Source organism: Tiliqua scincoides, chromosome 2, assembly GCF_035046505.1.
Source record: "Tiliqua scincoides isolate rTilSci1 chromosome 2, rTilSci1.hap2, whole genome shotgun sequence".
NCBI classification, from domain to species: Eukaryota; Metazoa; Chordata; class Lepidosauria; order Squamata; family Scincidae; genus Tiliqua; species Tiliqua scincoides.
In genome coordinates this window covers 201691291-201815607 of record NC_089822.1, presented here as the reverse complement: position 1 = coordinate 201815607, position 124317 = coordinate 201691291, and the positions used below count along the sequence as shown (strand labels likewise).

At 45.0% G+C, this 124317-nt stretch overlaps 7 protein-coding genes across 13 annotated transcripts; 2 read left to right on the top strand and 5 right to left on the bottom strand.

The window, feature by feature from the left end:
- The first annotated feature begins 3361 nt into the window (after positions 1 to 3361).
- CDC23 (cell division cycle 23) lies at positions 3362 to 18701 on the top strand. The gene is made up of 16 exons (XM_066615159.1): positions 3362 to 3494; positions 4497 to 4569; positions 5355 to 5492; positions 5714 to 5756; positions 7177 to 7282; positions 7446 to 7578; positions 7835 to 8012; positions 8098 to 8195; positions 9241 to 9322; positions 9459 to 9612; positions 9922 to 10041; positions 11752 to 11827; positions 12621 to 12682; positions 13809 to 13887; positions 13967 to 14086; positions 17505 to 18701. Exons 1-16 carry the CDS (start codon positions 3373 to 3375, stop codon positions 17673 to 17675), a joined length of 1755 nt encoding a protein of 584 aa, XP_066471256.1. The 5' UTR covers positions 3362 to 3372; the 3' UTR covers positions 17676 to 18701.
- A 1072-nt stretch (positions 18702 to 19773) lies between these two features.
- Positions 19774 to 40917, bottom strand: KIF20A (kinesin family member 20A). 3 transcript variants are annotated; one of them, XM_066615198.1, is made up of 19 exons: positions 40853 to 40917; positions 38230 to 38400; positions 37574 to 37660; positions 37214 to 37333; positions 35112 to 35250; positions 34826 to 35013; positions 34593 to 34737; positions 33576 to 33776; positions 33196 to 33307; positions 32976 to 33047; positions 30979 to 31122; positions 30610 to 30775; positions 28142 to 28303; positions 24716 to 24855; positions 24487 to 24589; positions 22270 to 22480; positions 21086 to 21177; positions 20730 to 20867; positions 19774 to 20366 (listed from the first exon to the last, which is right to left on the bottom strand). In XM_066615198.1, the coding sequence occupies exons 2-19, from the start codon at positions 38380 to 38382 to the stop codon at positions 20046 to 20048; spliced, it is 2694 nt and encodes an 897-aa protein (XP_066471295.1). In that variant the 5' UTR covers positions 38383 to 38400; positions 40853 to 40917; the 3' UTR covers positions 19774 to 20045. The 3 variants fall into 3 exon arrangements, with proteins under 3 accessions (XP_066471295.1, XP_066471294.1, XP_066471293.1); XM_066615197.1 differs by having other exon boundaries at positions 40809 to 40898; XM_066615196.1 differs by lacking the exon at positions 40853 to 40917 and adding an exon at positions 38923 to 39162.
- Positions 40918 to 40939: 22 nt separating this feature from the next.
- On the bottom strand, positions 40940 to 51626 carry LOC136638920 (uncharacterized). The gene is made up of 6 exons (XM_066612948.1): positions 51300 to 51626; positions 50785 to 50927; positions 47709 to 47798; positions 46500 to 46568; positions 44225 to 44455; positions 40940 to 41075 (listed from the first exon to the last, which is right to left on the bottom strand). The coding sequence occupies exons 1-6, from the start codon at positions 51624 to 51626 to the stop codon at positions 40940 to 40942; spliced, it is 996 nt and encodes a 331-aa protein (XP_066469045.1).
- A 4882-nt stretch (positions 51627 to 56508) lies between these two features.
- BRD8 (bromodomain containing 8) lies at positions 56509 to 76677 on the bottom strand. 5 transcript variants are annotated; one of them, XM_066614397.1, is made up of 22 exons: positions 76650 to 76677; positions 75637 to 75733; positions 74704 to 74773; positions 74063 to 74112; positions 72352 to 72474; positions 72166 to 72246; positions 71662 to 71726; positions 71016 to 71152; positions 70428 to 70643; positions 69803 to 69947; positions 67088 to 67297; positions 66328 to 66629; positions 63731 to 64195; positions 62799 to 62892; positions 62624 to 62670; positions 61923 to 62128; positions 61515 to 61607; positions 60821 to 60889; positions 60334 to 60511; positions 59856 to 59960; positions 59109 to 59153; positions 56509 to 56885 (listed from the first exon to the last, which is right to left on the bottom strand). In XM_066614397.1, the coding sequence occupies exons 1-22, from the start codon at positions 76666 to 76668 to the stop codon at positions 56826 to 56828; spliced, it is 2877 nt and encodes a 958-aa protein (XP_066470494.1). In that variant the 5' UTR covers positions 76669 to 76677; the 3' UTR covers positions 56509 to 56825. The 5 variants fall into 5 exon arrangements, with proteins under 5 accessions (XP_066470494.1, XP_066470498.1, XP_066470495.1 ...); XM_066614401.1 differs by having other exon boundaries at positions 76646 to 76664; XM_066614398.1 differs by lacking the exon at positions 67088 to 67297.
- A 204-nt stretch (positions 76678 to 76881) lies between these two features.
- On the top strand, positions 76882 to 83497 carry NHP2 (NHP2 ribonucleoprotein). The gene is made up of 4 exons (XM_066614601.1): positions 76882 to 77070; positions 77163 to 77232; positions 78254 to 78359; positions 82419 to 83497. Exons 1-4 carry the CDS (start codon positions 76914 to 76916, stop codon positions 82542 to 82544), a joined length of 459 nt encoding a protein of 152 aa, XP_066470698.1. The 5' UTR covers positions 76882 to 76913; the 3' UTR covers positions 82545 to 83497.
- Positions 83498 to 83518: 21 nt separating this feature from the next.
- RMND5B (required for meiotic nuclear division 5 homolog B) lies at positions 83519 to 99063 on the bottom strand. The gene is made up of 10 exons (XM_066614600.1): positions 98904 to 99063; positions 98377 to 98558; positions 90388 to 90533; positions 89490 to 89624; positions 88984 to 89084; positions 88357 to 88523; positions 86197 to 86362; positions 86024 to 86126; positions 85744 to 85898; positions 83519 to 84728 (listed from the first exon to the last, which is right to left on the bottom strand). Exons 2-10 carry the CDS (start codon positions 98513 to 98515, stop codon positions 84665 to 84667), a joined length of 1176 nt encoding a protein of 391 aa, XP_066470697.1. The 5' UTR covers positions 98516 to 98558; positions 98904 to 99063; the 3' UTR covers positions 83519 to 84664.
- Positions 99064 to 108655: 9592 nt separating this feature from the next.
- Positions 108656 to 114288, bottom strand: N4BP3 (NEDD4 binding protein 3). Its single transcript, XM_066617726.1, has 4 exons — positions 113884 to 114288; positions 111621 to 112157; positions 109652 to 109909; positions 108656 to 109225 (listed from the first exon to the last, which is right to left on the bottom strand). The coding sequence occupies exons 1-4, from the start codon at positions 114286 to 114288 to the stop codon at positions 108656 to 108658; spliced, it is 1770 nt and encodes a 589-aa protein (XP_066473823.1).
- Between the last annotated feature and the right edge of the window lie 10029 nt (positions 114289 to 124317).

The following is a 124317-nucleotide window of genomic DNA, read 5'->3' as shown; positions in this document are numbered from 1 at the left end:
TCTTCCCCCTGGTCTGGCACAGCGCAGGGGTCGCGCTGAGCCACCTCCAGCACCTGATTGGCACAGATTGTCACAGATATGCCTTACAGCATGTTTGCAACAGTGCACACTTCCATTGGGCTGATGCAAGCTTGATTGGATCAGGCTCTAAGTCCCCATGCTGGAGTTCACCAGCTGTAAGGGCCCTTTTGCCAGGAAGGGACTGAAATTAATTACATGTAGAGCTTCAGCAGCAGTTAGGTAAGCCTAGGTAGCAATTTCACACTGCACAGAGGTGCAAGCTAGGAACCAGGCAAGATAGGTTTGAACCCAGCCAAGGGGCTTGCCTTAATCAACAGCATGCTCTTGCATGGCTAGCCAGAAACATCCATGGCATGGACAAAAGATGAGGTCAGGTCTCATGCCCATACTGGCCAATCTACAAAGCTGCTGTCTAGCCACTCAGCCACAGCAGAAGATTGGCAAAGAAAACCTTATAGAGCATTTTACATTCCACAGCACTACAAACCAACACACCTGGCTATGATACCATAGCAAATGGATCAGTCAGAGGCAGCACTGTATGAAGCTAGCATGTCACACTCTTTGTAGCAGCCTACCCATTTAGCCTTATCACACCTGTCCCTTAACCTTGCATCACTGCTAGCACCTACCAGACAGTAGCCCTGGCATAGTTGTCTTTATGTGGCCCTCTCATTCCCCCTGCAACTGACTGCCTTATACAGAAGGTCCCAACTTACAGGCATTTGAGTTATGAACATCCAACTTAGGAACACACTTGGTTGGAGCTTTGAAGAAGACACAGCTGTGAAAACATCAGCAAAACAAACAATGGAAGCTGCTTGGAGGTAACCTGAGCCACTCAGTAACTTTGAGATCAGAGACCCCTGTCTGTGGCAATGGGAAAAACAGCAGCTCAATAACATTGAAAATCTGGAGATTCCTGAAGGCAGAAGGAAGAGAGAGGATGAAGGAAGCAGTCAGTGTGGCCAGGGCTGATTGGGCACAGAGAGAGCTGAGATATGGTGAGGTGCAGGGGAGCATTAATTCTGAATGAGAAAAAGTGGGCCCTGAATGGAGGTGACTTCAACAACAGAATACACCAAGTCCCCTATTTCAGTACAGGTTCAGGTCCAGGGGTCTGAAGAGGTAGTCCTAGAGTTACAGACATCCAGCTTACAAACAGTCCAACTTATGGACACCTACATTGGTGCTTTTGCAGAGGTGCCATCTGTGTGCTCCAATGTTTTCATATAGGCACAATAGCACCGGTTTTGGTGGTGAAAGAGGAGCTGTGGAAGAGGTGCTGGGAGTTTTTATGCCAAAGTGGTGGGTAGCCAGTACTGTTTGAGTTTGTGGACAGAATTGCACTGAGGGCAACTAGCATATTCAAAACCTGCATAATTGTGTGTGTGTGTGTGTGTGAGAGAGAGAGAGAGAGAGAGAGAGTGCATATGCACACATGTACATTCATGCACGCGGGGGGAAGAATCTAGAGGTTATGGGAAGGAACAAGGAATTGGATGGTAAGAAACTTCAGTCCCCAGTTACCTGAAGTCCCCAATTAAGCCTGCAATCCCATGCACTATCACCTGAAACAAGCCCCCTGAATTCATTGGGATGTATTTTTGAGTGCTGTAGGCATGCACAGGATTGTGCATCCTGTTTATTGGATTGTGCTGCTGCCTGCAGTAACCAAGCTCCCTTCGAGCAACCTTATCTTGCTATACTGATGTGGACTTCAGAGCCTCTCTAACTTGGCTCATTAGCCATGCGGGCACCCTCCTGGATTTAGTGGAACCCTTCTTTCTTTGTGGTATACACCTCTGCTGGGCCTCTATTACTGTTGTTTTAAGCAGCCTCCATGCACTCTGGAGAGATTGGACTCTTTTTACTTTCCCTTTCAACCTCCTTCTAACCAGCCTCCTCATTTGAGGGAAGTCCGCCCGTCGGAAGTCAAGGGTTTTTGTGAGAGATTTGCCCGGTATTCTTCCCCCGACGTGCATGATCGGATCGCAGCATGATCACTGTTCCCCAATGGCTCCGTAACATTGACATCTCTAACCAGGTCCTGAGTACCGCACAATGTTAAATCCAGAGTCACCTGCCCTCTGGTGGGCTCTGTGACTAGCTGCTCTACGGCACAGTCATTTAACATGTCAAGGAATCCGGTCTCCTTTTCGTGACCAGAACACAAATTGTCCCAGTCAATATGAGGATAATTGAAGTCCCCCATGATTACAACCTTGGGCTGGTGGAGGTGGGCACCCCACGGCTGTCCCAGCCCTGCTGCAGAGTGTATCAGCTGCTAGGCCCCTGCAGGCCTTTCTTCCCTAATAGCAGAAGTCTTAGCCAGGGCAGGGCCAAATTCTATCCAACTCTCCAGCGCTGGTGCAGCCATGCCAATGCGGCACTGCGCTGCATCCTGCAGTAGGAGGCCTCCTCCACAAACAAGGGAATGTTTGTTCCCTTTCCTCAGGGCTGCACTGTGGCTGCACCAGCCCTGGACAGTTGGATAGGACTGGGCCCGCAGGTGGCTCCGCAGCAGAGGCAGACTTGCTATCAGGAAGACAACCTCAACAGTTAACTGGCAGGGTGCAAGGGGGCTATCTAGCAGCCTAACCTCCATAAGCCTAGCGTCATAAGTTGAGGGCTTGTTTGTACCGTCCTAGTGCATGCATTGTACAGAACAATGCCTTGTCTTGAATGGCTCACAGCCCAATCCTATCCACACTGCCCTGGGAGTAAGCCCCATTGACTCTAATGGAACTTACTTCTGAGGAGACATGCCTAGGATGGGGCTCTGTGGCTGCAACCCTGTGCACACTTTCCTGGGAGTAAGCCCCACTGACTACAAGGGGACTTACTTCTGTGTAGACAGGCATAGGGTTGGGCTCTGAGACTGCACGCCCATCCACACTTTCCTGGGAGTAAGCCCCACTGACTAGAATGGGACTGACTTCTGAGTAGACATGCATAGGATGGGGCTGTCAGTTCCTCATCAAGGAACAAAACCCATGTTTTAGAGGAGGTATTCAGAGCCCAGTCCCGGGCATGTCTACTCAGAAGTAAATCCACTGTGGCCAATGGGGCTTCCTCCCAGGAAAGTGTGCACAGGACTACAGCCCAGGGCTCCAGCATCCGCAGCCCAGGCGTGACAGCAGAGTTCCAGACTCACTCCCTGCTGCCGGCTCCGCCGCCCACCTCTTAACCAATCAGCATTCACGGGCTCCTTTCACGCGTTTTCATTTGCTGGAACGCGGAGGCGCCGTCCAATAGGAGCTCCGCGCCGAGTCGCGCGCGCACTCCGAGGACTGCGAGGCCGGCTTGCGGGCTCCGCTCTGGTTGGCCGAAGCCGGTGACTCTGGGAAGATGGCGGCGTCCGGGGCCTGCTCCGCCGGGGCGGATTTCTCCGACCTCCGCCAGATTAAGAAGCAGCTGCTGGACGTGGCGGAGCGGAGCCGGGAGCGCGGGCTGCAGCACAGCGGGAAGTGGTGAGGCCGGGCGGGGAACTGGGGCTGCGCCTGCTCTCCAAGGCTGCGCGGGTCGTGGGGGCGAAGTGTGCAGGCTCCGGGGCCCCAACCCTCTGCACACTTACCTGGGAGTAAGCCCCACTGGCTAGAATGGGGTTACTTCTGAGTAGACCTGCACAGGATGGGGCTCTGAGGCTGCCACCCTGTGCACACTTACCTGGGAGTAAGCCCCACTGACTAGAATGGGACTTACTTCTGAGTAGACATGTATAGGATGGGGCTCTGAGGCTGCAATCCTATCCACACTTACCTGGGAGTAAGCCCCATGGCTATAACGGGACTTACTTCTGAGTAGTCATGCATAGCCTTGGGCTCTAATGCAGTTCCAGGAGCAGAGTAGGATGGGTCATATACAAGGGTTGAGGCATGTTGAGCTACAAGATTATGCATGGCAGATTTGTGCCCAGTGTACCTTTTAGGTACCTGTTTGTGGCAGATACCAGCTGCCTAAGGATGTGCCACATGGTTAGTCTCTGTGACTAACTATTTAGTGGTTAGTCTGTGTGGCTGTGTGATGCCCTGTGCTGGTATGAAGATCAGCCTCAAAGGCCTGTTTCTGAGTCCAGCCATAATCAGAGGTGAAGCAGTGGTGGTTAGAGGTAGAAGCTTTCACTGGTGATGCCTCCATTTTGGAATTTTCCCTCTCCAGGAGAGGTTCAGCTGATGTTGTGTTTGGTGACCCAGTGAAAATGTTTTTATTTTCCCAGGCTGTTTAGTTCTGTGTTTTAACCCTGTTGTGTGTTTTTTTTTTAACAGATTGTTCTGGTTACTCTTAGTTTTTCTTATATCTATAAGTGGTATTCTTGTGATTTTAAGAATATTGTAAGTTGCTCTGTGAACCCTTGTGATTGTAGAATGGAATAAATAATAATTACAAAAATTATACTGTTGTATATGTATTATGATGTATCCAGTCGGCTAAAACATACCCTTTCTCTGATGTAGTGTAATGTGTTGTTGCAGGGCCTCAGAATTGGCATTTGCCCTAGATCCTCTGCCACTGAATGAGCTGCCTCCTGCACCTGCACTCACAGAGGTATGGAAAGGAGACTTTGTTCTTGTAGCAGTCAGAAATCAGTTTAGTATGCCATTATGTTATCTACAGTAATACCTCCCACATCATGGGGGGATACATTTCTACTAAGCTGAGTGTAGGTTCAACAGTAATAGGAGACATCATTATGGATAAGGCAGGAAACTGTTACTGATTGTTGTGCGCTGGGCAGAATACTCTTTGTCCTCATTGGCTGCAGTAGCTGTCAGTCACACCCAGGGTAAAGAGCTCTGTAATGAAACAGCATTTTGGGAGATATTACTGTACTGAGAAGTCACATCTCCCACTGTTGTGGTGATCAAGAACAGTAGTATAAAGTAGATTGCATTCTGTATAAACTGTAGGATTTATAAGTCACTCAATACTGTATTTAGATCACTTGATGACTTTCCTTGTTTAGGGATGGGAAGAGAAAGGTAAACATTTAACTCATGATGCATTTATGTGCATATGCCGTGCTGAATTTTTTGTCAGTTGTATGTGGTTTGGGAGCAATTGAGAATTCTCAGGGCTTCCTTTATCCACATGCTGGTCATTAGTCAAGCAACCATATTTTGTGCAAGCTATCTGTTTTTCTTGAGTCTGTTCTTGTTGGCTCAGATGAACTTACCTCTCAACCCAATACTGTGATTTTTGGTTTGTATTGATATCTTGACAGTCTGAAGTTCTAGAAGAGCATTTATCTTCTTAGCCTGAAGCTTTTTTTTGCCAGAAGATTTCTCAGGGGTCCATTTGTTCAGAATCTCATTCCCCTCCCTTCTTTTTAGGAAGATGCTCATGATTTGGATGCCTACACCCTTGCTAAGTCTTACTTTGATCTTAAAGAATATGACAGAGCTGCTTACTTTCTGCGGGGATGCAAGAGCCAGAAGGCTTATTTCCTGTATATGTACTCAAGATATCTGGTGAGCTAAAATGATAAAACAGTCACTTTTCTTTTAATTTCCCTTTAAGTTTTAAGGAAAGACCCTCTGCTTCCTGCTTTTTTTGCCCTAGCAGCATTTAGAAAGCTAGGTTGACTTGCTCCTGTTAATAGCAATTGAACCAGTGTCATGAGTGGATGAACATAGGTTTATATGAAATTACTTGTTCTTATAATTTCATGTTTTTGTTTGTGTTTTTACAGTCAGGTGAAAAAAAGAAAGATGACGAAACAGTAGACAGTCTGGGTAAGAAGCCTCAAACAAAATGTTATCAATGTCGCTTTTAACTCTTGATTTGCAATTTCCAGGACTGTAATTTTATTTTCTTTCACTATTTATTAAAAATTTCGAAAAAAATACAAAACAAAAAGGTAATACAAGACCATATCTTAGTCGCTCAGACCTGGCCATGGTGACCTGTGCCCTAGTGACATCTTGATAGATTACTGTGAAATGCTCTATGTGGGGCTGCCTTTGAAGACAGTCCATAAATTGCAGCTAGTGCAAAATGTGACCACCTCTGTGGTTGCTGGGGCTTGTCAGTTCAACTCAGTTGGGCAGCTGCTTTGGTGGCTACACTGGCTGTTGGTTCATTTCCAGGCTCAATTCAAGGTGCTAGTTTTAAAGCCTTTATTGCTCAGGACCAGGGTATTTGAGGGACTGCCTCCTTCTGTATAAACCTACCCATCCTCTCAGGTCATGAGAGGGGGCCCTTCTGGTTTTGCCACCACCAGCAAAGCTGAGAGGGATAGCGGCAAGAAATAGGGCCCTTCTCTGTGGTTGCAACCAGTCTGTGGAATTCCATCCCCCTGGAATTAAGAATAGCTCCTTCCTTAGAATTCTTTCAGTGGGGGCTTAAGACCTTTTTATTCTGGGAAACTTTTGATTGCTGATAGTGAATGATGGTGGTGCTTTTTAATAAAATGTTATTTTAATGGTGATCCATTGGAGTTGTTTTTCTGTTTTAACGTTTTAACTATAACTGTATTGCTGTTTTTATTTTGTAATCTGCTTTGAATGCCCTTAACTGTGATAAAAAGGCAGGGTATAAATTCTTTAAATAAATATTATCAAATGGGTTCTTTTCCTGCCATACATCTTTCTATGTTTAATCTCATTTAATCGCCAATGATAAGTCAGAGACTCAAATGATGTCTAATATATATACATTCTACTTTATTTACTAGGTTTCATTTATAGTTACTTTGATCAATCTTTAAATACAGAGCTACAATTCAAGCACATTTACTACACAGGAAGTCACTGCTAGGTTTGGCATTATACAGAACTATTTTGGGGCACAACGATAGGCTGGTGCAGAAACATAAAAGCAACACAGAGCCTTATTTTTATTTCTGTTCAACTTTTATACAGATAACAACTAGTGCTATCTGTAATCTGAAATGGGATTAATTTACCCATGTAGATGATGTGGAATCACTTCAGACGTGGCAGTCTTCATCCATGTACAGAAATGACTGTATCCATATACAGAAATGATGTAGAAATGACTGACTGGAAATCTATTGCTTGTAAAAGATTTTGTTGGATTACTGAAACTTTTATCTCATCTCAAAATCTATTATTTGTAAGCCAGGCCTGCATTTTAATTTTATAAAGGTAAAGTATGCATGGTAAACTGAGAGAGAAGTTTCTCTCTTTCCAGGTCCCTTAGAGAAGGGACAGGTGAAGAATGAAGTTCTAAGAGAGTTACGGGTAGAGCTTAGCAAGAAACACAAAGCACGAGAGTTGGATGGATTTGGCCTTTATCTGTAAGTGTTGAAGAGATGCATTTATACACATATGGGGAGTAGCCATATATTTGTGTGAAGCTGAGATTGTGAAACATGCATGGTGGAGACTGTGCCTGTAAAGACAGTGATGGTATGAAATCTTTCTTTAGCAGCATTTGTCTTTATCCTTGCATCCCACCAGGTATGGAGTTGTGTTGCGAAAGCTGGATTTAGTGAAAGAGGCCATTGATGTGTTTGTTGAAGCAACCCATGTTTTACCATTGCACTGGGGAGCCTGGCTGGAGCTTTGTAACTTGATCACCGACAAAGAGATGGTAATTTATGGGGTTCTCATTTGGGGCTGATCATTTCAGAATGAACCCCTTCTTTCTATTTGAACCAAAGAATAATTCGAAGCCCTTCATTTTAGCTGTTAAAATATTTAGTCAGTTGAGTAGAACCATCTTAACCCTTCTGTGTTCAGGTAGATCAAGGTAAGGGGCCTGAATCCTATGTTCTAGCCATTAGTGGGGGCTGCCCTAGAATCCCTTCTCTAAGCATGTCCCTCTTCTGTTTGGTGGTTGTTGCCAGCTGAAGTTCCTGTCCTTGCCAGATACCTGGATGAAGGAGTTCTTCCTAGCACATATCTATACAGAGCTGCAACTGATAGAGGAGGCGTTGCAGAAGTACCAGAGTCTTATTGATGCAGGATTTTCTAAGAGCACCTACATTATCTCCCAGATTGCAGTAGCCTATCACAATATCCGAGGTCAGTGAAATCTTTTGGAATTGAGTGGCCTCCTGTCTTGTTCTCTGCCATGCTTACTATAGTGTGTGTCTTTCTGTTTCTTCAGATATTGATAAAGCTTTGTCCATCTTTAATGAGTTAAGAAAACAAGACCCTTACAGGATAGAAAATATGGACACTTTTTCTAATCTGCTCTATGTTAGAGTGAGTATTCTTTTTCTTGCCCGTGTTCTCTGAAATGCCGCCTATGGCTTACAACCTTGATTGATCACAGTTCCTTTAAGGAGGTTTACAAAGGCTTTTTTGTTGAAAAGTGGCATATAAATATTCTTATAATAATACAAACTTTCAGAGTAAATAACACTGAAGTCCTATGCATGTCTACTCAGTAATAAGTCCAATTGAGTTTAATGGGACTTACTCCCAGGTGAGTGTGTATAGGATTGCAGCCATAGTTACACACAATGTAACTAGAATGTGCATTCAGAGCCTATGACTCTGTATCTCCAGAACATTAAAATATATGTAGTCCATTAATAGAGTAATCCTAAGCATGATTTTTCAGAAGTGGGTCTTTCTGAGTTGAACAACTCATGCTTCCTAGAGAGTGTCTTCCTAGACATACAGGTTCAGGCAAAAGCAGGTGTAATTTGACAAAGACAATTGGGAAATTTGGTCTCTAGAGAAATCACAGTATTGACAGAGGGTATATGAACAGAGCACCAGGATCAGTAATCATTTGCTTTATGGGGATGTATACCAAGCTGCCTGGAGCCAGATTATGACGTTGCTTTGGGTGTTAAATGAACTTGTCAGAAGTACTTCCTTGTTCGTATTGCTGATTACTTCCACACAGTCGGAGCCACTGTAATGTTTTGTCAAGTGTACCTAAACAATAAGGTAGGGTAGCATGGTTGAGCTGTTTGATTCTAGTAATGTTAGATTTTAAGGTACATCTAATAGTAGTTTGTATTGAAGTTTGCATTTTTCCTGTGCCTCTGTTAGCTTGATCACCCAGGTTTTTGAATGTATTAATGTTCACTATATTTCAAAGTGACTACTTTGTGTGAACATTTTTGAAGAATGTTTGGGTCAGTCCCAGATTTCCTTTTCTCACTGGAACAGCCTTATTAGGTCAGTCTAGTGATTGAGTGAGACTTGCAATGCTGTTTATACAGTGATTTTTTTCTTTCCACTGGCACGTTTCTAGTCATATCCTCATGCTTGTGTCCTTCCTTTGTCCCTCTAGAGTATGAAGCCTGAACTGAGCTATTTGGCTCACAACCTCTGTGAGATTGACAAGTACCGTGTTGAGACCTGCTGTGTGATTGGTGAGAGAACTTTCAGCCTAACTTTTTTGAAAGAGGAATGAAGGAAGTTGCTGGGTCTTTTAAAACATGAGGTGTTGTTAGTAGAACTGTTCTGGAGTTATCTTCTGTTTACTGAGTGCTGTGCTATTGTTTGCAGGGAACTACTACAGCTTGCGATCACAGCATGAGAAAGCAGCACTCTACTTCCAGAGAGCATTGAAGCTGAATCCTCGGTATCTGGGAGCATGGACTCTCATGGGCCATGAGTACATGGAGATGAAGAACACATCAGCAGCTATACAGGCATATAGGTGTGTTGTAAAGTCTAAAGAGGTTAGCTCTGGCCTACACCTAGGGTGGGCAATACTTGAACCAAATCCTTCTTTCATTATTCTTAATTTCTCAATTCTGCTGTTGTCTAGTCTACTTGCGCCCTACAACAAGTATAAATGGTTATGAACTTTGGTATGTATGTATGTTTCCCATGCTGGAGCAAATGCCCAAGGTGGCTTACAAGTTTCACAGTAAAAAATGTACAATGTATAAAAACAATAAATAAATAGTGCCATGTACCTTATACATTTTGAAAGCATTCCTGTGGTTTTTTCCCTCTCTAATAGACATGCCATTGAGGTGAACAAAAGAGACTACAGAGCGTGGTATGGACTGGGGCAAACCTATGAGATCCTCAAGATGCCATTTTACTGCCTTTATTACTATAGACGAGCCCATCAACTCAGGTAAAATTACTCAGCATAGCTATATCCTCTTTTTCATATAATTCTTGTAGCAGGTGGATTGTAAAAGCAGACTGATGGAAAATGCTTGAGGTTTGCTGGAAAGCACAAAGAAAAGTACTGTATCAAATGGATGCAGCAACCAGCAATGCCCAGCAGAGGGAGCTGGTATGCTACTCAAACCTCTCAGCCTGCAGACCGTCCCCAGCATGTCCCTGCATCAGGGGAAGTTTTCACTCTGGCTAGAGTCAGTTTTAGCACCTAGAAAAATACAGTAATCCCTTAACAGGGTCTAACTCCCTAGCTTAGGCTACTTACTTTGCTTAAGAAAGCCCCAGTCGTTGCACTTGTGAGTGAACAAGTGGGTGTTCCTTTCTGAGCTTCCAACAAATGGGTCACTCAGTTGACTGGCAGAGAACAGTGAAGACTTCCTATGGGCTAGGAAATATATAACTCTTCATTGATGATGTTACGACATTACTGACTGGAGGAGTGGGAACCCACCTGGGTCATACCAAGCCACCCCTTGAACCTAGAAAGACAGGTTGCTACCCAGGGGGCAAGACAATTCTGTTGCTAAGCAGAATAACTGCTCCATACAGGAAGAGGAACCCTGAATCGCCATCCAGCACATGGCTGGGAAATGGAAGTTCTAAACAAAGAACAGAATGTTGCAGGAGGATTTTCCTGAAGTACTAAGACTGCTGACCCTGTGTAGGAAGTTCTGGGGAGTTAAAAGCATCTGAAATACAGAAAAAGAGCAAAACAGGGCATTCATCACAAGATGCATCAAATTCTGGACCATTTACTCTTATATCAAGACAGAAGCAGGGCCATATTAACCCATGACCCTTGGCTTTCAGGTGTTTCAGGCACTTCAGTCTTTCATCCCACTACTATACATATATAATGTGTATAAGTACATACATGCATGTAACGTATATAAATACATGTCCTGCCTATTTATACACGGATTTGACTCAACACGAATGGCCATTGCAAATGAGCAGGAATGTGCTGATTGCTGGAGAAGGGGGAAAAATGCATCCCTTTAAAATCAGTTTAAAAAACTGAACAGTCCTTTAACAATAGCCTCCTTAATGAGAGGGGGGGGCAGTTGGCTGACAATCCATCAATCCTTCTCTCTCCACCGGCCCCTCCCTTCCCCCTGAGCACTTGAAATAAAGGTGATCGCTTTGCATTGGTTAAGGGAGGGGCTGAGTGAAGCTTTCTAAGCTCTTGGAGGAGGACTGGTTGATGTATTGTCTTCTTAATGACTTATCTTAGAGTCAAAAGGTCAGCAAGGCTGTTCTGAAATCACCAGAGCAAAGAGACTTTGTTTTTTAAATGGATTTGCTATAGTGCATTTTTTGCCATCCATGTGGGTGCTTGGAACGGAACCCACGTGAATAATTCGTATCAACCTGTATAGTATACTTGTGTGTGTGTGTATTGCTACAGTGCAAAATGGCTTTAACTTTGACCTTTGAGTCCTAGGGCGCAGATAGCAGTGACTCAGCAAAAAAAAAAAAAAAAAAGATGGACACTAGTCCCTGCAGGGCCCCTAGGTTTCAACCTTATGAGTAAAATGACCCTGCATAGAAGGACAAGCTCTGTTGGATTTAGGGATGAGACTTGGTGTTCAGCCTGATGCTTTTAGAGTTCTAATAACTGTTGAGTGTCAGCTAAGTTATTGTTTTATGTATTTCACAGACCAAATGATTCCCGTATGCTGGTAGCTCTAGGAGAATGTTATGAGAAATTAAATCAGCTGGTAGAAGCCAAAAAGGTGAGAGGCATCAAGTTTGCAGTGAAGTGGAACAGATAGGACATTGGGGCCTGTGCCATGAACCTCATAAACCTTTTAAAAATGTTCTTGTTGTTAAAGTGTATCTTGTTTTAATTCATGTTTTTAATGAATATTGTAAGCTGCCTTGGGTTCCTTCACGGAGAAAGGCAGGGTACAAATGGAGTAAATAAAATAAATAAAGGAATTACATATGTTTAATCTAGACCTGTGTTCTTCAACCTTGAGTCTGTGACCCCAATGGGGCCACGATGCTTCTGTTTATGGGGTTGCAGCAACTTGCTGGAACAAAAAAAGTTGAAGACCACTGGACTAGAGCACCACCAGGTAAAGGGGAGGTATCTGGTGTACCCCTTCAGGTACCAGGAGATTGTGTCCCAGTCCTTCTCAGGTTCTTAGCAGTTGTGCTTAAAACAGCTTTTACTAGTGCCTGGCTTTATGGTAACTTTTTCTGCTCTTTCTAATAAGAATATTTGTTTACAATGAACCATGCTGGGAGGGTGTAAGGGGGGAAGGGGTGGGTGGATAGTTCCTGGAAGGGGGCTAGATCAACAGTGGGCCCCTAGTCTCATGCTTTATTGATTTATTGGGGTCATGGCATGAAAAAGGTTGAAGACCACAGGGCTAGACCAGTGGCTCTAGGTTTTGGTCTCTGGAGCCCTTCATGCACTTAAAAAGAGCCTCAGGGAACCGTGCTGTCATACCTTGAGTCTTGTCTTTGATTTTAGACTAGATACTTTGCATTTGTTTAGTTCTTTTTTTCTTTTCTTGACAGTGTTACTGGAGAGCCTATGCTGTAGGAGATGTGGAAAAAATGGCGCTAGTGAAACTTGCAAAGTGAGTGATGAACAGTATTTTACTGTTTCTAATTGTGTTGAACTTCTGAATAAATCAGCAGTATTATCAGCATATGATGGTGCCTTAATTGTATGAAAGTGGTCCTTGGAAAGACCTTTGAGTAGCCAGCACAGGCATTAAGAGCTGAGCCTGTGCCTAACACAAGCTGACCCACTTAGAATGAGAATGTCAGGACCCACCAGAAGTTATGTCAGGACCGGAAGTGACGTCATCAAGCAAAACCATTTTTAACAATCCTACCCACACTTACCCAGGAGTAAGTCCCATTGACTATCATTGTTAAATGCATATATGTAGAAGCCTGTTAATAATACAGATCTGTCATATTTCCCCAAATGTAGTCACACACCATGGGAGAATCCAGACTAATATATTAAAAATAAAATTTTGAAATGAGTGGGGTCCCACCTGAAATTGGTTTGCAAACCACTGAGTGGGTCCTGACCCACAAGTTTGAGAAACACTGCCCTACAGAGTTGTCAAAGCATGGGCAGTGGCTTTTGGGAACATTTCTTGCCAGTTTTAAATAATTCTACTGGTAACCTGTCTGTGACCAAGCACATTGCAGATAGCTGCAGTTCATCCTTATGATCTGATACAGTTTGATATCTGCAGGGTTACCTTCTTCCACACGTACCTGTATCATGACTGGCTGAGTGCCTATGCCTTTTGAAGGGAAGCAGATGGTGACTGGTGAGAGGGTCTTCTTGGATGTGGTGCGCTGATTGCAGAACCCTCTTTCCAGGAAGGCCCACCTGGCCCCTGCTCTTGAGCTGTTCTGGCAAAAAAACTTTCTCAAACTTTTTAAAGTTGCATGAATTTAGTTTTGTGGTTGTATCTTTTATATTGCTTAAATCCTGTTATTAAATTTTGTTTTTTATTGTATTATGATGTTCACTGCCCTATAAGCTAAGCTATATAACTCTGTGAGTGTGTGTGTGTGTGTGTACACTAATGAGAATGTATATATCATAACAAAATCCATATGGAAGCCTTGTGACAAATAATAGGCATTTCCTGCTCTTGGATAGTTTTTGTGATGTTGGTGTATAGAAATCCAGAAAATTCCTTGCTTAAAAATGTATTTTAAAAATTTCTTTCCCAGACTTCATGAACAGTTGAATGAATCAGAACAAGCGGCTCAGTGTTATGTCAAATACATCCAAGACATCTATTCCTGTGGGGTGAGTCGTTCCTTCATGACTGAAAGCGTTAAAGAGAAGGAGACATTGCCAAAACCTGAATGTCTTTTTCCTGATCTAGGAGATAGTGGAGCATCTAGAAGTAAGCACTGCCTTCCGCTACCTGGCTCAGTTCTATTTCAAGTGTAAACTCTGGGATGAAGCTTCAGCCTGTGCCCAGAAGTGCTGTGCATTCAATGATGTGAGTACCCAGCCCATCTTCTCTGGGCTCATTCCCTGGGAGCTGTCTGCTTCACTCTTTGCCCGTATTGCCACCATCTGACAGAGGCTTCCAGTAATGTTTGCAGATCTCATTCACATATCATTAGTGTGGTAGTTGAACATTGCTAGGAGCAACATTGGAGGTGATAATGTGTAAAAGCAACCTCACTAATTTGTTGTATTAAATTAAATGGACAAAACTTTATTGCCATTTTGGAAGACCTTGGGTCAGGAAAGAGTTATCACTGACCGCTTCAACTTGTATAGCCAGAGGATTCACAAAGAAAGTGTTTACAAACCACACACAATGGTAAATCATGTTAGCTGTTGCTTGCCACCACTCTTACTTAGTTCTTCCTTCCAGCTCTCTAGGCATTTGGGGATGCCTCCATTTCTTACATAAAACTACAATGTCAGTTAATTGTTCTGTTGTGCTACAGTTACTATTATTATTATTAAGTTGTTACAGGTGATTTTTCAATCCAGAGGCAGATCAGTGCAGTAGATGAAGCAGAAGTATTAATGAATCACTCGGCAGTCAAACATAACAGAACATCTGACTTTAAAAAAAACAAAACACTTTCTTTGTCCTAGGATGTTAGAAAGGGGCCAGGTAGATACTGGGATAATGACCAGGTTTCAAAGTCTCATTATTATGCCATTTCAAAACACTGAAACATGTTTGCTAGAGCAGTGTTTCCCAAACTGCGGGAAGGTTGTTGGTGGGTTGTGAAGCTGACAAGGAAGAAATATTGAACCCTATGGGAAGTGGAACAAAACTGCATGTGTATGTTTACTCATGGGTAGGTGATCATGCCTTGGTTCATGTCAAATGGGAACACAAGATTACCAGAATGGCCCTGATCAGGGTGCATGTAACTCAACAATTGCTCCTAAAGGCATTCCCCCCCCCCCAATAAAAAAGATAGAGGCTTGAGTGACTGGTAAAGTCAAACGGTTTTTAGTCTCATAAAGCTAGGTAGGTCCTGACAGAGTTTCATTTTTAAAAGTGGGTCCCAATGCTAAAGGGTTTGTGAAACCACTGTGTTACTAGACAATTCCCAATTGTTCAGCTCTAGTATGTGGCCTTCTCAAAACATCTGGCCGAAGCAAAGCACGAGAAAAAGCCAGGCCTACCTCTTTTTGAAAACAAAATCCTTCAAGGATGCCACCTTCTTCCCCCTTCTTCCCCTGGTGTGGAGCAGTCAATGTTGTACCAAATGGCAACAGGTGGGGCTTGTGAAAAACCAATCATGGAAGATAATCCTAATAAGTTTCCATTTCTTAATGCAAATTAAGGCTGAGATGGGTAACTGATTTCTGCCTAATATGAAGCTTGTTATATGGAGAAAGCATGAGTGCGCGTTGAAAGACAATGCAGAAACACTTATGAAAAGGCTTGGAGGGGGAGGTAAGGATGCAACAGGCCCCTTGCTGTTGTTCCAGAATACTCATTAAGTACATTGGCTTTACTGACTCCTGCCACAAGACTCTGTTGTCAACTTACAACATGATTCCTGAACAGTTTTTATCCCACAGCCATAATTACGTTGAATAATGCGATATAGTTGTTACCATGCTCCTGGGCCTTATGGTCTGTTATACTGTTTTTATATTATGATGCATGTTGTATAGAATGTGTGGGTGAGTGTGTAGAGTGTGATTGTTGGAATTGTAGTATATATTTATGTATCTCTAAGGTGCATAAACTTCGTTGTGCTGTAGCACAATGACAATAAAGTTACTACTACTATTACTACTACTACAAGCTAATAAATATATCACAGCATGAGCTTTTGTAGTTGGAGCCCACTTTGTCAGATGTGTGAGCACATTAAATGATAGATCTTGACTTTTTTTTAATATCATCCTAAACATATTTGTTTTGAATCTTGAAAACATATTGTGCAATGCTGCAGTTCAGCATGCCTGACTTTTCCTCAGGAGAATTCATGTAACATGTACAGGCATGCTCCCTTATCCTTGTGGCTTCCTTTCTAGAACTCCCCATGGATAACTGAAAGCGTGGATACAGGCAAACACCTGTCCCTGCAGTCTGAGGGGCCACCCCCCCCCGCCCCCCGGAGGCAAGGGGAGCATTGCTTCCCTCTCCTCTGGAGGGTCATAAGAACAGCCCCACTGGATCAGGCCATAGGCCCATCTAGTCCAGCTTCCTGTATCTCACAGCGGCCCACCAAATGCCCCAGGGAGCACACCAGATAACAAGAGACCTCATCCTGGTGCCCTCCCCTGCATCTGGCATTCTGACTTAACCCATTCCTAAAATCAGGAGGTTGCGCATACACATCATGGCTTGTACCCTATAATGGATTTTTCCTCCAGAATCTTGTCCAATTCCCTTTTAAAGGCGTCTAGGCTAGACGCCAGCACCACATCCTGTGGCAAGGAGTTCCACAGACTGACCACGCACTGAGTAAAGAAATATTTTCTTTTGTCTGTCCTAACCCGCCCAACACTCAATTTTAGTGGATGTCCCCTGGTTCTGGTATTATGTGAGAGTGTAAAGAGCATCTCCCTATCCATTCTGTCCATCCCCTGCATAATTTTGTATGTCTCAATCATGTCCCCCCTCAAGCGTCTCTTTTCTAGGCTGAAGAGGCCCAAACGCCGTAGCCTTTCCTCATAAGGAAGGTGCCCCAGCCCCGTAATCATCTTAGTCACTCTCTTTTGCACCTTTTCCATTTCCACTATGTCTTTTTTGAGATGCGGCGACCAGAACTGGACACAATACTCCAGGTGTGGCCTTACCATAGATTTATACAACGGCATTATAATACTAACCGTTTTGTTCTCAATACCCTTCCTAATGATCCCAAGCATAGAATTGGCCTTTTTCACTGCCGCCGCACATTGGGTCGACACTTTCATCGACCTGTCCACCACCACCCCAAGATCTCTCTCCTGATCTGTCACAGACAGCTCAGAACCCATCAGCCTATATCTAAAGTTTTGATTTTTTGCCCCAATGTGCATGACTTTACACTTACTGTAAAGTGTCCTCTGAACTCTGAGGCTTAAAACACGACTTCCAGTTTCACAATAAAAACATCGCTTTCAGTTTCTCTGTGAAACCAGAAGTCGCTTGTTTTGAACCTCAGAACTCACTCTGAGCTCGGCAGAGGCCAAGGGTGGACATCCTTGGTCTCTGCTGAGCTCAGAGGCCCCTCTGGAGGCGAGGGGAGCAGAGCTCCCTGTGCCACCAGAGGGTTCATGTGGGGGTGCATGCTGGTGGGGGTGTCCCTGGATCAGATCTGCACATAAATGAATCTGCAGGTGCGGGATCTATGGATATGGGCCACTCCTGTATCTAGTTATGATAATATTGGCTTTGCTCATTATTATTGAGCTCATTACTAATCTAATTGTTTCTCCTCTAGACCAGAGAAGAAGGGAAGGCCCTTTTGCGGCAAATTTTACAGTTACGAAATCAAGGAGAGACAACATCAACGGAGATTGCCACGCCCTTTCTGCTTCCTTCTTCATTATCGGCAAACAATACTCCCACACGCCGTGTATCGCCTCTGAATTTGTCTAATATTACACCTTAAACTGTGCCTGTGTCTCTGAGCCAGCCTTAGATGTAAGGGCAATTCAGCTAGAACCTGGAATTTTCCTGCTACCACTGACACTCTAGTGAGGGGAGTATAATCAGCATTTGCCTGCCTTGGCGGCTGATTCCTGGTGACTGTTGGATGTCGCTGTTATACTGTGTCAGTCAGTAGGCAACATTGATCCACATAAAAGCAAACTGAATCTACTCTTCTTGTCTACCCTCTTCTTGTTGGCGTGACATCTCGGTCTGAGAAGAGATTCTAAGGCTCCTGTCTTTACATGAAATTTGGTTGGAATTGCTTCCCTAGCACTTTCATTTAGTGTCTTTCCAGGGCATCATCATCATAAGAATATCAGCTTATACAGCCTAAATGTACTTACAGTAGTAAGTAGAAGGGGAAGTAGTGCCTTTTTCTTACTCAGAGACAAAGGAAATAGGTCCTTTGGCAGTTGCTGTGCTTATCTTTGAGCAGAGTTGCTGGCTGGTGAAAGAAGTAAGTGCAAAGCATGCACTGCAGCTTTATGTTTCAAAATGAAGTCTTTTCCCCGTTGTGGATAGCAACTGTAGTCTAGTCAAATACAGAAGGGTGCGTGCAGATGGAAAAGCTAGTAATTAAGAGTCTTGTGATGCTTGGCCTGTGCAACAGTTGATACAGAATGAAGGGAAAAGGCATTGGAGAAGAGACTATTATGGACATTCATTATCATGCCTTTTCTTTACATGTAGAAATGTCAGCTACTGGAAAGGAAGGAGATAATACTTTAACTGGCCAGAAGACAGAACAAGTAGCTGTAGTTACTTTGTTCTCTTCTTTGGATTATTCAACCAGAGCCCTATTAGTTTTAACATTGAATTTGATCTTGTAACCTAATATAATGACTGTAGATGGAATAGCTTGCTTGAAGCTAACAATGTAAGATTGCAGGGATACAAAACAAACCCATTTTCTGTAGCTCAGTGGCCAATCATATTGAGCAACCTTAAATTCTACTTCTACTATTAAATTGTTTTTTTCCAAGTCTCTCCTTGCCTTTGATTTCCCTAAAACACAGAAATATGCCTTCTCCTTGTGTAGTTGCAGCAGTGAGGCTACAGTGGTTCCTGCCTTTTCTCCAAGGACCTCACTCATGCAACAGTCTGTACCCTGCCCTATCCTTTTTTTTTGTTAAACTGCCCTGGTTGGGAGGTTAGGCTGAGAGGACTGGCTTGTAGTCTGTCAGATTGCTTCATGACTAAACAGGCCATTTGACCCTAAGTCCAGCATAATACCTATTCTACCATACAGGCTCACTTGCTAATTTTCCAGAAACTGTTGCCACAGTTGGATTACAGAGACTACTGTTAATTCTTTGCTGGTTATCATTTAACAGTCTGCTACATGCTACCATTGACCTACTTCAATCTTCTCTAGGTTCAAACACTTTCCTGCTCTGAAATAGAGCAGAAACACATTATCTGTGCCTGTTCCCAAATGCATGATAGGCTATAGCTATATCCATAATTTTAAACACAGACTTCAGCTGGGCCCTGTAAGAGATTTTTCCTACTATGCTTAGCAAACCAAGCATTTAAGAATTTGGCAAGTCCCCATATTCTGGCTCCGCAAAGAATTTCAGCTTCAAATGCACAAGTACTGTCAGAATTGAGCCTACAAGTCATACCACTGGTTTACAATAAGAATAGGTAACATTCATTTCTCCTTAACTGTGTGTATGGAGTCTCCAACTACAGCACAACACTTATACTTTAAGCCACAATAGATAATTCAGTTCAGTGGGTTTTTTTCCTCTTGGTGAAGCATGCTTCAAATGGGAAAAGAGCACCAGCCATAGTTTGCTGTCATGATGATAAAGGTAGCATCTGAAAATGGTCTGAACAGCTACATCTGTCCAGACCAGTTTCACATTCACCCTCTAGGTGGAAGCTGCAGTATTAGATCTTTCACTGCGCCCTAGAATGGACACACTAATTGTATAGATAGCTTCTAGTCAATTCATTTAAATACCATTCCAGCTTGTACAATTAAAAACAGTTTGACCTCTTTTGAAAAGCCTGAAATGGCTCTTATACATGAAGCTTCTTTAGAGGTAGGAAGTAAATGATACATTTATTATGCCTTTAATACAAATAACATTTAGCATGCAGAAATACACAAGCAGTAAAAAAATTGTAGATCACAGGTTGCATACATACAGGAATAGCAGCTGGTCTGAGAAACAGAACATGCATAGTATCTCTTTGGGAAGCCACAGAGTTATAGTTTACTCAGACCTTAAACACACAAATATAAAATAACTTATATACAAAAGTTATAATAGAGAACTGGTTGCTAATGCCCAGTCACACCTTTGCACTCTCAGAGCACTTAGTGTTTTTTCCATAAGGGCAGGGTTTTGAATGGAGGAGAGCGACGGGCACGTAGGATACCACTATAGGGGCTCTCAGTGATCCCAGCTCGGGCTGTTGAGCGAGTCAGGAAGTTGTGCAAGAATGGCTTCTTGACAGGAGGCTGACCTCTGGGCTGCAGGTTCTCATTGTTGGCACAGACCCGTTTTTTGATGGAAGAGGCTGGTGCTGCTTGGAGCTTCTGCACAGTATTATATTGCTCGGCGATACAGGCTGCTTTCTTGCGCATATCCAGTTTTACCAGCATCATGTTGTTCTGAAGTTCAGCCAGTGTCTGATCCTGGGTGGAACAGCCAATACAACGTGTCAATTTTACAGGCCAATGATAAAAAAAATGAAAACACACCTAATCATCCTATAACCATAATAGCTTGAAGACACTTATAGTTGCCATGAGCTTCTGCAGGTTGAGTTGGCAAGATGTGGATGAAGCAAAGCTATAAGAAGCTATATCAGTAGCCACGCAAACTGTTCAGCTAGAAAGCATTTCTGTTATTGCACCATCAGGCTTCTCTGCATTCACAAGGTCTAAATATGTAATTTTTTAAAATTACATGTTAGGTTTCTAATATCACCCCCGCAAGTCACACATCCATAACTGCTACAAGTCTTGGACTGGAATTAGGCAGTTTCCTTCCCTCACCTGTTTGATCAGGATGTTATCACATGTAGAAAGGGTCTCACGGAGCTTCCCAGCACTTGTGCTGTGACAACATGCTCTTTCTGCTGTCTGGAGTGACTCCCCAAGTTTCTGCAATTCAGCACGCAGCGTCCTAACATTCTGAGGGAGGAAAGGACACAGTTAAGCACAGAACAGGAACATTTGGCCACACACTGAAGGAAGACAGATTTATAGCAGAAACCGCAAGTTGTGAAAAGCAAGTAGCAGCGCAGCCATGAGTGGCACATGGGTTGGGATAGGATCCTGCATGCTGAGAATGCAGAATATCAGCCATTGTCAGAAACAGAAGGCCTGGCGCCATCTATTCAGATAATTACCCTTTGTCCTTCTTCCAGCTTCCGGTCCACATCCACAGTGATCTGCTTTGCAGAAGGTGGTGGCTCAATCATCTTCCGGTATTTACGCAACTCTGAATCAAAGCAGTAAGACAAATAATGGTCAGCTCAGGAGCCTGAACATACATATACACTACTTCAAGGACTGCATGCCTCAGTCATAGCAAACCATTGTGTATGAAAGCATGTTTGCGACATTCATATTTTTATTTTTTGTACATAATTTAGATCCTCCACCTCCAACATGAACTCCCTTAGAACGGCAAAGAGAGGAAGGACCTGGAGTGATAAAGTGATCATGAGAACCTGCCGTTCCTGATTTAACTTCCAACCCCACCAGTGCAGGAGCATGCTTAAGAGAACCAGATATAAACCAGGGCAGGAGCCCCCCATTTCTAAACAGTTATCCTAGATGTGCTCTACCAGACATGACAAGAGCTTAGCACGGGTGTCAAACATAAGGCCCAGGGGCTGGATGCGGCCCATGGAAACTTTTTATGCTGCCCCCAGGCTGTCAGCTGCTGAGGTGTCACTGCTGAAAGGGCAGCCCACATAAAAATTGGGTTGTCCTGTATCCTGAAGTAAGATTTGTATATTTTTTTCTTCTGTCATTTGCAGCTCATGAGCTCCTAAGTGAGAAAAAGTCCTTATTTTTGGTTATGACCTGTTTAATAACATCACTTCATAAACATCATAACTTTACTCAGCGTGTGGTTGGTCTGTGGAACTCCTTGCCACAGGATGTGGTGATGGCATCTGGCCTGGATGCCTTTAAAGGGAGATTGGACAAGTTTCTGGAGGAAAAATCCATTACGGGTTACAAGCCATGATGTGTATGTGCAACCTCCTGATTTTAGAAATGGGCTATGTCAGAATGCCAGATGCAAGGGAGGGCACCAGGATGAAGTCTCTTGTTATGTGGTGTGCTCCCTGGGGCATTTGGTGGGCCACTGTGTGATACAGGAAGTTGGAATAGATGGGCCTATGGCCTGATCTAGTGGGGCTGTTCTTATGTTCTTATCACTTCTGGCCCTCAGCCGGCATCATGGATGCTATTTGGCCCTCTGTATGAAATGAGTTTGACACCCCTGGCTTAGCATGTATGGCTTTCAGTGGACCAAGAGGTCCTGCTTGGAACAGTCCTAGCTACAGCCTCAGTGTCTCACCTTCTGTGGCGGTGCTCAGCTCTGCCTGACACTGCTCTAGCTTGGTTTTTGTCTCCTGCAGTTCCTGGTGATGGGCAGATCCGGCTGCCACTCGTTTTGATCTGCGTGGGGTCTCCTCTGGATTTTTTTGCAGCTTTTCTTCTAGGGATTCCTGCTGCTGTTTTGATTCTTGCAAAGCGGCTTCTAGCTCTTGTATCTTTTCATCCCGATTCTAAAGAGGAAATGGAAAGCGAAATTAAAGGAAAACACGCTAATCATGAAATTAAAGTCTCTCGAAGGGGCCAGCAACAGCCACATGAGCTGTGCGATGTTGCACCCAGGATTTCCTCTACTGCTGTTAGAATTTCATAGCTCTCATAAGACAAAGATCTTCCCCCCATCCATCCAGAATCCCTCACCAATCAGTTTTAACTTACTTGCTTCCCAAGTGATAATAGAAAGGAGGAAGAAAAGTTCTCTTTATCCGTTTTCCCCCACACCATACATTTTTATTATTAAGAATATTTATATACTACTTTTCAACAAAATTCACAAAGTAGTTTACAAAGGAAGGAAAGTAAATAAATCCATCAGATTGTCCTCATCCCCTATCACCATTTGAAAAGCAGGGAACATGACAAAAGGATTATAAAATTATGTATGTGGAACTTTTTCCTCTCTCTCCCCCCAACACTATTGAGATTATTCAAAGAAATTGCTTAGCATGAGGTTCAGGACATACGATAGGATGTACTTCACACAACGCATAATTGCCACAAATTGTGGTAACAGCCATGAACTTAGCTGGGTATAAGAAGAGGTATATGGCAAAGTCATGGAAAAATATCTAAAGATGTACGAAAACTTTATATGTTCAGAGGCAATATGGCTTTGGTTTCCAGTTGCTGGGCAACAGCGGGGGTGGTGATTTTCTTAGAGGGCTTTGGCTTGGCCACTGTCAGAAACAGAATGATGACTTTAAAAACCTCTAGTCAGGAGGATTCAGCAGATGGTCCTCCTATGTTCTGCAGACCCCATGGTAGTGAGAAGCTTCAGAGTGAAATTTATACCCTCCTTCTGCTTCCTACAAAGGAGTCTAGCCACACACCTCCATACCTTCTCCTTCCTTGCCTAGTATGTTATGCAGTGTGCTAGCTTCAATATTGTTGGCAAGGCATGATCAGGACAGAGCCCTTTTAGATAGACCAGGTTTGGGGTAAGGAGTAGGACTCTACATCACAGGTTCTCTTTATGCACAAATTGTTAGCTGCCTTAACACACATTAAATATACAAGACATTAACACATTACAATACAGGTTGAGACTAATTATTCACGTGGGTTCCATTCCAAGCACTCACATGGATGGAAAAAAAACACACTATAGCAAATCAATTTTAAAAACAAAGTTTCTTTGCTCCAGTAATTTAAAAACAGCCTTGCTGACCTTTGTGATGTAAGATAAGAGTCATTAAGACAACAATCCATCAATCAGTCATCCTTCAAGAGCTTACAAAGGCACTTCACTCAGCCCCTCCCTTCACCAATGCAAAATGATCACCTTTCTTTCACTGCTCAGGGGGAAGGGAGGGGTCGTCTGGAGAGAGAAGGATTGATGGATCATCAGCCAGCTGTCGTCTGTCGTCCCCCATTAAGGAGGCTATTGTTAAAGGACTGTTCAGTTTTTTAAACTGATTTTAAAGGGGTGCATTTTCCGGTTCTCCAGGGATCAGCACATTCCTTCTCATTTGCAAGGGCCATTCGAGGGGCCATGTTGAGTCAAATCCATGTATAAATGGACTTGACCTGTACAAGAAAAATAAAAGCAAAAGAGTACATACCTTCTGGTTACCAGAATTTCACTCTAATGCAGGAATTAGCAAGTGTCCAGAAAATTAGGAATCCTAGTTGTAGCTAACCCTTCCCCCAGAAAAGTGTAACAGACATATAGGGTGACCCCATTTTATCCTCACAGTAAGCCTTGAGGTAGATTATCCCACTGCCTAATTGCCAAGTTTCTTTACGGACCTGTTCCAGACATGCATTTATTGCACAAGAAAGTTATTTTGTGGCAAACCTCCAGCCAGTGCAACTATAACTGAACTAATCCTTGCATACCTTTCCTCAAATATGGTGCCACTTGCTTGCTTCAAACCATTGTAGGTGGTGTGGCCCTCTGAGGGTTGGCAATGTACACCTCTGCCCTAGAGACATTCTCCAATACCTCCTTCCCACATACCTCAATCTCCTCCTGATAATAATCAGACAGTAACTCCTTTAGCTGGTTCAGCTTGTCTTCATAAAGATCCTCCAGTATCTCCTTCTGGACATCTGTATTCTCACTGAGGGTGAACAAAAAAAGAATGGCAGCCATGACTGTATGAATCACAGAATGGAGTTTTATCATAGAGCCTCCCCCCCCCCCCAAAGAAAAAGCAATGCCTCTAGACTTCTGGGAGCAATAGTACCTGTTCCACTCCTCCCTCTGCTGCATATGTTCCATCATTTCATTACAGATCTCCTCACGGAGTCGCACCTCCAGCTGCAATTTTTCTTGGCGTTCCTTCAGCAGTAGATTTTGCACAGCCTCAATCACACGTAACAAGTCCTGAGAGATGGAAAGAGAATGTGACAGCTGTGGCAGTTGTCAGAAGTAGCAAGTACCAGATTTTAGATTTGATTCTCTAGGACAGTGTTTCTCAAACTGTGGGTCTGAACCCACTACGTGGGTCACAGGTCAATTTTATGTGCATTCCCATTCATTTCAATGTTTTTTATTTTTAATGTATAAGACTTGATGCTCCCATGGTATATGACTGTATTTGGGGAAATGTTACAGCTCTGTACTTTTAGTAGTCTGACTATCATTCTTAAAAGCATATACATAGCAAAGGGGCTTACTCCTGGGTGTGGGTAGGATTGCAGCCTTTGGGATGTTTGGGGAATTTTTTTTTTCTTTTTAAACAGATCAGCAACTGCTTGAACATAAGAACAGCCCCACTGGATCAGGCCATAGGCCCATCTAGTCCAGCTTCCTGTATCTCACAGCGGCCCACCAAATGCCCCAGGGAGCACACCAGATAACAAGATACCTCATCCTGGTGCCCTCCCCTACGTCTGGCATTCTGACTTAACCCATTCCTAAAATCAGGAGGTTGCATCATGGCTTGTACCCCATAATGGATTTTTCCTCCAGAAACTTGTCCAATTCCCTTTTAAAGGCGTCTAGGCTAGACGCCAGCACCACATCCTGTGGCAAGGAGTTCCACAGACCGACCACGCGCTGAGTAAAGAAATATTTTCTTTTGTCTGTCCTAACCCGCCACTCAATTTTAGTGGATGTCCCCTGGTTCTGGTATTATGTGAGAGTGTAAAGAGCATCTCCCTATCCACTCTGTCCATCCCCTGCATAATTTTGTATGTCTCAATCATGTCCCCCCTCAAGCGTCTCTTTTCTAGGCTGAAGAGGCCCAAACGCCATAGCCTTTCCTCATAAGGAAGGTGCCCCAGCCCCGTAATCATCTTAGTCGCTCTCTTTTGCACCTTTTCCATTTCCACTATGTCTTTTTTGAGATGCGGCGACCAGAACTGGACACAATACTCCAGGTGTGGCCTTACCATAGATTTGTACAATGGCATTATAATACTAGCCGTTTTGTTCTCAATACCCTTCCTAATGATCCCAAGCATAGAATTGGCCTTCTTCACTGCCGCCGCACATTGGGTCGACACTTTCATCGACCTGTCCACCACCACCCCAAGATCTCTCTCCTGATCTGTCACAGACAGCTCAGAACCCATCAGCCTATATCTAAAGTTTTGATTTTTTGCCCCAATGTGCATGACTTTACACTTACTGACATTGAAGCGCATCTGCCATTTTGCTGCCCATTCTGCCAGTCTGGAGAGATCCTTCTGGAGCTCCTCACAATCACTTCTGGTCTTTACCACTCGGAAAAGTTTGGTGTCGTCTCCAAACTTAGCCACTTCACTGCTCAACCCTGTCTCCAGGTCATTTATGAAGAGGTTGAAAAGCACCGGTCCCAGGACAGATCCTTGGGGCACACCGCTTTTCACCTCTCTCCATTGTGAAAATTGCCCATTGACACCCACTCTCTGCTTCCTGGCCTCCAACCAGTTCTCAATCCACGAGAGGACCTGTCCTCTAATTCCCTTGGGATGGTTATGAAGGTTCTTCTTTATTTGAAATAAATTTTGAAACTTAAATTCAATTTGATTTTATCATATGGGAGGTGTTAAAAATTTTCCTTCTTGATGATGTCACTTCCAGCCATCACTTCCAGGTTAATAACATCATTTCTGGTGGGTCCTGATAGACCCTGTCTTTCTAAAAAGTGGGTCCCGGCAGTAAAAGATTGAGAATCACTGCTGTAGGACTAATTTTTATTCTATACAGAAAGGTCCAAAGCAAAATTCCTGAGATGTCCAATAATGCCCATCAAGAACCTATGGATTCTTTCCAGGATGAGGAAAGAAAGCCTAAGCCTTATGGACTAGTCTTAGCTCAGATCTGAGACCATGCATGCTGGATCAGATCAGTAATAGGCTTTCCATATACTCAAACCCAGTGCATTCCAGCCACATCCTTCTCATGGCTTATGTGGTAAAAATCCCCAATTTCCTCCATTTTTAGACACTTCTAACTCTCCAGAGGCCTCAGTATCTTATGGATGCCGAGACATCCTCCCAAAGTAACTCTTGTCATTTTGGAATGGCCCTTTGAAATGTAAGGGTCACAAACCATCCCAGAAAAGCCTTATGTGTATTAGGTGCCCTCATGGCTAAATTTTCCCAAAACAATAAGGATCCCAGTCAGCCCTTCTGCCAGGATTGGCAAATGCCTATTGACTGGGCAGCCAAGTCCACCTGTTTAGGTAAAGGGTGGGATGGGACACTTGTGTGGTGGTCCTAAACTATATATGATCTTATGGCATCATCAACCTTAGGCTTTTCTTAAGCTTCTATACGCAGGTTATGCTGATACACTGAACCTATGCATTAGGAATAGGGACCTCCCCTCCCCTCCCTCTTGGCATTAAAGATAGGGAGAAGTATCCAGCAGTTTGTTTAGGGACTTTACTTTCCATGTGCTTTTTCTGTGCCAACTACCTGCTTTGTTTTTAATTCCAGTCTTATGTTTTGATGCTCTACCTCAGGGATGTCAAATATAGGCTGCATGTGGATGCGGCCCCCAGAAGCTCTTTATTTGCCCCTCAGGCTCTCCCAGCACCACTATCAGCTGCTGTGCTGAGGTGTCACTGCTGAAAGGACTGCCTGCAGGGTAACTGGACTCTCCCATATCTTGAAAATATGATCAAGATTTGTGTATTTTCTGTCATTTGCAGCTAATGAGTTCCCAAATGAGAAAGAGTGCTTATTTCTGGTCATGACCTGCCTAATGACATCACTGTCAGCCTGCAGCAGGCATCACGAATGCTACTCAGTCAGCTCTTTGAAACAAATTTGATACATCTACATCTCCTTGATTTTTTTTTTTTAATGTTACCATGTTTATTCAAGTTCTTTAATGAATGCCTTTGTATTGCTTGGTCTCAGTTCAGTGGGAGTAGGTTGACTATGCTTCCCCCATCACTCACTTCTTGGTAGTGTTTCGCTTTGTTTTTGTGTTAAGTGGGAATCTCCCAGATTTTGGGGAGAGATTTTCCAAGGTAACCTTTGCCTGGCTTTCCAGGCGTGGCAGTGACAGTTGAGACCTTCCAAATCCCCAAATACACCCAGACTGATCTGTGGGAAAGGGAAGGGGACAGCAAGGGCAGGTGGGGTTATAGTTAACTGCTAGATGATGTGCCCATTTGACCCTCTACATGTGCTTCCCGCATGTGCCTTTTTCCAATGAATGAACTGCCACTTGCCTCTTTGTCATAAGTGCTCACATCTGCTTCATCCTCACTGTCCTCATCAGGTTCTGTTTCTTGATCCAGAACTTCCACAGGGACCTTATTAGTTCGAATGCTGTGCTCCTTGATGAGAGACTGAATGCTCATGAGTCCAATCTTTGCAGGAACTTGAATAAGCTGAAAAACACAGAACGCTTTGCTATTAGTACATTCCAAGAGCAAGCTGCCACATGTCCTACCATCTTCTTCCACTATTTTACAGAGCCTTCGGTTTTCGCCCTTTTATTTTCAAAAGTGCTGGGAACTCAGGCTGATGTCTGAGCAAATGTCTTTTTCTGGAACAGAAAAGCGCAGAGGATTTTTTTTTTTACTTTGTTTTTCAAAGAACCTCAGAAATGCTTTGCCATTTGCGTTCTCAGAATAGCTTTTCCTTTTGATAGGAAGCAGCTCTGGGGGAAAAAATCACAGCAAGGAGGGGAAAACGCTGTGTGGTGTGACTCAAGTCCAGTCTAGAGTCACCGCCCCCTACAACTTGATTCAAAAACAAATTAACAGGGGCACTTTCGTGACACTAAAGAACTCGAGTCAAATCGCCCCCTTTAAAAACCCAGCCGTGGGTAAAAAAAAGCAGGGCTGTTGCCAGGGGCGTGTGTGGGTCGAAGTTCTCTTTTAATATTCCCCTGCTGTCCTCAGCCATCTGTAAACAAGGCAGGAGGGGTGGAAGGGACTGCATGAGAGCGGGGCAGAAGTGGCAAGAGGGAGGAGGGTCATGTGCAGCAGCTGCAAGGCTTACCAAAACAACCCAATCCTTGACAGGTCTACTCAGAAGTAGTCCTATTGCAGCAAGTCATTCAATGAGGCTTCCTCTGCCCAAGTAACAACAGAGCCAAAAGGAGCTATGCGTTTGGAAAGCATGATTTTTACAAACTGCCTCCCCCCCACCCGGTTTTCCTGTCGCCTCCCCCTCCCTGGGCTTCTCCAGCCAATCATTAGGCAAGAACCCCCTTCAGCTCCTCCTCCTGCCCTCCCTCAGCCAAAGAAAATATCAGAATGCTCATCCTTCATCCAATATCATTGGTTCCTTCCTTCCTTCCTATGGGGGACAGGCAAAAGAGCTTGCTCCTGCCATCCCCCTCCTCATGCAAAAGCTAAACATTAACCCTTCCCTGCCTTGGAAGGTTGGAACTTCTCTGCTGCTTGCTGGGTCTGAATGATGGCCCCATGAGGTTTTTCACACTGTGAAGACAGTAAGCAAGCACATCCAGACACAGACAGACTTGAGTCAGCATGCATGGGGATAAGTGCTGAGTCAGGAGGCCCCTGACTCAAGTGTTTTTCTTCCACGCACATGACTCAATGAGTCAGCGAAAAACATGCATTTTTGTGAGTTTGAGTCACCTGACTTGAGTTCCCATCCCTGTCTCAGAGTATCTTTGCGGATGTGCAAGTTAATATCTCTCTCTCCTTCTCTCTCTGAGAAGGCGCTGTGTTTTAGAAAATAAAAGCTCATTTTATGAAAATTAGAATCAATCATGGGCACACCCATTTTTCCTAGTGTCACACCTGCCTGTTCTAGCAACTGATCAGGATGATAAAATCCTGGCTGGATCAAGAAAGGTTTGGCCAGCTGGCAAAAACCACTTCTATGCCCTGTCTGGAAAGGGGCCTCTGTCTGCATACAAGATGTAGCCTAGTATTAAGGTGAATTATAGCCACTGAGAGAAATAAAGGGATGCTTTTTCTTGGTTGTTCTAGAACAGGCCTGTATAATGCACCCTGCACAGCTCTTCCCTCTTTGCAACTCTTGTGGATGGAACATGCCAAATATCCCTTGTTTGAAGCCATCTCTCAGATTCTTGGGAACATCTAGTATCCATCCAAGCCCATTAAAAATGGAAGTGTGCATGGGAGAATACTCTTATATGACTCCTTGTTGTGCTGGATTTGGAGATACATGGTAAAGTTGAAAACAGTTTTTCCACTCAGTTGGTCACACTGTATGGTTCATCTGTGCCTGAGATACACACACCCCAGCATCCCTTTAAGGGGTCCATGTACTGATGCAGACCCCTTTCACACTTGTGCTGCATCACGATTTGTTATAGCATCATCTCCAAACATCCAGAGGCAGCGTCACCACATCGCCAAGCTTCCAGGCTGTTGGTGGGAGCTCGGCTGGGAGGTGTGGGGCTGCACTGCCACACTCTTTAGCAGGAACAGGTTCCCTCCCATATGTGAATGGCAAGGAAAATGAAAGTCTTTGTGATGCAAAGCTCAGCTAAGAGAAGAGGTTAATTTAATTACAAGGATGGAGAGACTGAGGGAAGAAAGGGGAAAACAGACCTGTAGTTGTGCAGATAGTTGTACAAACATGCACAAACAGAGAGAAGAATGCTATGGAGTGAAGAGAAGAAAAGGAGGAATAGTATGACCTGTGAGGCCTCTCAGAATGTATGGATTCTTTCACCTTCTTCTCATCCTACCTGGCTGGCAATGGCAGAGAACTTCACTACATGGAGGGTTTCATCATAGGAGGTGGCACATGGATTAATATTGACAATCATGCAGGACTGCCCACGCCCTGTAAAGAAACCTTGGAACACCCGAGTCAGCTTGCTGTCCCGAAAAGGCACGACATTCTGCTTGGACCTGAGAAAGAAGAGACAAACCAAGCTCATGAATTGCTGACAGAAAGCACCAGTCCTGCTCCATCCACCTCCAAGTCCTACAAGTCCCAGAAGTACCTGCATAACATACAACAATATCTCAAATGGAACTGGAATTAACACTTCCTGTAGTTTTCCTTATTTGAGCAGGGCTGCTTTCAGGACCTAGGAATAGCCCTGACTTACTTAGACTGCTGATTCTGTCGCAGCAGAGCGAGACAACGTCCCAGGGTGTGCAACGATGTGTTGATGTTATTTGCTTCCTTCATGCGGTCCCCGATTCTTTGCTCCTTGCAGCGCTCCGAGCCAGCAAGATCACACAGTGACAGCCTGAGAAGAAGGCATGGTTACTAGTGAGGTCTAGGAGGTCCCATTATACCAGCCCTGCCTTCCTTCCCTAAGCAAAGTTTTCCTTCCATCCTTGCTTGAGGTTGCAAGTTATCCACTTGATGAAGACCAGAGACATCCAGCTAAGACCGCAAACAGTTCTGAAATTAAATTCGCAAGCTGAAATTAAATCAGGATAAGACAGAGGCTCTCCTAGTTCGGAAATCCTCGATGCAGGTGCTGGACTATCGGCTTGCGCTGAATGGGGTTGCACTCCCCCTGAAGGAGCAGGTCCGCAGCTTGGGGGTCCACCTGGACTCGCAGCTGCTCCTGGATTCCCAGGTGGTGGCTGTGGCTAGGGGGGCCTTCGCTCAGCTTCGGCTGGTGCACCAGCTGCGGCCGTACTTGGATCGTGCAGACCTGGCCACGGTGATCCATGCTACGGTGACATCGAGGTTAGATTATTGTAACGCGCTTTATGTGGGGCTGCCCCTGAAGACGGTTCGGAAACTGCAATTAGTGCAGAATGTGGTGGCCCCGTGTGGTCACTGGAGCTAGGCAGTTTGACTCGGTCAGTCTGCTTCTCCGGGGGCTACATTGGCTGCCCATTCGTTTCCGGGCCCAATTCAAGGTGCTGGTTTTGACCTTTAAAGCCCTATACTGCTCTGGGCCAGGCTATCTTAGAGATCGCCTACTCCCATACAATCCGGCTCGTCCTCTCAGGTCATCAGAGAAGGCCTTTTTACAAGTGCCGCCGCCTATGGAGGTACGTGGGGCGGCGGCAAGAAATAGGGCCTTCTCAGTAGTGGCACCAACGTTGTGGAACTCCCTTCCCCTTGACTTGAGAATGGCTCCCTCTCTTGAGCTTTTTCTGCGAGGCCTGAAGACCCTGCTCTTTAAACAAGCCTTCTGATTCCATGGCCTTTTTAACACTTTTATACATCTTTTAGTTTCTATTTGACAGGCTGGATTCCTCTATGATTTGCTGTTTTATGCTCTTTTTATTCTGACTTTATTCTGACTACTGTTTCTATGCCCTCTGTTAATGTGTTTTTAATATGTTTTTATCTGTGTTAAATCATGCTTTTTAAAATTGTTTTTACATGTTGTAAGCCGCCCTGGGTCCCTTTCAGGGAGAAGGGTGGGATACAAATAAAGTTTATTATTATTATTATTATTATTATTATTGCCTTAAGAGATCCTAGGATTTCAGGGGTATCCTTGGGTCACTGCGCTCCAGAAAAGCACAACACAAAAAAAACTAATGATTTTCATCCAAGTACTGGCACATCACAGGGAAATGCCTGTGGGGAGCTGTGCTGCTGCATCAGGTCAAACGTTCATCTAGTACAGCTTTTCTCCAAGGGTGCTTCAAGGAGCCCTGCCCCCCCACTCCTTCAGGAGCTCCATGAGTACACTATAAGTGGTTGCCATCTGCCTTGCACTGCACTGCTCTCTGTGCGTGTGTTTGTACTCTTGGTACTCCCCAAGACTCTTTTTAGGCGTGTAAAGTGATCTGGAGACTGAAAAGTTTGAGAACTGCTGATCTAGCACATCATTCCACTTCCCTCAGTGACTAACCAGATGCCTCAAGGAAGCAAGCCACGGAGGAACACAGTCCTCTCCTGCTGATGCTCCCAAACAACTTGTGTTCAGAGGCACACTGCCTGTGAACCTGCAAGGTCACATTCTGGCTTTGTGACTAGCAGACATGGATAGACTTGTCCTCTTTGTCCAATACCCTTTTACACTAGCCCTGTTAGGCTAGTGGCCATCTGTGCAAGATAGTCCTTCAGAAGGCTGAACAATGCCGGGAAAAACAACTCCCCTTCTCCCTGTACCAAAGTCTGACTCACTCGCTGATCTTTGGGACCATGTCACCACCACGCCCTCGCAGGTGCAGAACTCGAATGGAGAAGATACTGTGACTGCACAGAACGAGAGAGAGAGAGAGATGATGGAGACTGAACTTGGATCAAAAGTACAGACACAGTAGAACTGCAGATTTCTCTTTGTCCTCTGACAAGACAATCCTGAAGAACCTCCCCACCCTTCATGACTATTCCCAGGGCAGACCTGCGGCTGGAATGCTCATTCATGTGGTTGCTGGCAAAGCTTTGGTTCTTCCGACCCAGTTTCATCAGTTTCCAAGCTTCCTTAGCATCTTGAACATTGATCCAATTCAGGTCTAGAAATAGGAAGCACAGGTTAAGCAGCTATAATACTGGGACTCAAGCTCTACATCTGTCAATGGATACCGGAGCAGCTGTTCAGCTGGAACAAATTTCAAAGCTCAGCAGAGGGGCTGAGCCTATGCTACCCTACAGCCCACATTACCACACCACCACCGCCGCCGCCGCCGCCATGCACCCAGAATAAAATACGAATTAATTGTATGATAAGGTGGCTCAGCTGGATCAACAACTCCTGCGAGAAAACTGCCGACTGATCTCTACCTTTGACGTAGGGGTTGCCGGTCTGATCCTCACACAGCCGCAACGTGGGCCTTTTGCGAGTTGGGCCAAATGCAGTCGTCTCCAGCAAGTCATAAATTAGCTCATTGTAGATCTCAAAGAAGGAGACCCAGATGGAAAACTGCACATCCTCCTGAGCCAACAGTGTGACATGAGCAGGATCAGCCCAATGAGGGTCCGTCTCTGTTGATGAAAGGCAAATATATATGTCCTCAGTGTCTGCAGTAATCCGCAGTTTGCTCCAATCAGGGCAGAGTTTCTGCAAATTCACTAAAACCGCAGGATGTATCTGCCCCATCCTCAGGCCCAGCTACCCACACTAGAATGGCCTTAAAGGTGGCAACACCCTTCCCCTCTTGCAAAATTTCCCATTGGCCTCAAAATACACAGGCAAAAGTTTTGCAAGAGTACAGCTACCAGTATTTCAGCAAGAGCTGGGTTGGTCTGCTGCCTCCTGTTTTGGGTTGCTCTTGTTCTAGACTAGCTGTTTTATTTGGCATTCTGTTGGAGGTCTGTATCATTCCTGTGGCTTCTTTATAGTTTTATTTAAAGCCACCTTGAACACTTTGGTCTGTGATTAAGAAATAAGAAATAATGGGGGGCGGATCCCTTATGCTGTTAGATTAGTCTGTTCCCAAATATTTTTGTCTTGTTCCCAGTGGTTTACAAGTGGATTTTAGAAGCAACAGAAGAATAGCTTTATCTTTAAGTAATTGCCACATTAAGGTTATAGCCCTACACATTTATCCTAAAATGTTTACCTTCTACCTTTTTCATATGGTGTACAATGAGTTGAAATGCTTACCTAAGAGTAAGTCCCACTGAACTCAGCGAGGTTGTCATGCATAAGACGTCATATATAAGACATCTTAAGCATGTCTAAGATTGCACTCCAAGAGTAGCTTGAGCAAACATCTTAGAAACCACTCAAAGGCAGGGTATAAACATGGTAAATAAATAAAGTCTGGTCTAGAAGTTGGGGTTTGGGGTGGCAGATACCTTCCAGCTGGCTGGAGTTTGTCTGGCTGGCAGAATGACAGGTAGAAGACAAGCCACCAATGCCACTGTCAATGCTGCCACTTGTGGTTGCTTGCAGCTGGGATGCTACACTGTGACTTTTATTCAGAGAGATAAGCAGCTCCTCCTGCAAAGACAAGAGAGAGATGAATGAGTGCCTAATTTGGGCACCCTCCTCTTTACCACAAACTCAATAAAGGGGTGGGGGCACTTGCCTCCTTTGTTCGGCCAGATATTATGGCCTGCTTCTTGGCTTCCTCCTGGCAGACTTGCCTACTGTCCAGCCAGGTTGCCTTGCTGGAAAGGAAGGGCTTCAGGTTCATGGCCCGGTAGAGCCGTGTTCCAATGCTGTTGAATATAGTGGTCAGAGAGCGAGGCAGGATCCCTCCATCAGTACCAGTTCCTGCAAGTCAAGAAAGGAGAAGTGAGTTGACATCTCAGGACAGAATGACTTGGTTAGAGCAGGCCACATGGACAAGCAACAGATTGAGCCTCCCTTACCCTGTATGGTATAAGTCTTCCCTGAATTGGTGACTCCATAGGTGTAAACCAACCAGTTCTGTCCGTTGAGCACATCCTGCACCACTTTCTTCATTGTTCCTTCAAAAAAAGACTCCTGGCTCACCTCTGGCCCAAAGATCTACAACCCCAAAATGTTACAAATTAGTCTCCTTACGTTGCCAACAAGTTAGATTAAAATTAAGGGGGAAAAGTGGGTTAGGGTTAGTCCCCACTTCGGCAATATTTCCAGCACTTCTTAGCTCTTTGGTAATTCTGGAACCAGGTACACTGTACATGGGTAGAGGGGGAATGGGAGTGCATCGGTTAGCCACACTGAATGGCTCCAATGTCATTCCAGTCACTTCCCTGACCTTGGAGAAAACTCCACAGTCAGGGAATTAGAAGGCAGGTGCTCTCATGGATCGGGAACTGGTTGAAGACCAGGAAACAGAGAGTGGGTGTCAATGGGCAATTTTCACAATGGAGAGAGGTGAAAAGCAGTGTGCCCCAAGGATCTGTCCTGGGACCGGTGCTTTTCAACCTCTTCATAAATGACCTGGAGACAGGGGTGAGCAGTGAGGTGGCTATGTTTGCAGATGACACCAAACTTTTCCAAGTGGTGAAGACCAGAAGCGATTGTGAGGAGCTCTGGAAGGATCTCTCCAAACTGGCAGAATGGGCAGCAAAATGGCAGACACGTTTCAATGTAAGTAAGTGTAAAGTCATGCACATTGGGGCAAAAAATCAAAACTTCACATATAAGCTAATGGGTTCTGAGCCATCTGTGACAGATCAGGAGAGAGATCTTGGGGTGGTGGTGGACAAGTCGATGAAAGTATTGACCCAATGTGCGGCGGCAGTGAAGAAGGCCAATTCTATGCTTGGGATCATTAGGAAAGGTATTGAGAACAAAACGGCTAATATTAAAATGCCGTTGTACAAATCTATGGTAAGGCCACACCTGGAGTACTGTGTCCAGTTCTGGTCACCACATCTCAAAAAGGATATAGTGGAAATGGAAAAGGTGCAAAAGAGAGCGACTAAGATGATTACTGGGCTGGGGCACCTTCCTTATGAGGAAAGGCTATGGTGTTTGGGCCTCTTCAGCCTAGAAAAGAGATCCCTGAGGGGGGACAGGATTGAGACATACAAAATTATGCATGGGAAGGATAAAGTGGATAGAGAAATGCTCTTTACACTCTCACATAACACCAGAACCAGGGGACATCCACTAAAATTGAGTGTTGGGAAGGTTAGGAGAGACAAAAGAAAATATTTCTTTACTCAGCGTGTGGTCGGTCTGTGGAACTCCTTGCTGCAGGATGTGGTGACGGCATCTGGCCTGGATGCCTTTAAAAGGGGATTGGAAAAGTTTCTGGAGGAAAAATCTATTATGGGTTATAAGCCATGATGTGTATGTGCAACCTCCTGATTTTAGAAATGGGCTATGTCAGATGCAAGGGAGGGCACCAGGATGCAGGTCTCTTGTTATCTGGTATGCTCCCTGGGGCATTTGGTGGGCCGCTGTGAGATACAGGAAGCTGGACTAGATGGGCCTATGGCCTGATCCAGTGGGGCTGTTCTTATGTTCACTATCAGCTTGAGGAGTCCATTACACCACTCTAGAGCGGCAGGTGAGAACTTCAGTACACATGGATGCTTTCTCTGAGCCCAGCCAGAACATATAAAGCATCTTTGGGCTTGACCTTTAGAAAGTTTTTGATGATGTCCTGGTCTTGTCCTAGATGTTTTATAAACACCTGGGAATCCCTATCTGCCCTCTGACTTGCTGCAATGGAGTTGGGTGCCCAATCAGCAGTTGCGTACCAGCAGGAAGGCTGGTTAGAACCCATTGCACTTGATACAAAGAAGCCAAGGAACACATAAAATGACAGGTCTCCTTGGTTTTGTGGCTTACAATGGTTCTAATTTCACAGTGTCTGAGGGAAGCTTCTTTCCTTTCAAATCTTACTCTTTTGTTAAGGTAAACATACGGAAGGAAGGCCACAAGGGGAGCTCAATCATCACACATGCTATGCTAGATCCAACATGTTAATGTTCAGTAGATATAGGAGTCCACACCACTAGGTCTAGAGTCTTACCTTGGTGAAGGTGAATTTGTGCACTGCCTGACCAATCCCTCGTTCAGTGTTTTTCATGGTGAAGGAATCTTTGGGTGCTTTGAGAAGAAGGGTGTCAGCATTTTCAATACAGATACAGCCCTGAGAAGAACAATTAATGTGCTGGGTTTGATATCTTCTAACATAGAACATAGCCGCCCTGGGTCCCTTTTAGGGAGAAGGGCGGGATACAAATAAAGTTTATTATTATTTATTATTATTAGAAGGCCACAACACCCTCCCTTTCTGCAGGGTATGGAAACACCCCTTCTTTCCCAATAGATCAACACAGGAATTCCTGCTCCATTTGGTTACTGACCCCACCATGTCCAAGGCACTCACTTGATCTTCATGGTTCTCCACCTCCACTGGCTTCAGGGGCCGTACTCTTGCATACACCTTGACCTTTCCCTGGTCATTAGAAGCAGTCTGCAGAGAAGTCACAGGCATTTGTTGGGCTTTCACATTGCAAGTCACATATTGGTTCAGTTTCTTTTAATTCCGAATATTAAAACAACTCTGATGATCTATCACAGCAGTTCCTAAACTCTCTTATAGTTTGTGCCACTGTAAGTGTGCGGGGGCAGGGGAGAAGGGTAGCAATCACCAGGATCATGCTGCTGCAGGGGACAAAAGGGGTTTTTTAGACTAACCTGGGGGGGTGCTATGGCTCTCCAGAGTGTCTGAGGAGCCCGCTACCCCCACTGCAGGGCTCCCCATGCCTCAGAACTGCTAAAAACTGCAATCACAACACGCTTCTGGTTTGCTATTGCAAAAATGGGGAGGGGAGCCGTACAGAGGAGGCCACAGGTTAATCATTGAGTTCTTTACATGGAAGCTGCTAGACAAAGCAACATCATCCAATAAACATGGTAAAAACAATACTTAACATAACAGACAAGGCAATATACAAACCACATTCTGCTTAATGTGTGTGCAGAAGTCAGATGAATGTCCTTTAGAGACAAGGGGCTTGCTCCTCACCTCACTACTCTTACCTGCTCAAAGTCTGCAGAGATGGCAGAGAAATCTGGCAGAAGAGCTCTGCGGAAATCTGTCTCACTAGGTTGTCCTGTAGATTCCAATACAGGAGAGACAGCAGCTTCTTCATCAGAAAACACCCCTACTGGGGAGGCAAGTCCATGGGCCATCACCACTAAATGCTGTTACTGCAAGAGAGGCACAAAAGAGGAAGAGTGGGAAAGGAAGCAGAGTTCCAGTTCTTGCCTTGACCAACTGATCTTCAGGCCACTTTCCATTGCTGATAACTGTAAATCAGGAAGACATGCACATGAGGGTCCAAATGGCTCCTCTTTTAAAACAAATTGCAAACAATCAGGGCTGAGCATGCACATTGCCTTCATCCTGCCAGAGAATGACGACTGCATGAGCAAAGTGCCCAGGGTGAATCCTCTGTTGCACATAATGGAGGCGAGGTTGAGGGGAAGCAAGCAGCTTGCCCCTTGAAAACACCAACCCAGCATGTGGCAGCTGTGAAAAAGGCAAACCTCACGCTAGCGGTAGTTAGAAACAAAGATGTCAATATTAAAAAGCCATTATATGACTCTATAGTGCAACTACCTTTGGCATATTATGCCCAGTTCTATTCACCCCATTTCAAAAATGATATTGCAGAGCTGGACAAGGTGCAGAAAGGGAAAACCGGAATAATCAGGGGCAGGAGCACCTACCCTGTGGAGGAAAGGATGCAACCTTTCGGACTTCTTAGGCAACCAAGGAAAAAAATGCTTAAGAGCCCAATTCTATTCAATTTTCCAGTGCTGATGCAGCCCTGCCACTCTCCCCACCACCACAGGATGTAGCACATGCCCTGTTGGATGGGATTGGCCCATAAGGCTTATAAAACATGTGTGGTGTGGAGAAAACAGACAACAAAAAGTTTTTCTCTCTCATAGCATTAGAACCAAGAGTGACTGGTGGGAGATATAGGATGGACAAAGGAAAGTATTTCTTCACAAGCAAATCATTATCTATGGAATTTGCTACCACAAGTCATGGTGATAGACCCGAGCTTGGAGGGCTTTAAAAATAGATTAGACAAATTCCTGGAGGGCTTTGGAGCTGCAGTCAAGAGAAGCACAGGACTCTCCCAAGATTGCTCTGGTGCCAGGAAACTATGGTTTCCCATTACATCCTAATCTGGTCATTAAACTTCTGAGATGCAAAGGTGGGATAATATACATAATTTGTGTATTATCCCACCTCCTTCTCCTGCACTGCCCTTCTTCTCTCCCTCTGCAATATTTTGTCATGGGTCCCCATGTATAATACACACGTCCTGAACTTATTCAGGTAAGTAACAATTAACTTTGGATTGTGATAAATCACAACAAAAAACCCCAACAGATTACAGTAGAGGATACATATTTTGATGAAAACAAACACAACCAAATGCAAAAATGAAACAGCAACCAAGCAGAGTTTTCTAAACCTCTCACACATAACACTGAAAAAATGAATCACATCAAACCTTCTAACTGGGAACAACTCTAACTCATATAGTATCTTGAAACAGAACTGGGGTTGAAATCCTAGAGTACAATCCTATACGTTTTTCTCATAAATGAACCCCATTGCATTCCAATTGCCCTCTGGAGCTGCCTCTTCTCAGTAGGTAGACCTGAGCTCCCATTCTGACTAGTGCCCAATTTCACTTCCCATCCTGGTGGGTGCCCTTACCCGCTGACAAATTTTGTCATGGGGGGGGGGGGTGTGTGTGACAAAAATTTATGGGCCCCAGGTGTCAAATGACCTAGCTGCACCACTGGAAAAAATCATTTTGAGATACTAAAGATATCTCCTATGAATTGGGCAGAAGATTTTAAAATTAATTTTTAATAAAAGCTGCAGGTCTCAGAAGAGGCAGCATACTCTCTCCTACGCACAGGAGAAGGGGAAATGCCTCTTAAGATGCTCCCTGAAGAGAGCACACATTACAGAACACAGAGACAGACAAGAAGACCAGCTACAAGTCAAAGCACAAGTTTGTCTGCAGGAGTTAACTCTTCCTTTGCATCGCATGTTGTTTTCCTAGTGCTTTTATCAGGCTACAGCAGTTGAACCTCAACTGAACTGAACAAAGGGGGGGCACCATCAGCACAGATTGTTCAGGGAGCGACATCCCCCTTCCCACTGGTCAAACCACAGGGTGGAACCAACCCAGCAACAGCGGGGACTGCAATCTAGACACAGTCACGGGGCAAGGTCAGCGACCTGTTGTGTTTGATCAGAGAAGAGCAAAGGCTCGTGGCAATGAATGGGCCCCTCGCATGCAGATGGGGGCGAGCCACTCTTGAGGATCCGCCCCCTTCCTCGCCTTGGTCTTGGAGTCAGAGCCTCTGCAAGGAAGCAGGGCAGGGCAGATCCCAGCCCCCCTACAGCATGCATACTTCCCCGAGCCCTGTCAAGCAAAGAGCAGCCTCTATAGATGCAACTGCCGCAGGGCACGTGGCCAACAGAACGAGCCCCAACCACAGCTAAGAAGAACTGGGCACAAGCCCCACAAGACTCTTGCCCTCCCACGGCAGGGCAGGGCAGGGCAGGGCCCCTGTCTCACCTGTCCTTCCCCCACCAGCCCCTGGCTCCGCTGGACCCACCGACCTCTGCCTGCCCAGGATCTCCCACTTTCCGCACCAGCCACGCGTGGGACGCCCGGTGGACTCGTCCTCTTCTTCGCCTCTGCAGGTTTCAAACCTCGCGGTCCACCCGCTCAGCCAATCGGAGCGCGAAAGCCTCAGCCACCAATCCCCGCTGGGGGCGTGGCCGGAGAGCGGAAAGTTGCATCCCTCGCGTCCGAAGTGACTTCTGGTTGCCTGGAGTTCCGCTGGGGGAGGGATGCTCAGCTCGCCTATGGGGGGACCTGCGTTGTTTGATGCCTAGACGGCGGGAGGGCGATTCTCTCCCAGCCACTGCTACAGCTTTCCTGGACTGTCCCACCCCTGCAGCACGCACAAGTCTGCATCCCGCTCTCTCACCATCCAGCTTTTCTTTCTCTGGCAGCATCATCAGTGGTTCCCAAACTGTGGGTCGGGACCTGATTTTTGGTGGGTCACCAAAGAGGGACGAAAAGATCACATAACTAATTGCCTCCAGCCCTGAAGCTGCTAACTGCCCTGCAAGGAGCTGAGTGCCTGCAGTTTGCAAGCATGTGTAGATATAGGAAGATAAATGTTTGTGGGTCTTTATTTCTGGTTATTATTACTTATAAAACACTATTTCTAGATATCTTTTTTGAAAGTCTGCTAAACCTAGGTGGGTCCTGATTTTTTTTAAGTGGGTCCTGGTGCTAAAAAGTTTGGGAACCACTGTTCTAGGTCACAGTAGACCCCATCACACCCCACCCCACTGATCTGCCCAGCACAAAAGGCATTGCATCCCTAATGCAAGCCATATTGTAAATTTTCCCTCAAATTGAGAATTCTAGCCTTTGTTTGAATTCGACCTTTTGCTCATTCCCTGACATGATACAGGAGCTGATATCATCATGCCTTGGATTTTCAAGTATATGTTACATAAGGAGACAAACACTTCATTCTTATGGATAATTTCACCTTTGCATACAAAGAGAAATCTCAGGTAATCTTTGTACAATATTTTATATGAGGGTTAATCTCTCAGTTGCTCCTGATTTACCGAAATTATAACCATGTATCACAAACTCTAGTCAGGCCACTATTTTTAAAGAAGTGTTTGTTAGACTTTGTCCAAGCACACCTAACCTCACTTTGGACTACCTACAGCTACTCTTACTCCTAAACATAGAAGGAAAGGGTCTATACGAGTTAGCCAGCTGGAAGGAACTGGTATCCAAGAGGCACCTTGAGTAGGGCCACTGAATGTGTGTGCTGGGCTGAAAATTGCCTCACAATTCCTGGCATTCTCAGGAACAACTGCCTAAAAGTCTTCACTGTGTTTTGGGGTTTGTACTGATGTCTGGGGTACATCCATGCGGATTTGCACTTGCATAAGGGTGAAGTGTCATTGCATAGTCAGAACAAGAGTACCATCGGCATCTGAGGGCTTATGGTATATGAAGTATAGGATTGCACAGTTGGTGTGCCCCCCCCACTTCACTTTGATACACCATCCAAAAAATAAAAGGCTTTAGTCACTTTGTGGGTCACATGGATGCATACAATAGTTCTTCCTGGAGAAGTCTGCTAGTTGTGCAAAAGTGAAAAGACACCCATTTGCAACAAGGCATAAGAACGTAAGAACAGCCCCACTGGATCAGGCCATAGGCCCATCTAGTCCAGCTTCCTGTATCTCACAGCGGCCCACCAAATGCCCCAGGGAGCACACCAGATAACAAGAGACCTCATCCTGGTGCCCTCGCATCTGGCATTCTGACATAAGTTGGCATAGTTGAAGGTATATTTTTGTTTTGCATTTGCATTCTTTGTGATCACCATTTGCCTCCTCTCAGATTACTTCACCTGTGAAATCCCAAATTATTATTTAGTAAATGTGCAAGACTTGCAGTTTCAATGCAATGGGATTTAAATGCTGCCTGAAACAGCACAAATCCCAAAGTGAATTTTGATGCTTGTGAATTCTGTGGATATTTGGCCGAGTGGATAGATAGGCAGTGCCAGGTTACTGCGGACCCCAGGGCAAAGCCCTGTACTGAACCTCCCCATGGTGTCCTCACCTGCCTCCCTGATGGTGCACTGGGTGCTACCACTGCTACTGGTACAAGGATTCAGAGGTTGGCCTGGCTGGGTATGCTTTCTGATGGACATTGATCCTCAGCTGGTACCCAACCTGGCTGATCTGTGATGCCACCCCTGAATACAAGGTTCACGTTTTAAAAAAACAACAGCTGAAGTGGGCTGTGACTCCATGACTTAACTCCCATTACAGGATGCAGCACACACCGTATTAGCACGGCTGCATCAGCACTAGAAAGTTGGATAGAACTGGGCCCTAAGCTAAGGCTTTTGATAACTGCTTCATAGCAGATACAACTGCAAGATGTAATGCTCAGAATATCAGCAACCCAGGGAGGCATGAACTGAGTTCATTCAAAATACTGCTGTCAGCAACAAAGCCACCTGCAAACTTAGGTGCTAAGAGGAACATCTTTTGTTACCTGGGTCATTTTTGAAACTACCTGAAAACTCTGTTTAGTTCTCTGAAAAGGAAGCCAATGTGGAGAAAACATTATTTGGGAACCTAGAATACAAACACTCTGGAACTGTTATAGCCAACGTAACATTTATTTTTTCAAAATATACTTTCTGTTGCCAGTTGTGGGTACATGTGATCAGAGGTGTCCAGATTTTGGGGTACATATCCAGCATACAAGCTTTGGCTGTAGTCTGCTTTTGCCTTTACTTCCTATCCAACTGAAAGCCTTGGGACAAGATAATGCTATTCAAGGCGAGAACTAGAATATTTGTAAGCTACAGCCAAAGAAATCAACCAATCTTCAAATACAGGTAAGGCTGCCAATTAACAGAGCAGGAAATCTATTAGGCCACAGACCTTGTGGAAGAGTGACCCTTTTAGACTGCTAAACTCTTGCAGCAAACAAACAACTTTTCAGCAGACTTAAGGTAGTAGTGTTGAACCCCACCTGCTGGGCTCTGAACTAGCCTTATTCTTCTGCCTCCTCAGCACCTACAAGAGAAGGGAGTCATAGTATTCCACAACAGCTTTTATCTGTGCCTGCATAAACTTCTTTAAGGGGGCACTGTCAGGCTAAAGCTCTCTACATAATTTCCATAGTGAATAGACTCTATATCTTCCTGACAGGATAAAAGGTTGAATCACCACTGAGAAAGCTAAGGAAGAGGCTTCCATCTTGAGAGGAGTATCTCTCACATTTGGGGAACTCAAGGAGAGAATACTGTATCTAAGGATATCCAGTGAATAAATGGTTGGGATACCCACTTTCCTTTCTTATGCCATGATGACAAGAGAATATTTAATGTGACTGTTTCATCACTTTAGACATAATGAACTGCTCACCTTCTCACAAAGCCCTGCATCTCTTGTGAGCACAGGAGTGCCTCGCCCAGCATCTGGAGCTGCTCCAGGACTTCTCGTTGCATCTCCACAGCAATGTGATGTATGTGGTGGTTGGAACTATTGTACATGACTGCATTCTGGAACATCAGCATAAGATCACGCTGGAATTGGATCATATTTTGAATTTGACCTTTACAGAGCCTCCTCTTTATGGTGGAAAGATCTACTGGTCTTCAAAGAGTGGAAAGAAATCAGATAATTGTTCAAAACTAAGGGCCCAATCCTATCCAATTTTTCAGTGCCGGTACAGCTGTGCCAATGGGGCATGCACTGTATCTTGTGGTGGGGCAGCAGTCACAGAGGCCTCCTTAAGGTATGGGAACATTTGATCCCTTACATTGGGGCTGCATTGCAGCTGCACCGGTGCTGGAAAATTGGATAGAATTGGGCCCTTTGACTCCAGCTTTTACAAGAGTAAAAGTAACTGAAATAGGTGCATCTCATACCTCAAACTTCTCCCCTTGCCAGTCAACACCCCATTTCAGTGCAAGAGTCACGGATAATCAAATAAAAGAAAATGAGACTAACAAAAAGGGATGGGGAAACTACTTTTATGACAGATTGTTTAAAGCAACTAGGTAGAGTGCTAAGTCACATTTTGATTAAGTCTGCAATCCTAAGCATTGTTACTCTGGCATCGGCCCCACAATACTCAGTGGATCCTATTTCCAAGTATATTTGCTTCTGCTGCAAGTGTATTGTGGAAGGGGACGAGGGCCAAACTGCTGAGGGTACTCTAGTTAGAACTCTTGAGCAAGGAATCTGTTTTTAATTAGGTGTTGTCATTACGTTCCCAATAGATGGCGGTAGCAACTGATTTCTAGTATGTTTTAGGGTGAATTTAGGCTCTGACTAGACATGAATGGGGAAGATCATGATTGGATCTCCCCATGTTTTTTCTTCAGTTAAAAGCAGCGAGCGATTGAGAGAAATGCAGAATTTGGATTAGGGTCATGGTAGGGCACCCTTATTCTGACACCATTGCCTTGACTAAAATAACAGGAATTAGTTGTGGAGAGGAAAAACAGAAGTACAAGGTAAGTTCTGTACTTTTTCAATTCTGTGGTTATAAATAATGGGGCAGTGTGAGGAACATATAAAATCTTGCTATTGAGACTCCATCTTAATGCAGTCAGGAATCCATATTGGAAAATAAAAACTGTGTCTCTGTGCTAGGAAAGTAGCTGGTAACTGGAAAGATTATAATATCTGTTAGCAGGGCTGTGTCAGTCTTCAAGGCTGAGCCTGATGACAGGGGTGTCAAACAAAGCCCGCGGCCTGGACATGGAAGCTCTTTTTCTGGCCCTCAAACTTCTCCAGCCCAACCATCAGCATCTCAGCTGTGTTGAGGTGCCACTGCTGATTGGGCAGCCAACATGATAATTGGGCTCTTACATATCTTGAAAATTTGATCAAGATTTATGTATTTTCTCTTGTCATTTGCAGCTAATGAGATGCTAACTGAGAAAAAAGTGCTTTTTTTGTCATGACCTGATTAATGACATCATTTCTGGCCCTCGGCAGGCATAATGAATGCTATTCAGCCCACTGTATAAAATGAGTTTGACATCCTGATATACGTAGAAGGTTCTGTGGTCTGAGATCTGCAACTGGCTAAAGCCCCAGAGCAGGTACCTGATGCAATCTAGCTGGAGATATTATATTTAAATTTTTGAGGGTCCTGATCCCCTGGATTGCATAGCACCAAGAGGTGAAGAGCATAAGAGGAGCCCTGCTGGGTCAGAGTTCATCCATCCATCCGGTATCCTGATTCCCACAGTGGCCCACCAGCTGCAAGAGTTCCAGAGGAATATCAGTGGAAACTGGCATTGGCCTTCAATTCATATCCAGAGGCATACAAGCATCAAGCAAGCATGTGGAAGGTTGTAATGTATTTTGTGACAAATGCTCAATACCTCAATGGCAGAAGCCATACAAATAGAACTTTGATCTCACAGCTCTGCAGGTGGCTAAGCCAAGTTAAAAGCAATATAGGGGAGAAGAGAGATTTTCCTGGGGGGGGAAAGAGACTCGGGAAGGAACCTCTGTTGCTTGAGACTAGAAAAGAATATTTCTGCCATAATTCCTAATTAGGAACAGTTAGCAGGATCCCTGAATAGAAGATCACAAAGCAAATACTTTGAAACAAAACAAACAATGGAAAAAGCCACTGAAAACTGCATTTCATCTCAGCTCCCCTTCTTTCCCAACTAACCTTTTCACCACATCTTTGTATCCAGGAGCTTGCTTTTCTGACACAGGCTTCAGAAAAGGACCACTGTATCTAGGGGGAGAAAGTTAGACAGGATGAAAAGAGCTAGCCAGGCTTTTCCATGTCTTTGCCTCAATAGCTAGTGAATTACAGGACTTCATATGCCAATCTTTATATCTTGACTAATTGGGATGGCAGTGATTGACAGCTAGCCTAGCTACAGGTGGGAAGGAAAAGCAGTCATCCCTGTCATCTAAGAATCAAAACATACCTACAGTAAAGGATTAAATGTGTCTGAACCTTGCACAGTCTTCAGACTTGCAGTGAGCAGCTCTGGATGCTATGTATGCACACTGCTGAACTGTGGAAATTGGGCCAGCATGTTGTTCACTTACAGTACTAGACACAGAAGATAAATAGGGTGCTGAGGGTATATAGCAGCAATGATACAAATTTATACATAATAATAAGAAAAAGCTTCTGATAATGGAGGTGGAGGCTGAAGAGGGTGCAGACTGACCAGCAGTGCAAAGGTTGTAGTTCTTTTAATAGAGTTTGCTTTTGTGGGGAAAGAAAAGAAAAAAAAACAAGCCAAAAACTCCACAGGACCTGGAATGCAAAGAGCAACAGATCCCAAGGTGTCATGCAGACTGCATCATTAATGGGCCTGATTATCAATAGCAAACTGCCATGAAGATCTGTCAGGCTGGCTACAGTGGTTCAGTTGTTCTCAAATGTTTTAGAACTAAGATCCACTTTTTAGAATGACAATCTGTCGGGACCTACCAGAAGTGATATCATTAACCTGGAAGTGATGTCATGGCCAGAAGTGACACCATCAAATTAGGCTTCAAACCTAAGGCAGGATCAGCCAAAAGTCCCATCACCCAGCGTGCTCGTGCTCTATTTTGCATAGATCGGAATTCAAACCTTCCAGCTCAGAAGCCAAAGCAGAACACAGGCTTTGATTCTTCTCCAACTGCACAGCTCTGCCCCCTCTCCAGCATCCCATCTTCCCACCTATTCAGGGCAAATCACCATGCCTCTCTCCCACCAGGAGCCTGCTCAGCCCAGCAGCTCTGTATTTTCAATGGTGGCTGAACTAGATGCTATGCAACCTGCCTGAAACTGGCTCTTGACCCACCTAACAGGTTGTGACCCACAGTTTGAGAAATGCTGTCCTAGTCCCCATCTGCTACCTAAGTTACCCACCTGTGACCAGCCACCATCTTCCAGATGGACAAAAGAGTTTTCTTGAAAACCAAACGCTGCTCAAAGGGGTCATCTTGGCTCAGCTGCATCCTGTACAGATGAGATACTTTGCAGTTTCATTATACCAGTATGGGGAGGGGAGTGGGGTGCAGAGAAGATGGCAAAAATGTCTTTTCTAGTTTTAGTGTTGGTCTGAAAAAGACAGACAAGCAGGATCCCAAATTCAAAATGGTTCAGGTGATATGCGATCTGTGAAGGGGTAACTGGCCCCGAAACGAAGAAGAGATTTGTGCAACTCTAAAACCTGTCATGCTATCAACACAAAGGGTATTATTTCAAAGTTATAATGCAATTATAAATAAATGTTCCCATAGGAATCTGTGAGGCAAGAACCTCTCCCCTGAATGTTTGGTTGTGCCCATTTCCCCATCAAAGGTTTATGCAGATCATTCATTCTTGCCAGGAATATTATGATGAGCCTTTCATTCCCAATTGACTATAGCAGGGCTTTTCAAACTGGGGTATCGCAGTGCCCCAGCCTGTGGGCCCTGGCCCCTGCCCCCTTAAGGGGCGGGGGCAGCCTGGAGGCAGGGAGGAGGCAGCGGTGCAATCCCCAGGATCAAGCTGCTCAGGGGGGCTGCAGGGGGTTGGATACACGTACCCAAGCCCCTGCAGCCTCCCGGGGGTGCAGGGAGTGCAGTGCGACCTGCAGCAGGGCTCCCCACAGCAGTGAAAGTAGATGCAGAGCGATCGTGCTCCACTTCCACTTGGGCACGATCGCTCCGCATCTACTTTCATTGCTGCGGGGAGCCTTGCTGCAGGTCGTGCCGGGCTCCCCGCTTGGGTACGTGCATCCAACCCCCTGCAGCCCCCCCGAGCGGCATGATCCTGAGGATTGCGCCACTGCCTTCCCCCGCCTCTGCTGCCTCCCCCCTCCCACCCACGCAAGAACTTAGTGGCTCTCAAACTTTCCCAGAGAGTTTGAGAACCACTGGACTATAGGGTAGGTTCTTCCTCTGCTTCTGCTAGAGCAACAACAACAACAACAGTATTTATATACTGCTTTTCAACAACACGTTCACAAGCTCAAATCTCAATGGCATAACATTTTGGGAGAGCACCTGACTCAGGGACAGCGGAACTATAAGGGCATTCTGGTGATGCTGGTGGCGTTTGCTTCTGGGTAGAGCAGTGCTTCCCAAACTTTTCAGCACTGGGACCCACTAAAAAAAAATCTATCATGACCCACTAGACAATTATTAGAGAGATCTAGAAAAATATTTTATTTATTAATAATAATTAATAAATTAATAATAATTGGGTACCTGTGCTTCCAGGGCTGCTATAGACCTCTTGTGTGTGTGTGTGTGTCTGTGTGTGTGTCTGTGTGTAGACATTTGCTAGACTCTCCCTAAAAATGATATCCCTAGAAACTCCGTAAGGGTTGCTCTCTCAAACCTTTATGGTCATTCTGGGGTACCTAAAGGCTGAACTGGAGAGCAAGATGTGCAATTAGGAATTTCCAGGCCAGAAAAAAGACTAAAACTTGGTTCAAATTATGATCTACGACAGTGTTTCTCAAACTCTGGGTTGGGACCCACTAGTAGGGTCGCACGCCAATTTCAGGTGGGTCCCCATTCATTTCAATATTTTATTCTTAATATATTAGACTTGATGCTACCGTTGTATGTGACTGTATTTGGGGAAATGTTACAGACCTGTACTTTTAACAAGCTACTATGTATATTATTTTAACGATAGTAAATGGGACTTACTCTTCGGTAAGTGTGGGTAGGATTTCAGCCTAGGATTGTTAAAAAGTTCCTGCTTGATGATGTCACTCCCGGTCATGACATCACTTCCGGTGGGTCCTGACAGATTCTCATTCTAAAAAGTGGATCCTGGTGCTAAATGTGTGAGAACCACTGATCTACGACATTCATAAAAAGTGACATCTTGGTGGTATGAAGATTATCTCATACCACAAGTTAGCATTCCAGCTAACAATTTTCTTCTGTAAACTGGGCATGGGTGTTTGCAAAGTGTGTTTTTTAAAAATATTTCAAAAACTTTTTGCAACCCACCAAAAATCAGCCTCCTATCCATAGTTTGGGAAACACTGAGCTAGAGGATATTCCACTTGTTGCCACAGGGAAACGTCTGCAGGCTCCTTCAGAGTTTTGCTGTGAAATCACTGGCTATCACTGTTCAGTACTACTCATTCCAAGCTTTTGTCAGCCATTCTCTTCCGGTAAGCCTGTTCAACATCACTGAACTTGTGTTAGAGCAATGGGAACATCAAAGAGTGGCTTTGGATGTTATATGTGAAGGGGAACAGGAAGCGCTGATAACATGGGCTTCCTGTTCTCTACCCTTTTTTGTGACATTCAAATGGACCTTTGCTTCTTCCCTTACAGTGAGATGTACAGACTGTCTCTGTATTGGGAGCTTGAGCATTCATCTTGATTTATTTATTGTTGGAAACCACTTAGCCTGCAGAACACCAGAGTCATTTTCTGATACCATCCTTTACTTTCCTGAAAGCCATTTCTTCATCCTCTGTTGGCTGGCTGGCACCTTCTATAACAGGGCAGCCAAACTTGCTTAACACAAGAGCCATATACAATAAACTTCAAATTTTTGAGAGCTGCAATCTTTAAGAAGCATTTAAATTCTTAAATATATTTATTCACCACGAAAATTAAACTTATGTTTTAACTCTTTTTTGCCCAGCCTGCAGGCGTATACATTTGATCCCTACTGCATATATGCAACATTGGGCAGAAATGGCTTAATTTGGTGATCTCTCAGTTTATATCTAGTAAATACTGTAATTATAATGCTTGAAAAAAATTTTATTTACATTTTACATTTTATATTAATGCAAAAAACTTAACCAACATATTTCCACACATTATATGTCGAAGAGCTGCATGTGGCTCATGAGCTACTGTTTGGCCACCCCTGTTATATTAAGTACTTTCTTTCTCAAGTGAGAGCAACGGTCTGTACATAGAGGAATGCGGCTGAAGTCTATACATGACCCACTTCAGAACTGCAGGCCAGCATTACTCACAGAGGCAAGGAAGCGGTACTTGTGGAAGGAGAACTCATTAGGGCTGTTCCATAGGAACTGGAATCACCATTGCTGTAACTCAGATGGAAGTTGCTATCCTTCCAGTCCTCGTCTTGCAGTTCAGGATTTTCCACAGCCACGACCTGGTAATCAGAGAACAGGAATGTACCCATTGGGCAAAGTAGCTTTAGGCATCCAAAGCCAAGATGCAACAAGGATTCTTACCAGGGCATGTATCATTCCTCACTTCAGACCATGGAGCTTCAACCCCATGAAGTTTGCTCTCATTTTTCTTCCTTACCAACTTTTTTTTTTCTTGCTAACTTACATTTTCTCCCCTTCTTGGCTGTCCCCTTTGCGTGCATCTCTTTTGAAAGGATAAGTACCAGCTATTTCCTCAACTGGGAAAATGAGACTCAGAGACAGGATGTAACTTAACCAACTCACCTGTGGACAGCCAGAGGTCTGAGTTATCTTCCTAGCAATAGGCCTATTCTGAGCAATTATCAGCTTACCTGTACACTTTGTGGAATCTCTTCCTCCAATGCTTTCCAGCTGAAGGAAATCTGATTCATAAGATCCAAAGAATACTCCTCCTCTCCCTCATCCATTTCTCCTGCACTCTCCACCAGGATATGCAGCATCTTCTTTCCTGAATCTCTGTCAATGGCCTGAATTTGGCCATCCTGAGTCAGGGAATCTTCTGCCTCCTCACACAGATCCTGCACCTCTGGAACTTCCTCTGCTTCCCAGTTCATGTCAGGTAGCCTTTCTGAGATCCGCAATGCCCAGTTCTCCCCAGTATGCTCTTTAAAGATCTGTAAGTGACTTTCTTCCTCCATGTTCTCCTCTCTTGAGAATGGAGATCCGCTTGTGCCTCCTTTGTGAGTCAGGTTTCCCCTTCCATTCTGCTCTTTAGCACTACAAAAAGCCTGAGGACCCTGTGCCAAGTATGTGCTACCAATACAAAGTGGTTCCATCAAGTGTGTTACCTATAACAGAGGGTGACAGGTAAACAGCTTAAGGTAGTAACAGAACCACTGATAAGTCAGTGGCAGCAATAGGAGCATGATTGTGTGGATTCTTTCCACACAGCTGTTCTTTCCTTCTAATGGGCATGGTTCGTAAAGTCACTGACATAAAACAACAGAGGCAAAAAACAAAACAGTACTCCAGTAGCCTCAGACCCATTTTGAATTGAAGCCTGTATCTGGAAGAAGACATCCCTATACTTAGCCAGAATTATCATGTATCCACATTTATCCCAATCCTCTGCCTTCAGGTGTCTCTTCCTGACTGCAGATAAGAAACTAATCTTCAGGCACATTAATGCATTGACTGAAAGCACCAGCATTTCAGTCAATCCCTCCAGCTAACTAGGTCAAGGGACCTCCAGCTGTACCATCTCACTATCATTTTCCCCTCCCCAATCATCCACTCCAGCAGCCATACCTCTGATAGGAATCTCAAGATAACATCCTGCTTGTACCTTCCTGGCTCTTCTTGGTCTGTTTCACTGGCACCTTCCCATGCCAGGGGGTCACTAGTTTCCAACAGACTTTCCTCATCTTGACTGCTGCTTTCCTCCTCTTCAGCTGTTTCTTCAGTCTCTCTCCAGCTGCCCAGTTCCAGATCCAGATCCAAGCTGGAGTCTGTGGACCCAAGGAGTGATGGACAGCAGCTGCTCTTCTCAGACTCAGTGAAGAATTCTCCTTTGGTTTCAAGCCATGTCCACACGTGACCCATCTAAAAAAGGTACACAAGATGGGAAGAGGGTTTGTCACTTCTCACTAGGGTTTGCTAGCTTCTCATGCTCCAGTTCAATTATTTTCAACCTTTTCCATCTTGCGGCACAGTGGCAAGGCACTAAAATAGTCAAGGCACACCATCAGCTTTTTGACAAGGTACACTGTGCTGTCAGTGGGAGCTCACATCCCCTAATGGTCCTATTGATAAATGACCCTCTCCCAAATTCCTGTGGCATACCTGGGGACCATTCGCAGCACACCAGTGTGCTGTTCCAGTTCCTATCAGAGATGCTAAAGAAAGCACTCGGAGCCAGAGAGATTTTGGAAGACAAAATTGTGCCGTATATTAATTACATGCTGTTCAGACACTCCCGGCTGCATTGCAGAGAAAGTTTATTCAAACAATTCCTAGCTTCTAATTGTCTGCATGCACCATTCAAGCCCAGCAAGAATACTTGTTCTGCCACAGCAGTTCCAAATGGTAACCCAAGATATTTCAGTGGACTGCTGGAGCTTTGAGGGCAGGGCTGGCATCAGGAATTGGCACAATCCAGCATCTGCCTATGGCCCATTGGCACTGCCAGCCCGAGACCACATCTGTTCCCATAGCCCTTACAGTGGTGAGGACTCTGTCAGTTGAGAATGTTGCTTCATCCACCCCTCCTCCTTCCCAATTCACCAAAGCTAAGCCCTGACATGAACCTGGAGGAGGTTAACCCAGATAGGAAGAGGCCCATAGAGGGAAATCTGCTGAAGCACCCCTGAAACCTGGAAGCTCCCTTCAGTTGAAGTGACCAAGACACATTTATTTCAAAGGAGCTGCAGTGAACTCTCTAACTCCACATTGATGTGTTGGTGGTTATTGGCTGGGCTGGTGTGTTGGGCTGGAAGGGCATACCCTCAAAGAGATTTGTTGTGAGAGTCCACCACTGTAGGGAATACAGAATTTGGTCCAAAATTATTAGCAGCTTGAGTTGACAATGAACAAGACCTCAGGGCTGTCAGAAATTATCTTTAGAGAGGTCTTATTGACAACACTCACACACATGCACGTGTCTACCAATACCTACCTCCACACACACACACACACACACACACTCTCTCTCTCGGGTTCAGGTCTGCCTGGCCCAGAATTAAACTCAATTGGGGAAACAGCCTCTCAGGCTAACTGTGATCATGAGACAGAGTTTTCCAGAAGAATATAGATTTTATTGATATAGGAAAACAGAAAAAGCACTGATGACTTGTATGATCACAGAGATTAAAGTAGTTGTGGGTGAATCCTGTAAGGTAAAGTCAGGCTGCTAGTTACACATCTCCACCAGAGATGGCCCAAAGGGAGAGAAGAAAATTAGTGGTAGGTTTAAAACATGAAGTAGGGCAGGGTTTTTCAAACTGTGGGTCAGGACCCACTAGGTGGGTTGCAAGCCAATTTCAGGTGAGTCCCCATTCATTTCAATATTTTATTTTTCATACATTAGACTTGATGCTATCATTGTATGTGACTGTATTTGGGGAAATGTTACACACCTGTACTTTTAACAATCTACTATGTATATTCTTTTAACAATGACAGTCAATGGGACTTACTCCTGGGTAAGCATGGGTAGAATTGCAGCCTAGGATGGTTAAAAAAAAATTTCCTGCTTGATGTCGTCACTTCCGGTCATGACATCAATTCTGGGTCTTGACAGATTCTCATTCTAAAAAGTGGGTCCTGGTGCTAAATGTGTGAGAACCACTGCACTAGGGAGTGGAGTATTTTAGAAGGGAGGAAGAGTTGTTATAAGGGTGAGAGGAGAAATTACCTATCCTTAATCTCCTGGGTAGACTGGGGTACAATGTCCTAAGAAGGAAGAAGTTGCACTGCTTCAGAACCCAAAGAGAAAAAGAAAAATGCAGCCAAAAAGGTGCCTCCTGGCAAGTAGGGTAAGTAGATGAGGACAGCCACTGGGCCAAGAGGCTGTCCAAGTGGGAAAAGTCTTGACCAAACATGCACAGAGTGGAAGTCCCTCTGGAGGATAACAAAACGGATAGCATGGACACCTTGAGTGGAGAAGAAAACTCCAAAATTCTGCTCCCAGAGCAGGAGTAATGATAGGATATTGGACAAAGAAAACAAAGACATTTATGGGTGCATGGTGACATTCCAAATCTCCTGGATGTACAGCCAGGTGTTTCCTGGGCTTGACTGAATTGAGGCCTTACCTTTTAAGAGGGCACCCCAATCATCCCTTTATGTTAGGAACAAGATAAAAAAAATCAGAGGTAAAATATTTTCTTTTAAAGGTGATCCTGCTTGTCAGAAAAGGAAATTACTATCAAACTGATTTTTTTGTCAGAATAAACTAGAAGCACTAAAGTAAATAAAGTTAAAAATTGAGGCAAACATTTCATTTCCCTGTTGAATAAGGTAAGGGAGAAAAAGACAAGCTAGAAATATTTCTTAGGCTTCCCACACTTGAGAGCTGGAGCAGAACACTCAAAGCAGCTGTGGAAGCTGCTAAGGTCTACTCTGCACATGAGCAGGACTCCACTATTTGTGATTGCACAGAGTGTGGAGAACCTCTGAGAAAGAAGGCAGCATTTGTCATCCACACAAACTCCAAGATCACTTAAGAAGAAAAAACTAGGCATTCGTTCAGCAAACACCTCTTCCCAAACCTCTGTTTGCCAAGTGGTCACAATGTAGTACATTTGCAGGGGACAAGATGCTTAGTACACCAGTTCTCCTCTGTAATTCTCCCCCCTCAGGCACTCTCCATCAATTTTGTTCCACTCTCAGATTCTAGCTTGTGAAAAATGGATGAAAATTAAGGGGGCATTTGTAGAAAGAATTAATGGGGTAGGGAAACCTCTACCCTGATTCTCTTGTACAACCCCTCCCTCCCACAATTGTGAGGCAAACATGGAACCATGACCCCATTTTTGCCTTGTGGTGTCTAATTCTAGCCATAGAGTGCTTTGGTAACTTGTAATTGTAGTAGATTTTAAATATTCTTTTATACTCTTCTAGTGCAACAGTCAGAAAACTCTGTAGGGATACTTTCCCTTGCATAAGTGTGTGACTGCTCAAGTTTTCTTTCTGTGAAAATTTTGCAGGGAGGAAGTCACAGCATATAGCAAATCTGAGAAAGACTTCTGCCAATCAGGACAAACAATACTGGGCCAAATGGACTAATGGTATAAGACCAAGTCATCTGTCTTCTAAAACCCCAAATTTCTTCTGAGGAGGGACAACAGCCACAACCATGAGACACATTGGCTGCATCACAAATACACTCAATCCTCAAACATATAGAAGGAGAGTAGCAACCATGCTGCTCTGAATCTCAGAGTCAATTCAAATGAGCAAAAACTGAAGAACATTCAAGATACACAAACGCACCAACTAAAGAGAGGTGTAAAACATAAGGCCCATGGAAGCTCTTTATCCAGCCCCCAGGCTATCCCAGCACCACCATCAGCTGCTCTCTGAGCAGTCATTGCTGAAAGAGCAGTCTGCATAATTGGGCTCTCCCATATCTTGTCATTTGCAGCTAATGAGTTCCTAAGTAAGAAAAAAGTACTTATTTCTGGTCATAACCAGCTCAGTGACTTCCCTTCCAGCCCTCAGCAGGCATCATGAATGCTATTTAGTCTGCTGTAAGAAACCCCTTGTCTAATGTGATACAGTCCAGGAAGGAACATTTCATGTATTACTTCTGCATGTTTGAATCCAGCCACATTGGAAAGATTATGGAGGTTCAATATTGTTATTTTTAGTCAGATTGTGTACATCCCCAACCATAATTGGCTGATGGAAGGCACATGTCTCTGAAGTATTTCAGCCAGAAGGGGACTACTTTCATAAGGTGCTGTATGTCTGTGCAGTCAAATATATGCACAAAATATATTCACAAACATGAAATCAGGATAAGATGATCAAAGGGCCATGTATAAATCAATGTAGCAAGCACACAATGATATACAGGATTCTCTACTACAGTTTATTATACACATTTACACTTCACTAATACAAAAAAATCTGTACACTTCACATTACAGTACACACTAGCCACCAGTTGCTAGCTAATATGAGGACACTAACAGGGCCCAAATACTTCTGCCCTACAACAGGCAGTGGGACTGTTTTCTTGTTCCCAGGATTTCCCCGATAACACATTTCAGGACAATACTGTCAAGTAGAGACAGGCCAGCCTTCCCTGACTGCAGTCATTTCCCCCTCAGAATCAGGAAGGTTTGCATTTTGCTTCCTGGATCCAGTTGGAAAAGACTGAGCCGTCTTCAGCATCATTTCTTCATCTTCATGTCTGCTTCAATGGCACAACGGCGCCCTCTTGTTCCTCCATCCTAAACAAAATGCAAAGTAAAGCAAAATTAACAAGGCTAGAAGCAAAATAAAAAACAGTTGGCTGCCATCTGTGTTACCAGGAGAGATGCACACAGACTGGCAATGCCACACTCTTTCCTATCTTAGGAAACTAAATGTGGGGTTTGTGTATCAGTTCAGGAGAGAAAAAGGGCAATGGGCAGGTATGCATCATACCTATTTGGGGACTCTCTTGCTAATGATACACAATGCTGCTTTTGTCCCACGTGAAAAGTTCCAAGGTATTTCTTCCAGTGGGCAGAAGAGATGCTGGCTAACATACCTGATCAACTGCTGATCTTTACAGAAGTTCTTCCAGGTGCATGACCTAGCATGCACGAGCTCCCTAGCATCTCCTCACTGTAGTTCTCCATCAATGTAAGGTCATTAAAGAGTTCACTTCCATCTGCTGCTCTCTCCATCTGGCTGCCTGGCTGCCTTTCCTCATGTGCTTTTCTGCCTTTAACAGACAAGTATTAGAAAATACTCCCTACCCACATTCCCTTAGGCAGAGGAAGAACTTGCTGACAAACTTTCTCAGCAGATAAACTTCTTAATGCAGGAATATGGTTACTTTCCTATTTCTGGAAGAAAAACGAACAAACCACTCTATTTCTTTTCTTCCTTGCTGTCTTGAACCAACCCATAGTTTGAAGAGAGGTAAGAGAGGGGGAACCCTTGAACACATGTTGTTGCAGAAAGTTGTTTTAAGAAACTACAGATCATATATAACTTGCTCGCTCTTTAACCAGGTGTAGCTTTAAAAAACCACTGTCATTTAGATATTTCTTCCTATAGGTTCTTTCTGTACACCCTTCAAATGCTACTGCAAATTACTAGGTAATGGTTAGTTCTATTTTATAAATGGGAACTCTAGTTGTGAGCTAGATGACCTGTCCCTGCCACCCAGTCAATCCATCTGCCAAGTTGGGCACTATTTTGGCTGCACAGATGTAGTTGAAGCATCCAAAAACCATGCCTTTTTACTGTGTGGAAAGTCATGTTTAGGAGTGGATACTCAACTCAAATACACAAATAGCAAGGACAGACAACAGGCACACACTTTTTCCCCCTGCACCTATGTAGAAAAGTACCACAAGCAAAGCAACCCAAACAAAGCCACACAATACATCTTATTAGATTAATAGAGACACTGAATGATTGAAAGAACAAAATTCAAGCTAAAAAGCTATGAAAGAAATAATGACAGACCCAAGCAGAGAATGCTTCACTTTAGTTGACTATGCCCTGATGATATATACATTTGCATTCAATGGCTAAGAGGTTGAGCAGGCAGAGAAATTCACTACACTGCATCAAATGTTTTTTGTCTTTCTGTACACTAGTTATGAGACAGCTGTTGAATACATGAAATAAATGCTGAGATCTTTTGATAGAGACAGACCTTGGGAGAACAAAATAAGGAGTATTTCCCTTTACTGTGGAGTCTGTATGTTTACATTAAGCATCTGCCTTCTAAAGTGAACCACTCTGTAACTTTCCCATTTCTTTTTATAAGAAACTATTTGAGGCAAACTGTTACAAAATGCATTTTCCAGCTGAGAGTGGTGTAAACTGCTAATACTAGGGCCTTTAATGGATGCTATATTTGGAGTTCCCTACCCCTGGAAACCACCCTTTACAAGGTTGTCCAACATCTTCTCATTTCAGACATCACTCATGTTGGAGGTTGGCTGCTATGTTTTTGTTTTTTCATTGACTGTTGCTAGTTATTTCAATGGGATTCTACTGTACTGTTACGACCTTCTGAAAGCAATGCTGAGACCTTGCGGGCTAGTAAGGTGAGGTACAAATTTAAACACACACACAAGATATGGGAGTCTGGAGAAAGTCAGGCAAGAAGTGCAAGCCAAGGACATTTCTAAGTAAAGTGGCTTTCTGTGTGCAATTTCACTACCCTTTAATCAAGATACAGCCTTCTGATACAGAAGTCAGAGACAAAGATAGAAAGCATCATCATGTGGACAACATGTTATCATGCGGACACAGATCACGGGGACAACATGTAAAAAGCCCCTATCCCAATAGTACAATCAGCAACAGTTTCCTGGTGCACAAAAAGAGGTAAAGATATTTATTATGGTTCAAAGACCCTGATGTAACAACAATTCTATTGCAATGTTAGGAAGGCTTCATCATGCAAACAAGTTATTATTCTGTGAAAGATATCATTAAGTACTTACAAAAAGAGAAAGGAGAAAGGCAGGGGAGCCCATAGGGACACTGTCCTGTCAAAAGACAAAACAGAAGTAATGATTAGATTTGACAAGAGCATGCACATAGAAACTACCCTAGAGGTCACCATCTGAAATTCATTCTCTTCCCCTCTAAAAGGCTCTTCTCACACAGACATGCTGAACTCCTGCAGAAGGTATCCTTTATCAGGAGCCATTTAGCTTGGTTGCAGAAAGACCTCCAGAACAATGAATTTCCTTCAGCCAGTCCCCACTAGCACATGGACAGACATTGCAAGTTCATAAGATACTCTCCAGCATCACATACCAAAGCAACCTTACAGCTGTTTGTTTTGAAATGTGATATAAATTTTGTGGTATATACTTCAAAAGGTGCGTTCAGTACCAGTAAGGGGTATTCTCTAGTTTCAGGTTCTTGGTGAAGTTCCCTGGTTTTAACTGGCTCTTTGCCCACCAGTCAAACTGAGAGCAGCAGCTGCTCTTCATGTACTGAATCACCAACCCCATTTCACTTGGCTCCACGGATCAAACTAACATTCCATGTTACTGCTGGGGGTGGAGACTACAAACAGCCCTCCTTCTTACTGATCAAACCAAAAAGTGAACACACTTATTCCTAAATAAATTTCTAAACAAAGCATTCTGAATCAGCTCTAAACCCCTCCAAGTGGATGCATATATCAAATGCCTCAAAACCATCTCCCCCAAACAAAGCCAAGGTTTATCAGCCCCCACCTTCTCTGAAGCATCTTGTTTCCGAGTGGAATCTCGTCCACGCAGACTTTTTGCACTGATCCCAGACTCAGACGTCTGCATGATCAGCTGTGTGGCTAGAAATTGCTGCAAGAAACCACATAATAGCTATTAGGCTTCTCAACATTAAGGCAAGTTAGTGACTTGCTACCACAGAGTTGGAGGTGACTTCAGCTTACTGGTTTGTTTCAAAGCCTGCATCCCTTTCACTTGACTCTTGGGAATGGCAAATCATGTACTGCGATAGACTCAGCAATTTAACTATTATCTTTCAATGGGGATCTGACAAGCCAATGAGACATTCAAAATGCCACAAGGAGCAGGCCTCTTCCTTAATGCACTTGGCCCCTTTATACCAAATTAGGGTATGAACACTGCCTCACCAACCATTATTATTAAGAATAACTATATACTGCTTTTCAACTGTGCCAAAAATTTCAATTTCAGACTGTGCTGTTACCTGGATCTGCTCCAAGACATCTCGCTGCATTTCCACAGCCATGTGGTACACATCATGGTCAGAGCTGTTGTACATGACAGCATTCTGGAACATCAGCATGATATCACGTTGGAACTCTGCTGTGGTCCGGATCAGCCCATTCTCAATATTTTTTTTAATGGTTGATAAGTCCATTGGTCTATCAACGAAACACCAAGTGTTTTCAGTTTCAAAAATAGGCTGTATGTTGTATTAATAGACACATTTTCAAAGAAAAGTAGTATTACAGTACAACTTTGAAAAGTAGCTGTTTTTCATCCCTCTTATATCAAGATTCTAATTACCCTATTAGTAATTAGGCTAATTAACTATTCAGCCCTCTGAGTAGGCACTCAGATGAACAGACTGTTCCAGCAGCAGCGCCTTACTTTTACCCTGAAATCTGCAAGCTGACTGAGAATTGGTGCTGATCTATAGATTCACTACCCGTGCAAAACTGGTCACTAACCTCTGTACAATACTGTGGTAACCCGGTGCTATATCATCAGTCACAGGCTGCAAGAAGACATTGGCATACCTGTACAAGGAAAAAACAGAAGTGAATCTTCGTAAAATGATATGGCAGGCTGCCAAGTGCTGAGTAGACTGTACTACCTTTGGCCTAACACAATTTCCATCAAAAAAAAAAAAAAAAAGCACTGGACATTTCCTCAACATTTCATCTGCTCAATTGCTCAAGAAATAATAACGGGAAGTCTGAAACCTCAAGCACTCCCATTCTGTGGCTTGACTTACACAAAGAAAACACTGCACCCATTTTTTTTTCCTGCTCTGTCAAACTGGTAAAGGAGAGTTGGGAGATAAACATGGATACAGTACTAGGCTGCAGAAGATATGGAAATTCAGATGAACCAGAAGCTGCACTGAATGAAGATGTGCCACTTCCTCACCACTGGAAGTCCATTCCAGATACCCACTGGTTTTGGAAGTATGTAGAAAAGCTAGGCCAACACCTTCTCAGAATAATTTTAAAGCGATAGCTTTCATTCTCAGTATTTTCACAGATTTTGTGCTAAAGGCTCAGGTGGACATTTCCAGTACTAAAGATGACTTCCCTCTATTTTTTTTAAACACTAGGGGTTACCAGATACTCTCTCCTCCTCCTAGGACACTGGAGGCAAGTCCCAGGACTGTTGATTTACCTGTGATTGGCAGCTGCTCTCCAGACCAGCATTATAGCTTTTTTCCAGATCTTCTGGGCCTGAATGGCCTCCTGATCCTCACTGCAAACAGAGCTAGAGAGAAAATAAAGCACAAGTCAGAGGAGGCAAAAGCACAGGTATAGTCAGGCGACTAACCATAACTCCTATCACATCCTCCATCTGCCCACATTTCTCATACTAGCAAAAGGTGGATAGCTGGTCTAGCAGCTAGAGTACAAGTCTTTCAATGGCAACACAAGTAATAAAAAGACCTTACAGTGATCCATGTCCCAATTAATTTACACTACCAATGGGCAAACAGACAAAGTCAGTCCTGAACTGTTAGTGAACAGTTAGCAGTATGGTCAGGAAAGTCTACTGATTAACTGTAGGTTCACCAATACTCACAACTGTGAGGAGGCAGGGCTGCTGGGGATGGAGTCAGCCAGCGTGTGAGACTGCAAAGGTGCATTATGAATACTGAAGCCATCGTCACTTTCACTCACAGGGGGCTCATTGTCTATTTCTGAGAGATACCCCTCACCCTGATCTTCCTCTTTGGGCTCCTCTAGACTAGCAGCCTCGCTGGCACCATCATCTTCATCCTCTTCACCCTGAGTGTCCCAAGATACAGGATTAAAATCCTAGGAATCAGTATGATTGAGATACAGATGGCAATAACAGCCCCTGTGTAAGACTCCAAGGCAGGCAGTTGCTTTCCTTGCTAAGGTTACAACTGAGCCATTTTAGAATCACAGAAAAGTTCAAAGTTGTTTATGCAGCAAAGGCTGCAATCCTAAATGCACTTTCCTGAGAGTAAACTACACTGAACACAATGGGACTAACTTCTGAGTAGACATGCACAGGATTGAACTGTAAATAATGGAGCTGAAACACAAGAGAGGCTCTCTTCTGCTGACCCCCCTTATAGCTAGAATAGAGGCCTGGACCCATTTCCAGAAGGATGACTAAGCTTTTCCTTCCAGTCTCTCCTTTCTGGACAGTCAAGGATATCTTGGGATGGTCCAAATTGGGCTTCCTCTCCCTGAGGACTACTAACAATACTTTCACCCTCCATGTGTATCAAATTTCAGATCAGAGTAAAATACCTTAATCTGGTTCCCAAAAAGGGCCTGGGCTTCTTCCTTCATTGAGTCTAGAAAGGGAAAAAGAGCTTAATTTTAAGGTCACAGACCTACTAGCTCCTTGCCAGCAGACTCTTCTCTCCCTCCCTAGCAGTCTGCTACAACTTATTCCCCCTCCCCACCAACTCAAAACAGTTACCTGAAAGCTCATATTTGTGGTGAAGGTCTGCCTGTGAGGAGTCTTCACTTGCACTTGGAGCATGTGGAGAGGAAGTCTCATCATCAGCAGGAAGCTAGAAAGAAAAGGAACACACAACTCACCCTAAAGCCATCAAATATGAACAGGACTGTAAAGCAGTAAGGCTGGAGTGACACAATGAGGACACAGCTGCATGTGCAGCCAATGGAGTGATTAGGCTCCAACATGAACATCAGGCAAATCACTCCAACATACAGCCAAAGCTGTGCATATAGTACAGGTCAGAGAAAAATGGAAAACATGGTATTGGGTATAAAATTTAGTCTGCTGAACATCTCAGCTTTTAGTCAAGTCTTAGGATTGCAAATGTATACTTGAAAGTGTGTGGGTGATGTCTGCAGTGGCCTTAGAAGCCAGAGGGATGGCTGAATAAGAGTTCTAGAGTACTGGGCAGCAGGACTTTAGCACGCCCTGCTTCTCTCCTAATGAGCTAAACCAGAAGTTATGCCAATTTTCTCAATGTATGTAATTTTGATATAATTTTCTTGGTTAGAATTTGAAGCTGCCTGGGGCAGAAATTGTAGCGCGGAGTAAACACAATTGTGAGTATAGTCAACAGATGAACTTGCAGGTTACTTGAACTAAGCTAGAGTATTGCACTATGACTGGGAAGTACCCACTTCAAATCCCCATTCAGTCATGAAGTACACTGGGTTACCTTGGACCAGCCTCAGCCTAATTTATTTCACTGGTGGAGATAAAATAAGGGTGGATGGGAGAGCCATTTATGCCACACTGAGCTTCTTGGAGAAAAGGGAGAATAAAAATATAATAGCAGCAAAGTGTCTGAAAACAACTTCAACCAGGTACCTTTCTTTCCTCCCAGTTACCCACCTGCAAAATAGTTCCAAAAAGGCTGCCCACCCACATACCTCCGTCTTTACCATCTCATGATCCATTTCAACTTTTGCTGATTCCATCTCCATCTCAGAGCTCTCCAGACCAGCAACTGATATCGCTTCATCCTCAGGGATCTGGCCCCTAAGTTCAGTGGCTTCATTTATTCTGGCTGGTAGTGGAGGAGCTTCCTCAGAACTCAAATGAATCTGCTCCTGCTCCGCAGGCTCTGTTTTTATTTCTGTTCCCAGATCTCCAATGCCTATGAGATCTCTGATTCCCTTGGCATCGGATTCCTCACAGTCTGATCTCTCTTGCTTTACAGTTACAGCCATTTGGGGGATCTGGTTTTGCTTCTCATGCTCCTGTTGGATGGGATGCTCTCGCTGGAGTGGATGCTCCCAGGGTCCAGTCAGTGACTGAGAGTCCTCAATCTCTTCACAGAAAGACAAGGCAGCCTCAACTGCAGCAACATCCAGGACTTCAGGATGGTCATCCACCTTTACCAACAATGAAAAACATAGCAAATATAGACCAGGATAGTGAGAGAAGTGCAAGGCCCAAGCATTGACATCAGTAAGGGACAACATGCCCTCTGTTCTATAGGTCAAGAAGTGGATCAGCAGGATAGAGAAGACAAACATTTTTTGTTCTCAAGATTTCCTAAAATAGGCATGCTATTAAAATAGATACAGAAGTGCTCAAGAACCACAGAGATTTTGGACCTACAGAGAATTACAATGGGTACAAATGTTCTCTTGGAAACTACTCTCACTTCTGGTTACACAGCCCCAGGACATTTAAGATAAGGCATGCTATTTTCAACACATGAGATGCCACTGACCATCCCTTGCACAAAACAAAGACAGCATTTATTTGATGTTGCATGCAGTACCCTCAATTTAGCAGTCTAATGTTGGGAAGGGTTGTTCGTTAATGCTAATGTCAGTTAAATCTGAATGCACTGAAGTCAGTGAAAAGGCACACGTGCAAGATATACATGACTAGTTTAACAAGCAGAAAACATCCACCGATTACCAAATCTGTTAAACTGAGGGTTCACTGCATTTATATTTCCATTTCAGAAGTTTCCTTGATCTAAGATCGTGTCCTCACACATCCAAATCCAATATTCTTGTACACAGTGCCAATCCAACACTAGCATACTTTGTCTATAACAGCAGCCACAAGTCAAACCATGAAAAGAAATTATCTCAGCAAAATATCAGACTATCACAGACTGAAGCAGGGAGGGGGTTATAGCATACCGCACTGCTAAGTCTCAGGTAAAAGCCAAATCAAGAGAATTGCAAGCCCAGAACTGTATCATCTCCAGTTCAATGCTACTCCTGCATCTAATTCAGCCCCAATAAGAGCTTGCCATGCTTCCAGAAGATATCAGCAATTCTCAAGGAGAAGGGAGGGAGTTCCATATTTGGAGATCAGCCGCAAAACATTCCTTTCTACACATCTTTGACATATAGATTTCCTGTACATAGCTAAGAAAGCAGTGCACTTTTAACCTTTCCTCTCCTTCTGGCAAATATTATGAGTTCTTGAGTTGGGAATGGAAGAAGGGATTATCCTTGATCTCACACTGCAGTTTGGAAACTCTCTATGATGCAGCCCCTCTTACGAGAATAAGAACATAAGCCCAACTGGAACAGACCAAGGGCTCATCTAGTTCAGCTTACTGTATCTCACAGTAGCCCAGCAGATGCCTTTGGGAGCACGTAGACAAAAGGATCCATGTATCCTGTTGCCGCTCCCTTGCATCTGGCCTTCAGAGATAGGCCACCTATGAAACCTGGAGATTGCATACAGTCATCATGACTTGTAACCTGTGACGGCCCTTTCCTCCATAAATCTGTCCAATCCCCCTTTAAAGGCACCTGTGCCAGGTACTATCACAATGTCCTGTGGCAAAAAGTTCCAGAGAACAATTACATACTAAGAAATATTTCCTTTTGTCTTGTTCTAACTCTCCTGCCAGTCAGTTTTAATGGATGACGTCTGGTTCTGGCAAGAAGAAACAGAACTTCCCTCTATCCACCCCATGCATAATTTTATACCTCGATTGTATTCCCTCCCTCCTCAGGCACCTTCTTTCTACTGAACAGATCCAAACATTGCAGCCTTTCCTCACAAAGGAGGTACCCCAGCCCACTGAACATTTCGGTCACTCTCTTCTGCACCTTTTCCAGTTCCACGATATCCTTTTTGAGATATGGCAACTAGAACTAGGTACAATTACACCAGATGTGGTCTTACCACCTATTTGTATACTATTGGCCATTTTATCCTCAATCTCTTTCTTAATGATTCCAAGCATAGAATTCTTCTTCACAGCTGCCTCCCATTGGGTCAACACTGGCATTGAGCTGACCACCTCCAGTCCTCAATCAAGTTGCCCAAGGTAAGCAAGAGGGAGAAATGTGGCAAACCACAAAAGGTAAGCCAAAATTTGTGGTCCCTGAGTCAGTTTTAGAACCTGTGACATACTTGGGCTAATTTTAGGGTTCAGCAATCTGGATAACAGTAAAAGAGTTAAGAAGAAATCTCTTAACATTTAAAGTATCTCCAACTGTAGCAGCAAGCAGTTACTGATGATATGGGGATCTAGTTAGTTTACCTTGTCCTCAATGATGGCTATGATGTCTCCAACAGTCTCAAAGTCCAATTCTTCCCCAGTATAGGCAGGTTCTTCCCCTGTGTAGGAAACTGCAATGTCCATCTTCTCCGCCAGATCTAGGTCTTCCTTCCCATCCATGCTGTGGTCTTTGGAAGTACCTACAGCACCAGATGCCCCAGAGGCCAGGCAATCTTTCTTGATGGAATCAATGATCATGGAAATTTCACTGCTGTCCACTGACACTGTCACAGTGTGAGGATCAGGCACTGCCTCCATGGAAACACAGGTGTTGGGCTGACTCACTGGACAAGAGTGACAAGTCAAGTGAAAGCCAGGCAGCTGCAGTAACCAGCAGGGTGGGTCAGATCAAGAAATCAAAAAGCATTCTACAGACCCAGATAAAGAGGCATGCAGGTTGGTGCCCCCTTCTATTCCACCCCCCCCCCACAACAAATAGATTCAGAACAAGAGCTACCTCTCTGCAACCTAGTCTAGTCACTAGCCCTCTCACTGCCTTTACCCTTATCCTTCCTTCATCTGCTCCAGAATTATTACTGAAACCCAGAGTGTCTCTTTTTTGACAATCTCAGGCTTGTCATTAGTCCCACAGCGGCATGATATTCTTGGGCATCCCAAAAATCAAACCATCCTGCTTCAGATTTCAGATGCCCAAAGCCCGCATTTATACTGCCCTTCTGCCAAATCTAAGGGCAAGAGTCTTTCAAAAGGTACTGGGGGACACAAGAGTGCAAAGACGCACCTGTCGCTACACTTTCTGGAGTTGCAGTTGGTGGCACAGCAGCTGGTGCTGGTAGCGTGGGTACCATGACTATAGTTGCCTGAGACACGGACTCTACAGGGGGAGGCAGGAGTTTGACTGGAGGTTCACTGGCAACAGCAGAAAAGGAAGCAAGCGATGTGGTGAATTGCGCTGGCCCAGCTTCTAAAAGGCGGGAAAGAGTAGGAGCACCTAACAAAGTAGGAAGAGGAGAAAGGTACATTAGCCAAGAAGCAACAGCTTACAGAGGACTACAAAGGGAGCAAACCCTGTGGTCCTTACACAACAGCAGCTCATTCTACCAGGATTGCATACAAGGACACATTCACAACATTGTCTACTGCCAATTGGCTACTGACTCCAGAGAGTCATCTCAAGCCCCTAGCAAAGCCCAAGAGCACATATAAGCAAGGGATTTAAATGAGGACTGGCAGTATTTTATAACACTAATAAAAATCCAAATTCTAAAAGACGACCCAAATCTTGGCTACAAAATCCACATTTTGCACACAAGTAGATATTTGTGATACTTTTCCTTCATTTACAAAACTAAAAATCAAATTTCCACATTTGCAGGTTTGCAGAATTCACAATATTTTGGTATGGATTAAATGGTACAGAGGAAGAAAAGGGTGGCTGCAGGTTGAACATCATGTGTCTAGGGCAGTGGTTCCGGGCCCACAAGTGGGTCATGACCCCGTTTTTGGTTGGTCACGAAACTGACAAGGCAGATTAGGTTATGTGCATCAAGGGTTAAACAAGCTACTTGAGGGGAGCACTGCTGCCCAATCACCATTATAACCACACCCCTTAAATTGGGTAGCAGCCTTTAGGGCTGCAGCAGTCCCTAGGGTCCCAATCCGATGAACACAGGCCCCAACAAACTGTCAAGAAAGAAATCCCCCCCCCAAAGCTGGTAAGGAAAATGTATTGAGCCATATGGAAAGCAAAACCGAGTCTCATGTGCACATTTAATCCTGTGTAAGCAAATGTGCCATGGTTTGTATCAAAGGCAAGATGAGAAGGGGAAGCAAGGCCAACAGAATTGTCCCAATCTGATGAATGTGAAGGTCAACAAATGCTTCAGAAGGTGATCATCATCCTCCCCAGCCCCCCACTATAGTAAGAAAGGATAAAAACAGAGATTGAGCAGGAGAGATTGAAACACTTTTTTAAAAGGCTCATAAAGCTAGGTGGTTCCCAACAGAGTGTTTTCAAATGTGGATGTACCAGTGCTAAACGTTTGGGAACCACTTGACTAGAGGGATAGCATGGGGATAGCAAAAGCTGCATAAGGTACTAAAACCCTATGCCCTCACTAATGGAAGCTCTTCTCAATCATGAGCATTTAGCAGACATGGACTTCATGCTTTTTTTCTTCAGAGCCCTTATGGTTGTCAAAATGATTGCCTGTCTGTACAAAGGACCAAGTTACTTGGGAAATCCAATTCAATTGTCAGCGGAGATTCTATGCTGCATGGCACACAAAAGTCCAAACCAGAACTCGAGCAATTTGCACCATGCCATGGGTTACCAAAATGTGTGTCACAACACTTTAGGGAATCATGGCACACTCACAGGTGGCCCCTCCAACCTGTTTCTCTTGGGTGCCCTCATCTTGGATCTCACAACATTTCATAAGATCTAAGATGGTGGCACCCAGCTGAGCTGGGAGGAAGAGGCTGCAGGGGTGTCGTGACCCAGGTAAGTTTGGGAACCCTTGCTATGCTAAAAATGGTAACTTTTACACTAAAGTGAATTTTGCAAATTTATATAAAATATGATTTCCCTCATTTAATCTGCTAACTGTGGGGAAAAAGACGTAACATAGATAACCAAAGTTCCCTTCATCACTAGCATTCCTAACCTCCTCCTCTTCCACTAAACTTCTCTACACCTTTGTTCATCAGGCATTACTCACCCACTTTCAACTTTATTTTCATTTTTCAGCTTTAAGGGGTTAGAAACAACTTTCTTAAAAGTGAGATTCTCAGGATACTTAATCCTGCATCCAACACAAATTTCTATGTGTGATGCAATCACAAGATTATTAGTTTTGTTTATACAGAACTTATAACTAGGCACTTTACAATTGGGGGAAAAAAGCAACACAAAAAGGACTGTGCCTCAGACTCCCAATTCAAAAGACATATAAGGGGGGGGAATGAAAAGACATATGAAGGGGGAAATGAAAGGGATAAGAAATTTAACAGCTCAGTAAAAAATAAACCAGCAATGAGAGAAAGTGACACTGGGAAAGCCTGAACAAGTTACAGCTTAAGAAGTTGTTTGAATACAAGCAAAGTAGCAGCCAAGTGAATTAGTAGCAGATGAATTCCAGAGATAGAGTGCCATAACAGCAGAAGGATGAACAAGACATAAGAAAGTGAGGTTTAATAAGGACAGATGTGACAGTATAATGGAGGGAATGAAAATGAACATTTAGTCAAAGAAAGAATAAAAAGAGCAGCCAAATAAGGTGTGGTAAAGGGGGAAAAGAGACCAGGGAAGTTCACATAACAGAGTTTTGAAAAGTGATAAGTAAAGCGTTTGCCTTGCACACAAATCAACTGGTAGCTCAAGGCTTTTGTTTTCACAGATATGCATTTTCACAATTTGAAATATGACTTCTGCAAAAATCAAACAGCAGATCATGGGAAAAGCAAGAATGAAAACGTCGTATAGGAGTAGACCTACCTGAAGCAGCGGGGGATGCAGGAACAGTGGTAGCAGCTGGCTGCATTTCCCCACCATGCAGCACAGGAAGAACACCTCCCACCTCTAAGAGGATACTGGAGCTGCCTGTGTGACCAGATATAACGGCCATGTCGCTCTCTCCAACCTGTCAAAGGACATTGGGACACTAAGGTCTGGTCTCTATACCCAGTCGCAATATGCTGCAGCTCAATAACACCATTTCAGACTAAGTGTTGCCACTCTGTTGGCCTGCTCCTTTCCTCTGGCTGCCACATGGCAGCATTTCAGTGCTGACAATGCATAGATGCAAAGAAAATCAAAGCGAAACACAAACCTCCCTTGGTCCTGTCTCTATCAAAAGAACACTCTGCCTCACAGACATGAGCTAGAACTTCGCTAACTTCGTGAAAAGCTAGTCCAGAAAGCCCAGCTCACAAAGAAACAAGGGCACAAAATTAGGAATGTTCTTGGAGAGTGGAAGTGACTCTTCTAAACATTTCCCTAGTGTCCTAAGGGTTAGTGACCTCACTAAGCGTTCTATGTTTGTGCTTGTTGCCCTTTGTGGTGAAAGTCAGTCACAGAGATTCACCAGGACTCTTGCATATGTAAGCAGGGAACTCCATACCAGCCTTGGGCTTGTGGGCAGGAGGCTGCCCTTCTTCAGCAGCTCTGAAAGCAGAGGAGAAGGAGGCGGAGTTGCTTTCTGTCCTAGCATCTTTTTCTGGGCTGAATCATCTGTGACTGGGGTCATGGGGGCATCCAGGGAGGTGGAGCCCATAGGGGTGTCAGGGATCCCAATGAAGGAGGCAACTGGAGTGCTGGGCAATGTCCCTGGAGTTACCTGAGAAAGAGAAAAACCACACTGTTCAAAGCCACATCCTCATCAACTTGACAAGTCCCACTGACTCCTCCCGTCAGGGCCAATAACCCAGCATACTCCAAGGACCTCCTCCATCACTCTTGCTCTGCTCAACCCTTTGTGTATCTCCATCTATTCATTCCTGCACTAACCATCACCACCAAAATGTCATTCCATCTCCTTGTCACACAGTACAAAGCAGACTTCGTTCTCTGGATAAGGCTGCACACAAGCCACCTACAGTACTTGTGGGGGAGGGGGAAGTGTCAAGAAAGGTTGGACGCCTGTCCAACCTCAGAGAGCTGCAGAGAGCCTTCTTAGTATAATGGTTTCTCATGCCCACAAAGCCCTTACCCCTGGGCTAGCCTCTTCCACAGTGGGCTGAGACAAGTCTCCTAGAGTATAGTCTGCTCCTGGAGAGGCTGAGCCTGCTGGAGAGCGGGCCATCATTCCTGGCAACCTTCGGGATGGGTTCTTAATTGCCTGACGAGCTGGAGGAGAAAAGAAAAATAATGCTCTAGTCCAGAAAGTTACCGTGAAAAACAGAAAGCCTACCAAACGATAAGATAGCCCTTCAGCATGATCCGAAACATTTAGCTACTACAATTCTTATACTGAATCTTTGCAGTTTCTCCCAAAACAAAGTTTCAAGCTATGTAACCAGCACCAAAATTTTTTCTCAGTAGCTCACTGCTCACTAATACTTCTCTAGGAGGCAACTGTCTTATTTTCATTCTGGTGGCTTTTCACAAGAAGAACTTCTCTGACATTCTGCCTTCTTGCCCCATCCTTGTGCAATATCTTTAGAAAGAGTAAGGGGCTCTGAAAAAACAACTTCTACTCAAAACTGGAGAGACTAAAGAAAATCAGGCTGACCAAATATTTCTATAGACCTCTTTCTGTTCTTCAACTGGTTTTCACTGTGAAATTTGTCCCAACCGTATTTATCCTCATGATCTTGGTTCTGCAGAAAATGAGCGAACACTTAAGCCTAACCTACCTTGATATGCAGCATCTGTAGCCTTCCTCTTTACCTCTGCCTCCTCTTCTTCCATTCTTTTCTTCCTGAAAAAATTCAACAAATTCATTGTTACACCGGGTACTGTGTACAAAACACAACTGAACCTTCTCTTTCATGTATCAGATATATAGCCCTTGGCATTTTTAATACAATGAGATACTCCTCATAGCGAATACCCAAGAAAGACTTTGCAGGCAAGACTTAACAAGTCAGTATGTTAGATATTAGAACCATTTTGCAGCAGCCTCCTTCAAAGCTCTAGTTCAAGGAGCACAAAATATATCAGATGAGAGGGTTGACAAAAGCTTGCAAATACTGAACAGCTCCCCCAATTGTGCCACATGGGATAATAACAGCATTAAAGCCAAGTAGCCTATGTTTCCAGATTCAAGCTTGGAAGTTCAACAACTCTAATAAAAAGCTACGGACTCAGGTATGCAACTCCAGAGAGAACTATAACACGGAAATAATAAGATAACCCACAGCACAATGTCATTGTACAGTTCTTCCAGCTTGTGGTCCATGTGTCCAGCCTGGATCAGTTCTGCATCCCTCTTCAGTTGCCTGCAGATAACACAGAAATATTTCAGCAACTTCATTCTTATTAATCTGCCCTGAATCTTACAGGGCCTTCCAGGAGCACAGCACTCTAGCAAGTCCAGTAGGTACCTGTACTTCTCTTGTGTCTCCTTAATCAGCTTCTTCACCTCCTCAACCCGTTCAGCTGTCAGTTTTCTCACAATAAGATCTTCCACAGTTTCTACCACTTCTCCCTTCTCCCCACGCTTTCTTCTACACAAAAGAGAAGGGAAAACAAACTAGGAACCAATAGAGAACTACTCCCAGACTGAGCACCTATTATCCTTAAAAATCCCTGCACTATTCCTCTTTATTCCCCATCATTTGTTTCCCACCTTCTCCTTTCTGCAACTGAACAAAAATACTAACATATAAAGGATCCGGTTGTACTACAACATTCAACTACAGCTCTCAGTCAGTCACTTTAAAAACTTATACTGGAAATGACTCTAAGTGGCTTACTTGCTCAGCTATGGAACAGATTTAGGGGGAATGAAATGCACAAACACACAATATCAAATGATTCAGGGCCCAATCCTGAATTGGATTCAGGGCCCAGCTTTCCAGCACCTGTGCAGCCGCAATGCAGACCCTAGGTAAGGGAACAAATGTTCCTATACCTTGAGGAGGCCTCTGTGACTGCCTCCCCAACACAGGAAGCAATGCATACCCCATAGGCACAGCAGCACTGTCACTGGAAAATTGGATAGGATTGGGCCCTTAGTCATCAGGCAAAGCAAAATCCAACACACTGGGCTTTTATGCTGGAATAATTTTTTTCAGTTTTAGGCTTTATCTTGTTCTTATCTGGCAGTTGTTCCCAAATTGACCTTCCAATCATTGTCAGCCCCTCCATGCAGCCACCTGATGCAGGCTGCATCAGTAGCAGATTGCAAGGTCTCAAGGGGTGGCGGATTCAGAGTGACCATCACCCCAAGTCTGATGCTACCAATACAAGCAAAACTGACCTGCTTCCAGTTCACTCAAGCAAGATATAGACCACCCCCCTACTTACCACGCTCCTCATGCACTGCTATGAAATAAGGAAAGGTCCTCATGGTAGTGCACAAGAAGCATGGTGAAGGTTTTGTAGTTCAGAGGAAGTGTACCCAAGATGGCATCATGCAGTGTTCTGTGTCACACCACCTCTGCTCCCAGTACATCAGAGTTTGCAAAAATCCAAGTAACACCTGCATCTATTTCAAAACCACAGTGCATGATATTATTGGGGCAAATTACTAAATTATTGTCAACAAACAGTTATCTACTAGATGGCAATTATTAGGTAATTTCTTTCAGATCCATTGACTAAATCACACCTGGTCCCATACCTCAGTATACCTCCAGATAGTCATTTTTTTAGGTCTTGCAAATGCTAGTGTTATGCAGGTATCAGAACTATCATACTGTCAAGGCACATAAAGGAATCCCAAACAGAAAAAGTACTAACATCAGAAAAAGCTTTCCAGTACTCTGTATTACAGTATAGATTCTACTGGCACTAGCCACTGTGAGTGTAATTGTAGGGTCTTTGTAACATTAGTATTTACTTTTGAACAGGGTCTCCAAGTAGCTAGAGTTGCCATGAACCACATTCACAACCAGAATGGCAGTCTGGAAGTTCAGTTTCATGTGCCTTGGTAAGCTCTGTCCAAACTGCCATTCCCCTTCCATTCTGAAATGGACTACAACACTAAGCAGCTCTCCATTGCACAGGATGCTCCATTCTGCATCAAACCCCTCCCTGCCCTGTTCTAACAAAAAACAAACAAATATCACATGATTCATTTTTTGAACTCACTTTGGGGTCTCTGTTGTCTCTAGGAGCTCTGAATACTGTGATGCACAGTGCTAGAAAAAGCACAAACAATTATCAGAAAATAATCCTTGTAGATAAAGTTTGGGTAGAAACACTAGGTATTTGGGCAGTTCATCGAAAACTACCCTAAACAAACAAATATTCACAGATTAAAGCTATTCGCAGAGCTGAGGGCAAAAAGTATATGTCCCTCCTTCTTCAGGGGGAAAACACTTAAACAAAACAAAAATACCCTCCCATTCTGTGCTAACTACAGCTAAGGACAGGGAGGGAGAAGTAGCAGCAAGCAAACCTAAGCCCATCCCCCCCAGCTGATGATTCAGTGGCAGCCCCCCTCTCTCTGTGTGGAAACAAGCTCACCATATTAACCACTAGAAATTTCCAACTTCTATCATCACAGAAATAGCTGTGAACTGGTCCCAGCACTCACCACCCACCACAGAGGGAAATGAGCACTGCAAGACCCTCTCTGGCTTTTATGCTCTTTGACTTGATTGCTCACACAAATAGTACAATATGCCTCTTTTAACAAGAGAAGAGTATGCGTAACCTCTTTCAGGCTGATTTCCCCAGAAGTGAAATAAAGTACTACGATGGGTTAAAGTGATAGTTAAACATCTTACCTTTTGAGAAAACCAATCAGGTGGGCGGCCTGGCTCTGCAAAGGGTTTGATAGCTCTGCTGACAGACACCCTAGAAATTAAAGATGGAAGGATGAAGTCTTCCTTCCATTTGCAAGCAACATATCTACAATACACTACTTCTTTAAATGATTAATATTTAAATATAAATCTTGTTTGATTTATAGTCACCTCACTTCACCCCAAAAGTGCAGGGTGGGTAAAAATTATGTATTAGTCACAAATCCCTCCCCACAAATTCCATTTCCCTATCCCTAGTTACCCAAAGCAAATAAAAATGCTTAACACCACTACCAGAATGACCATTACCAGAACTTCTATAATTTCAGTTCTCCACTCCACCAGCAAATCTTCCAGATTATCTCACTCCATAAAGAGAGAAACAAAATGAACAAGGTGTACCATACAAAAGGTGGTTCTCAAATAGCTGTGAAAAAGAAGTTTGCTGGAAAATGACTTTGAGCACAGCTCTGAGAGAATCACACATGCTCTCAGAACAGCTCTTTTTTTCCAAAATATACCACTGCTAATGTGAGTTTTGAAGAACAAGAAAGCCCTACCTGCAGAATGCTATATCAAAACTTCTATAGCAGTACGATTTCAGATGTCTAAACCCCAGTCTTCCTTTGGAGGACAAGTGGATCTAGCTGTCACTATTGCAATATGGTGCTGACAGCCATCTGAGTATTGATACATACCATTAGAAGCCAACTAAAGGCATCTTCATTCAGGTGAACCTTTCAAAGATGTATTTATGTATATCTTACAATTCTCACTTTCAATTTCTGTCTTCGGCTACTTTTGTTTATTCATTAAGCTTCTACTTTCAGGATTCTTTATTTTTTTATTATTTCATTGACAAAATTAGTCACTTGGGGGGGGGGTTCTCATAACTACTACTAACATGTGTCTTACCAGTTCTGGTCGCCGCTCCTCATGACAGAAGAAGCCAAGCATAGTTTCTCCCGAATGGACCATGGCTCTGTGGGTCCCGCACTCAGCAACTTGTGCTCTGAGAGGGATGGGAAAAAAAGACAGCAGTGTTGCAATCTGCCCACACACCCTTAAGAACATCTTTCCTACCAGTGGAATCCACCAAGTGAAATTCACTTTGATACATGCAGCACCCAAACTTGTTGATAGACTTTCCCAAACCTCTGCAGCCTCCATACTCAACTAGATAGCCTGGTTTGGGAATCAACTACAGTACCTGCACGACACATGTCGTGAAACTAACAAAAGGTTAACGTTTTAGTATTGTTTTATCTATTATATTGAAATATTTTGTAAGCCGCGTTGAGGACCCCTAAGTGGGGTGGAAAGGCAGGAGATATCTAAATATAATAAATAAGAGAGCCTTTATACAGAAATCCTAAATAGGAAGAAGACCAAATAAGGCCCCTTTTACATAGGTAGACCACCTCACACATCACTGGAGAACCTCACTCTTGAGATTGGCACTTTTTCTGGCAAGCAGGGCCCTGCTGGACCAGGTCAAGGGTTCATCTAGTCCGGCTTCCTGTACCCCCAGTGGCCCACAATGGGGGCACTCAGTACAACAAGAGACCTGCATCCTGATGCAGCTCCCATACAGAGATAGGCTGCCTCTCAACCTGGGGGCTGTACAGTCACCATGACTTGCGATGGACTCTCCTCTAGACTGCACTTGCGCCCCAGTCTCCTTCTAGGCGAGGTGCCATCGCAATAACCTGTGGCAGGGAGTTCCACATGCGATGAGAAAGTGAGTCTCAATGGTGTGACAGGCGAATGCCCCCCCCGGGAGGCTTTCCTCCTGCACGTCACTTAGAAAGGCCTTACAGGCGCCTTACTGACCCCGAACCGGTCCCTAAGACTGCAGGTACTCAGTGTGAAGAGAGAGGAGAGCCCCGCCCACAGCCCTCCCCCCCAGAGGAGAGCCCCTCACTCACTACCCGTCCCCGCCGCCATCTTCCAAAACGAGCCCCACCGAGCGCGGTGCCTGCCGGGAAATAGGCAGCCGCTACTCCACAGAGTGGTGGGCGGGGCTCCCTTTTCGATGGCGCGTTCTTATTGGTCGAGCTAGAAAAAACGGCCAGGTTCCCGGTCCAATGGGGTGGCGGTGAACGTGGAGGACCGAGATCTCTATGGTTCGTTTCCCAGGGCTCACAGCGCGGAAGGAGCACGTGTGCCCGCCTCTCTCTCTGGTGGCAGCGATGGGCCGCGCCAAGCACGAGGACTCCGGGGAGACGGTGGAGCCCGAGGCGACTCCGGAGCGGTCCTACGAGGAGCTGGCGGAGAACGTGAACGTCATCGCGCGCCCGCTGGCCTCGCGCAAGCTCACGCGGAGGCTCTGCAAGTGCATCAAGAAGGGTGCGGTGGCGGTGCGGGGCGCTGCTGGGGCTGGGCGTGCGGGAGGGCGGGCGGCGCTCGGGGCTCGCGCTCACAGTCCCTTCTCTCCACAGCGGCGAAGCAGAAGCAGATCCGGCGAGGGGTGAAGGAGGTGCAGAAGTTCCTCAACAAGGGCGAGAAGGGGTGAGAGCTGCGGCTGCGGAGAGGGGCGACCTGGGGGGGAGGGGCGGGCGGGCAGACTGGGGGCTTCTAGCCCCAGCCCATGCAGGTCTACTCAGAAGCAAGCCCCATTCTAGTCAGTGGGGCTTACTCCCAGGAAAGCGTGGACAGGGTGGCAGCCTCAGCCTATGCCTGTCTGCTCAGAAGGAAGCCTCAGTAGTCAGTGGAGCCCACTCCCAGGAGCCTGAAAGTGCAGTCCTAGCCCCACTTGACTGCGAGAAGGCTCACTGACCACAGTGGTGTTTACTTCTGAGTAGATATGGCTAGACTGAGCTCTGAGCCAACACAGGTCAGATAGATGAATTGCTGTTCCTCCTTGCTGCTGCCCAGCCCAGATCCGGCCTATGAGACGCAGTGCCTTTCAACACTCTGAACAGCCACTGTCTGAAACCTCTGCTGTCTGGATCTGGAGAAACTGATTCAGAGTCCAGCCCAGGCCCTCAAGGACCCAGTGCGGCCCTCAGGGAGCCCCCAGTATCCAAAGAGCCTCTGACCCTCCAGAGACTTGCTGGAGCCCACACTGGCTTGACGTAACTGCTCTCAGCGTGAGGGCAACTGTTTGACCTCTCGTGTGAGCTGTGGGATGAGGGCTCCCTGCACTGCTTGCTGTTTCACGTCTGTGATGCTGCAGCAGCAGCAAAGGAAGGCTGGCCTTTTATACACTTTGAGCTAGTGCAAGACCTTCATTCATTCAAGTTCTATCTCTAATATATTCATTGATGTAAATTTATTGAAATTTGAAATGTAAATTAATTTTTTTGCCCCAGTGTCAGAGAGATGATGTGGCCTCCCTGCCAAAAAGTTTGGGCACCCCTGATCTAGGCCAGAGTATCTCCTCTGCTATCAGTGAGGCTTACCCGTAAGCATGTATATTGTAGCCTTATTCTGCTACCTAACAGCTGAAGAGAACAGCTGCCAGTTTTTATTTTAAGCCTCAGTGCTCCTTTTGGTTCTTGTTTTATTCTTTGCTGATTTTTTTTTTTAGGATTACAGTTCTTGCAGGAGATACACTGCCTATTGAAGTTTACTGCCACATCCCTATCATGTGTGAAGACAGGAATCTCCCATATGTCTATATCCCTTCCAAAACGGTAATAAAGGGTTAGGAGAATGTACAAAAGGGAGTTGATGCTTTTCTATGTTTGGGGGGGGGGACAAAGCCCCAACATAGAGTCTCTTGGAGACATCCAAGATCAAAGCACTGGCACCAGCTCGACCTGATCCTCACCAGACGCTCCAGCCTTCCCAGCATCAAGATCACACGCAGTTATCATGGTGCTGCCTGCGACACTGACCACTCCCTGGTGTGCAGCAGAGTGAAACTGCAAACAAAGCGACTGTATCACACGAAAAAGGAAGGAAGACCTCGCATTGATACCAGCAAGACCCGGGATCAGAGAAAAGTGGAGGAATTTGCACAAGCGCTTGAGGAATCTCTTCCAGGCCCGGCCGACGCAAACGCATCCAGCAGATGGGAACATTTCAAGAATACCGTTTACAACACCGCCTTGTCCATATTCGGCAAGAAGACCAACAAGGCGGCAGACTGGTTTGAAGCCCACTCTGAGGAGTTGACACCAGTCATTGAGGAAAAGAGGAGAGCTCAAGCAGCATACAAGGTCTGTCCCAGTGAGCGCAACCTGCAGGTCCTCCGAACTGCTCGCAGCAAAGTCCAACAGACTGCCAGGAGATGTGCTAACGACTACTGGCTCCAGCTCTGTTCCGAGATACAGATAGCAGCTGACACGGGCAACATCAAGGGGATGTATGATGGTATCAAGCAGGCCCTAGGTCCAACACAGAAGAAAATTGCCCCTCTGAAGTCTGCCACAGGCGAGGTCATCCAGGATCGGGCGCAGCAGATGGAACGCTGGGTGCAGCACTACTCTGAGCTATATTCCAGAGAAAATGTAGTCACCGAAGAAGCACTGAACAACATTGAGTGCCTGCCTGTGCTGGAAGAGCTTGACAGTGAACCAACCCTAGAAGAACTTCACGTGGCCCTGGACTCCCTTGCCTTTGGCAAGGCACCTGGAAAAGACAGCATCCCTGCTGAAGTCCTAAAATGCTGCAAAGAGATCATCGTCACTGAGCTGCATGAAATCCTCTGTCTCTGCTGGAGAGAAGGTGGAGTACCTCAAGACATGAGGGATGCAAACATCATCACGCTGTACAAGAACAAAGGTGACAGGGGTGACTGCAACAACTACCGCGGCATCTCTCTCCTTAGCGTTGTAGGAAAGCTGTTTGCCCGAGTTGTACTAAAGAGGCTCCAGGTACTTGCAGAGAGCGTCTATCCAGAATCGCAGTGTGGATTCCGAGCCAACAGGTCCACCACTGATATGGTATTCTCCCTTAGACAACTGCAGGAGAAATGCAGGGAACAACGACAGCCACTCTTTATAGCCTTCATAGATCTCACAAAGGCTTTCGACCTGGTCAGCAGAGACGGCCTCTTCAAGATTCTCCCCAAGATTGGATGTCCACCCAGGCTCCTCAGCATCATCAGATCCTTCCACAAGGACATGAAGGGCACTGTTGTCTTCGATGGCTCCACATCAGACCCTTTTGACATCCGAAGCGGAGTGAAGCAGGGCTGTGTTCTTGCACCAACCTTGTTTGGGATTTTCTTCGCTGTCCTGCTGAAGCAGGCCTTTGGAACTGCAACAGAAGGCATCTATCTCCGGACCAGATCAGACGGAAAGCTCTTCAACCTCTCCAGACTGAGAGCAAAATCCAAAGTCCAGCTGAAATGTCTGCGTGACTTCCTCTTTGCCGACGATGCAGCTGTCACTACCCACTCTGCCAAAGATCTCCAGCAGCTCATGGATCGTTTTAGCAAGGCCTGCCAAGATTTTGGACTGACAATCAGCCTGAAGAAAACACAGGTCATGGTTCAGGATGTGGACTCACCTCCCTGCATTACAATCTCTGAGCATGAACTGGAGGTTGTCCATGACTTTGTGTACCTTGGCTCAACGATCTCCGACACTCATTCTCTCGATGCCGAGCTAAACAGGCGCATCGGTAAAGCAGCTACCACGTTTTCCAGACTCACAAAGAGAGTCTGGTCCAACAAGAAGCTGACGGAACATACCAAGATCCAGGTCTACAGAGCTTGCGTCCTGAGTACACTTCTGTACTGCAGCGAGTCATGGACTCTTCGCCCACAACAGGAGAGGAAACTGAGCGCTTTCCACATGCGCTGCCTCCGACGCATCCTCGGCATCACCTGGCAGGACAAAGTTCCAAACAACACAGTCCTGGAACGTGCTGGAATCCCTAGCATGTATTCACTGCTGAAACAGAGACGCCTGCGTTGGCTTGGTCATGTCGTGAGAATGGATGATGGCCGGATCCCAAAGGATCTCCTCTATGGAGAACTCGTGCAAGGAAAGCGCCCTACAGGTAGACCACAGCTGCGATACAAGGACATCTGCAAGAGGGATCTGAAGGCCTTAGGGATGGACCTCAACAAGTGGGAAACCCTGGCCTCTGAGCGGCCCGCTTGGAGGCAGGCTGTGCAGCATGGCCTTTCCCAGTTTGAAGAGACACTTTGCCAACAGTCTGAGGCTAAGAGGCAAAGAAGGAAGGCCCATAGCCAGGGAGACAGACCAGGGACAGACTGCACTTGCTCCCGGTGTGGAAGGGATTGTCACTCCCGGATTGGCCTTTTCAGCCACACTAGACGCTGTGCCAGAACCACCTTTCAGAGCGCGATACCATAGTCTTTCGAGACTGAAGGTTGCCAATACAATATCAACTATTTTAATTGTCATTCCTCTTCAGATCAAATAAGTTTTTTCTCTACTTAGAACAGGCCTGAAATTTCCCTTAGTCAATACCTTCTCTCCTCCCATCTGATGGGCTTATGGTTTTCCTCCTTAAAGTTACCCTCCTGTAAACACCACACTTAGACAGTGCTAGAATCACCACCAATACAGAGCTGAACTTAGACAGTGCTAGAATCACCACCAGTACAGAGCTGAACATTACAGTAAACACTTGTTTTTCCACCCTCCCATCTTTATTGGTTTTTAACATGTGGAAGGAGCAGGACTCCTCAGTTTAGAAAGCAACAACACACTTGAGATTGCTTTGTCAATCAAAGTTAAAGAGCTACATTGAATGAGTGAATATTACATGGTTAGGCAATAGGTTATTACAGAATAAAAAGCAGTACCTTCAGAATACAGTAATGAATGTGATGCAAAAACATTCTAAAGCAGCAGAACTCTACCGCAAGACATAACTATGGTAATATTGTTACTTCACACCATAATTTAGCTGCTGCTACCACTAAAAACAATACCACCTATTACTGTTCAGTATCATCTAGGGCTGTCACATGGTTAGAGATACCGAAGACTAGAGTGTGTAAGTTTGTTACTGTATGGAAATTGATTTGAGTTGTATATGGGTAGAAAGTACTTGTTTTATCTTACAGCACAATCCTTGGCATGTCTATTCTGAAGTCCCATTGTAAGGTGTAAATAGGGTTGCAGTTAGTTGTCTTTAAATCAAATTGAATCAGTTCATCAATTAAATGTTGCAGCTCTAGTAATGCCCCAGACTTTTGTTTGAGATATGAGTTAGAAACTAACAAGGCTTAACAGTCCTGAACTCTGATGTTGCACCTGCAGGAAAGGGATAGCAGGGAAGTTTTTGACAAAGATTCTCAGCTATCCTTTCTTTGGAGGTGCAGTGTCTGAGCTTGAGATACTGTTTTTGTGTGATAGTAAAGGCCCTCTGAAATAATAGGTGGTACTGTCTACTAGTACAAAACTGAGAAAGTCCTGCTTGAAATTTTCCATTTTAATCTACCAAATTTAACACTGTCTCCAGCCAAAGTCTTGAATATTCTGCATCAAGAATTCAAATTGTTACTGAGTGTGACATTCTGAAATGTAACTTCTATTTTTTTTAGAATGTCTGTATTGCAAGTTCTTTATAGCTTGCTAAACTGCAATCTGCCTCTTTTCAGATTCCCAACTGGCAAAGTCACTCAACTTCCATAGCAAAGTGTGGTCCTGTGACTTGATCATTATCCTACTGTGAAGATGGGTGTTTTCTATGTGGTCATTGGTATAGTAAGAGAATGATTTATGTCCAAGCTTTGGAAATGATGGCTGTTTTCGTGTTTTTCTTAGGACTTGGGAACAGCTGCAGGTTCAAAACGCCCAACTTGTGTGATCATGATCAAGCCCCATGAGGAATACCAGGAAGCCTATGATGAGTGTTTGGAAGAGGTGGAGGCTCTTCCCCTCCCTTTGTGAAGACCATCACTGACAGCTATTAAGACTGACTTGACTGTGCCCAGTCTGTAGAGTCTATGCATATGAATCAGCAGCATGACACTGATTTAAGGGCATGGCTATAAGGGTTGATTCTGAAGCAGCCTGCTCAGTTCCATATTTATACTGAAGTGGATATGAGTTATATGACTATTTACTTGAAGTGAATTAACTGTGCTCTGTTACTTTGTATCCGCTGCCAGAGAGGCATAGGGACCCCTAAAAGGACCAATAAATTAAACATGTACCATTTGTAAGATTATCTAGTGTCAACTTCAACATATTGTACTCATATCTAGTATCCCCACTAGCTGCCATTGGAACAGACAATCAACACATTTTCATTTTTTCTAGGTTTTTTTTATAGCTCTGGTACAAATACAGGCCAATTCCAAAAACAGAACTTAGAGGATCCCTAATCCCACCACCCCCATTCCATTTTGGAAATTCTTATTTCCACTCTAGACTACTTGCAAAGCAAGCATGGAAGTTATCCAAAAAAGTACTCACTGACAACAGGTGAAGATGACCCCTCTACACCTGACCCTATATGATGGGTGGGACAAACTTTCGGTTCCTTTACAATATCACTGCTCTGAGTCCTACAGGAAGTATAGTTCTAGTTGTAAGAACATAACAGCAGAACTGCCACCAAATTGCCTGAAGATTTAGTTGTATTTCTGTGCCATTTGCTTCTATCCTTACAGTTTCTACTGCTCCCACTGAAAGAGTAAAAAAAATCACATGCAATAGAATGGAGTCCTTTGGAAATTCAATAGACTGAGGCAAAGATCTATAAGGTTCTTCATTCCATAGCTGCTCCAGGACGCCTATTCCAAAATGTGAAACTTTTACAGTGAGAAGTGTTTTGATTTCCAGTGTCTGCTTCTTAAAATACAGCTTGTTACCAACTCATGTACCTGCATCTCTTTAAATGGCTTGCATCTGTCATTTCCTTTCTGTCTGTAAATAGGTATTACATCTCATTTTTTCCCTAAGCCAAGCAGGCCCAGCTCTTGAACTCAACTCAGATGTAGCAGATGGAACTTGAAATTCATCTTATTGGGATTAATTGAACAGCATTTACTTTCCTAGATGTTCTAAGAAAATTTCCTCTGCTTATGTACCATGTACAGAGTCCTTCATTACCTAAACTCATTTTTACTGATCAAAAATCTGTTGATGCCATTATCTTTGATTGTATTGTTGAAAAACAGATTCATGTCAGAGAGGTTGCACTATACCCTTCAAAGTGGGTACCCTAATCATGGCTACTGTTGTACTAGGCTTCTCATTCTACAGTAGCAATTCCAGATTTTTTCCACTTCAAAATGCACAGCATCTTGATTGTTTTTTCCTCATCTCACTTAAAATATGACTGGGTCTGTTCTAATAGTCTCATCAAGGATGAGCTCCTTCAATACAGTATTTTCCCATCTAGGGTAAAGGGAGGTTTATCAGGAAGCATGATAAGATTCTTCCCACATGTAAGCTGAAGGCAATAGCATGTGTTAACAGCTCAGATATCACCTTGTATCTCTGCTGTTGTTTCTAGTCTCCTTCAAAAACATTAGCAAGCCAAGTTTTTAAGTTAGATATTTCCAGTTAGATGTTTCTCTTTTAAACTCCTTCCCATTTCCAAAAGCACATGCTACATAGCAGTAAAATGAGGATGCCCTAAAATTTTTTTCCTTCAGACTGAATCAGAAAATACTTAAGATTTATTTCAAAACATAAAATGGTGGCAGCAGCTCCTCATCTACCACTCAGAGTACAACCCCCATCCAAACAAGAAATAGAACTGTATGCATGAGAAGGTAGAAAATCTTGCCAGGAGGGGGCACTGCCTCTACTCAAGGGCCCCCTGAGGAAGAAGCCTAGGACTGGAAAAAGTATTATATTGCCAGTACACAATCAATGCTGTAGCTCACAGTAAGCATAACTCCGACCCTGGAGGCTGTTATCTTGGCCCAGTGAGCAAGAGAGCTGCTACAGCCTAGAAAGGCAACACTGTTTCCAGCAAGATACTATGTATTCTTGCAAGTATGTGACACCTCCCCATCAAGAATGTCCCAACAGCCCACTTCCAAAGCTTGCCATTATCAAAAAATGAGGCGCTTTCCATCAGCTGGATTCTGCTCCATGGGGCAATAAGGACACTTCAGCCTGTGAAAAGGAACAAAGAAAAGTATCAGGCAAATTCTTAGAATGTTGGTTCTGGTTTTGGAGGGCTACTCTGCAGTGGAAAGGTGGGCCAGGCCCAATTTCTAAGTCTAACAGCGCTGAGAGGTCTTGTTGCCTCAATTACCAACTCCACTGCATACTTGCTCTGAATTGGTCACAAAAAGTGATTTGGCTCTCCAGTTAGAGATCCCTACTTTAGAATAAGTGGTGGGCCACTGTGAGATGCAGGAGGCTGGACTAGATGGGCTTTTGGCCTGATCCAGCCAGACTTTTCTTATGTTCTTAAGGAGTGCTAGGGTACTTTTTGTGCTGTAGCTAGTATGATACTGCTCAGTTACTCAAAGGATGTTCTAGCACAGCAATCTCAAGAAAAATAAAAAAATAAACTGCCTTAAATACCTAGGGTATACTAGGATAAGATCAGGAGACTTATGGCCCAATGCTATCACCCCACCACCACTGCAACTAGCATCTGGGGGTGGGGCATGCTTTCCAGCTATTGCAGCCAACCTTCCAACAGCAGGTGGAGCTACGTGCTTCCAGAATGCCAGTGGTGAGATTGGCCCCCTGTGCAGAGGCACGAGACTGAGTACCTGCTGAACCAAGTGGGGAGATGGAATGGGGAGGGCAACTTGCCCTGGATGCTATCTCCTCTGATAGTAGCCAGCATCCCCCCCCTTGGATTTGTGCCAGCTAAGGAGTTGATGCAGGTCTGAGGAGACCCACTGCCAGTTGAGAGGCTTGTGGGGAGGTAAGGGAAATGTTTTCCTTTACCTTACCCAAGACTCCTGATTCTTCCCCCCCCCCCCCCACAGAATGCAGTGCTGCACTGGGGGAGAGGATAGGATTGGGTTGTCAAATCAAATAAGGGGTTTGTGATAACATTTCCCAGAAAGGAATAAATGGTATCAGAAAACCAATGGGGTGGTACCAAGTTGTCTTTCATCCAATGTATCAGAATTTTAATTAACAAGGGATTACCACAAGAATTACTCACTTCCCTCCATTGATAAGTTTATTGAGGGCATCTCGAGAGATAACATGCCCGCAGATGAGTTTGATAGGTGGATTGGATTCAGTCGTCTGCTGGCGAAGGATGGGGCACGCAAATACTGAGTGGTACCAGCATTTCATCCCTAGTTCTATCTCAATCTGTTAGAGAAACCAACAAATTAAGTCAGATGCATTACTTGGCTATTTTAGCAAGTTCCTTCTGTAAAAAGGTTTCTGTCCTATTGCATCCTAGCACCCTTTCCCCAAATGGGCCAGGCACTCACAGGCAACTCATCCTTGTGGCTCCAGACACCTGTACACTGTCTCTGCTCAATCACAGCCTTGATGTTCATCAGCACCGGAAGTGCTACACACCCCGCAGCAAAGCTGCAGAGAGAGAGAAGAGAGCTCAACACTGCCCAGCGCTGCCCCCTCTCCCACCTACATTAGGTTTTACCTGACACTCAGAGGTGACTCCACCGAGAGTCCCAACAAGGCGCAGGCATCACGAGTGAAAGTCTCACAAATCTCAGTCCAGTGGCTGTCATCTAGCAGGTGCCTGTAAGGGGAATTTTTTAGGCCCAACCGCAGGTATACCAGGCTGCCCATCATCACCTGAATCTCTGTGTGACAAGATGGAGAAAGCATTACTTATTTTATCATGCTTTCACTATGTTATGTTGTGCAAAACAATGGGCTTGTTTTGCAATAAGTTACCAGAAAATTCAGGATTTGGTTCATTGTCTAGCTAGCATGTGTCAACAACTTCCTTGTTTTTAACCAAATGAACCCCTTTTTCTCACTAAAAGCAAGACTCAATTCTTAATTACCCTTCCAAGGTCCAATGAAATACTGATCAAAGGCACTCCCGACTAGATGACCCTGAAAAAGCTCTCACTTCAGCAAAGAAAAATCGGTTACTACCAAGATACCCACTCCAAAATGACAAGTGTCAGGATCAGTGGTATAGTGATATATCTAAGGCAGTGATTCTCAAACTGTGGGTCAGGACCCACTTAGTGGGTCGCGATCCAATTTCTGTTGGGTTGCGAGAAGCTGACAGCAGCCATCTTGGAAGATGGCAAAAGACCTAGTCGGCACCATTTTGGAAGTGGGCAAAGCCTGGGTGTCGCCATTTTAAGCTTCCCGGCATTGATACGTAACTAAGAGCAGCTTGCACATGTGCAAAGAAAGCAGCGTGCCGCTTTTCCCCAGAAAGTGTGCTGCTGCCTTCCAGCTGGACCTCCCTCTGTCCTCTCTTTATATCTTTGCTGGGGTGAGGGGGGATCCCTGGTTGCCTGGCTGCCAAGAGAGCAGCTGGGGGGGGAGGAGGGAGGGCAAGCCTGGCATGTGGGGGGGAGCACCCAGGGAGAGTACTGCTCCCCCAGCCGTTTCTCTGATGTGCACCCTTCCCCTCTTCTCTCTTAGGCTGCAATTCTGTCTACTCTTACCTGGGAGTAAGCACCATTGCCAATAATGGGAGTCAATTCTGAGTAGACGTGCTTGGGCTTAGGGGACATGAGGGGAAGTGTCCCTGCTTATCTTCCTTCTGAGGGGGATACTACTGTTTTTATTTCCTTTATTTACAAAAACTCAAGCTACTTCTTGTATTGAGGAGCATGAGTAGGGTGCACTTGTTTCTGGCTAATGCTGTGCACAGTATCAATAGCCACATCAATGTTTGTTAGTTTCAAGCGAAATACAAGAAGTAGCTTGAGATTTTTGTAAATAAAGATAGAAATAAAAACAGTAGTAAATAAATACACAAATATTTTGTTCCAGATGTTTTATTTTTTGCTTGGTAGCAATGGTAGCGAGGGCAGGGAGAACTGGAAGAAGCTTCTGAGCTGGAATACTGTCTCTTGTCATTTACAGTTTGAGTTTCTAGGCAGGAACTTCCTGCTTGATGACATCACTTCTAGGTTGCTGACATCACCTCCATTGGGCCCCAGACAGACTGTCATTCTCAGAAGTGGGTCCCAGGCTAAAAAGGGTGAGAACCACTATTCTAAGGTACAGGAACTTGTCATGATGCTCCCCATAGCCACACACCCCTTAATAAAAAAGCAAAACAACCAACAACATTCCTTCATTAGAGTATTTTCTTTTCCTGCTGCTAATTTCTCTTTTGAAATTTCTTCATTTAAAAATCTAGCTCATTTCATCCCAAGATCTTGAACTCCAATAACTGAAAACATAAATATTGAAAAAAATTAAATATTCCAAATAAAATATTCCGCATAATATATTTTATAAAGCTATAGTATGTCTATACATGTTTACTTAGGTGCAAGATCCACTCTGTTCAACAGGACCTACTCTCAGATAAATTTGCCTAGGATTAGACATAACACACGTTAACATAACACACGTTACATGCAGTCTCTCAGGCAGCCCTTGGGAAAGATGATAACCTAGGAATTAACATGTTCTCCAAGGCAATTTCTCTGTTTGACTCCTGCTAAGCCCAAATACAACCTCTGAAAAAATTTCATAGGCAGCACCTGAGTGCTCTTGCAGGCAGTCACTGGTTCTGCAATAGAAGTCATCCCAGAGCTCCACTGCTCCCAGTCCAACTACATCTCTGGCCAAAAAACGCTTTTGGAAACTGTCTTACCTTGCTGGTGTAGATGAGCAAAGGGCTGGAAGTGGCGTGCATAGTTCAGGGCCTCCAGCTCCTTGCCTGGGCCACCAGCAAGGAGCCTGATGAAGTGGAGCCGATGCAGTCGGAACTCCAGAGAGCTGTTCAGTTCTGCCAACTGCTGCCTGTGGAAGATTGCCCAACTGGGCAAGGGGACACACCATTACATTGCACAAAGAATGTTGCCCTTGAACAGGCTAGAGTTGCTATCATAGCAAGAGGAGGAATATACCAATCCAAATTACATATTTGTGAACAATTTGCCACAAGCATTGCAGGTAGTGATGTTAGGTCCCCTTGTTCTCTAGGCTCATGAACAATTTACAGAATGATGAAGAGGATCACCAACAGCATGCTTACTGTCGTGCACAGTGGAGTCAAAGCTAGTGAAAACAAGACGTGTCTCAGTTTTCAACATTTGTCTGAAGACAAAGAGAGGTTCAGCCCAGTAGGGTAGACAGACTTGCTGCCTAGTAACAAGCATGGCTACTCCAAAAGTCCAGGTCACACAGCATATGCCAAATTCAAGAACCATCGGGAAGTACAGTGGAAGGGAGATCAGGAACTCCCAAGGAAAAAAGCTGCAATAAACTTCATTCTTACCTCAGGGCAGGCCCGAGGTCCTGTTTGTGGAGAGCTTCCAATATGCTGTTAAGTTCTAGGAATGGCTTTTTGAAGTCTACATCCACATTCACAGTAGATTCCTAAGGAAAAAAACAAAGAATACCAGAACACAAGCAGCAACGCATGTCTGTCCCCATCTCAGAGAAGCAGAAGAGGCAAAAGAGAAGCATTTGCTTTTTTTTTTTTTAATAAACTGGACCACATACAAGACACTCCTGTCTCATATGACTCTGGAAATATTTTCATGTCAAGTAAGGTTCCCTCCTTTGCATGCTGGATGGAATGTGACAACACCAGAGCAGGCAGCTATATTGTAAACATTGCTGGTGAAAAGGTATGCAAAAAACAAATGTGTTGTCAGTGCAACTATATAGCCAATACCAAGCACTTCTCATTACTGATGGTACAATACAGAACCACAGCCATCAGCTTCCCACACACCACACAATGACTATTTCTACTGGAATAGACTCAGTCCTCAGTACCTGACACAGTTCTTCAGCTACTCCCAGCATTCCCTGCTGATAGAGATGCTCTATAATAGCCAACACCAGGATCTGCTTTTCTTGGGACTCCCAGACCATAGCAGGAACAATGCCACACAAATCAGCATCAAAATTCTGGAACAAAAAATAAAATCAGCCATTCCCAAATACTAAGCAGAAACCTCTTGTCAACCAAGTAAACTACTTCTCACCAGCACCACTGCATTACTGGTTGATCACAGTTCACTATGAATTAGGAACTGCAACTAGACAGAGGTCACAGGGGATCCAAGCATCTAACTAACTTACCAGCACTGAGGTAAGGGCAATGCAACTCTGTGGTAAGGGAACAAACACTGCCTTACCTTGAGGAGGCCTCCATGACTGCCCCCCAACTGCAGGATGTAGCACATGCCCCACTGGCATAGCTATGCCAGTGTTGGAAAGTTGGTTAGGTGCAAAGTCACAGAGCACACACCTAGAAATCAGAGCTCCTTAAAAAGTAATATTTTAGACCTGCAAATGCACAGTCATTCTCTTGACCCTCTACCATGATCCCTACCCCTCTACCTAATGCCCTCCTCAATGTTTTTAGTCCCCCCCCCCCATGGCAACAAAATCCACCCTTGTATTTAAAACACCTCAAGAATACAATACAAATCACACACAAATTGGCCTTTTTCCATACAGAATTCTAAGCAATGACAGGTTATTCTGATAACAGTGTGGGTGCTGCCCAAGGACAAAACAATGTAAAAGAAGATTGAGCACAGACAATAAAATCCTTGGGCTGACATCTGCTCCCAAAGTTCCAGAAGTTCTACTATGTAGGACACAGTTTGAAATGACTTGGCTCCTCTCCCTCTTGAAACTCCAAGCCAAGTTGATAGTTACTCACCCTATCAATTGCTTTGCCCACTCGGGAGATACTGCTGTGAATATCTTTGTGGTCTGAAGCTAGGTTTTGCACAGTGTCTTTTATCTTCTTACAGCACTGCGACATTACCAGGGACAGTGTGGCAGATAGTGGTGTCCGCTGCAAAGCTGTAAGACAGGCACTATTACCTTAATGTAGGCAGTGCCTCAAAGTACTGTAAAGTCTGGAGAGCTAGCTATCTCATTGTTTACAAATTTCATCTGAAAACAACTGGTCATAACAGTATCAACAACAACCTTTCTGTAGTTCAACAACTCAGGAGAAACACCTGATCAACAAAGTGAAATTCAATGTATTATGCAGCCAGGATATACTTCTACAGAGTACATAATCAAATCCCTAATATAGGTTACTATAGAAAAGTTAAATTAGTCAAGATAACTACCTGTATTTAGGAAAGTATACATGATTAATAAAACATGAATAGAAAAGAACGGAACGTTTAGTACATTGAACATGACAGTGTGCTAAATTGTTCCTCAGTCTGTACAAATATTGACCTGGGGCCAGTGCATGTGACAGAATCTTGTACAGACTCAGAGTGCTGGCCTAAACATAATTCTAGGGTGTCTCATTGGAGACAGTCTACTAGTATTATGATTTGGGGTTCCCCAAAGCTTATTCTGAAGTGCCCACTTACAGTTCTTTGTCATAGATCAGTGGTTCCCAATCTATGGTCCATGAGACCCTGAGAAGTGGTCCACAAGGTCTCGGGGGGGGGGGGGGGAGGGAAGACTGCCTACGATCACTTCCAGCATCTCACTGGAGGAGGTCTGGAGGAGGGCAGGAGGTCTGGTCTAGGGGGTAGAGCTTCCATTTGCCTGAAGATAACATCCACAAGGTCGCCAGTTCGAGGCCACTGGCACCGTGCGACCTTGAAAGCAGCTGACAAGCTGAAGCCGAGCTATTCCATCTGCTCTGAGCGTGGGAGGATGGAGGCCAGAATGTGAAACCAGATCAGAGAGAAACACCTGAATGTTGTGGTTCTTGAAAGAAAGAACCTTCTTTCATTTGTAAAAATCCCTACAGGGATTTAGATAAGCCTGCCTATGTAAACCGCCTTGAATAAAGTCTTGAATAAAGACCAAGAAAGGCGGTATATAAATACCTGTATTATTATTATTTCACTGAACAAGCACTCCCCCAAGGACCACCAGAATGGGCAGCAAATAGACTGCTTGCAGCCACAGGTGGCACTTCCAGCATCTCGCCAAGCACTCTACCACTGACTACTAAATTTAATTGTACATTTTGTGGGTAGAGGGAGTTGCATGTGGTCTATAACAATTCCAATTTGTCTCAACAGTCCACAGGCTACTAAAGGTTGGGAACTACTGTTGTAGATGTAAGAGCATATACCACAGACTAGACTCTTGGATGCATTATTGGTCCATTGGATGCCCCTAAACAATACTTAAAGAGGATCTAGGGCTTGACACACCATAATAAATCTTGGGGGCATACTCCCCAAACAATACATCCCCATAACTGAGGCATGTCTCCTATGAGATGGCCTAGCAATGTTTCCTCTGCAGAAGAACCTGTCAAATGTGTTCAGATCAATAATTCCCATTATATGTAAGGAAATAAGGAACTGGAAGAATGCACCCCAGAATAAGCTTTGGAACACCTAAACCATACAGTTAAAACACCAGTAGACTGTTCCCTATGAGACAGAATAGCATAATGTCTATTCCAGACCAGCATGTCGAGTCAGTACAAGATACAGGTGCAGCCTATTTATCCACGGATTTTTTATCTGCGGATTTGTCTCAATGCTAATGGGGTGGGGAACCAAAAGTCACACACACCTTTGCCTCCTTTACCCTGCGCTGGCGTCTCACTCCATTTCCAGGCAGCCCAAAACACTGCAAAAAGACTCTGCCTCGCCCAGGCAGGGAAATAGCCCTGGAGCCCTGGAAGAGGTTCCCCTTGCAAAGGAACAGTAACACTCCTGGAGCCCCTGAGCCAGCAAAGAGGCTGAAGAGGGGCCCGAAAATCAATCTCACTCACTCACTCACACAGGGGCAGGTGTGGTAGCAACAGAGGGGATTGCTTTTAAAAAAACCAGGAAGTGTTTGCCAAATCCCCCCCCCCATTGAGATGGTGCAGGCAATCACTGACACAAGCAAGCCTTCCCACCAAGTAAAGCATGAGATATAGCCTACAATCCTCTCCACACTTTCCTGGGAGTAAGCCGCATTGACTGGAATGGGGCTTACTTCTGAGTAGAAATGCATAGGGCTGGACTCTTAAAAGATCAGCATCCCAACTGTGAAAGAAGCCAGGCAGCTGGCAACGGGGAGGGCTGAGTATGGAGGGGAGGGGATTGATAACAGCTGCCTTAGTTTCCTACCATTCAGAAATGTCAAGCTGCAGCGTGTTTTCGTAACTCTATGGAATTCAGCACAATGTGTTTTTGGTTAATCGAGTCACGGAACGGAACTAACATGGATAAATAGGCTCCACCTGTATTGTCAAATGCGCTGTCCCCAGGTCGATAACTGAGAGGGAATGTTCCATGCCAGGAATGGTGAAGTTCACTCAAGTTTATTACTGTTTCACATAAGCTCATTTTAAAGTACAACTGGTTACTCTACTCAATTTTGACTTTTTTATAGGGGGTTAACCAATAAGCAAAATCTGAGCTAATTCTAGGAACGTTGCTGTTTAATGGCAATAAACACAAACCAGAAGATGATTAAAGAACTAGGGGGTGGGAGGAAGACAATTTCTCAAACAAGTGAAGTATAGTCTCTCATTCTGCAGTCTGTTAACAAGTAAAGAAACTGAAAGCAGGAAGAGAACTGCTGTCATGAAAGAGAGCGAAGGTATATGACCTCCTTTAGAATTATGCACTTATCCCAGGTCTGCACTAATAGTTCAAATTTGGGCCACGGTCTAGACATTTATGCGCTCACATCAAGGCTAATCTCCAAACCCTGTACCGGAGAGACCGCACTTGGGGATGGCCTGGGGACAGCACACGTGACCTCGGGAGAGCACACTTGACAATACAAAAGTTAAAGGCAGAACATTTTTGCAACATTTTTACACACGATCAAAGGGCACATATTTGTGTTAAAATTTGTTACCCTACCCAAAAAAAAAACACCTGAAACAAAAGTGAACAAAAAGATACTTCCCTATTTTTAAGTCATTTTTGCTGTTGTCTACCTTCCTTTGCATGAATGTAGCAAGTTGATTTGTACCAGTGTATATTCTAAAGAGATTGCCATGTTTGTTACAGCAATGCTAAAGTCTTGCAATATTTAACAGATTTACTGTGGCATAAGCCAGTGGGGACCATAGACATCAGCAGTAATTGGCAACATCATTAAGCTTGCAGTGCTAATTTAATATTTGTGGCGGGAAAGAGAACCTTGGGCCCTGTGGTATTTTGTTTAGGACTCACCGATTCATTTTAGTTCAGAAATTTTACACTGGAATCCCCGTTTGTTTCAAACATCCTGAGGAAACTACAATCCATTGGCAATTTCTTGCAAAAGTAGAGTAGGCTACCAGGTATGTTATCCACAATGATACTATAGCACATCTGACCACTAGTCCTTGCCACTTTCCTCACTCACAAATATTTCATATTTGGGGACCATTCATGTATTCAGGTTAGTGGCATTACCATCTGTAACTGCGACAGACAGCATACTATGGAACCATACAGACATATTCATGGTCAACTTGAGGTCACACTACACTAAGCATATGATTGGGGAGGACATGCTTCTTTTAAAAATATACAGCAGTTGCAGGATACCCAATTGGGACTATAGTGGAAACAATAGGTTAAAGTTCTCCAAACTGCTATTTATCAAGAACAAGCACATCAGCCCCACATGCTCAAAGCTACATGCTTCCTCACCTCTTGTCCCAAAGGCAGATCCAAGATACATGGATAGCCTTGTCATCACCCAGAACTGGATGAAGCAAACCCTTGAGAAATTCTGTCAGTACAGTACTTCAAACTTCCATCCCACCATCAACTGAAGCTTAGACCTGTCTACACAACAGGTTTACTTTATGAACACTACTGTGCAACTACATGATGGTCACATAAGCACTAACTGCTATACCTACATACATCCAGTTACATCTTTCTGTACACATGTTGTATAGAGCCACAACACTACAACCATATTTTTTCTAATTCAAACTCAAACTCTACACTCAAACACTACAAAAAAACCAGGTGCCAACTTTGTCCCCATATCCATTCAGGCAACACAATTAGAGTACCCAACAATACCAGCCACACCATCTGGAGCTCATTCACTTGCTCATCCTTCAACAATTTGTGTTATCATCTGCTGATAAACACCTTTCTACTGCTGATCCAGGTCAGTCTCTATGCAAAAAACTAAACAGACACAGATTTAACATGAGTAACAGCAACATTCAGAAATAACTGAGCAAATCTTTTAATTTTCAAGGACATTCTGAAGCCAACCTGAAAAATCATTGGGGAAAAAACCATTCTATAAATAAAGCTTCCAAGGAAACTTCAGCATGAAACTGAAGAACTAGAATTTGTCAGCATTGATCATATTCATTTAGACCAGCATTTCTCAACGTTTGGCCTCTACTATACCACTTTGCATGGTCCACCAATTGGAAGTACCTCTGGAAATAACTGGCAATGGTGTCATCACCAGTTATTTCCAGACTGGGAGATCAGATGCAATACAACAAACACTGGTAAGAGGATCAGGGCAGATGCGAGGGCTTTTTCAAGCACACAAAAACCACATGTTAAAGCTCTGCCTGCCAAGCCATGCTTCTCCTCTTGCCATGCTTGCCACATTGTGTTGCTGGTCTTGCTGCCAGGTGGTAGGGGTGGGGGGGAGGCCCTGTGAGTACCACCAGACATCACCTCAAATACCTCCAGTGGCATATGAGCACTACTGGGCAGGAGGTCTGGTCTAGAGGGTAGAGCTTCCGTCTGCCTGAAGATAACATCCACAAGGTCGCCAGTTCGAGGCCACCGGCACCGTGCGACCTTGAAGCAGCTGACAAGCTGAAGCCGAGCTATTTCCATCTGCTCTGAGTATGGGAGGATGGAGGCCAGAATGTGAAGCCAGATCGGAATGAAACACCTTGAATGTAGTGGTTCTTGAAAGAAAGAAAGAACCTTCTTTCAATTGTAAAAATCCCTATTTAATAAGGGATTTAAATAAAAGCCTGCCTATGTAAACCGCCTTGAATAAAGTCTTGAATAAAGACCAAGAAAGGCGGTATATAAATACCTGTTATTATTATTATTATTATTACTGGTTGAGAAACACAGATTTAGACTTAATTGGAACCTTAATCTCTTCCACTACAATGTTAGTTTTAATTTATCAAAGCCTGAAAAATTGTGTTGTCACCCATTACTACTGTTGTGTTACAGTCACTCTACTTACCCTACCTACATTTTGTGATAAGAGTTTTAGTTTGTACTTCTTGCATTTCATAACCTTCACGTTACTGTTTACATCTTCTCCCCACCCTGATTTGTGGGTGTCCCCCATACATGTCAATGAACACACCATGACAAATGGGCACTGATCCACAAAACGTCAATGCCACAATAAATCTGTTAGCCTGTGAGAAATCATTATCAATTTGGCCACAGTCCACCACAAATGCAATTGGTTTTATGTTTTTTTCTCCCTTTGAGGCCTTTAGAATCGATCGTATTCGTCACAACTTGGATGCCACATTGACAGTGTCTGATGATGTCCCCTTGGCAACTGCTTGTCCTGTGTTGTGGGATTCTTTTCAGCTTGTACAGCCTGAGGATGTGGACAGACTCCTTTGGAGTGTGAGGCCATCTGCCTGCCTACTCGACCCTTGCCCAGCTTGGTTGATAAGAGCTGCCCTGTGGCTGGCTGAGTGGACAGGGAGGGTGGTCAACTCTTCCTTGATGGAGGGGACGTTACCACTTGCTTTGAAACGGGCAGTGGTTCGCCCCCTCCTGAAGAAGCCCTCCCTGGATTCCACTGTGTTGGATAACTACCGGCCAGTCTCCAACATCCCGTTTCTGGGCAAGGTAATTGAGCGGATGGTGGCGTCCCAACTCCAGAGGGTCTTGGATGAAGCGGATTATCTGGATCCTTTTCAATCTGGCTTCAGGCCGGGCTTTGGGACGGAAACCGCCTTGGTCGCCTTGGTGGATGACCTACGCCGGGGACTGGACAGGGGGAGTGCGTCCCTGTTGGTCCTGCTGGACCTCTCAGCGGCTTTCAATACCATCGACCATGGTATCCTTCTGGGCCGATTGGCCGAGTTGGGAGCTGGAGGCACTGTTTTGCGGTGGTTCCGCTCCTACTTGGAGGGTTGGTCCCAGATGGTGGTGCTGGGGGATGCCTGTTCGACACCCTGGCCCTTGAGATGCGGGGTGCCACAGGGCTCAATTCTGTCCCCCATGCTATTTAACATCTACATGAAACCGCTGGGGGAGGTCATCCGGGGGTTTGGAGTGGGGTGCCATCAATATGCCGATGACACCCAGCTCTATCTCTCCTTTCCTCCAGACTCCAGGGTGGCGGTTGAGGGCCTGGAGTGCTGTCTGGAGGCAGTGAGGATCTGGATGGGGGCTAACAAGCTGAAATTAAATCCGGATAAGACAGAGGCTCTCCTGGTTCGGAAATCCTCGATGCAGGTGCTGGACTATCGGCTTGCGCTGAATGGGGTTGCACTCCCTCTGAAGGAGCAGGTCCGCAGCTTGGGGGTCCACCTGGACTCGCAGCTGCTCCTGGATTCCCAGGTGGCGGCTGTGGCTAGGGGGGCCTTCGCTCAGCTTCGGCTGGTGCGCCAGCTGCGGCCGTACTTGGATCGTGCAGACCTGGCCACGGTGATCCATGCCTCTGTGACATCGAGATTAGATTACTGTAACGCGCTCTATGTGGGGCTGCCCTTGAAGACGGTTCGGAAACTGCAACTAGTGCAGAATGCAGCGGCCCGTGTGGTCACTGGAGCTAGGCGGTTCGACTGTCAGCCCGCTTCTCCGGGGGCTACATTGGCTGCCCCTTCATTTCCGGGCCCAATTCAAGGTGCTGGTATTGACCTTTAAAGCCCTATACTGCTCTGGACCAGGGTATCTTAGAGATCGCCTGCTCTCGTACAATCCGGCTCGTCCTCTTAGGTCATCAGAGAAGGCCTTTTTACAAGTGCCGCCGCCTAGGGAGGTACGTGGGGCGGCTGCAAGAAATAGGGCCTTCTCAGTAGTGGCACCAACGCTATGGAACTCCCTTCCCCCTGACTTAAGAATGGCTCCCTCTCTTGAGACCTTTCAGCGAGGCCTGAAGACCCTTCTGTTTAAACAGGCCTTCTGAGTTCTTGGCCTTTCAACATCTTTTAATATTTTTTACAGGCCTGATTCTTTTATGACTTGCTGCTGCTCTATGCTCTTTTTACCTATTTTTTACTCTGACTGCTGTTTTTTATGATGTCTTAATATGTTTTTATTTGTTTTTAAATTATGTTTTTAATATGTTGTAAGCCGCCTTGAGTCCCTTTGGGGAGAAAGGCGGGATAAAAATAAAGTTATTATTATTTATTATTAGAAAAAAACCACCCTGCCATTTCAGTTGAGCAAGACACTGACAGCACATTCCAACTTATGTCTACTCAGAAGCAAGTTCCATTGTGTTCAATGGGGTTTTCTCCTAGTAAACTGTGCATGGGACAGCAGCCTGACAGCCCAATCCTATGCATGTCTACTCAGAAGTAAGTCCCATTATAGTCAATGGGGCTTACTCCCAGGAAAGTGTGGATAGGATTGCAGCCAGAGAGTGCAATCCTCTGCTTGTCTACTCAGAAAGAAGTCCCATTAAGGTCAATGGGGCTTACTCCCAGGAAAGTGCGGCTAGGGTTGCAGTCCCAAAGGACCCGCTGGCTGTCGCCTCCACGCGACTGAGCCTGCCGGACGGCCGGCCGCCCACCCGGTACCTGCAGCGCCCAGCTCCTCCCTCAGTTGGCTGACGTAGCGCAGCAGCTCCTCCAGGCCCCGCTCGCAGTGCTGGCCGTAGCACAGGAACTTCTGCAGCACTTTGTCCAGCTCCCGCTCCACGCAGGCGCACCGCTCCATCCGCTCGGACGCCGGGCCGGCTGGCTCGCCCGCTAGGCACGCCCTGGAGGCGGAAGAGAGAGAAGCCCCCAGTCAGAGGCCGGCCAGGCGGCCACGGCCCAGCAGACTGACTTTAACTCTTGGCACTGGCCGCTCTGACCGGGGGGGGGGGGGCAGCGTCCCCAGGGAAGGCCGCTCGAGCAGGAGGCCGGGAGCTCAGCGGGCAAACGCCAGATTCCAGCGCCTTCTCCCCGAGGCGGGCACCAAGCTCCAACGACACCACCTCACAGAATTCGCTTTACCCCCCCCCTGCAGTGGTACATTCCTTTATTGACCGGTATGAGGGGCTGGACGGAACCATCCGAAAGACAGCAGGGGTGGGGAGGAGAGGGAGCAAAGAAAAACTAACCTGAGAGGGATGGGAGGAGAGTGCCGCCCGCGACACCAGCTTGACTCTGCTGTATACACAGCCGCGTCCTCCTTCCCCGCCGTGCTTCTGTGAAGGTGTATAACTGCTAAAGTTCCCTCATGTTGGAGCGAACCATCCTCAGCAGGCGCGGGTGTGTCTGGGATGAACCATAAACCGGTAGCAGCTGGGTGGGAGGAACCATTAAGGCTGGTTCATTGTAAAGCGGGGGACGGGACACGACGACGTGAGGTACTGGAATGAACCATTTTGGAGCGAAGGGGAGAGGCGCCTGGTTTGAGAGCCTCAGTGATAGGCCAGCCAGAGGCTTGGTGCCCTCTGGAATATGCAGGTTGCAAGGGTGGATCAGGCCTGGCACCATTAGTGCCAGTAGTGACTTTAGTGACCAGTAGTAGTGCAAGTAGTGACTTGGCCCCTACACAGTTTAACCAGCTCTTTGCTTTTAGGTGTGGTTAAGCCACAGCGGCTTGATTTCTGTAAAGCATTGCACAAGGGGCTGCCCTTGACAACAGTCCAGAAACCAGGGACGTGCGGGTGGGGCGGGAGGCAGGTGAGGCAGAGCCTCCCCGCCAGAATCTTTTGAAAAGCACCACCACCGTGTGAGGTGCCCATGTACCCACAACCCACGCGCTCTGGGCACCTCACATGGTGGTGGCTTTTCAAAGGACTCTGGGGGGGAGGCTCTGCCTCACCTGTCTCCCCACCCACCACACATCCCTGCCAGAAACTTCAGCTAGTTCAGTGTTTCTCAACCAATGGTACAAGGTACCACCAGTGTTTCTTGAGGTTGTGTCTTGGTGGTACTCACAGGACACCTGCCCCTGGCAGCAAGACCAGGACTGTGACACAACAAACAGTGGTAGGAGGCTCGGCAGGCAGAGCTCCAAAGCATGCTTTTCTGGGCTCAAAAAAGCCCTCCTGTCTACCCTGAGCCTCTTAGGTTGCAATCCTAACCTCTTATGTCAATGCTTTCCAGCACTGGCATAGCGGTACCAATGGGACATGTGCTGCATCCTGCAGTTGGGTGTCACTCACGGAGGCCTCCTCAAAGTAAGGGAATGTTTGTTGCCTTACCTCAGAGCTGCATTGCCCTATGTCAGTGCTGGAAAGCACTGACATTAGGGGTTAGGATTGCGCCCTTACTTGTGTTTGTCACGCCACATCTGGTCTCCCAACCTGGAAATAACTGGTGATGATGTCTTCACCAGTTATTTCAGGTGGTACTTCAAATAGGTGGACCATGTGAAGTGGTACAGCAGAGGACAAACCTTGAGAAACACTCATAACATAGCATTTCATAACATAGTTCATAACACAGTGGCCCGTTTGCTGATTAGGGCCAAATACAAGGAGCATTTTGCAGATAAATTCTGTAAGATCTTCCAGCTGGCTTCCAGTTAAGTTTCCAAACCAAGTGCAAGGTGCTGGACCTTTAAAGCCCAGCATGAACCTAAGTCCAGAGTATTTGAAAAACGTGTTATTCTGTATGTGCCCCCACCTCAGAACCAAGGTCTAGCAATGAGACCCCATTGTGGAGCTCATCACCAAAGATGGCAAGGATGCTGTCTACTGTAGAATTTATTGACTTCCAAGGAAATCCTCCAGATCCACAAACCCTTTGTCCTCTCAGAAGGGTGTTATTTTAAGAAGAAAAACATTTTTCTTCTGGCAGCCCTTTTAGAGTGTAATCCTATGCTTCAAACAAACAAAATGCAATGGGGAACATTGAAGCATTTACAGAATTTGTTGTAAATTCCTTATACTGGAGCAAAGGTACATCAGTGTAACTCCACCACTGGGGAAATCTAGCCAATCCAAAGAGGGCATGTTGTGGAGACAGATGGGAACAGTCATTTCAGGTCTCATGCCCCATCAAGACCACAACCATGCCCAAACAATAGGCTAAACTTACACTGATATTAGAGGCGATTTAAGCCTAACTGTGCAGTCCTGTATTCAAATAAAGTCACCAGTCTAGTTACACTGGTTTGACTGTGTCTGTATCTAGTCCAACACAGAGGGAGGAGCAAGGAAGAGTTTCAAAATTGCAGAGAGGTGCGACCCTTTCAGCCTCCAACCCCTGTGGCAACAGCTCCAGCATGTTCCAATCATAGGATGACCTGCTGATGATGCCCCCACATGGGCAGGGCATAGAAGCAACCAATCAATGCATGGCTGTGAGGAGCTGCCCCTGTGACACACACACACACACACACACACACAGTGTAAAAGCTTTTGTTGGACAACTCAGAGATGGAACAGCATCTGAAAGAGAAACTCACAAGTGGAGTTGCCAACTGTCTCAACCTAGCAGAGCTCTTGTGCCTTTGCAAGATGCATGACAGACAGCAGGGTAACATAAGTCAGTGAGATCTGGTTGAATCTGTTGTATCACTATCATGGAGTTTGCAAAGTTACAGGGGCCTGCAATCACACTTGTGATTGCTGCCAAGCATAATGTGTGCTGCGTAGCTGTGTTCTGTGTTCAGCTGAGCTTCTCTGACTTTTTATTATGAAGTCTACTATACAACATGTAAAGGCACAAGCCCTGCTGGAATGGGATGATTGGCAAGCCCACTAACTTGTGTCTCTTTTTGATGCTGTTTAATAAAAGCATAAATTTTATCAATGTAATTAGTTTTGTGACTCCCTCTGCTGGGAATTACTGGTTACTGCACCCAATTTTGTCAAGTTATCTCTTATAGCCTTGGACTTACCTCTTTAAGTCCAGCTTGCTTATTGTACTGTATTTCTCTCCCCCATTCTGTTTAATAATTCTTTTTTCTTTGGAATTTTTAATAAACTGGGTATATTTTGATTTCTTGCCTGCCTAGTCCATGTTTACAGTAATTGATGAGTTGCCACATCTGTTCACTCACAGATGCTTTTGTTTAAGATAAACAAGAAGCAGCCAACTTCTCTCCCTCCCATCTAAATTTAGATTAACAGCCCAATCCTGTGCATGTCTACTAGAAGCAAGTCCCACTGAGTTAAGTGGGGCTTACTCCCAGGAAAGTGTGCATTGACCAAGGACCTGCTTTTTGGTTATGTTACTCTGTGCACCATGTGCACGAATAGCATCTGTATTCTCAGGAGCGTTCTATGAACATATGTTTTTGTGCTCAGAAGTATGGTCCTCAACCTGATTCCCTTTTAAATCAGAAGTACCTACAGAAGACTTCACAATTGTGGAGTACCTATGCTTAGGTAACACAAGGTAATTGGGACAGGGAGAGAAACAAATGCTCCAGAAGATTTCCTTAAGAGGAAGGTCAGCAGTGGTCATTTGCCTTCTGAAAAACACATGACACTATACTCACCTTGTAAGAAACATGGGATATCTCCTTGCTTCTCTGAATAGCATTAGGTGAAAAAGTGTTAAACAAGGTGAGAGATACGTCATTAATGTGTGGATTATATCTCACAATTTGAGGATGCTTTTCCTTATCAGTGAATGTATGTGCAACATTTATATCACGCCTTGATTAAAATTTGGTAGGGGTGAGGCAAAGTTGCATCAACCCATGCATGGCAATTTCACCATAGTTTTTAGGGAAAGGCACACTACATCCACTATGCCAGCAGTGAGAGAATAAATACTTATTTGGATCCTTCAGTATTAGAGATATGAACATAGGTGACAACCACACCACATAATGGAGGCTGAAGCAGCAGATTATTATGGCAAGTCTCTAGCTTGGTGCATTATGACAATGCCATGTCCAGATCTTTGCTGGGAGAGCAAAGGATGGGAGAAGGCTGTTGAGCAATGCTCAACTACAGCCTTAGAAAATGAAATAGTTAAGACTATTTTGGGAAGAATGCCGTCAATGAATAGCAGAAGGAAGAGTAATGTGAACGAGACAGGTGCATCAGACTGTGCTTGTGAGATGGTCTTACGCCAGCTGGATTCAAGGCCATGACTGAAGGAAATGACTTGAAGTGAAGTGAGACTTCAAAGGAGTGACGTGCTATTTGCATGGCAGGAGAGGTTGTAGAGACTGGGCTTCTGGGTTGGGAGGCCAGGAAGGAAGAACTGCTGCCATGAGTCTTTGGAGGAAACACATGCTAAGCCCAGGATGGCTGCAGGGGCCAGCATGTCTGAGCGCTCCAAGTGTTTTTGGCTCACAGCCACTGCACTGCAGCCTTCCTCATATTGGTGGCACTTGCTCAGGCCCCAGTTTCTTAGAGGAATGAATCAGTCCCTTGGAATTTAGGAAACTGGTTCGTCCAGCAGCTCTAAGCGGCAAACACTCCCGCGTCTTCCTGCGACGCCTCGACTCTTCCCTGTGGCATCAGAGCCAGTAGCTTGGTTTCTGGCTTAGCTGCCAAGTTTTGGTGCCGCCCTCTCCTGGGTTGCTCTTCAACTCCTCACAGTTCTAATTGATGGGTGGAAACCTGCTGCAGGGATTTTGGAGTGAGGCGCCAACAGAGCCGTGGACTGGCGTGGGCACTGTGAAACAAACAAGATGTTTCAACAGCCAGCTGTCCCACAAGAAAAACAAGTTAAGCCTTGGACAAGGGATGTCAAACTCAATGGAGCTAGTAGTTGCTAGTAGGACCCGGGAAACTAAAGGCCGGTCAGCCTAACATCTATTCTGGGTAAGATGGTGGAATGCCTCAACAAAGATAGAATCTCAAAACACATAGATCAGGGGTGTCCAAACTTTTTGGCAGAAGGGCCACACGATCTCTCTGATGATGTGTCAGGGGCTGGAAAAAAAAGAATTAATTTACATTTCAAATTTGAATAAGTCAATAAATGTATTCTCGAATGAATACATTAGAGATGGAACTTATATGAATGAATGCAGGTCTTGCAATAGCTCAAGGCCTATAAAAGGCCTTGAACAAAGCAAGGCCAGCCTTACCTTTGCTGCTGCTGCAGCATCACAAACGAAACAGCAAGCAGTGGAGGGAGCTCTCGTCCCACAGCTCACACAAGAAGTCAAATAGTCGTGCTCACGCTGAGAGCAGTTGCGTCGGGCAGCATGGGCTCTGGCAATTCTATGGAGGGCCAGAGGCTCATTGGAGACTGGGGGCTCCCCACGGGCCGGATTGGGAGTCCCCAAGGGCAGTCAGGGTTTGGGCACCCCGACATAGACAAACAAGCCTTACTGAGGGAGAATCAGCAGGGCTTCTGCAAGGGTAAATCTTGCCTCACGAACCTTTTACAATTCTTTGAAAAGGTCAACAGGCATGTGCATGCAGGAGAACCTGTAGACATTATATATCTGGACTTTCAGAAGGCGTTCGACACAGTCCCTCACCAAAGGCTACTGAAAAAACTCCACAGTCAGGGAGTTAGAGGGCAGGTGCTCTCATGGATTGGGAACTGGTTGAAGACCAGGAAACAGAGTGGGTGTCAATGGACAATTTTCCGAATGGAGAGGGGTGAAAAGCAGTGTGCCCCAAGGATCTGTCCTGGGACCAGTGCTTTTCAACCTGTTCATAATGACATGGAGACAGGGTTGAGCAGCGAGGTGGCTAAGTTTGCAGACAACACCAAGCTTTTCCGAGTGGTGAAGACTAGAAATGATTATGAGGAGCTCCAGAAGGATCTCTCCAAATTGGCAGAATGAGCAGCAAAATGGCAGATGCATTTCAATGTAAGTGTAAAGTCATGCACATTGGGGCAAAAAATCAAAACTTCACATGTAGGCTAATGGGTTCTGAGCTGTCTGTGACAGATCAGGAGAGAGATCTTGGGTGGTGGCGGACAGCTCAATGAAAGTGTCAACCCAATGTGCGGCGGCAGTAAAGACGACCAATTCTATGCTTGGGATCATTAGAAAATATATTGACAACAAAACGGCTAATATTATAATGCCATTGAACAAATCGATGGTAAGGCCACACCTGGAGTACTGTGTCCAGTTCTGGTCGCCGCATCTCAAAAAGGACATAGTGGAAATGGAAAAGGTGCAAAAGAGAGCAACTAAAATGATTACTGGGCTGGGGCACCTTCCTTATGAGGAAAGGCTACGGCGTTTGGGCCTCTTCAGCCTAGAAAAGAGGTGCCTGAGGGGGGACATGATTGAGACATACAAAATTATGCAGGGGATAGACAGAGTGGATAGGGAGATGCTCTTAACACTCTCACATAACACCAGAACCAGGGGACATCCACTAAAATTGAGTGTTGGGAGAGTTAGGACAGACAAAAGAAAATATTTCTTTACTCAGTTTGTAGTTGGTCTGTGGAACTCCTTGCCACAGCATGTGGTGATGGCATCTCGCACAGACGCCTTTAAGGGGATTGGAAAAGTTTCTGGAGGAAAAATCCATTACGGGTTACAAGCCATAATGGGTATGTGCAACCTCCTGATTTTAGAAATGGACTAAGTCAGAATGCCAGATGCAAGGGAGGGCACCAGGATACAGGTCTCATTATCTGGTGTGCTCCCTGTGGCATTTGGTGGGCCACTGTGAGATACAGGAAGCTGGACTAGATGGGCCTATGGCCTGATCCAGTAGGGCTGTTCTTAGGAATCAGATTCCCTCTCCAGCCCTCATAATCTTATGCAGGCTACTTCGCAATTTCTCTACACAATTCCTTTCCAACATTCACTGTGCCAGGCATGTGGCTTGGACGTAGGCCAAGTACACGTCATAAGTATCCATTAATAGCAGTATGTTTCTAGAAATGACAGGGGCACAATGAAGCTCAGCCAGCTTATCAAGCTAATAAATCTATTAAATGCTCAATTCCAGTACAATTTAGAGAAGACTTGCAGGGAAGGGCTTGGTGCATTTTATAAGGCTGGATTCTTACACACCCAGTAAGGTCTTTGTCCCAATAACTATTTAGTGTTTCTCAAACTGTGGGTCGGGACCCACTAGTGGGTCGCAAGCCAATTTCAGGTGGGTCCCCATTCACTTCAATATTTTATTTTAATATATTAGACTTGATGCTACCATGGTATGTGACTGCATTTGGAGAAATTACAGACCTGTACTTTTAACAATCCACTATGTATATTCTTTTGTCAGTGGGACTTACTCCTGGGTAAGCGTGGGTAGGATTTCAGCCTAGGATTGTTAAAAATGTTGCTGCTTGATGTCACTTCCGGTCATGACATCACTTCCAGTGGGTCCTGACATTCTAAAAAGTGGGTTCTGGTGCTCAATGTGTGAGAACCACTGCTATATAAAATCAGCTACCAACCATCAGATAATTCAATTTGTTTTCTGCTCTAGAAAATCAATTGTTGCAGGCAGCGAGCGCCCCAGAGCATCACTGTTAACTTTGAACAGCGTATTGATGACAGCAAACTAGGTCAACTCCACCAAGGCCTGTAGAGTAAAACAAGGCATGCAGCTGAGACCTGTGGGTGTTGAGGCTTCCTTCACCCAGTGACCCATGCATACTGAAAAATTGTGAAGGGTAAGAATCCTCCACTGCATTGTTACCAGATTGTATTTACTATGAACCTCCATGATTAATGTGCTATAATGTGTAGTGGCAGTCCAAAAACAATATGGTTTAAAGGTGTTGACAGTATGTTTTCACAAAGATTGTAGTAAGATAGTTCCCTGGCTTCATTCCCTCAATTAGGGAAGCAATCTCTAGGGATAAATAAGGTGGCTTCCAGTTATTGGGGGGGGGGTTCTAAATGAACACACCACCATCTTCAAATTAGGGTGCAATCCTAACCCCTGTCAGTGCTTTCCAGCACAGACATAAGGGCAATGCAGCTCCGAGGTAAGGGAACAAACATTCCCTTACTTTGAGGAGGCCTCTGTGAGTCACACCCAACTGCAGGATGCAGCACATGTCCCATTGGCACCACTATGCCAGTGCTGGAAAGCACTGACATAAGGGGTTAGGATTGCGCCCTGAGTTATTTTCAGTCATACACTAAATTTCCATATCTTTATTTGTACCATTTTTAGTCTGATTCTGTGAAGAGTTAGGTGTACCTAAGCGACATGAAATCCGTCCGTTTAGATGTGCTTAACTCTGCTTGATATTAGGCTGAAAATTTCACTTCACACTTCTCTTGTCAGCAGGGCAACAGGGCTCTGCTCAGAAGAGGGATGGCAGAAAGATAATCCATCTTCCCCCAATGCAAACAGCATTTTTCTGCAGGATTATGCCATGAGACAGGATTATCCAGGTATTTACTTTCCCTCCTTGAACTAAGAATGCAGTCTAAAAGAAATCAAGAAGATTCATATTATCTCACCTCTCCCTACCCCTTGCAAAACTCAGGTTCAAAACCCATCCAGTCATGAAGCTCATGGGGTGATTCTGAGCCAATCCTCCTTCCTCCCCCCCCCCCCCAACAAAGCTGCAGGGAAAAAGTCACTCCTGGAAAAACTGTGGAATATAAATACAGTGAATCTTATATAACATGGGCATAGCTCTGTTTCTTGCTGCCTGGGGTTACAGCACAATCCTTTGCATGTTTACTCTAAAGTGAGCTTATTGAGTTCAATGGGATGTACTCCCAGGTAAATCTGGATAGGATTGCAGACTTTGGGGCCAATCCTATCCAACTTTCCAGTGCCAATGCAGCCCCAAGGCAAGGGGACCTTGTGAAGACCTCAATAACTACCCTCCCACCACAGGGAGCAGTGTACATCCCATTGGCATGGCTACACCAGGGCTGGAAAGTTGGATAGGATTTAGCCCTGTGTGTGTGTGCGCGTTACGACTGTAAGCCCTTTAGGGACAAAGAACCATTTATTGATTTATTTTATTTTGTAAACTGCTCTGTGAACTACTTTTTGTTGAAAAACAGTATCTAAATATTCTTAATAACAGATGGCATACAACACCAAGAATGTTGCGGTGGAAAGAAAAGCAACAGTCATGGAACCAGAAGTATCAGGCAGATTTTTTTATTTTCTTACTTTAGGAGTTGTCAGGCAGACCTTCCGTTTCAGGGCTCATCACTCTGGCCAGAACCAGAACTGATGCAGCGACAGAACAGGGGGATCAAAGGTGCCCACAGTCCCAATCCCACTCTCTGATGACTTGTGGAGAAACTGGCTCCTGTCCAGGCGACCCCAGCCCATGGCCTTTTGGGCAACTGGAGACTAACTGTTTTGGCCTGGAGCTGATGCTTATGCTCAAGTTTCTCACACATTCTGTATCCAAACACAGAAAGAGCTCTCTCAGTCACTTACAGTACACAGCATACACAACCATGTCACAACTGGAGCTTCAAACCAGACATGAGGACAAGCCAGATGGACAGAAAACAAATCCTTTAGGAAAAGGCTGCTGCCAATGTGAGTTTGCTGTCAAGCATAGCAGGACAACTCTGGGGCAGAGCCCTCTACACATTCTTCATCATTTGTCAGCATCAGACTTTAGCAACAGCGGCCACAGCACCCAATCATGGTTATTCACATTCCACAATTAAAAACCTTCCATTCTGACAGGCAGTGCCAATGTAGGCACAAAGCAGGACACAGTAGGAGAGCATCTTGCCCTCCAAAACAGGAGCAATAAGGAGGCAACTGCCTTCCTGAATGGACAGAAAGTGCCAGATGTAATGCCGGGACACCATTCCACTGGTGGCAACAATCCATAAAAACCACAATGCTAATGGCTACAGAAACAGAATCCAGCTCCTGTTTGTATTAGAGGAACACGTTTCTGGGCCAGGCTGGCAGGCCTAGAGCTTAGCCACTTCCTCACTCAGATACCATGGGTTTATGTTGCAGCATGGTATGTCTCTCCCCCTTGGCAATCCCAGCAGAGGACATCTCATATGCTCTGTTCAGATCTTTGAAGACTCAACTCTCTCAATCCAAGGTGCCTCTGAGCCAATAGCTCTAGACTCAGCTTGGAGCTGCTGTAATTCACTCAGCTGCCTCTCCAACACTTGGTTCCGGTGGTACATCTCCATATAGCTGGCCTGAATCTCTCGCTGATAGCGCAGAACTTTCTCTTTCTCCTCTTGCCAGGTTTTCCGCTCCTGTTCAAAGTTAGCAGCCTGCAGCTGGGCCTGGCGTCTCTCCCGCAGCACCTCGGCCCACAGCCACTCAGGGCCCTCTCCACTCTCCCCCTGTATCCCCCGACTTTTGGAATCATCCGTTTCACAACACAAGAAGTCCTGGCTTGCTTGCATGGGGGAGTCTCTTGGGGGAATGGGCGAGCCATGCTCTGGCAAGGCTTGGAAAGAGTCCCCCAGCTGCGCCAATTGTGAGTCCTTGGCTTGCAACTCTGTTCGAGCTTCCCGCAGCTGTGTTTTCAAACTGAAGATCTCACTCACTTTCTGAGACATCTCCTCCTGGGCATCTCGGATTTGCTGCTTGAGCAATGAAATCTCAGCAGTCTTCTGACAGACCTGTCAAAATAATGCACTAGAGTGAGGATGAGGGATAAGACTAGAAAGAGAGATTTGGTGAGCTTCTGGTCCCTGTGAAGTGCAGGCGAGTACAGTGGGGGATTGGAACTTTTCCAAATACCAGTGTTATGATCACAGAAGGGTCAATAAAGCAATAACGAGAAACCCAGCACGGAAGGGGGATGGTAGGGAGTCTTAGGAGGGATTGTGAATGCAGTGGGCAAGACTTTGCTATGGTTATTTGGTGAGAATGTAACTGGTAAGAGATGAGAGAGTTCAGTATAATTAGGAGTCTACATTCATGAATGGGCAGTACAGACATCAACAGGACTCTGTATGTGGCAAGGAGCAACCAAGGAACAGGATCACAACGGAGAAGGATTAAGTTAGGGCACTGCTACTTTTGCACACCATGTTCCCACTCACCTCCCATTTGGTCTCTTCCAGCTTGGGACTGAGGCGCTCTGCCTGCTGCTGCCGCACCCTCAGCTCCTCACACTGGCTCTGCTGAAGATCCAACTCTTCCTGCAGCCGCTTCTTCTCCTGCTGCGCCTTGTAGAGCTGCAGCTGCAGAGCCCGCTGGCTGCGCTGGGCCTGTTGGGTCACCTGCTGCAACTTGGCCACATACATCTGCTTCAGCTCATCCAGCTCATCCATCCACAGACGCTGTTTATCCTCGTATATCTGTCAGATTAAGAGAAGATTATGGAGGGGGGGGTAGTTCCAGTCCCAGAGATCAGGCCAGGTGCAATTGGCAAATCCAGGACTTTGCTTTCCCAGCCTATAAAGCTCAGACCTTCTACAGAAGGCAAATTCATTCCTCTCTGGAAAGGGCTGTAGAATATCATTCTACATGGAATGGCAGCAGGACCAATCCATCCACGATCTCAGGTAGCAAGTCTGAGAAAGACCTTTGCCTAAGACTCAGTCAGTTTAAACAACCAGAAGGACTATTGACCTGACTAAGAATAAGCCAGTTCCTCACTATTAGTCTGATTTTATGCCAATAAAAGGTTCTACATACACACACATTAGCTTGATTAAATATACATAAATATCTGTGCGTGCTAATAGCAAACTCAGGTTGTTGAATGCTTGCCAGATTAGGAACCAATGGGGTCACCCCAAGCTAAGGTGGTAGTTTCTACATACTTGGATAATTCCCTAGGAATGCAAACATATAGTTTAGATAGGTTGTAAACTAAAAGGACAAAATAAAGGAAGATGCCATTGCTCAGCAGTTTACAACTGGAGGAGCAAAATGCAGCCCAGTGACACTGTAGGAAGGACTACTAGAATGATCAAGTGACTCTCCAGGAGAGAAGGCACAGATCAGGCACAGCACTGTACACATTTTCATCCAGTTGCACTACTCTCACCAACAAAAGGAAGCTTTTAAACCAAAACAGAGCAAAAGAAAAAAGAAAAAAAGGTGCCACTCACCTGGTTGCTTATGATGAATAAGAATTGCCTCTAGGCAACCAGGTGGGGAAAGTTTAAAAAAAAAATCAGTTCTTTTTTACTTTTTAGGTCACACAAATAACTTACATAGATATGTGTGGGCAAGTACAATAGGAAAAGTGTGTGGGCTAGAAACATTTATGAATATGATTTGCATAGTTATTTCCAAACCTGACCTGCCCATATACAGATCTGCCGTTGATTCTCTGCAGGGACCTTAGCATCCTGAACTAGCAATGGAGAGCAAAAGCCGAGCACAAGTTCTGTCAACTATACATTCTCCTCCACAGAGAAGATTTCCCATTGATACATATTACAATCCAGCAATGTATCATAAAAAAGCATAATCATTCTTATGTGCACTCCCCCGTCTTCCACAGGAGACCATGCATAACTTAGGAGAGCCACATATATTTTTGCCATAAACTCATTTCTTTTCTGTGACTTTATGGTAAGTGATACACCTCAGGAAGAATGTGCAAGAAACTAGGAAGCTGGCTTGAGGCCTAGATCAGCAGCAGGAGCTGGTTCAGAAAGGGAGTAGAAAGCAGATATGGAAGTTTTAGAAATAAGCAGCCTCCCTAATAAATACTGAAAAACAATTAGCCCTTCTGCCCACACTCTGTTAGTCATTTGCAGCACACTGAAGTCTGAAAGAAAGAGGAAAAGCCAGCAGCTATCTTCCAATATTCTAAAACTTCCCTGCTTGACTGCCTCAAGGCAATTCTTAGTCACCACAGGCATCCAGAAAAGTGGCGATTAACAGGGCTGGAGAAGGGTGACATGGATGACAGTGATGTGTGGGCGATGCAAATGATGGACAGGGAGCTTTAGGAAACTGAATCCAGACGAAAGAGAGAGGTCAAAAGGAGGAGAGGGACAGTGGTTGTAAAGACTGGGGAACGAGCAACCCTGCAGGAGGAAATTAACCCACCTGTGTGAAGGGGTCATCCGACTCACTCAGGTTTCTCTTCAGCTGGCGGAGCTCCAAACTCTTCTCACTCAGTCGGTCCTCAAGCTGTTTCACCACTTCTTCCAAGGAGTAGGTGGGCTCGTAGGGAGGGGGCGGTTCCCCAGAGTTCTGCAACCGACTCAGGCTCTTACAGGACATTGTTGCCTTCTCTGCAGCCAAAGGATCCCGTGGCCCCCGTGAGGCCCTGTCTAAGGAACCCCCAATGTGGTTGAGGTGGCCAACGGAAGCACTGAACTGGCTCGGAGCAGGTTTGAAGCGGGGGTTGTAAGTAGGAAAGCTCTGGATGGAGTTGGTGCTCTCGTCCAGGCTGATGGTGTGAAGCAGGTGACTGCGCAGAGGGCCACGTTGTGAGGAGCTGCCAGTGCTGCTCTGTGTCAAGATCGTGTGCAGGCTCCCATTGCTCTTTGACAGCTTCTGCCCTTTGGTGGACGACAGCCCTTGCACAGACAACAGACTCTTTCCAGCTACTACCTTGAAGGCCGAGGGCCTGATGCGACACTGGAAGGAACGCAAAAGTCATTTTAAATTACTGCAGTCTAATGCTGCCTAGCAGAGCAGAAATAGAAAGAAAAAAATGTGTTCCTGCCAGATTTTGTAAAGCTGATCCTTTACAAAATCTAGTCACCCCATTATGCATCTTCAACTTCTTTCAATTTACGTTCTTTCAACATAAACACAGGTCTTCAGGAAGATGACCCAGCTAAAGAAAACTTCTCTGACCAGGGAGGCCACACACTCCCTGACCAAGTTGCTCAGGGGCCAATCCTACTTTAGAGCAACTTGCCAAAAATAATCCTAGCCCCAGACTGAAAACTAGTTGAAATATTCTCCTCCCAGCACAAAAGGAAAGAACATCCTAAAGGGAAAGGCCTTTTTCCATGCTGGGAGGAACACCTGCTAGATTTGAAGCAGTGCCTTTAGCACTGCTATTGCCCTGAGTAGTACCATTTCTTGTTATCGGCTGCTGCTCAACCCTCCCAGTGCTGAAGGGAGAGATGGCCCAGACTCCTCTGTATTATGTCTTTTACTTTAAAACAGTGGTTCCCAAACTGTGCATCACGACCCACCTTGAGCACGTAAACTGGGCCATTCCCACTTAAGGGGAGTGACCCAGTAATAGGGTCCCCGACGGTGCCGCAGTGATCACGGCACCACAGGGTCTCAGCAATATGTGAGCATACCTGGGGGGGGGGGGCTGCTGAAGCATCCATGATGGTCCTGGAGGCTCTCAGTCCCCTCCGCGCAGTTGCACCGAGTGCCAATTGCCAAATGGAGCTCATATGCACAAACCAGAAGTGAGTTCCGTTTGGCAATCGGAGTGCTGCGCAGCCACGCAGAAGGGGCTGTGAGCCTCCAGGACCTGCATGGATGGTTCAGCAGCCCCTAGGTATACTCACAAATTGCTGGAACCCTGCGGCACCGCAATCACTATGGTGCCGTCAGGGCTTCCCCCTCGCTCCTGCCCTGTTCCCACAGGGACATGAAGTTTCCTACTCCCTGGTAGGAGTTTGGGAACCTCTCTTTTAAAACATTTTTATCCTGGCTTTCATTCCCCCCAAAATGGGACATCTAAGACATCTTGCAACAGCTAAAAACAGAATTAAAAATACAGGCAATCACAGAAAACACAGGAATCTTCCTCTGTTCTGACTCTGAAAGGATTGAGAGGTAACCAACAGGCTCAGAAGCAGTTTATGACTCAGTCATGCTGTATGTAGTTTGGGTTGTGCCGGTAACTGGACAAGTCCTTACAAAACAGCACAAAGCAAGCACAAGTCACCTCAGAGTTCTGCACTACGTCTGAGCCAACCAGCTGTCCTATTTCTTTTCCAGTGTTGAAATAAGCACTTCTGAGGTGGTGGACAGGGCTGTGGAATATCTCTTCAGCACTGGGAGGGTTGAGTGGCAGCTTGCTTGGAAGTGGTGATTCACACCAGGCTATTGACACAAGCAGCATTTTCTGGGTCAGCAACAGCATGTACGGTACAGAACTCTGAGCTAGCAGATTATGGGAGCATTTGTATTTCCCACATTTCGGAGCCCTCTTTGAAGTTAATTTTAAACAGTCCACATACACCCCAAATACTGGGTAACTGATGGAAAACGTCGATGAAAAAGTTCATTGATTCTATTCCAAGATATCCCACTCAGTTCATTCCTCATTTCATTAGTCTCTATAAAGAAACTCTTCTCCATTACTGCTACCACCCTCCATCTCCCTCACCTTATCAAAGCGCCCACGTTCAGGCAACGAGCTCTTGGAGAAATCTGCCCCACGATGACTGTCCCGGAGGTAACGCTCTGGGGATTGGTTCTCCCGGTCACTTTCGTAGTCCCGTTTAAAGCCGCCACTGGATGACTGGTGCTTTTTCTCAGCCCGAGCATCTCGCTTTCCCCCATGTAAGTAGCCAAAAACTTCCCGTTGTGACATTCCTTTCCGGAGCAACCCATCTGGCTGACGCATCCCTCTCAGGCCTCCTGGCGTAGCTGGCGAGAACTCCTGTTTCTCCACTAGGCTGCCTACACTGCCCATGCTGCAGTCGTTGTCAGGCTCCAAGTCCAGAGAGTAAGGATCAAAGAGAGAACGGCTGGGGTCACAGGTCACATTAAGGGCCTGTGCTGTTGCCATGGAGAACTAGAGACAAGTGGGATTCCAGCACTGCCAAAAGAAGTTATACACAAAAATATATATATATAAATATCTCTCTTCCTGCACTAGTCCCTGGAGAAATCAGGCTAAGATTCTCTCCCAATCTATTCTTGGCAACAAAAAGGCATTACCAGTCATCAGTGCCCACCATGCTAGAGGCAAGTAGTCTTCCCTTACCTCAAGTCTGAAATAATGAACCAAGGCCACTGACATTAAAAAGTTTCACAACAGCTACCTCTGCAGCCTGGCTTCCGCATCCTCTTCAGTGATTTCATTTACCTACCCCAGCTACAGCAGAGACCAAGCACAAAGGATGCCTCCCCAAGAAGCAACGACTCCAGGAGTGAGCTGAAATCCACTCAGCCCTGCTCTTCACAAGCCCAAGCTGCACTCTTCCCATGACGTGCCAATTCCTGTATTAACTCCACCCCCTGCCTCAGGCAATAGGGAGGGAAATCAAAACATATGCCATGACAGTGTCCAAAAAAAGAGTCCCAAGACCGGCATTACTTGTGCCGCCACCAGTGGTTCAAGTTCAGCACAGCCCATTTCCTGGTCTTTAGCCCCAAACTAGCTCTTGGGCTGGTTTATAACACAGGGACAGCATTCTCTGACTCACAGCACTCCATGGCTAGGTGCCTTCCACCATCAGCCTCCTCTAGCCAATGGGGCCTCTTGTGGTCACAGTCTTCCACAGGATTCTTACAGTCATATACATTGTGGGTAAATTGCCAATCAGAACAGGACATGAGAGTTTGATCTGACAGTTGTGGAACCATGAAGAGTAATGGAGACCCTACCCAAGATTCGGCCTTGGTCTCCCACTGACTCACCAGGAAGATGGCAATGGTGCAAAGACAATCTCCCCCTCACAAAGACAGGACAGGACCTTTATTCTAGCTACAAGAATTCAGTGAACAGACTTAAAAAGAGACATGTACCCCAAACTCTGTTCTGTTTTCCATTTCAGCTTCACTGCCCTGAGCTCCAGGCCATTTGCTCTGTGTAGAATTGCTAAGAGCAAAACTGCTAGCCTGATCCACAACCCTGCATTCACACAACATGGTCATAGGGTCACCCAATCACTTCACACACATGCAAGAAGGTATAGTAGACCTCAGTCCCATGACACATATGATTCACAGAAAGTACTTTCTCTGCATTCATTGCAACAATATAATGCTAGCCATTTAACAGGGAGAGTATAAGCCAGTGATATCCACAGCCCAGTAATGCCACTACCCTTCTACATATTGTCTTCAAGACTAGCTCCTGGTGTCAGCAGAACTAGGCAAATGAACAGTTGCCTTTTGGCTTTTGCCTCTCTTTAAGTGTTTGGTGGGAATCTGGTCTCTCAGAGCAAAACATAAATAAATGTTTGGGTGCAAGGTTGGTTTGATGAAGTAGAATTTCCGTTCAGCAGGTAATATTCCAGGCCACTAAACTGGAAACATGCTGACAAGAGGAGAGGGTGAAGAGCAAACAGCTAAAGGGAAGGAAACAGGAAAGGATATTTGAGATGCAAAGGAGTAGATATTTTACATTGCTCAGAGGGAGCGTGAAGTAACTTGTTCCAAGCAAGAGACATCATTTTCCTCTCCATGCCAGAGCTCTTTGGTCTCCAAATGATACAGATGAAGTGTCCAGCGTAGGAAGCCAAGGCACAAAGACTAGCTCCATTTTTCTCTTCCTTCCTTCCTAAAAAGCCTGAAGTCAGCCATATCCAGTACATGCTTGCAGCATTAAGAAGGTGAAGCATTAAAAAGGTGGGCACCACCCCAGTGGTGGATGGGCCCTATCTAGAGTCATACCATGAACAGGAGGGTAGTCCACCCCAGGTACTAGCAAAAAGGGAGTGCCCATGTCACATGCCTGTCACTTCAAATATCAGGTAGATCTGGGCTCACTCTTGAGGCAGAGACCAGGTCTACCCTTTCCTTCAAACAGCCAGTAGCCCCGGCCTCTACCTAGGTTAAGGGTACATCTTGATGTAGAGGCCAGGCCTACCCATGGCTTTGGGCAGCCAAGGGCAGGGCTATGAGAGAGGGCCACTCACTATGAGAGAGGGTGTCAAATACGCTAGGTATGTCACTGGCCCCACCTGAGCCAGTGGCCCAAAAGGCTCCTTTTCAGGTGCTCTGGAGGCTTCTGTTAGAAGCTAATCACCACATTGCTAATGAGAGAGTGCCTGTTTCTACCACTGCCAAATAAGGGCTCATATCTTGTATTTCCCTGGGCAGCAGAGCATCCAGAGCTGCTCAGTATCTCACTTTTAAATGAGCTTGTTGCTAAACCCTTGTGCTCTGGGCCTGCAAGACAATGACCTGCATACAGGCTAATTAATTATCACCTAATTATTTTATCCATCATCCCCATAACCCTGGGTCAAGTAAATCGCATAAGAAGGGAAGCAAGTCAGGCAATGATAAAGGGCTCTGCCAACAGGCAGGAAAAAAGGAAATGGTCAAGCTGGCAACCACAGCCTGACCCTGGAAGACTTTGTTATGTCCAGCAGAGGCCAGTAAGCCAGCTCCTTAGAATCAGCCAGGTGGTCAGAATCAATGACGTTCCAAAAGAGAAGGTTTCCATAGCTTCAGTCTTCCTCAAAGTTCTTCATGTTCACACATGTGCCGATAATATAATCTATTCCAATGAGGCCTATGGCAGAGAGCCAGCCCAGCTGCAGCAGGTGTTGATACAGTTCTTACAAAGAAGAAAGAGCTCTTGCTGCATGTAACTGAATTACCAGTTCACATGGCAAAGTCAAGAACAGTAGCTAAAGACTCTCCTCAAAAGGGTCCACTCCCAGCACCAGTGGCAGAAAAGATGGGGCATTTTGGTACAGGTCCCAGAGACGATGGCGAGCAAAATCCTGACATGGTGCCAACCCCACTAGATCTTGGGAGCTTTCCTGGCCTGGAGGGCACACCCCAGGAAGTTGCCTTGTCTTCCAACACCCTGTGTGGTGTAAATAAACAATAATGATAATGACTCTCTTTAACTGCTGCCACACACACATTCATACTTATGTACAGGCACAAACCTGCCTGACAGCTCTAGCCCTATGCTGTCATTGCCCTATAAAGGATCCCTTTGGGAGGGGCTGCTGCTGAGTGTTGGCATCCATGCTTTACATGCGTAAGGACCCAGGCTGAATCCTTGGTATTTCCAGATAGGGCTGGGAAAAATTACCTGTCTGAAACTTTGGAGAGACATTGCCATTCACTAGAGAATTTACTGGGCTAGATGGATCAATAATGGTCTGAGTCAGGGGAAGCTTCACAGGCCCCAACATCTCTTCCCATGGGACAATGGTGCAAGCTCCCAGAGTGAGCAAGCCTTCCTAGGAAGGAAACTAGAAGAAAGAATTCATGCTCTGCTTCTTACTAGGAGCTTGGCATACTCAGAATAAAGGCTTTAAAGCTTCTGCAAAGCTGGGACTCGGTTCACATTGCTGCTGCACCTGTGCAGGTCATGCTTGGATGGTGACACATGAACTCTGCCTGTAGTAGGTTCATCCAGCAAACCTACAAGGACAGAAGCCACCTCCTGCCAGATGTTCATCTCTTTCTTGAGTGCTCAATCCAACTACTTTCAACTACTCTCTGTCTTTTGAAACCTTTTCAGGTCAATGGATGTCCTTGCCTGTTTCTCTGATTTGTCTTATGTTGTTATCTGAACCTTCCTCTTGCTCTTCTTCCTTCAGTTTCCATTCAAGCATATTCAGGAGAATGCAACTTATATTCTATTAAGTTTTCACATTTTTCTACTGCTCTTCCTCCAAGGAGCTCAGGGTAGCCTACATGGCTCCTCCCCTTCCTTTCGTCTTCACAACACAACAATCCTGTGAGGTCAATTAGGCTGAGAGATAGTGACTGGCCCAGCATCACCCAGTGAGCAGAATGGCTGAGCAGGAATTTGAACCCAGGGCTCCTTGATCCATGTCCAACACCCTAACCACTACATATTGCATTCCCTAGCATATGGTCTCTCTTCATGCCTTTACAATTCTGTCTAAATATTTATTAGTTTCCTTCCTATCTAATTCTGTGTATACATTCTTCCTCAACATAAGCCTTGTTTCCTCTTTTTCATTTTGCCTAGCGTTTGTGCATCACGTCCATACAGTTATACTCCAAGGTACTTGCTTTTAGAAATGTCTTTTTTAGTTCTAAATGTATTTCTTCTGCCAGATTTACTCTGATAAACAGTGCTTCACTCCAGAACATGCTGCTTTCTGGTACAATCTTCTTCTAAAAACAAATTCATAACGTGATGAGTTTTGGGGGGGAGCCTGGAGATTTTTAAACGCAGAGAAGACACTTAAATTTAAGAAGCAACTGAGCTGCTATATATACAAAAATAAAGAAGCCAGACCCTGCCTAAAACAATGGTGGAATTACACCAGGAGTCACAGCAGATCAAGAATGCAAATGAACAAACTGATGTGGAATATATAACTGGAACAGCTTTGCTAAGAGGAAAGTGGGCACTGTATGAATTGTTTCACATGGTCAGTTGTGGGGAAACACTAGCTTGTGGCTTTTCCCCCCTCCTAACTTAAAAACAAATGGATTTCAAATAGACTAATTCCAAAATGATTAAAGTAAACCCTCTTTCACAAAATACTTACTTGATCTATGAAAATCTCTGCCACAGGTTATGTTTGGGGATTAGGATTTAGCCAAGATTTAAAGTAAAAGTTGGACAGCTTTATAAATGAGAAGTAGAACAGAAATAATTGGTGTTACATTGCTGGAGGAATATAAATATTCATGCCTCAGAACTAAATTCCATCACATTATGAAAAATGAAGGTATTTTTTTAGGCATTTTCTCTCACAGTGTGCATTTTGCATGAGTTTTTGTCTCCCTTTGATATATGAGCAGTTGCCACTGTCAGAGACAGGAGATTGAGCTAAATTGGCCATTCCTGTGGAGACAATATCCATGCTAAGAAAAGAATCAGGGCTGGGGACTGGTTCAATGCATCTCAAACTCCATCTGCCCATACTGAAATGAAATCTTACCCTAACACTCCAACAGCAGCAAAATTATTGCCTCATTTTGTACCTTACGCATTGAACCTGGTGCCTTTTTACAGCTTCCCACTCACCCCACCCACCCCCCACAACAGAATAAATATTTCCAGGAAGTTAGCAGATTTCTGGCCTATGATATTGGATGGGGTACATTCTGGATAGTCACTGCTAGTGGGAAAGTCTAAGGTTACAATCCTAGTCATGCTTATAAAACAGTAAGGCCCATCAAACCCAGTAGGACTTACTTCTGAAGAAACATGCTGCACAGCAAGCAGATGCCGGTAAGTGGATCGGGTTCAAAGCTGAGGCAGAAAACAGGCAATGGGGGAAACAGGATGGTTGTGGATATTACTTGGAATTGCTGAAAGATGTACTAGCGACTAGCACATGCTCCACCCATGCATTCATGTCCCAAATCCTAGGTGTGCATCCAGCTCATGCATCTCCTTAAGAGGAGTTGCACGATTTTCCGCTTTTGATATTCCCCAGAACCATGGACAAAGTATCCTCTTTTGGTGCTTCCATGTAGCATCTAAATAAAACCATTCATGCTCTGTTGTACAAATACTGGCTGCAGGTGAGAAGATTAAGGGCTCAGTCCAATCCAACTTTCCAGCATCAATGCAACCACAATGGAAAGGAAACAAACAATCCCTTGAGGAGGCCCCTGTGACTGCCCTCCCACCACAGGATGCAGCACACAGCCCACTGGCACGGATGCAACAGTGCTGGAAAGTTAGATAGGACTGGGCCCAAAGAGAAGTAAAGGTTAACTGGAATGATCCATACAGATGAGAGTGGAGCAAGGTAAGTGGCTATTGAAGCTATTTGAGGTCTGGAAGCACACACTGAAAGAATCAGGTGGCTGGTAAACAGGTGTGCAACTTTCAGAAAGACCTGGGTTCAAGGCTTACTGCCACCAGAAGCCAATACCTCCTTATCAAAAAGTACAGATATAATATTTGTTATGAGCTATAAGCAAAATATTTTTAAACCATGGAACTAATCGCTCCTCATAATCCCAAGAGCAAGACAGCTTATTCCATGGCCTGTTGGTGTAAAGAGTTCAGTTGCCTCTCCAAACAAGGTGAGGTAACAGTCAGGGAGGGGAAGGAGCTCAGTGGTAAAGCACATACTGTACAGACAAGAGGTCCCAGGTTCAAGTCCCAGCATCCCTACATAGGGCAGAGAAAAATTCCTGTCTGAAACCTTGGGAGAGCCACTGCCAGTCAGTGCCAATGCTACTGAGCAAGATGGACCCACTTAGCACGTGGCAGGTTTCTGTGTTCCTATGAAATGAGGAAGTCACAAACATTTCCTGTATCCTTCTAAATCTAAAAATAGCTATTTTGCAGGAAGCAGCTGGTGAAACCCCCAGGCAGGTGAGGTTGACTATGCTTGGAGCACTTGAGGTGAGAAGCAATACCCAGACATTCCTTTGAGTATGAGTATTCTCAGACTTGGCTCTGCACTGATCAACACTCTCTCACAAGGCAGTAAATGATCTAAGCGGCTGCTCAGTCACTAGACAGAGCATTCGCCGCCACCCAAATGCAATCTGTCACTATACTCGTGTATGTGCAGGACATGCTGTGACCCTAATTGTCCTGAAGATTCCCCTACTCTGCAAAGAGCCAAAAAGACACTGCATACACAAAAGGTTTATTCCTAACTGCCTTGAAGTTATAGTGAAGGCACTGTCTTTCATACCTAGCACTCAGCAGCATTGCTTGTCTGACAGCTGTTCAGAGCAACAGGATAGCAAAGACTAAAATACTGTGGAATGTCTGTACGTTCAGGCACCTAACTAATTATTATCATTTTAAAAAGGTTTATATCACTTTTTAGCAAAAGAAAAGCAGTGTTCACAAAGCAGTGTTCAAAGTAAAAATAAATCAAAAGATGATTCCCTGTCCCAAAAGGTCACATGGTCTAAAAAATATGCAGCACCAGCAGATAGCCACTGGAACAAAGGGATGGTTATGAAGGGATGGTTATGAACAAAGGGATGGTTATCCCTTCACTGGTTATGAAGGGATGAAAAGGGACAGTTCTTCTCCCCCTATGCAATCAAAGAGAGCCACCCATTCAAAGGTGCCTTTTAGCTTAGCTACCAGGTAATCTACATCACTAAACAGAAACCACAGAGGGGGAAAATGCTACTAAGAAAGCCTACAAAGAGAATGTCCAATGGTAAAACCCAACATGGATAACCAAAACAGCAGTTACAGGGAATTGCTAGCCTTTGGAGCCTGAAGGTCTGAAACAGCCATAAACAGAGTCGGATCATTGATTCATATACTGTACTCCATATGTATAAAAATGGAAAGATGGGGTGAAAATTTTTTCCAGATAAATATAAAAGGGATATAAGAATGCAAGCCTGTGCATATTTACTCAGAAGTATGTACCACTGTGTTCAGTAGGACTTACTTCCAAGCAAATTTACACAGGATTGTAACCTTAATGCAACATAAGCTACATACAGTCTCTTAGGCAGCCCTTGGAAAAGATGATGGTTAAGACTACAATCTTATGCACGCTTTCCTGGGAGGAAGCCCCATTGAACATAATGGAACTTACCGTACTTTTGAGTAGACCCACTTAGGATTGGGCTGTAAGGCACTAAAGACTCAATCCTAACATGGGCCAACATGCACGGTACAGGGCTGCTGATGCAGCAGCCACAGCATCCTGCAGGTTGGCTGGGGACAGAGGTGTCACTAAGGTTTGTATCACCCAATGCAATAACTCATTACGTCACCCTCATGATGGACCTCCTCCCATGCAGAATAAATTACAATAGCATACACACAACCTAAATGCAGTGGCATCACTAGAGTTTGTTTAACTCCCATTAATTATTTATTTACTACAGGTCACCTAACCAATAGCCAACAAAAAACCAGTGGCCTACTTGGTGGGCCACTGTGAGATACAGGAAGCTGGACTAATGGGCCTATGGCCTGATCCAGTGGGACTCTTCTTATGACAGTCACACAACTGATTGAGTTCTAGTATTAGCTCTGATACATGGAAATGAGAGCCGACTTATTATTGGTCCCCACATTGACTCTCAGAACAATCAGTCTCACTGGTCAGTTTTGAGTTCAAAAAATCCACTTTTTGTTACATAAGGCAGTTCTGTTTTCCTTTTCTGGTTATTTGGTTATTTGATAAAATACAGATATTTCAACATGGTTTGTTTCATTGCATTCTGCATGAAATTACTCATTGAATTATATATAACATGATGGTATTGCTTGAAAATGCCAAGATTTTCACAATTTTGGCCAGTAGTGGTGTCACCCGGTGCAGTCCAGGCCCCCTGCACTCTTCTAGTGACACCACTACTGGGAACCAAGCTGGACAGGACAGGCAAGAAAAGAAAAATTTTGCTATCTCTCTAGATCAGTGGTTCTCAAACTGTGGGTCGTGACCCACTTGGTGGGTCGCGATTCGATTTCTGGTGGGTTGCGAGAAGCTGGTGGCAGTCATCTTAGAAGATGGCAAAAGACCTAGGCGGCACCATTTTGGAAGCGGGCAAAGCCTGGGCATCACCAGTTTAAGCTTCCCAGCATTGAGACGTAACTAAGAGCGGCTTGTACATGTGCAAAGAAAGCAGTGTGCTGCTTTTCCCCAGAAAGCATGCTGCTGCCTTCCAGCTGGACCTCCCTCTGCACTTGGCGTCCCTCAGGGGCTTCCCTCAGGGGGGCCAATCACAGAGTGCAGGCTTGGATTGCAGGCAAAGAAGGACCAGGAGAGACATGGACAAGCCAGCCAGGCTTCTCCCCACCAAGCTTTGTCAGCTTGGCTGCCTTGACAGGACGGGCTGCCTTGGGGTTGCAAGACAGAGTAGCTTCCCCCCCCACCCCGCAGCTGGACTGGGCTGGAGAGTGTAGGCGGAGACCTGAACACAGGGCTTGGGTGAGTAGAGGCAGACCCGTGTGATCTCCACTCTTGTGAGCCTACCTTGAAAGCAGCATCACCACCACCACCACCACCCCACTGCCGTTCTCATCCTCTGCATCACAACTTCTCTCCCTCTCTGAAATCGCCTGGGATCCTTTCCTGCCCTGGCTAGCACGTCTTCTCTTTATATCTTTGCTGGGGTGAGGGGGGATCCCTGGTTGCCTGGCTGCCAAGAGAGCAGCTGGGGGGGAGGGGGGCAAGCCTAGCATGTGGGGGGGGAGCACCCAGGGAGAGTGCTGCTCCCCCAGCCGTTTCTCTGATGTGCACCCTTCCCCTCTTCTCTCTTAGGCTGCAATTCTGTCTACTCTTACCTGGGAGTAAGCACCATTGCCAATAATGGGAGTCAATTCTGAGTAGACGTGCTTGGGCTTAGGGGACATGAGGGGAAGTGTCCCTGCTTATCTTCCTTCTGAGGGGGATACTACTGTTTTTATTTCCTTTATTTACAAAAACTCAAGCTACTTCTTGTATTGAGGAGCATGAGTAGGGTGCACTTGTTTCTGGCTAGTGCTGAGCACAGTATCAATAGCCACATCAATGTTTGTTAGTTTCAAGCTCAATACAAGAAGTAGCTTGAGATTTTGTAAATAAAGACAGTAGTAAATAAATACACAAATATTCTGTTCCAGATGTTTTATTTTTGCTTGATAGCAATGGTAGTGAGGGCAGGGAGAACTGGAAGAAGCTTCTGAGCTGGAATACTGTCTCTTGTCATTTACAGTTTGAGTTTCTAGGCAAGAACTTCCTGCTTGATGACATCACTTGCGGCTCTGACACCACAGTGATATCACTTCCTGTTTGATGTCATTTCTGGCTATGACATAACTTCCAGGTTGCTGACATCACTTCCGGTGGGTCCCAGACAGATTGTCATTCTCAGAAGTGGGTCCTGGGCTAAAAAGGGTGAGAATCACTGCTCTAGATCATCATGGTTCCTTACGGCCTACTCAGACTCAGATCTATGCCAGCTCTTTTGCTGATGTGGATCTGTTAAG

Excerpts from the sequence above, each read along its gene's own strand:
- CDC23 (XM_066615159.1), top strand. The coding sequence starts at position 3,373 with ATGGCGGCGTCCGGGGCCTGCTCCGCCGGGGCGGATTTCTCCGACCTC. Across the intron at positions 12,683-13,808 it reads GCGCTAGTGAAACTTGCAAA|ACTTCATGAACAGTTGAATG; the intron begins GTGAGTGATGAA and ends TTTCTTTCCCAG. Across the intron at positions 14,087-17,504 it reads AGTGCTGTGCATTCAATGAT|ACCAGAGAAGAAGGGAAGGC; the intron begins GTGAGTACCCAG and ends TTTCTCCTCTAG.
- KIF20A (XM_066615198.1), bottom strand. The coding sequence starts at position 38,382 with ATGGCCCATGGACTTGCCTCCCCAGTAGGGGTGTTTTCTGATGAAGAA. Across the intron at positions 33,777-34,592 it reads AAACTCCAGCCAGCTGGAAG|AGACGGACCCTCATTGGGCT; the intron begins GTATCTGCCACC and ends TTTCATCAACAG. Across the intron at positions 22,481-24,486 it reads ATTATCAGGAGGAGATTGAG|AATCGGGATGAAAAGATACA; the intron begins GTATGTGGGAAG and ends TTTCCTCTTTAG.
- LOC136638920 (XM_066612948.1), bottom strand. The coding sequence starts at position 51,626 with ATGGAGGAAGAAAGTCACTTACAGATCTTTAAAGAGCATACTGGGGAG. Across the intron at positions 46,569-47,708 it reads AAGATGGTGGCTGGTCACAG|ATACAGTGGTCCTTTTCTGA; the intron begins GTGGGTAACTTA and ends TTCTCCCCCTAG. Across the intron at positions 41,076-44,224 it reads ATGCAGGGCTTTGTGAGAAG|CGGAACTCCAGGCAACCAGA; the intron begins GTGAGCAGTTCA and ends TCCCTCCCCCAG.
- BRD8 (XM_066614397.1), bottom strand. Across the intron at positions 71,153-71,661 it reads TACAGATGCTGCATATCAAG|CTCGTCAGGCAATTAAGAAC; the intron begins GTAGGTTAGGCT and ends TTTCTCCTCCAG. Across the intron at positions 56,886-59,108 it reads CCTTTCTCCTTTCTCTTTTT|GATGGAGGAACAAGAGGGCG; the intron begins GTAAGTACTTAA and ends CATTTTGTTTAG.
- NHP2 (XM_066614601.1), top strand. The coding sequence starts at position 76,914 with ATGGGCCGCGCCAAGCACGAGGACTCCGGGGAGACGGTGGAGCCCGAG. Across the intron at positions 77,233-78,253 it reads CTCAACAAGGGCGAGAAGGG|GATTACAGTTCTTGCAGGAG; the intron begins GTGAGAGCTGCG and ends TTTTTTTTTTAG. Across the intron at positions 78,360-82,418 it reads TCTATATCCCTTCCAAAACG|GACTTGGGAACAGCTGCAGG; the intron begins GTAATAAAGGGT and ends TGTTTTTCTTAG.
- RMND5B (XM_066614600.1), bottom strand. The coding sequence starts at position 98,515 with ATGGAGCGGTGCGCCTGCGTGGAGCGGGAGCTGGACAAAGTGCTGCAG. Across the intron at positions 86,127-86,196 it reads GAGTCACCTCTGAGTGTCAG|CTTTGCTGCGGGGTGTGTAG; the intron begins GTAAAACCTAAT and ends CTCTCTCTGCAG. Across the intron at positions 84,729-85,743 it reads AAACTTATCAATGGAGGGAA|GCTGAAGTGTCCTTATTGCC; the intron begins GTGAGTAATTCT and ends TCCTTTTCACAG.
- N4BP3 (XM_066617726.1), bottom strand. The coding sequence starts at position 114,288 with ATGGCAACAGCACAGGCCCTTAATGTGACCTGTGACCCCAGCCGTTCT. Across the intron at positions 112,158-113,883 it reads AACGTGGGCGCTTTGATAAG|TGTCGCATCAGGCCCTCGGC; the intron begins GTGAGGGAGATG and ends CGTTCCTTCCAG. Across the intron at positions 109,910-111,620 it reads CGGATGACCCCTTCACACAG|ATATACGAGGATAAACAGCG; the intron begins GTGGGTTAATTT and ends TTAATCTGACAG.